At 32.6% G+C, this 144179-nt stretch overlaps 2 protein-coding genes and 2 long non-coding RNA genes across 6 annotated transcripts; all 4 read left to right on the top strand.

Annotated features, from left to right (window-relative positions):
• The first annotated feature begins 43488 nt into the window (after positions 1 to 43488).
• LOC127720566 (golgin subfamily A member 6-like protein 7) lies at positions 43489 to 46762 on the top strand. The gene has a single exon (XM_052227177.1). It carries the CDS (start codon positions 43664 to 43666, stop codon positions 45239 to 45241), a length of 1578 nt encoding a protein of 525 aa, XP_052083137.1. The 5' UTR covers positions 43489 to 43663; the 3' UTR covers positions 45242 to 46762.
• A 10736-nt stretch (positions 46763 to 57498) lies between these two features.
• On the top strand, positions 57499 to 78811 carry LOC127720565 (uncharacterized). The gene is made up of 3 exons (XR_007990863.1): positions 57499 to 57532; positions 68482 to 68648; positions 77584 to 78811. It is a non-coding gene; the product is annotated as an uncharacterized LOC127720565 (long non-coding RNA).
• A 1655-nt stretch (positions 78812 to 80466) lies between these two features.
• LOC127720564 (uncharacterized) lies at positions 80467 to 84444 on the top strand. The gene is made up of 2 exons (XR_007990862.1): positions 80467 to 81802; positions 82430 to 84444. It is a non-coding gene; the product is annotated as an uncharacterized LOC127720564 (long non-coding RNA).
• A 3018-nt stretch (positions 84445 to 87462) lies between these two features.
• Positions 87463 to 126838, top strand: LOC127720563 (probable proline iminopeptidase). Of its 3 annotated transcripts, none has more exons than XM_052227174.1 (10): positions 87463 to 88235; positions 91981 to 92215; positions 92692 to 92886; positions 104963 to 105092; positions 112221 to 112344; positions 113361 to 113536; positions 118482 to 118566; positions 120613 to 120800; positions 122772 to 122916; positions 126258 to 126838. In XM_052227174.1, exons 3-10 carry the CDS (start codon positions 92871 to 92873, stop codon positions 126366 to 126368), a joined length of 975 nt encoding a protein of 324 aa, XP_052083134.1. In that variant the 5' UTR covers positions 87463 to 88235; positions 91981 to 92215; positions 92692 to 92870; the 3' UTR covers positions 126369 to 126838. The 3 variants fall into 3 exon arrangements, with proteins under 3 accessions (XP_052083134.1, XP_052083135.1, XP_052083136.1); XM_052227175.1 differs by lacking the exon at positions 118482 to 118566 and adding an exon at positions 117477 to 117561; XM_052227176.1 differs by lacking the exons at positions 87463 to 88235; positions 91981 to 92215; positions 92692 to 92886 and adding an exon at positions 103527 to 103666.
• The last annotated feature ends 17341 nt before the right edge of the window (positions 126839 to 144179 follow it).

Genomic DNA, 144179 nt, shown 5'->3' with positions numbered 1-144179 from the left:
GCCGAACCTAACCTAAGAAAAAATACATGACTAAGCACGATATGATCGAGTTTTGCACCCGTGAATCCTCTTAAAACAGGTATATATCCCTTGAAAGCTAATATACTGGGCAAAAAAAGTAAAATATTGAATAGAGTGCACTGATCCGGGTTAAGGATTACTGAGCACCAACATACCGAAAACGGTCGAACTTACCAAATAAAAAATGCATGACCAAGCACGATATGATCGAGTTTTTAGCCCTAGAATCCCCTAATAACAGGTACATCCCGAATAAAATAAGAAAGCAAACGGAATGGGCAACGAAAGTTACGTAGTGACTAAAGTGCACAGATCCGGGTTAAGAATTATTGATTGACAACATACCGAAAACGGCCGAACATAACCTAAGAAAAAATACATGACCAAGCACGATATGATCGAGTTTTGAACCCTTGAATCCTCTAAAAACAGGTATACCCTGTATATCTCAAGAAAGTTAATATACTGGGCATCAAAAGTTAACTATTGAACAGAGTGCACTGATCCGGGTTAAGGATAACTGAGCGCCAACATACCGAAAACAACCAAACTTACCAAAGAAAAAATACATGACTAATCACGATATGATCGAGTTTTTAGTCCTAGAATCCCCTAATAACAGGTACATCCTGAATAACATAAGAAAGCAAATGGAATGGGCAACAAAAAATAAGTACTGCATAAAGTGCACAGATCTGGGTTAGGAATTATTGATTGACAACATAACGAAAACGGCCGAACATAACCTAAGAAAAAATACATGACCAAGCACGATATGATAGAGTTTTGAACCCCATGAATCCTCTAAAAACAAGTATATCCTATATATCCCAAGAAAACTAATATACTGGGCAACCAAAGTTAAGTATTGAACAGATTGCACTGATCTGGGTTATGGATTACTGAGCACCAACATACCGAAAGCGGTCGAACTTACCAAAGAAAAAATACATCACCAAGCACGATATAATCGAGTTTTTAGCCCTTGAATCCACTAAAAACAGGTATATCCTATATATCCTAAAAAAGCAAATGGACTAATAAACAAAAGTTAAGTACAAAATAAAGTGCACAGATCCGGGTTAAGGATTATTGATTGACAACATACCGAAAACGGCCAAACCAAACCTAAGAAAAAATACATATGACCAAGCACGACATGATCGAGTTTTGCACCCGTGAATCCCCTAAAAACAGGTAAACCCTATATATCCCAAGAAAGCTAATATACTAGGCAACAAAAGTTAAGTATTGAACAGAGTGCACTGATCTGGGTTAAGGATTACTCAGCACCAACATACCGAAAACGGTCGAACTTACCAAAGAGAAAATACATGACCAAGCACGATATAATCGAATTTTTAGCCCTTGAATCCACTAATAACAGGTATATCCTATATATCCTTAGAGAGCAAATGGACTGAGAAACAACAGCTAAGTACTGAATTAAGTGCACAGATCCTGGTTAAGGAATATTGATTGACAACATACCGAAAACGGCCGAACCTAACCTAAGAAAAAATACATGACTAAGCACGATATGATCGAGTTTTGCACCCGTGAATCCTCTTAAAACAGGTATATATCCCTTGAAAGCTAATATACTGGGCAAAAAAAGTAAAATATTGAATAGAGTGCACTGATCCGGGTTAAGGATTACTGAGCACCAACATACCGAAAACGGTCGAACTTACCAAATAAAAAATACATGACCAAGCACGATATGATAGAGTTTTTAGCCCTAGAATCCCCTAATAACAGGTACATCCCGAATAAAATAAGAAAGCAAACGGAATGGGCAACGAAAGTTACGTAGTGACTAAAGTGCACAGATCCGGGTTAAGAATTATTGATTGACAACAAACCGAAAACGGCCGAACATAACCTAAGAAAAAATACATGACCAAGCACGATATGATCGAGTTTTGAACCCTTGAATCCTCTAAAAACAGGTATACCCTGTATATCTCAAGAAAGTTAATATACTGGGCATCAAAAGTTAACTATTGAACAGAGTGCACTGATCCGGGTTAAGGATAACTGAGCGCCAACATACCGAAAACAACCAAACTTACCAAAGAAAAAATACATGACCAATCACGATATGATCGAGTTTTTAGTCCTAGAATCCCCTAATAACAGGTACATCCTGAATAACATAAGAAAGCAAATGGAATGGGCAACAAAAATTAAGTACTGCATAAAGTGCACAGATCTGGGTTAGGAATTATTGATTGACAACATAACGAAAACGGCCGAACATAACCTAAGAAAAAATACATGACCAAGCACGATATGATAGAGTTTTGAACCCCATGAATCCTCTAAAAACAAGTATATCCTATATATCCCAAGAAAACTAATATACTGGGCAACCAAAGTTAAGTATTGAACAGATTGCACTGATCTGGGTTATGGATTACTGAGCACCAACATACCGAAAGCGGTCGAACTTACCAAAGAAAAAATACATCACCAAGCACGATATAATCGAGTTTTTAGCCCTTGAATCCACTAAAAACAGGTATATCCTATATATCCTAAAAAAGCAAATGGACTAATAAACAAAAGTTAAGTACAAAATAAAGTGCACAGATCCGGGTTAAGGATTATTGATTGACAACATACCGAAAACGGCCAAACCAAACCTAAGAAAAAATACATATGACCAAGCACGACATGATCGAGTTTTGCACCCGTGAATCCCCTAAAAACAGGTAAACCCTGTATATCCCAAGAAAGCTAATATACTGGGCAACAAAAGTTAAGTATTGAACAAAGTGCACTGATCTGGGTTAAGGATTACTCAGCACCAACATACCGAAAACGGTCGAACTTACCAAAGAGAAAATACATGACCAAGCACGATATAATCGAATTTTTAGCCCTTGAATCCACTAATAACAGGTATATCCTATATATCCTTAGAGAGCAAATGGACTGAGAAACAACAGCTAAGTACTGAATTAAGTGCACAGATCCTGGTTAAGGAATATTGATTGACAACATACCGAAAACGGCCGAACCTAACCTAAGAAAAAATACATGACTAAGCACGATATGATCGAGTTTTGCACCCGTGAATCCTCTTAAAACAGGTATATATCCCTTGAAAGCTAATATACTGGGCAAAAAAAATAAAATATTGAATAGAGTGCACTGATCCGGGTTAAGGATTACTGAGCACCAACATACCGAAAACGGTCGAACTTACCAAATAAAAAATACACGAACAAGCATGATATGATCTAGTTTTTATCCCTGGAATACCCTAATAACAGGTATATCCTATATATCCGAAGACAGCAAATGGATTCGGCAACAAAAGTTAAGCACTGAATAAATTGCACAGATCCGGGTTAAGGAAAATTGGCTGACAACATACCGAAAATCGCCGAACATAACCTAAGAAAAAATACCTGACCAAGCACGATATGATTGAGTTTTTAGACCTTGAATCCCCTAATAACATGTATATCCTATATATCCTAATAAAGCAAATGAAATGGGCAACAATAGTTAAGTACTGAATAAAGTGTACAGATCCGGGTTAAGGAATATTGATTGACAACATATCGAAAACGGCTGAACCTAACCTAAGAAAAAATACATGACCAAGCACGATATGATCGAGTCTTGAACCCTTGAATCCTCTAAAAACAAGTATACCTTATATATCCCAAGAAAGCTAATATACTGGGCAACAAAAGTTAAGTATTGAACAGAGCGCACTGATCCGGGTTAAGGATAACTCAGCGCCAACATACCGAAAATGGCCAAACTTACCAAAGAAAAAATACACGACCAAGCACGATATAATCAAGTTTTTAGCTCTTGCATCCCCTAATAACAGGTATATCCGATATATCCTAAGAAAGCAAATGGACAAGGCAACAAAAGTTTACTAAATGAAGTTTACAGATCCTGGTTAAGGATTTTTGATTGACAACATTCCGAAAACGGCCGAACCTAACCTAAGAAAAAATACATGACCAAGCACGATATGATCGAGTTTTTAGCTCTTGCATCCCCTAATAACAGGTATATCCGATATATCCTAAGAAAGCAAATGGAAAAGGCAACAAAAGTTTACTAAATGAAGTTTATAGATCCAGGTTAAGGATTTTTGATTGACAACATACTGAAAACAGCCGAACCTAACCGAAGAAAAAATACATGACCAAGCACGATATGATCGAGTTTTGAACCTTTGAATCCTCTGTTTTTATATATATCCCAAGAAAGCTAATGTACTGGGTAATAAAAGTTAAGTATTGAACAGACTGCACTGATCAGGGTTAAGGATTACTATGCGCCAACACACCGAAAACGGCCTACCTTACCAAAGAAAAAATACATGACCAAGCACGATATTATCGAGTTTTTAGCCCTTTAATCCCCTTATAACAGGTATATCCTATATATATATCACAAGAAAGCAAATGGAATGGGCAACAAAAGTTAAGTACTAAATTAAGTGCACAGATCCGGGTTAAGGATTATTGATTGATAACATACCGAAAACGGCCGAACCTAACCTAAGAAAAAATACATGATATGATCGAGTTTTGAACCCTTGAATCCTCTAAAAACAGGTATATCATATATATCCCAAGAAAGCTAAAATTCTGGGCAAGAAAAGTTAAATATTGAACAGAGTGCACTGATCCGGGTTAAGGATTACTGAGCGCCAACATACCGAAAATTGCCAAACTTACCAACAACAAAAAAAACACAACTAAGCATGATATGATCAAGTTTTAAGCCATTGAATCCCCTAATAACTGGTATATCCTATATATCCTAAGAAAACAAATGGACTGGGCAACACAAGTTAAGTACTAAATAAAGTGCACAAATCCGGGTTACGGTTTATTGATTGACAACATACTGAAAACAGCCGAACCTAACCGAAGAAAAAATACATGACCAAGCACGATATGATCAAGTTTTGAACCTTTGAATCCTCTAAAAACAGATATACCCTATATATCCCAGGAAATCTAATGTACTGGGCAACAAAAGTTAAGTATTGAACAGACTGCACTGATCAGGGTTAAGGATTACTGAGCGCCAACATACTGAAAACGGCCAAACTTTCAATAGAAGAAATAAATGACCAAGCACGATATGATCGAGATTTTAGCCATTGAATCCTTTAATACATATATATCCTATATATCCTAAGAAAGCAAATGGACTGGACAACAAATGTTTAGTACTGAATCAAGTGTACAGATCCGGATTAAGGATTATTGATTGACAACAAACCGAAAACGGCGGAACCTAACCTGAGAAAAAATACATGACCAAGCACGATATGATGGAGTTTTGAACCCTTGAATTCTCTAAAAACAGGTATACCATATATATTCCAAGAAAGCTAATATACTGGGCAACAAAAGTTAAATATTAAACAGATTGCACTGATCCGGGTTAAGGATTATTGATTGACAACATACTGAAAACGGCCGAACCTAACCTAAGAAAAAATACATGATATGATCGAGTCTTGAACCCTTGAATCCTCAAAAAACAAGTATACCTTATATATCCCAAGAAAGCTAATATACTGGGCAACAAAAGTTAAGTATTGAACAGAGTGCACTGATCTGGGTTATGGATTACTGAGCACCAACATACCGAAAGCGGTCGAACTTACCAAAGAAAAAATACATCACCAAGCACGATATAATCGAGTTTTTAGCCCTTGAATCTCCTAATAACATGTATATTTTATTTATCGTAAAAAAGCAAATGGACTGGGCAACAGAAGTTAAGTACTGAATAAAGTGCACAGATCCGGGTTAAGGATTATTAATTGACAACATACCGAAAACGGCCGAACCTAACCTAAGAAAAAATACATGACCAAGCACGATATGATCGAGTTTTGAACCCTTATTTAAATCCTCTAAAAACAGGTATACCTTATATAGCCCAAAAAAGCTAATATACTGGGCAACAAAACTTAAGTATTAAACAGAGTGCACTGATCCGGGTTAAGGAATACTGAGCGTAAACATACCGAAAAACGGCCAAACTTACCATAGAAAAAAATACATGACCAAGCACGATATGATCGAGTTTTTAGCCCTTGAATCCCCTAATAACATGTATATTTTATTTATCGTAAAAAAGCAAATGGACTGGGCAACAGAAGTTAAGTACTGAATAAAGTGCACAGATCCGGGTTAAGGATTACTAATTGACAACATACCGAAGACGGCCGAACCTAACTTAAGAAAAAATACATGACCAAGCACGATATGATCGAGTTTTAGCCCTTGAATCCCCTAATAACTGGTATATCCTATATATCCTAAGAAAGCAAATGGACTGGGCAACAGAAGTTAAGGACTGAATAAAGTGCAAAGATCCGGGTTAAGGATAATTGATTGACAAAATACCGAAAACGGCAGAACAAAACCTAAGAAAAAATACATGACCAAGCACGATATGATCGAGTTTCGAACCCCTAATCCTCTGAAAACAGGTATACCCTATATATCCTTAGAAAGCAAATATACTGGGCAACAAAAGTGAAATATTGAACAGAGTGCACTGATCCGGGTTAAGGATTACTGAACGCCAACATACCGAAAATGGCCAAACTTACTGAAGAAAAAATACATGACCAAGCATGATATGATCGAGTTTTTAGCCCTTGAATCCCCTTATAACAGGTATATCCTATATATCCTAAGAAACCAAATGGACTGGGCAACAGAAGTTAAGTAATAAATAAAGTGTACACATCCGGGTTAAGGATTATTGTTGACAACATACCGAAAACGGCCTAACCTAACCTAAGAAAAAATACAGGAACAAGCACGATATGATCGAGTCTTGAACTTTTGAATCCTCTAAAAATAGGTACCCTATATAGCCCAAGAAAGCTAATTTACTGGGCAAAAAACGTTAAGTATTGAACAGAGTGCACTGATCCGGGTTAAGGATTACTGAGCGCCAACATACCGAAAACGTCCAAACTTACCAAAGAAAAAATACATGACCAAGGACGATATAATCGAGTTTTTAGCCCGATTTCCTCACTCCGGAATATTCCGGACCACTCCGGAATATTCCAGAGTCGACCTGCATCCCGGTTCCCTCACTCCGGAATATTCCAGAGTCACCTTGGATCCGGACTCCGACCACTCCGGAATATTCCAGAGTCACTTACCATGTCCATAATTAAAATTTTCGTCCACTCCGGAATATTCCGGAGTACCTGTTTAATGACCCTATTATGTTACATAAGAACGTTGAAATCAAAATGAAGGACGAAATTCCTTAAAATCACTGAATGAAGTCACAAATTTCTAGATATTAAATATGCATCCAATATCCAGGATTAATCAGAGGAGGTTTGTTCGCGCGTGACTTATATATGAAGTAGCTACATGAAATGAGAAGAATTTGAAGGAACAATTCAAGTCAAAAATTGTTAAAAAAAGAAAAAAGAAAAAGAAAAAAAAGAAGAGATAGATGACTATTCGACTTGCCATGCATTAAATATACTATTTAGTTTGGAATGCAAATTCGAGTACTCTTTCTGGAATTGGTATACTTCAAATGCCTTTAATATGTTGCTGCTTTTTATAGGAAGCTCTTCTTTCGCTTTATATTTCACTTTCAATAAAAATATTTTCTGTTTTCGTGGAAATATAGGGTACTTTAGAAATGAAACATCAGCTTGATCTTAAACGACGCTTGAGATCAAAATTTACATTTTGTGGGTGTTGTTTTCGATAATATCTTTTAAAAATGATATATGTTCTCACTGTGAAGCATCACCGCCAGATAAAGGTACACCCAAAGTGGTGAAAAGCAAAAAAACATATTCCCACCGTACAGCAAAAAACCATTCGACGTTCAATTTATCCGCTTTATTTACATGAATTTCTCCGTGAAAACAAAAGTTTATTTCTAAATACAGTGTTGTTCGTTAAATATGATATAACTTTGTTCTACCAAAACGTAAAATAAATAGTTGAAGGATAAATGTGGTTGTAAGAAGGTTGAACTCGTCATATACTTCTTTGAACAGGCACTACCCTGTCCGATTCTAACGATTTCAGCCTTAAATAGTAGCTACATTATCGGGAATCAGTATAACAAAACTTTGAATGTCAGCAAAAGGTAGAATATAATGAAAATAAGAATAATTTGACCTTACCTGACTTAGCAATCGGGGGTACTTATATTCGATGGTGAAGCTTCGCAGTTTCACTTGTTAGCTTTAAATTGCAAAATACTTCTTATACCGGTTTTGCTTTAAAAAATTAGTGGCTGTTTTTCGAATGTAGCAGAGAAGCGAAAGATACCAAAGGGACATTCAAACTCATAAGTCGAAAATAAACTAACAACACCATAAGACGGAAAAAGACCGACAGACAAAAAATAGTACACAAAACACATCATGGAAAACCAAAGACTGAGATACACGAACCCCATCAAAAACTGGAGGGCTGTATAGGTCCGCTTCGAAAGAGAAGCAGCGCCCCACAGTTGCTTACATTTAAGTCATTTCAAGCATATAAAAAAACTTAGAATATTAAAACAGATCTTGGTAACCATATCATAACGCTCGGTATTTTTATTATATCAAAATTCCGTCTTTGGAAATTCATAGTTTTACCATAACAACTAGTTGCTATAGCAAAATTGTGAATTGACAAAGATAAAATTTAAATATTATACTTTTAAAAAGATACATAAACTTATCATCATCAGATAAAATAAAAAAATCAGCATTACTTCTTTTAGTTTCATAAAAATAAACTTTTACGTCAATTTGTATACAAAGGGCAATCTTATAATTATATAAAACATGTTTCTCATCTTCAATTTATCTATACATATAAAGCAATATTTCCATTTACAGTTTTGTTTCATAAAGACCTGTTTATGATCGCCAAGGAGCGACACAACACAAAAAGTTAGCAAATGCACTTCTGTTTCAACTTGAAATGTTCTTATTTATCGAAGAACTTCTCTGTTTCAAAACATCTTTAAACAATTTATAAGTTCGTAATTTTTTCCCCACATTTTGTTACAATATTTTATTGCCAATTTATTTTATACTTAACAAATAAAATATCTACTAACTGTGTTATAACATTTTAATGCAAAATGTTATCTGAAAATCAGAATATATTATAAATTTTGTCATAAGTCTTTTACAGCAGTTTTTCATATCTTAAAGCCCATTCTTCTTCATATTTTTTCTGTGGCATGATTGCAAAGAAAATAAGTGACTTTACCATTGACTTGTATTTGTTTTATAATTTTAAAATAATTTACTGATTAATTATGACTTTTTGTTTTTGACTTTTTTACCTTTCATCATTGTGACTTTCTATCTGACCTATCACTGACTGTCCCGTCGCTTTACGTTTGCTCGAGAGCAATTTCCACGTTTGTGCGAGCAATTTTCCACTTTTCCGCGACACAATGCTAAAACGCGTTTGTCCGAAATTAACGTGTTGAAAAGTTACTACGATTGCGCGTATAATTAGAATTTTAAAAAAGTAACTAAAAATTCGTCAATTGAAATTGAAAATGTTTAGTGTGATTGTCAGTTCTTTCAGCAAGGCTGAGCAGAGAAAGTTGATAGCAGTTGCGCAAAATGAAAGCCGAAAAAAACAATTTACCAACTGTTTAATTGAAAATTCCGTCACCAGTGCGTCTATAACAAGAATATGGACGATTGTCCATAATGAAAGCACAAAACGTACCGTTTTATTTTTGAATATGGTTTATAAAACTTAGAATGTTCTTTTCGCATTGTATTTAATTTAAAACTGTTCCTTAAAATGTTTAGGGGACAACCCCTTTTACATTGGGGGGAGGGGGGCAGGAGGATTTGTTTTGTATTGAATTAACCAGTAGTGTTATTTATTTTTTTCCCACGGCTTCGTGTTCCATAATATTCATTTTTAATCCATTCTTTGTCAAAATTATTATTGTATTCAGTTCTTTCTAGGCCATGATATTCATTTTCAAGATCCTCCTCCTCCTCTCACACACCCCAAAAATCATAATTATGGTTATCCTCTTATATAAACGAATAAAGACTTCTTTGATTATATGAATTGTTTATCAATTTCATAAATTTTAAACAAAAGTTCCATGAAGTTCAAGTTATTCTCTGGATAAAGACACAAATAAAAAACCCAGGTAATATACTTTTTTGATAGCTGATTCGAGCAAAGAATATACCATTTGTTCCCGCAAACGTAATACCTGTCTAAATTCAAATTCGCGCAAACGTAGTAGCCAGTCTAACCGTATATTCGACATAGGTAAACGTAAAAAATTGTCACAGAAAAAAGTCACAACTGTGTTAGGAAAAAGGAACAAATTTGATAAATGTAGGAAAGAAGTCACAAATCTGATACAAAAAAAACGGGGAAAAATGTGTTGCTTTTTTTTTTTTTTTATTTCTTTTTTTTTTTTAATGTAGTCAAAAAATTTATATGTAAAATTGTAAAACTCTGTAATAAAGCAAAACGTCACAGGACAATTATTCGAAATAAACTGACAATTAGTGTCATATATACATTAATATGTTTGGACAGCGTAGCAAAATTTTTCAACATAGTAAATGAGCAGAGAATTGAAAAAAAATAAATTGCATTTTATCATAAGTTTTAAGAAATCTTATGCTTTTTATACTACATATAGTTGTAATTTTGTTTCTCTGTATGAACAAACAAAGTGAGAAAAGAGGGATGTACTATTTCAATGTTTGTGATGGATTGATTGGTTGATTGGTGTTTAACGCCACTTTCAACACTATTGTGCTATTTCGTGGCGTTCAGTTTTTATTTGGGAGGAATCCAGAGTGCCCGGAGAGAACCTGACAATCCTAGTGAATTAAGATTAATTAAGATTGGAGTCGAGTGCACCTGCCCCGTGCGGGATTCGAACTCACATCAGTGTTGGACTACTTAGACCACTCGGCCACCGAGGCCCCTTCCAATGATTGTGTTTATTGCAATTAAATAAACTTTCCCAGCTTATAAACGGTTTATTACTTGAATGCAAACATCCTTTGATATGCCGACAAAATACAGCTAAAATATGTTGGCATTAAAGGAACAGTGCCTCGTTAAAATTAAGTGTAGTCAAAACAAAAAGTACTATTGTTATTATTATCATAATTTGTACAGGTAAGCTAAGTCTTCCAATTATTATTGAAAATAATACCAATCTTCGATTTGTAATGAATAAACATCTTTTTCTGTTTGTTTGAAATGAGGAATTTTAAGGGGTGAATGAAATTCACCATGAAACCAAAATTAAAGATTTGTTAAGATATTTATATATGAGAGTGTGGAAGGGGGGAGGGGGGTCAGGTCTTCATTTCTCTATCTTTTCAATCATTTCTTTCTACTCTTTTATTTGCTGCCAATTCTCCTCTATTCTTTATAGTTCATCTCACCTTTAATTTGTTTTCTATATTTTTTGGGCACATTTTTTTCTAGTCTTTACTTTTTGACCATTATTTTCTAATCTGTAAATCCCATTCATACCCTCATTCAGTGTAAACCATTCATACCCTCATTCATGGTTACCTATTCATACCCTCATACATGGTAATTAAAAGAAGAAAAAAATGTGTATACACATATTACTGTACTATAATAGAAAAAGAAAGGATATAGGGTTTTCCTTCCACGACACAAAATCAGTACATGCACAGCAAAAAAACACACAATTAGCAAAAGAACAGCTCTTTCTTTTTTTAAAGACAAATCATTGGTTTCCATAAAAAAATAAGGGGAAAAACACGTTTGTTGTTTAATAAAGTCCGAAAAAGACTATTCTGAGAAAGACACATTCCCCAGAAACCCGTATACAATGTGAGTGTTTAGTAATAAAGACGTATCTCATATCGATACTAACAATTCCTGACACTAAACATCTATTTTTACATATTCTTTTCAGACCGATTTTAGTTGGTAATTTCTTTCCTGATCAGAAGATTTCTCTTGTTAATCGATATTGATCCTGTAATATTGTATTAGAAATCAATAAATATATAAATATATTCGTATTAATTCCACTCAGCAAGTAGATGTACATGTAGTTTACATAAATGCTTTTGGATATAGACATAACACAAAGGTGTCAATATTTACACACCCATCGATAAGTTGTCATAAATCACGCGTGTTGAAGCTGGGGTTAATTAACGACCACTTTAGGAAGTCAAATCAAGCTGTGTCTTGATTTTAGATCTAGATATCTACATAAAGAGATACAGTAGCAATAAAACTATGTTAGAAAATATTTTGGTGACCCCGACTGGTGGGGCACGTGCCCTCTATGCCCCCCCCCCCCCCCCCTGTAAATCCGCCACTGAATACGAATTAAAAAATATATTAAGTTCATAGCTTTAAATTTAGAAGTTCTACCACACCGATCCTCTATGCGTTTTGTGAAGATCTTCATATCAATTATGAATCGTAAAGCAAGAACATTTCAATATTATAAATTTTGATAAAACAAAGTCTATATTGTAATATATTCATTGCTATCGACAACAGGATATTATATTCAAAGAAACGAAATTACTGCCATACCGACGCTTTTTGTTTCTTTTGAAACATTTTTCTCATAGTAATTATGATTCATGAAGCAAAATAAAAATTTGATAGATACTTTGTTTTTGTCTAGAATAAAATTTGATAACACAAATAGACTATTGACATTTCATAAAATATGGACCATCAAAATTCATGTCTAGCTTCCGACAACACTATTCAAAGACACCCAGTTACTGGAATACCAGTTTCATTTTGCGTCTTGTGAAACATTTTCTTCATAGCATATAATTTTGAAAAAGCAAAGTTTTATTGCGTCATTGAAATGTAATCATAGCAAAATACTAGTATTTGAGACAGCTTGTTTAATGGCCAGTGACAAACATTTCAGACATATTCAGAACGATTTTAAATATATGTTTAATCTAACTCATTCTAGTTTGTATTAGATTGATGTTTCTTTTGCGTCCCTTCTGGGACTTATTACATTTATGTACTGGCCATAGGTTCAGTGGCAAATATTGCATGCATGTTTAGGGCGAGTAATAGGTAAATGGGGTTACTGTCTGTGTACTCTTCTACAGTCAAACCTTGCCAAAAAGTTAGTAATTTTAAATAATAAATTGTAGTTAATTTCTCTGATCATGGTTTGAGGACTGGGACTAAAACCGTTATTTGTGTATTTAAAAATCCAAGAGAAGTGAAACTTCCTAAAAAATCAATAATATTCATTACCGGTACCTTCTAAAAAACGATGAGACTATATCGTGTTCATTACATGATCATTTACCTGTGTATGTTAATAGTACAATAACCGGAAATGTCAAGTATTCCTGGTGTGGATTGCAAATGTGGATTGAAGATTAAAATCCAAACAGTTTTATTCTATTAGTACCATTCTAATGTATATATTGAAATTTTTTTCGGAACTATGTTTTTTTTAAGAGAAGGAAAAAAATTAACTCGATAATTTACTTATTTCATCAGAAAAAGTCACATAACTGTTTTTTTTTAATATTCATTTTATTTAAACATAAGATATAATCTTTTGTAATAAGAAAGTTATTTAATGTTTTATCGACACCCGCCACACTCAGTTGATTGTCACCTGTGTTATCGATAGAAATTCATGTTCGTTCAACCTTGACCCGTAATCCACTTGTATACTGATTAAACATGTATATGGTATTTCAAATTGTTCTGGTTTTTTTTTCTCGTTTGTTTCTGCCGTATTTATTTTGTATTTTTGTCTGTTATATTTTTTTGCTTCTATGTAATAGTGTATTTTCTACCCTTTTTTAAAATTTTTGTTCCTTTTTTATTTCGTTTGCTTCTTTGTTATAAGTTCATTTTTTGTTGTACTCTAGTAAATTTATATAAAGATATTTTAAAATAGTAAAAAATGTATATATTTGTTTACCAACACACAAGGATACCCATTTTCAAAATATAACAGTTTATTACATTTTTAAAATATAACCGTTTATTACATTTTTAAAATATAACAGTTTATTACATTTTTAAAATATAACAATTTATTACATTTTTAAAATATAACAGTTTATTACATTTTTAAAATATAACAGTTTATTACATTTTTAAAATATAACAGTTTATAACATAGTTTTTAAGTTAATTTATATCGATATACATATATAGATACACCATGTAACAGTCAAGTACAATCATTTGGCAAACCGCGGCATTGTTCTTGCAGCTGCAGTTTTTGGTCTATGCCGTTGACCTGGCTTCCAAGCTAGACGCGACGAGTTTCCCATTTGATGAGGAAACCATTTTGTCTGTTAAGGTTTTGTTTGCTAGTAGCTTTTTGAACAGTTTATCTTTTCCTCGGGTATTTTTGTGCGTATTACATGTTCGTTTTTCTTTTTCTTTGTGCTTCCCCCTCTCCAACATCAACTAAATAAACATACATTGTATACTGAATATCATATTTCCTTTGATATAATTATACAAAGGTTGACAAGTGTTTTTTGTTCGTTTTGTCAAGTCTAATATCGTTGGCGGCCGATATCTATTTGCAAAAAAGGAATCATTTGCGCTAATGCTACTTCTGCGCCACTTCTAATAAAATGAATAAACTATACATTTCATCTGCGCCAATAAAGTAATCATACAATTGTTCTAATTTTATAAATTCATTTATGTTTACTTGAATATTTCTACTTAATGATTGACTTTCCTTTTCCTTTACACGGGCTAGGGATCGGCAGTTTAGTCATTTTGATATAAAATAAATATGCTGAATTTAAACGTTCACGCATATATACACAGTTACAACTATTATAAGTCTCTGTTCAACATTAAGCCAAATGCTGGTACATGTATTTTTAACTTAAAAAAGTAACATATGCCTTTCAGTTCACTTTTCCTCACTAGTCTTTGGTAATTTTCTTTAGCAAAATATTTTTTCGCGTTGTTTCGACTTCTCGCAGCTTTTAAGCCAGCACATCGAATTTCAATAGATATAAGAAGATGTGGTATAAGTGTCAATGAGACAACTCTCCATCCAAGTACCAATTTGTAAAAGTAAACCATTATAGTCATGGCCTGAACCTTTGTGAAAGTATCCAAACACACAAACATTGACGGATATATAGCATAAATTTTTTCGCTATAATGAGAGTGAAATGCTTCAGGTCCGTTATTTTTTTCTTCTAGAATTTGAAGGATTCACTACATACTGAAGGCGGAAACAACGCAATAATACCCTCAATGTATGTTCATAACATGTTGTCAGCAAAGACAGTACATGATATAGCTATGCATTACATTTGCGAGCGTTACCATTACATTTGCGAGCGTTACCATTACATTTGCGCGCAGCTTTTGATTACACTTGCGCGCATAATATAGGTAAAAATATATACAGGTAATTGTGGCGCATTTGATTCCATTTATTTGCGCAATTTGTACTAACAATTTTTAAACGATAATACGTAGCCAGCGAAGATAGTACTTGTAAATGCATAATATAGGTAAAAAATATATACAGGTAATTGTGGCGCAATTTGATTCCATTTATTTGCACAATTAATATCATAAAAAAAAAAGAGTGGCGCAATTGAGACCTTTTCAAAACTGTAATTAAAACGATTCTGATCATCTTGGTTGAGTTCGTGCTGTCCTTGGTCTCTTTCTTTGGTTTGGCTCGGGCAAGTTTATGTGGGTGTATGCACTTTAAATTTCTTTTACATGTAGGCTATCGCAATAATTTATTTATATAAATATACAAGTATTTCGGTAAATTGTTTTTTTTTTAAATATTTTGAGGCGATTTATTGATCTTATTCGTTATTCTATTTTTTTATTATTTAAAACAAAATTAATGTTGATAAATGAGGCAACTTTCCTTTATATGAATAATAATTTTGCTTATGTTTTTCCCGAATAATTAAATTTAAAACACAATGATACGACGAGAAATTGAAATATGAAAATATTCTAAAGCTATATATTTTAGTAAGTGAAAAGGTAAACGTTGTTGAAAGCTTCAAAGTAATGATGTTTCGCCGAATTGTTTGATTATAGAACAGTACAATTAAAGTCTATTGTAATATGAAAATATAAAAAAAACGCCACATTTTGCAATGAATAATCTCTACATTTTCAAATGAAATAAGTTTAAGGGAAAATTCTCGACTGTATGTATATTTCGTAATTTCTCAAATAGCATCAATTATTACAAACAAAACGAAAAGTTTATGTAACATTTTTGCTTAAACAATATATTTTTATTATTTTAATTTTTAAGAAAACCTTTTTTATTTGTTTGCGAAGCGTACTTGAATATTAACATCATTAATCACTCCTAATTATTAAAGATCAAACGTCTAATCAACATGATAATTGGTATTCAATTATATATATATTATCATTGGTCATGACATATCCCAGGAAAATGGCGCGTGCCGATAAAAACTTCAATATCTTCTTAAATATTTAATTGATTTTATTAAGATAAAAAGTTTAAGATCATAAATTAAATTATCTATCGAGTTCATACCATCAACACTCACTAACTAATCTATCTAAAGTCCTGAGTGCACTTTTTATGTCCTGAGTTCACCCAGGAGATCCCCAGCGGTTTTAACAATAATGGCAAGGTTCCGGTACAAAAAATAGTTGACATGCATTTTGTAGCCGGAGACACGGACACAACCGGATAAATTATAAATATTGAATATACTAATATCAAACAAAATACATGTATACAGTTAACATTCATACATTCGATTCATAAATTAAAATACAATATATATTACTAGTATATACACAATTCAATCATTCAAACATACAAATGGCAATAAATGGCAATAATTGGTAAAGTTTTGATTAATTTTCTTATTCTTACAATAAAAGAAAGAAAACAAATTATTCGACTTGCATAGAATTTTCAAGAAAATGATTATAACAATGTTTCTTAAATAATTCCACATTTCGACAATTTTTTATTTTTGAGTGGTAAATTATTCCATACCTTTGTTGCAGAATAATGAAAAGATTTTTTATAAAAATTTGTGTTTTGTCTTGGAACAAATAGATCATTATTAGAGACAGATCGTAAGTTGTGGTGTACATCATTAATATTTAGCATTGTTAAGTAATCAGGTGTTAGTCCATTTACAATTTTATACATTAGAATTGATTGTTGGTATTTTATTCTTTTTGTAAAAGATAGCCATTTTAAAGATGAAAACATAAAATTAGGTGGAACAGAAATATCGCATTCAAGTATAATTCTTGCTACTCTTTTTTGAAGTTTTTTGATTCTATCTGAATCTTTTTGTAATAAATTTCCCCAAACTACAATAGTCTATATATGGTAGAATATATGCATTATTAAATAGTTGTCTTGTGAGTATAGGCAAATATATTTTAATTTTAAACAAAAGTGATATTTTAGATGAGATAATCTTGCATATACGATCAACATGACCCTCCCAGCTTAAATTTTCATCAATGTAATTTGAAAGAATGCGCATTTTCAATACATGTTTCATTGACGGTAATACATAATTCTGACAGTTGTGTAAGTTTTTGTTTTGAACCCAATTTTCATACACTTTGTTTTTTTGCGCATTAATTTTCATATTGTTATTGTTACACCAAGATTGTATAGCATTTAAATCATTTTGCAATATGCTGTTTATTTTTTCAATGTTTTTATTATGAAAATGCAATGTTGAATCATCAGCATATAAATCCATGTCGGATTGTTTAACATGAAGTGGTAAATCATTTATTTAAATTAAAAATAACAGAGGAAATCTAAAAACACAGTACCAACTATTTCTCCATTGTCCAAATATTTTTACCATTCATCAATTAGTTTAGTCAGCGCTGTTTGACATGAATGACTTTGCCTTAAACCTGACTGAGCGATATGTAACAATTTTGTATTATTTAAGAATGCATATAACTGTGTACATACACTTCTCTCAAAATTTTAGATATGGTATTTAAAATAGAAATTGGACGATAATTGGAGGGAATATCTGTTGGTCCTCCTTTATGTATTGCAAGTTTAAATTTTTGCGGAAAACGATTCGACGTTATACTTTTGTTTATTAGAAAAGTTAGTGATGGCGATATTATCTCTACACTTAGCTTTAAAAGTTTTGGACCAATTCCATCTTAACCTGCGGATTTATTAATATTAAGGTGTTGTGAACACACCTCTCCAACAGAAATGAGTTTTAATTTAAAAATTTCAGTTTCCTTTAATTTTGTACTAGTAAAAGTTTGTAGCTTAGAAAAATCCATATCTGAAGTATTATTTCCAATAAGTTTTTCAGCTACGGAAGAAAAATGAACATTTAGTGTATTAACAATATCTTTGGGGTTATAAACAGTTTGATTTTCATACTGCATTTTAGGTGGAAAAATATTATCCATTTTTGGATTTAACTCTTTAATGTGATTCCAAAGTTCTTTACTATTTTTGGAACTAGATATAGCGTTTTGATAATATTCCTTTTTGCATTAAATATTAACGACGTTGTTTTTATTACGCCACTTTTTAAAGTTTACCCAATCTTTTTTTGAATGATACATATTTCTGTATTGAATGGAATTTTTAATTTCTTCATTGAACCATTCGGCTTGTTTAAATGTTTTTACTCTTTTATTTTCATTGGTGCGTGCTTGTTAATAACTTGAATAAAAAATTCAAACCATTTGTCGACAGAAATATCAATATCTTCTTCCATTTCAACAATATGAAAAGGGGTTTGATGTAAGTTTGCACAAAGGCATCCTCATTAAAGTTTTTGAAACACCTATACTTTATTTTGATATGATTTTCTTTCTTTACCTTTATATTGATTTTTCTATTTAAGCATACAGGGTAGTGGTCACTTAAAGCATATGAAGGAACATGACAAGGAGCAATATTTTCAGTATTAGTAGTGTAAATATGATCAATAAGAGTTTCTGATTTGTCACAAATACGTGTTGCAGTGCAAATTTGTTGTTGAAGATTAAAATGGTTTATGAAATTCATCCATTTTTTTATTTTCAATTTTTATCAAGTCAAAATTAAAGTCCCAAATTAAAATGATCTCTTTGTTTTCTGAAAGAGCTGTGTTAAATTCCTCCTCAAAAAGATCTATCCAGGACTGAAGGGAATTTGGTGGTCTATAAACAGTACAAATGAAGAAAGGTTCAGATAACCATAAAGTTTCTAATGTGTTTATTGATAAATCAGATCTATTTTTAACTGCAATAGAATCTTTGACATAAACCAATAGACCACCACCATCCTTACTCTGGCCGATCTTTTCTGAATATTTTGTATCCTGGCACTCTACATTGTTCATTGTTAATAACTGGTTTTAAGAATGTTTCAACTAATCCAAATAAATCTAAATATTTGTTGTATATAGTAATTATATTCTTTAACTCGTCAAATTTAGATAAAATATGTCTAACATTAAGGCATACAGCATTGAAACCGTTACATTTTAGATTAAGACAGAGTTTTTTTATAATGTTTGTTTCTATCACTTGTAGGTTTTGAGCTAAAGCTAAAATTATAATGTGCAAATACCGTTTTCTGATGTATGACAATTTTCCCTGGAATTTTTGTTTTTAAAAATCTCAGCTTCAGACATAGAGTTTTGTCTACATATGCATTTTGATGTATTGCAATTTGGACATAAATAGAGAAGTATATCAAAATTGTTATGAAGAAGTAATGATTTACTATGATTTGAGAATTTGTCTACAAATTGAAATACATCAGTTTTATCCTAAAATGTGTGACAGTCTTTATAAAGATGACCATAAAAGCCACAATTAAAGCAGATACCATTGAATGTATTTACAATGCTTTGTCTACCATGCTGTTCATTATTTTCATTATTGGACTGAGAACTATTTGTGCGGATGAAGATGTTTACAACCCTGTTAATGTTTCTAAGTAGCTGAATTGTATCCTGATTAGAAAGGTGTATGCCATCACGGTGATAGTAAGTAGACACAAGATTGCCGCCTCTGGAAACAAATGCATCCGTTTGTTTGATGATTTTAAAGTTAAGTTCTGTTGAATCCCATGTAAGATAGTATTATAAAACATCTGTATTTACGTTCCGTCTTCGAAAAATTTCTGATATGACAATATCAATGTTTGGGTTTATAGATCTGACAGTTTTATCATAAACTCGTAGTTCTCTTTGAAGGGTTCTGGTTGTGTTCTGGACGAGGCATCATTTCCACCAACAACTAAAATTATACTTGTATAATGTTGAATATTAGACTTTCTAATTTTTTTTGTTAAAATTGGGACTGCTGCTCCTCTATTTGTTCGTATGTGAACATCTTTTCCAATTTTGCTGGCATCAATTCCTGTAATAATTGAACTTCCTATTATAAAAGTTTTATCTTTCCTATCGTATGGGAATGTTCGAAAGGTTTTTCTTTTTGTTTGAGATTGATCTAATGCCTTTGATGTACTGGCTGTGTTGCTGTTAATAATATTAACATTACGATATTCTATATTTTCATTTGATTTTTCAATCTCAATAGTTACTTGTTTGGCGATGCACTGACTACGGCTTGGTATATCTTTTACTCTATCAGAGAGGCTTTGTATTTTATTGTGAACTTGACTAAAATTTTTGTCTTGCTCAATTTTTACAAGCTTGACACTGTTTTCAATTTCACGCAAATGTTCTGTCTGGTGTTCGTCATTTGTACACATTTGTTTAAAAAAAGCAGTTATCCTATCGTTAACTTGGTTGATTTTATTTTGAAAATCTTGTTTATCTTCGATGCGTTGTTTATCTATTGATTTAACGAGTTCAAATAAACTGTCGGTTTTATCTAATAATTGATGTAAAAGTGATTTTACAGAATTTTCATTCTTGTGTGATATTTTCACGTGCTTGTAATAAATAATTCATTAATATTCTGTAATGGTTGGCTTACGGTACCTGTATCGGAATGAATTTCTTGTATATCTTCTTTGTTTTTCATGTTACTATTATTTTCGGTTGAAATCTCAGAATTATCTTCATGGATATTATTATTTTCAGTATTTGTACACATGTATTAGATGTAATAGAAGTAATAGATTTAGCTTGCGAAAGTTCAATTTTTTCACATGATTTTTTTATTTGTCGTGGTTGAATTTGAATGATTTTTCTGTTCCGGAAAGTTTACAGAAATCATGTCATAAATGCATTTATTTAGCATATTCAGAGATCAACTGGTTTTCTATTAATTTGATAGTTTTTCATACAGTTTAGTACTTCTGGAAGATGATCATTGATGAACACAAGTAACTTTTTTCCATTTACTAGTAAGGACGAAGTTGTATGGTACATATTAATAGAAAAACAACTAAGTTTTATTTTTCGGCCTCGTGTATCAAATCCTTCACATTTTATTTTATATTGATCTTCAACATTGACTGTTTCGGATTTGTCAAATACCTTTTTGTATATGATGTTTCCTTCATTTTCCTTCCTTTTATTATCATAAAAAGTATTTAGTGCCCATCTGAATGATTCATAGCAGCTAGCGCCTGTTAGATTGTATCGAAAATGCTCATTTTGGGTTGCATCAAGTTTTTTTTTAAGAGATCTTTGTTTATTTAATGAATAATCTTTTGCAATAGTTTCATTTGCAATTAATGTTTGTTCATTTTGAAGAGATATGGACGTCGCCATTTTTAGAAACAATAGTTGCTAACGACGCAACAATTAAAAGTTAAATTGTGACATTCTGTTTCCTAGATACTGCAGTCCATATGAGCCGTTGGAGATAAAGGACAAGAGGTCCAAATAACATACAGACAAACAAAAGCTGGAGAGCTTTTATAAATTTTAAATTACAATGAGCATGATGATCGTAGTATGAATGTAGTCGGGTCGTAAGAACAGCGTGCTAAAATCGTACTATGGTCTCGAACAGCGGCTCATACTAATGAGCGTGGTATAAACGTGGTATAGTCGTAGTGGAAGCGTGTTTGGGTCGCAGTAAGAAAGTGATGGTCGCAGTGAAGTCGTAGTAAAGTCGCTGTGAGATCGTAGCGCAGTCTTCCCGACTAGAATCGCGCTTTCGCTTCGCTGTCGCTACGATGGTACAGAGACCTTTGCGATCACCACGACCTAACTGCGCTCTAACTACGCTTCTACTACGACCTACGATCGTCAAAATTTTCATTTTTTTCACAGATCGTAGTGCGATCGTGGCCTAGTGGGACTGCGGTATTAACAATTATAAGTATCTTGGTTTAAAATTTATATCTAGTGGACTTTTTAAGCAAGGAAAGGAAGAATTATACAAAAAATCACTAAAAGCTGTATTCAAATTGCGAACTTCATCATCTTTCAATCCAAGTATTTCACTCTATTACATATATATGACCATACAATAAAACCCATTTTAATGTATGGCAGTGAAATTTCAGGAATGCTCAAAACTAGCTCTGCAGCATGCCAGAAAGAAAGTAAATATTTATTACAGCACCTTTTTATGAACGATTTTTTAGATGAATCCAATTTAAAATATATGAAGTATATTTTTGGTTAAACAAAAAGTCTTCTAACTTTATAGCTGTGCTAGGAGAGCTTGGTAGATTCCCTTTATATTTTTCAGTTGTATAATCAATTATGAAATATCGGTTAAGAATAAAAAAAATATGAAAGATGGTTTACTATATGATACCTATATGTGTAACAAAATCATGTTCACTAATAATATTGAATGCTTGTATTCATCCATACATTAAATTTATGAAAAGCTGAATATTCATAATTTGGAAGTAAAGCTTTACTTTTTTATCAAGTCAGTTAGGCAAAAACTTTGTTATAGTTTGGTAAAATTTTGGAACACAAAAAGAATAGATACAAAGAGTAGTAAATTAGATACTTATTTCAAACTAAAAACTTGTTTTTCTAAAGAAATGTATCTACATGCATCTTTAAACAATATTTAAATAAAGTGTCATATGTAAAATCAGAATCAGTGCGCATGATCTCAAAATAGAAAGAGACAGATATAAAACTTTATATATAGAAAGAGACCATTTTAAAGGCTTTGTAAGAAATGTACTCTAAATCTAGTGGAAGATGAACAACATTTCATTACAAGTTGTCCAGCACTGGATGATGTACAAAGATGATCTGTAGGGAGATATTTTTCAAGGAGATATTTTACAGTATTTGTACTAATTTTTCATATCTCTCAAATGAGACAAAATTTGTTTGGTTATTTACTAATGAAAATTTGTCTGTACTCAAATATTTAGGGAACTATATTATTACATGTCTAGATTTTAGACGAAATGTAAATGAATATATGTAATAACAATGATAATTGTAATGATTTGTCTTGTCTGAATTAAATGTATTATACTTATTTAGAATAATATTTTTCGTTTCAACGTATAAAATAAATGTTTTTTCTGTTACAAAACATGATGTATTGTTTTATGTGTACATGTAATGCTTCCCATCAAGGGCCCTTGATTGGAATAATAAATATTCTTATTCTATATATATATAAGTCTAAATTGAAAACAACGTTCAAACCTATGATTGCGTTGGATAAAAACCGCAATTTTTATACGTGTGCATGCAAAACAAATTTCTTGTTAGAGGGGTCTAAATACAGCACAAAAATTTTCCAAAAGACCAAAAAAGTGAAAAAGTTTAACAAAACGCAACAGGTTGAACAACAAAAAATGTAAACAGAAAACAATAAACTTGCGGAAAAGATGATATACCGCAACCAAAAGGTGCAAAGGTTTTTGTACACCATATCCGGATTTCGACAATTTATGTCTCTTCAGTGATGTTAGGATTCGAAACGGTATTTGGAAAGCCATACAATTTACCTCAATTTAGGATAGACTCTTGAATTTTGAGGAGTCAAAATAGGATGAACGGATCATATAAACCCGAAGGCAAATATAATACAAGCCCAAACGAAAAAATATAAACAAGTCTAAATTGAAAACAACGTTCAAACCTATGATTCGTTGGATATAAACCGCAATTTTTATTTGAGATATCTTGAAATTCGAATGAATAGCCAAAAGCTTGAATAACACGGTGTTATTACCATAGTATCATCCTTTTTCCCGAATATGGAAAATAAAAGATGCATTATCAATTTGTAAATCATGAGCAACACGATTCTTTCCATTTGGTGAACCAAATATACTTATCCTTCCAAAGCAATTAAATCAGACATTGAATGATGGGTTTGTGATGTTGCATATGTGAACGGTGGTTTGTCTTGTATTTTTTCGTGGTTTAATTTGGACATGGCTTTGTAAATTTGTCTTTGATCAGACAGTTTTTAATCCTCTTTTAGGTATGTTCCGCCTTTCTTTTATGGTAAAATACATAACTCCGGATTAAGGGTTGCTGTCTACATGAAAGGTTTTGAACTATAAAGGGTTTCCAGTGGCATAGTTTAAGATAAAACGTAGGAAAAACTGTCTCCAAATACTAAATTGCCTTAAACCTCAGTGTCCCAATGTGATACCATCGGATAACTCATCACGGAATACATTCTTTCATAAGCCAAACGGTAGGTGTCCCGTGTGGAGTACTTTATGTTTTGCCTTTCGGGGGCACCTTGATTTTACCTCGATTTTTGGTTTGTAAAATGTTGATAAGTCTAGTTGTCTCACCTGCGTCTTCTGTCGCAGAAAATTTAGGGTTAGTGATCCGGTGGCGGCGGCGACGTTAGCTCTTGACTTTATATGAAAGCTTAGTATTTCGGACCTGGGTGCTTCATACTTTGTATACAGAGGCCTTAAGTATCTTACGAACTTTCCGTCAGTCATCTGTCCAATGGCCTTGGCCTCTTTTCATGGTTAAATGACTACTTGAAAAACAAAGTTAAGATTTTTTGTTATGTAAATGTGCCAGAGTCATATTTGATTGATTGGTAATCAAATATGATTAGTATTAGTTAATATAGTTTTAGTCATATATTTAGTTCTTTGTTTATTATATTTGATACAGCTATGATTTTCACTCTTTAGTATTTAGTATATGGTAAGGAATGTGTTACATGTTTTAGTTCGTGATTGTCTTATCTATTTTTTAACTGTATAGTGTTATAGTGTTTATATGTAATTTGTCAGAACATTAACATTGAGATTGCTAGTGCTTATGCTTATTTATAATACTTTAGAGCACATGATTATGAGACGTTATTTGTGCATTTCATTTTAATATAAGAGAAGTAATAGCATTGGAATATATTTGACTTATTCCCCTTTGTCTATAAGTCTGTTTTATGTTGTTATGTGTTGTCTATGTAATGTGTATTAATTATTGTTATATATGTTAAAGGGTTTAATAATATGCAGTCAGTGTTAATAAAATCACTACAAAGAACCCATTTTGATGTATTGCAATTTGGACATAAATAGAGAAGTATATCAAAATTGTTATGAAGAAGTAATGATTTACTATGATTTGAGAATTTGTCTACAAATTGAAATACATCAGTTTTATCCTAAAATGTGTGACAGTCTTTATAAAGATGACCATAAAAGCCACAATTAAAGCAGATACCATTGAATGTATTTACAATGCTTTGTCTACCATGCTGTTCATTATTTTCATTATTGGACTGAGAACTATTTGTGCGGATGAAGATGTTTACAACCCTGTTAATGTTTCTAAGTAGCTGAATTGTACCCTGATTAGAAAGGTGTATGCCATCACGGTGATAGTAAGTAGACACAAGATTGCCGCCTCTGGAAACAAATGCATCCGTTTGTTTGATGATTTTAAAGTTAAGTTCTGTTGAATCCCATGTAAGATAGTATAATAAACATCTGTATTTACGTTCCGTCTTCGAAAAATTTCTGATATGACAATATCAATGTTTGGGTTTATAGATCTGACAGTTTTATCATAAACTCGTAGTTCTCTTTGAAGGCTTCTGGTTGTGTTCTGGACGAGGCATCATTTCCACCAACAACTAAAATTATACTTGTATAATGTTGAATATTAGACTTTCTAATTTTTTTTGTTAAAATTGGGACTGTTGCTCCTCTATTTGTTCGTATGTCAACATCTTTTCCAATTTTGCTGGCATCAATTCCTTTAATAATTGAACTTCCTATTATAAAAGTTTTATCTTTCCTATCGTATGGGAATGTTCGAAAGGTTTTTCTTTTTGTTTGAGATTGATCTAATGCCTTTGATGTACTGGCTGTGTTGCTGTTAATAATATTAACATTACGATATTCTATATTTTCATTTGATTTTTCAATCTCAATAGTTACTTGTTTGGCGATGCACTGACTACGGCTTGGTATATCTTTTACTCTATCAGAGAGTCTTTATATTTTATTGTGAACTTGACTAAAATTTTTGTCTTGCTCAATTTTTACAAGCTTGACACTGTTTTCAATTTCACGCAAATGTTCTGTCTGGTGTTCGTCATTTGTACACATTTGTTTAAAAAAAGCAGTTATCCTATCGTTAACTTGGTTGATTTTATTTTGAAAATCTTGTTTATCTTCGATGCGTTGTTCATCTATTGATTTAACGAGTTCAAATAAACTGTCGGTTTTATCTAATAATTGATGTAAAAGTGATTTTACAGAATTTTCATTCTTGTGTGATATTTTCACGTGCTTGTAATAAATAATTCATTAATATTCTGTAATGGTTGGCTTACGGTACCTGTATCGGAATGAATTTCTTGTATATCTTCTTTGTTTTTCATGTTACTATTATTTTCGGTTGAAATCTCAGAATTATCTTCATGGATATTATTATTTTCAGTATTTGTACACATGTATTAGATGTAATAGAAGTAATAGATTTAGCTTGCGAAAGTTCAATTTTTTCACATGATTTTTTTATTTGTCGTGGTTGAATTTGAATGATTTTTCTGTTCCGGAAAGTTTACAGAAATCATGTCATAAATGCATTTATTTAGCATATTCAGAGATCAACTGGTTTTCCATTAATTTGATAGTTTTTCATACAGTTTAGTACTTCTGGAAGATGATCATTGATGAACACAAGTAACTTTTTTCCATTTACTAGTAAGGACGAAGTTGTATGGTACATATTAATAGAAAAACAACTAAGTTTTATTTTTCGGCCTCGTGTATCAAATCCTTCACATTTTATTTTATATTGATCTTCAACATTGACTGTTTCGGATTTGTCAAATACCTTTTTGTATATGATGTTTCCTTCATTTTCCTTCCTTTTATTATCATAAAAAGTATTTAGTGCCCATCTGAATGATTCATAGCAGCTAGCGCCTGTTAGATTGTATCGAAAATGCTCATTTTGGGTTGCATCAAGTTTTTTTTTAAGAGATCTTTGTTTATTTAATGAATAATCTTTTGCAATAGTTTCATTTGCAATTAATGTTTGTTCATTTTGAAGAGATATGGACGTCGCCATTTTTAGAAACAATAGTTGCTAACGACGCAACAATTAAAAGTTAAATTGTGACATTCTATTTCCTAGATACTGCAGTCCATATGAGCCGTTGGAGATAAAGGACAAGAGGTCCAAATAACATACAGACAAACAAAAGCTGGAGAGCTTTTATAAATTTTAAATTACAATGAGCATGATGATCGTAGTATGAATGTAGTCGGGTCGTAAGAACAGCGTGCTAAAATCGTACTATGGTCTCGAACAGCGGCTCATACTAATGAGCGTGGTATAAACGTGGTATAGTCGTAGTGGAAGCGTGTTTGGGTCGCAGTAAGAAAGTGATGGTCGCAGTAAAGTCGTATTAAAGTCGCTGTGAGATCGTAGCGCAATCTTCCCGACTAGAATCGCGCTTTCGCTTCGCTGTCGCTACGATGGTACAGAGACCTTTGCGATCACCACGACCTAACTGCGCTCTAACTACGCTTCTACTACGACCTACGATCGTCAAAATTTTCATTTTTTTCACAGATCGTAGTGCGATCGTGGCCTAGTGGGACTGCGGTATTAACAATTATAAGTATCTTGGTTTAAAATTTATATCTAGTGGACTTTTTAAGCAAGGAAAGGAAGAATTATACAAAAAATCACTAAAAGCTGTATTCAAATTGCGAACTTCATCATCTTTCAATCCAAGTATTTCACTCTATTACATATATATGACCATACAATAAAACCCATTTTAATGTATGGCAGTGAAATTTCAGGAATGCTCAAAACTAGCTCTGCAGCATGCCAGAAAGAAAGTAAATATTTATTACAGCACCTTTTTAAGAACGATTTTTTAGATGAATCCAATTTAAAATATATGAAGTATATTTTTGGTTAAACAAAAAGTCTTCTAACTTTATAGCTGTGCTAGGAGAGCTTGGTAGATTCCCTTTATATTTTTCAGTTGTATAATCAATTATGAAATATCGGTTAAGAATAAAAAAAATATGAAAGATGGTTTACTATATGATACCTATATGTGTAACAAAATCATGTTCACTAATAATATTGAATGCTTGTATTCATCCATACATTAAATTTATGAAAAGCTGAATATTCATAATTTGGAAGTAAAGCTTTACTTTTTTATCAAGTCAGTTAGGCAAAAACTTTGTTATAGTTTGGTAAAATTTTGGAACACAAAAAGAATAGATACAAAGAGTAGTAAATTAGATACTTATTTCAAACTAAAAACTTGTTTTTCTAAAGAAATGTATCTACATGCATCTTTAAACAATATTTAAATGAAGTGTCATATGTAAAATCAGAATCAGTGCGCATGATCTCAAAATAGAAAGAGACAGATATAAAACTTTATATATAGAAAGAGACCATTTTAAAGGCTTTGTAAGAAATGTACTCTAAATCTAGTGGAAGATGAACAACATTTCATTACAAGTTGTCCAGCACTGGATGATGTACAAAGATGATCTGTAGGGAGATATTTTTCAAGGAGATATTTTACAGTATTTGTACTAATTTTTCATATCTCTCAAATGAGACAAAATTTGTTTGGTTATTTACTAATGAAAATTTGTCTGTACTCAAATATTTAGGGAACTATATTATTACATGTCTAGATTTTAGACGAAATGTAAATGAATATATGTAATAACAATGATAATTGTAATGATTTGTCTTGTCTGAATTAAATGTATTATACTTATTTAGAATAATATTTTTCGTTTCAACGTATAAAATAAATGTTTTTTCTGTTACAAAACATGATGTATTGTTTTATGTGTACATGTAATGCTTCCCATCAAGGGCCCTTGATTGGAATAATAAATATTCTTATTCTATATATATAAAAGTCTAAATTGAAAACAACGTTCAAACCTATGATTGCGTTGGATAAAAACCGCAATTTTTATACGTGTGCATGCAAAACAAATTTCTTGTTAGAGGGGTCTAAATACAGCACAAAAATTTTCCAAAAGACCAAAAAAGTGAAAAAGTTTAACAAAACGCAACAGGTTGAACAACAAAAAATGTAAACAGAAAACAATAAACTTGCGGAAAAGATGATATACCGCAACCAAAAGGTGCAAAGGTTTATGTACACCATATCCGGATTTCGACAATTTATGTCTCTTCAGTGATGTTAGGATTCGAAACGGTATTTGGAAAGCCATACAATTTACCTCAATTTAGGATAGACTCTTGAATTTTGAGGAGTCAAAATAGGATGAACGGATCATATAAACCCGAAGGCAAATATAATACAAGCCCAAACGAAAAAATATAAACAAGTCTAAATTGAAAACAACGTTCAAACCTATGATTCGTTGGATATAAACCGCAATTTTTATTTGAGATATCTTGAAATTCGAATGAATAGCCAAAAGCTTGAATAACACGGTGTTATTACCATAGTATCATCCTTTTTCCCGAATATGGAAAATAAAAGATGCATTATCAATTTGTAAATCATGAGCAACACGATTCTTTCCATTTGGTGAACCAAATATACTTATCCTTCCAAAGCAATTAAATCAGACATTGAATGATGGGTTTGTGATGTTGCATATGTGAACGGTGGTTTGTCTTGTATTTTTTCGTGGTTTAATTTGGACATGGCTTTGTAAATTTGTCTTTGATCAGACAGTTTTTAATCCTCTTTTAGGTATGTTCCGCCTTTCTTTTATGGTAAAATACATAACTCCGGATTAAGGGTTGCTGTCTACATGAAAGGTTTTGAACTATAAAGGGTTTCCAGTGGCATAGTTTAAGATAAAACGTAGGAAAAACTGTCTCCAAATACTAAATTGCCTTAAACCTCAGTGTCCCAATGTGATACCATCGGATAACTCATCACGGAATACATTCTTTCATAAGCCAAACGGTAGGTGTCCCGTGTGGAGTACTTTATGTTTTGCCTTTCGGGGGCACCTTGATTTTACCTCGATTTTTGGTTTGTAAAATGTTGATAAGTCTAGTTGTCTCACCTGCGTCTTCTGTCGCAGAAAATTTAGGGTTAGTGATCCGGTGGCGGCGGCGACGTTAGCTCTTGACTTTATATAAAAGCTTAGTATTTCGGACCTGGGTGCTTCATACTTTGTATACAGAGGCCTTAAGTATCTTACGAACTTTCCGTCAGTCATCTGTCCAATAACCTTGGCCTCTTTTCATGGTTAAATGACTACTTGAAAAAAAAAGTTAAGATTTTTTGTTATGTAAATGTGCCAGAGTCATATTTGATTGATTGGTAATCAAATATGATTAGTATTAGTTAATATAGTTTTAGTCATATATTTAGTTCTTTGCTTATTATATTTGATACAGCTATGATTTTCACTCTTTAGTATTTAGTATATGGTAAGGAATGTGTTACATGTTTTAGTTTGTGATTGTCTTATCTATTTTTTAACTGTATAGTGTTATAGTGTTTATATGTAATTTGTCAGAACATTAACATTGAGATTGCTAGTGCTTATGCTTATTTATAATACTTTAGAGCACATGATTATGAGACGTTATTTGTGCATTTCATTTTAATATAAGAGAAGTAATAGCATTGGAATATATATGACTTATTCCCCTTTGTCTATAAGTCTGTTTTATGTTGTTATGTGTTGTCTATGTAATGTGTATTAATTATTGTTATATATGTTAAAGGGTTTAATAATATGCAGTCAGTGTTAATAAAATCACTACAAAGAACCCATTTTGATGTATTGCAATTTGGACATAAATAGAGAAGTATATCAAAATTGTTATGAAGAAGTAATGATTTACTATGATTTGAGAATTTGTCTACAAATTGAAATACATCAGTTTTATCCTAAAATGTGTGACAGTCTTTATAAAGATGACCATAAAAGCCACAATTAAAGCAGATACCATTGAATGTATTTACAATGCTTTGTCTACCATGCTGTTCATTATTTTCATTATTGGACTGAGAACTATTTGTGCGGATGAAGATGTTTACAACCCTGTTAATGTTTCTAAGTAGCTGAATTGTACCCTGATTAGAAAGGTGTATGCCATCACGGTGATAGTAAGTAGACACAAGATTGCCGCCTCTGGAAACAAATGCATCCGTTTGTTTGATGATTTTAAAGTTAAGTTCTGTTGAATCCCATGTAAGATAGTATTATAAACATCTGTATTTACGTTCCGTCTTCGAAAAATTTCTGATATGACAATATCAATGTTTGGGTTTATAGATCTGACAGTTTTATCATAAACTCGTAGTTCTCTTTGAAGGCTTCTGGTTGTGTTCTGGACGAGGCATCATTTCCACCAACAACTAAAATTATACTTGTATAATGTTGAATATTAGACTTTCTAATTTTTTTTGTTAAAATTGGGACTGTTGCTCCTCTATTTGTTCGTATGTCAACATCTTTTCCAATTTTGCTGGCATCAATTCCTTTAATAATTGAACTTCCTATTATAAAAGTTTTATCTTTCCTATCGTATGGGAATGTTCGAAAGGTTTTTCTTTTTGTTTGAGATTGATCTAATGCCTTTGATGTACTGGCTGTGTTGCTGTTAATAATATTAACATTACGATATTCTATATTTTCATTTGATTTTTCAATCTCAATAGTTACTTGTTTGGCGATGCACTGACTACGGCTTGGTATATCTTTTACTCTATCAGAGAGGCTTTGTATTTTATTGTGAACTTGACTAAAATTTTTGTCTTGCTCAATTTTTACAAGCTTGACACTGTTTTCAATTTCACGCAAATGTTCTGTCTGGTGTTCGTCATTTGTACACATTTGTTTAAAAAAAGCAGTTATCCTATCGTTAACTTGGTTGATTTTATTTTAAAAATCTTGTTTATCTTCGATGCGTTGTTCATCTATTGATTTAACGAGTTCAAATAAACTGTCGGTTTTATCTAATTATTGATGTAAAAGTGATTTTACAGAATTTTCATTCTTGTGTGATATTTTCACGTGCTTGTAATAAATAATTCATTAATATTCTGTAATGGTTGGCTTACGGTACCTGTATCGGAATGAATTTCTTGTATATCTTCTTTGTTTTTCATGTTACTATTATTTTCGGTTGAAATCTCAGAATTATCTTCATGGATATTATTATTTTCAGTATTTGTACACATGTATTAGATGTAATAGAAGTAATAGATTTAGCTTGCGAAAGTTCAATTTTTTCACATGATTTTTTTATTTGTCGTGGTTGAATTTGAATGATTTTTCTGTTCCGGAAAGTTTACAGAAATCATGTCATAAATGCATTTATTTAGCATATTCAGAGATCAACTGGTTTTCCATTAATTTGATAGTTTTTCATACAGTTTAGTACTTCTGGAAGATGATCATTGATGAACACAAGTAACTTTTTTCCATTTACTAGTAAGGACGAAGTTGTATGGTACATATTAATAGAAAAACAACTAAGTTTTATTTTTCGGCCTCGTGTATCAAATCCTTCACATTTTATTTTATATTGATCTTCAACATTGACTGTTTCGGATTTGTCAAATACCTTTTTGTATATGATGTTTCCTTAATTTTCCTTCCTTTTGTTATCATAAAAAGTATTTAGTGCCCATCTGAATGATTCATAGCAGCTAGCGCCTGTTAGATTGTATCGAAAATGCTCATTTTGGGTTGCATCAAGTTTTTTTTTAAGAGATCTTTGTTTATTTAATGAATAATCTTTTGCAATAGTTTCATTTGCAATTAATGTTTGTTCATTTTGAAGAGATATGGACGTCGCCATTTTTAGAAACAATAGTTGCTAACGACGCAACAATTAAAAGTTAAATTGTGACATTCTGTTTCCTAGATACTGCAGTCCATATGAGCCGTTGGAGATAAAGGACAAGAGGTCCAAATAACATACAGACAAACAAAAGCTGGAGAGCTTTTATAAATTTTAAATTACAATGAGCATGATGATCGTAGTATGAATGTAGTCGGGTCGTAAGAACAGCGTGCTAAAATCGTACTATGGTCTCGAACAGCGGCTCATACTAATGAGCGTGGTATAAACGTGGTATAGTCGTAGTGGAAGCGTGTTTGGGTCGCAGTAAGAAAGTGATGGTCGCAGTAAAGTCGTATTAAAGTCGCTGTGAGATCGTAGCGCAATCTTCCCGACTAGAATCGCGCTTTCGCTTCGCTGTCGCTACGATGGTACAGAGACCTTTGCGATCACCACGACCTAACTGCGCTCTAACTACGCTTCTACTACGACCTACGATCGTCAAAATTTTCATTTTTTTCACAGATCGTAGTGCGATCGTGGCCTAGTGGGACTGCGGTATTAACAATTATAAGTATCTTGGTTTAAAATTTATATCTAGTGGACTTTTTAAGCAAGGAAAGGAAGAATTATACAAAAAATCACTAAAAGCTGTATTCAAATTGCGAACTTCATCATCTTTCAATCCAAGTATTTCACTCTATTACATATATATGACCATACAATAAAACCCATTTTAATGTATGGCAGTGAAATTTCAGGAATGCTCAAAACTAGCTCTGCAGCATGCCAGAAAGAAAGTAAATATTTATTACAGCACCTTTTTAAGAACGATTTTTTAGATAAATCCAATTTAAAATATATGAAGTATATTTTTGGTTAAACAAAAAGTCTTCTAACTTTATAGCTGTGCTAGGAGAGCTTGGTAGATTCCCTTTATATTTTTCAGTTGTATAATCAATTATGAAATATCGGTTAAGAATAAAAAAAAATATGAAAGATGGTTTACTATATGATACCTATATGTGTAACAAAATCATGTTCACTAATAATATTGAATGCTTGTATTCATCCATACATTAAATTTATGAAAAGCTGAATATTCATAATTTGGAAGTAAAGCTTTACTTTTTTATCAAGTCAGTTAGGCAAAAACTTTGTTATAGTTTGGTAAAATTTTGGAACACAAAAAGAATAGATACAAAGAGTAGTAAATTAGATACTTATTTCAAACTAAAAACTTGTTTTTCTAAAGAAATGTATCTACATGCATCTTTAAACAATATTTAAATGAAGTGTCATATGTAAAATCAGAATCAGTGCGCATGATCTCAAAATAGAAAGAGACAGATATAAAACTTTATATATAGAAAGAGACCATTTTAAAGGCTTTGTAAGAAATGTACTCTAAATCTAGTGGAAGATGAACAACATTTCATTACAAGTTGTCCAGCACTGGATGATGTACAAAGATGATCTGTAGGGAGATATTTTTCAAGGAGATATTTTACAGTATTTGTACTAATTTTTCATATCTCTCAAATGAGACAAAATTTGTTTGGTTATTTACTAATGAAAATTTGTCTGTACTCAAATATTTAGGGAACTATATTATTACATGTCTAGATTTTAGACGAAATGTAAATGAATATATGTAATAACAATGATAATTGTAATGATTTGTCTTGTCTGAATTAAATGTATTATACTTATTTAGAATAATATTTTTCGTTTCAACGTATAAAATAAATGTTTTTTCTGTTACAAAACATGATGTATTGTTTTATGTGTACATGTAATGCTTCCCATCAAGGGCCCTTGATTGGAATAATAAATATTCTTATTCTATATATATATAAGTCTAAATTGAAAACAACGTTCAAACCTATGATTGCGTTGGATAAAAATCGCAATTTTTATACGTGTGCATGCAAAACAAATTTCTTGTTAGAGGGGTCTAAATACAGCACAAAAATTTTCCAAAAGACCAAAAAAGTGAAAAAGTTTAACAAAACGCAACAGGTTGAACAACAAAAAATGTAAACAGAAAACAATAAACCTGCGGAAAAGATGATATACCGCAACCAAAAGGTGCAAAGGTTTTTGTACACCATATCCGGATTTCGACAATTTATGTCTCTTCAGTGATGTTAGGATTCGAAACGGTATTTGGAAAGCCATACAATTTACCTCAATTTAGGATAGACTCTTGAATTTTGAGGAGTCAAAATAGGATGAACGGATCATATAAACCCGAAGGCAAATATAATACAAGCCCAAACGAAAAAATATAAAACAAGTCTAAATTGAAAACAACGTTCAAACCTATGATTCGTTGGATATAAACCGCAATTTTTATTTGAGATATCTTGAAATTCGAATGAATAGCCAAAAGCTTGAATAACACGGTGTTATTACCATAGTATCATCCTTTTTCCCGAATATGGAAAATAAAAGATGCATTATCAATTTGTAAATCATGAGCAACACGATTCTTTCCATTTGGTGAACCAAATATACTGTAAGGTACTGGGGAATGTTATACTGAAACAAATAGGTATTAAATTGTGCGGTGTAATTTATAAGTAAATACTTAATTTGTGGCAAGACTGACACATATTTTATAATGATTTTTTACAATTGTGGCAGTAATCCACTATACTTATTACTATGATCACAAGTCAAAATTCAAGTTTTTACCAAATATTATCTTTTAAACTTAACGGTTGTGTTCTTACGCATAGTAACTTGGCTTGCAGCGAGCTAGAGAAACATTTTACATTTGAAATCAAAGATATGGCATTAATTTACTATTTTTTTATGGATTTCACAGGCCAAAGTTTCACTTTTTGCCAATAAATTACAGGGGGAGGCATTTCATTAGCTAAAACATAGTTTTACAAGTAAGGTGTGTACATATGTTGGTACAAAGGTGATATATATCCAGTAAAGTAACTGATTTTATGTGAAAGCTCTGGAATTTGAAATGATTTTATCATTGTTTACATTTTTTGTGTACAAGTGTTACGGCAGGGAATGTATGTAATTACTCATGGATTACCTTCTTCATGCTATATATCATGTAATTCCCGTATTAAGGATCATTTCTGGTAACCAAATATTCATATTTAAACGTCTGATATGCCTGGTATACATAGGGAAATACTTTAACTGCAATTGTTTACTGACCGGCGATTTTGCCGTCTGCCATTTTGTGGGGAATGAAACGTTGATTTTATCTCTTTTGATACAAATTCGTCCCCTGGACAATTGATCTAATATTGCATTTTTAATACCACACATTTAATATTTTATAAGTATACCCTGCCGGACACAAATATATTGTAAATATTTAGATGGTTGTAATGAACTATGTTATATGTTATTTACTTTGTATGTTCTTACGCAGATCGTCTGCTAAATCAATGCGCGCGCAGTGGTGTCCGATTGTTTATTTCAAGCTTCTTTATCGATATTTTAGATGCTATAGCTTTGTTTTAATATTTTATGTATAAGGACAATCATAGGACAACTCAAGATGATTTCAATTCTATGTTTTTCAATATCGTAATTTTGTATAGTTCCGGCTACCCGGAAAGGACAAGTAACCATTGGATTAGTATGTCACGTGACACTTACAATTTAGTATATAAACGCGTGAGCATTCAGTAATGGCAGATAGCCCAAAGTTTTGCTGGCGGCAAGTTTGAACCTAGAAAACAATAAATTTCCAAATAAAGCAGTAATAACCTTTAGGTGAGAATTAGGATAACATAATGAAGTTTAAATAGCCGTCTTTTGTACAGTAAGCTATCTCCCACCACGTCGGACACCACAAATATGTATTTTAGGATTTATTATTCAGTACACTTGAACGCTATTGTTTATTTATATAAAATCATATAATGTTATATGATTTTTTTAACAGTTCAGCAAATAAAACTGTTAGCATTGAAAAGATCACTTTATTTTATCAAACTTGGATACATTCAAAAAGTATTTGCATTTACACTGGTAAAACAACTTGAGCTGGAGGACGCTCGTTCGAAATTAAAAACTATGGAAAGCCGTTAGCAACACAAATAGCACAGTAACAAATAAATACAAAGGAAGCCGTTTAATACACATACATTAACCAAACAGAGGAACTATATTTAAACACAAACTGAGGTGCTCCGGGGAGCAGATACTGCATTTTATGAGTGTTCGTATGTAAACTGCCCAGTATAGGACAGGATACTCTCGGGTGGCTTACAATTTGGTGTCAGAAGTGGGATGCTAAAATTCTAATTAGCATCCAGGATACGAACCTTGGAATAACCTGTCAACTTAACAATGTGGTTTAAGCCAGACGTGGTGGATTTACTGTACAAAAATTAATTATAACTAAAAAAAATATGAAACAACAAATAAAATTAAAAGTCTTTATTTAGAATATGGCTGATGCTGGTAGGAACTCCCCAGACCCTGAAATAAATTTCCGTAGGGAAAGGGATTTAGATGACTTAGGACAAGGGGATCAAATACATACTGATGACAATGACGACTTTGATAGGGAATCTATTTTACAAGGTCATGGTGATGAAATAGCTCAGAGACCTAAAGGACGGGATGAATATCAGAGACATGATTTTGATGATAGGAATGATAGGGGTAATCATAACATGCAACCAATTGGCCCACCAAAGGTAACACTTAAACCTGAACCCTTCTCTGGGAAGGATTGTTGGGAGGAATACTTGTCGCATTTTGAGGACTGCGCTGAATTGGGACAATGGGGAAATCGTACAAAACTGTTGTTTTTGGCAGCTAGCTTGAGGGGTCAAGCAAGGACATACTACATGAGCTTGTCTCCTGACGACAGGCGCACATACCAAATACTAACACAAAAGTTAGATCAAAGGTTTGGGAGTTCAAAACACAAAAATCGTTGGCTCTCAAAGTTAGAGATGCGCAGGCGCATGCCAGGGGAAAGCATAGCTGAAGTGGGGGATGACATAAGGCAATTAGCGCAAAAGGCGTACTATGACCTTGACTTAGCAGCGCAGGAGTCTCTAGCATTAAACCAGTTGTTTAAGGTAATATCTGTAGAAATGAAATGTCGCTGTATTGACAAGGAATGTCAAACAATAGCAGACGCTGTTGATGTTATAGAAAGATATGAGTCAATACTCGGGGATGGAGACAAAAAGAAATCAACAATCAGAGCTGTGGAGTCGAAGGACATCGAAGGACACACGAGTGAAAAGGATTATCAGAGCAATTTGCAGGCTTTACAAGATAGGATAGCAAAGCTGGAACAAGGACACGGGAATCGGGATACAAAGAGGGCAAATACTGGCAGGTGTTACAGTTGCAACTCACCAGACCATTTTATGAGGAACTGTCCACACAAAAACAACCAAAGAGCAAGAGGGAACTTCCAGGGCAACCAAAGACACAATACCTCTTTTAATAATAACCAGGGAAACGACAGAACGCTGGCTCAATAGGTCGTGAGTTAGTGACAGAAGATAAAAGGCCTGATATAAAGGGAGAAAAACATGTCCGGACAGAACATATAGGGGAAACAGATGATAATTGGGATAATGGGTTTTATACAAATGGGTTAATCTATGGGTTTCCTGTCAACTTTTTAATTGACAGTGGCTCAACAGCGTCAATATTATCTATTGAGGTTTACGAAAAATTGCCTTTAAATGTTTGGTGTTCTTTAGTGCCAAACAAGTCCGAAGTATTTGACGTTAATGGCAACAAAGTTTTTGCTATTAGATCAATCACATTAGAACTAAAGCTTGGTCTAGAAAATTTCAGTCAAAATTTTATGATATGTAATATAAATCAGGATGGAATACTTGGACAGGATTTCTTACTTAAGGAAGTAAGTAAAGTTAATTATCAGCGAATGGTCTTACACACGATCCACAACCAGGAAATACAATGTTGGATTGGAGGGAAGGCAAATATGATTTGCAGAGTAGAAATTAAAGACAACATGACAATTCCTCCAATGACGAGTACTATGATGCCTGTAGAAATACCGGGTGTAAATCATTTAACAGAATACGGATTAATAGAGGGCACGACAGGAACAGCAAAGTCTACATTAGCAATACCTGGGATTATAAATACAAAAGATCAAGCACACTTTGTTAATGTTGTCAACTATGGTGACGACGAAGTTAAACTGTATAAAAAGGAAACAATAGGAACATGTGAATCATATACTGAGCATGATTTGAAATCAGAGCAGATTAGAACACTACAAGAAGATTGCTTTACAGCTGGTGAAGAAATACCAGAACATCTTATTGACTTATTAAAAAGGAGTTCAACTTATTTAAATGAAAACCAAAGACAACAGCTTTCCAGACTCCTTTCACAGTACCAAAATGTCTTTTCACGGACAGATGATGACATAGGGAGGACAGACCTTGTAACACATAGAATAAATACAGGAAATGCAATACCCTTTAGGCAAAGATCTAGACGTATGCCACTTGGAAAGCAAGAGATGGAAAAATCAGAAGTCAACCGGATGTTGGACAAAGGAATCATTGAACCATCTTCTAGTCCTTGGGCATCGAATATTGTCCTTGTAATGAAGAAAAATGGCAGGCCTAGGTGCTGTGTTGATTACAGAATTTTGAATGACGTCACTAAAAAGGATTCCTACCCGATTCCGAGGGTAGACGAGTGCCTAGACTCGCTCGCTGGGGGGAAATTCTTCGGGTCAATGGACCTAAATTCAGGATTTTGGCAAATTGGCATGGCTCCCGACGACAAGGAAAAGACCGCATTTCTGACAAGTTTAGGGTTATATCAATTCACTGTCATGCCCTTTGGACTTGCAAATTCCCCATCTACTTTTGAGCGTCTTATGGAAAATGTTCTCAGAGGGCTACAGTGGAAAGAACTATTACTCTATATGGACGATATCATATCAGTAAGTTCAACATTTGAAGAGGGTCTTGGAAGGTTAGAAAGAATCTTTATACGCCTACAAAATGCACATCTAAAATTGAAACCTGCCAAATGCATTTTCTTTCAAAAACAAGTCAGGTTCCTTGGACATATCGTGTCTGAGGATGGAATTTCCACCGATCTAGAGAAAACAAAAGCTATAGATGACTGGCCAATCCCCAAATCTGCAAAACAGGTGCGCAGCTTTTTAGGACTTTGTTCTTACTATAGGCGATTTGTTAAGGGATTTGCAGCAATTGCAAGACCAATGCACAAAATTTGCGAAAAGAATAGCCGTTTTGCTTGGAATGACGAGTGTCAAAAGGCATTTGAACAGTTGAAAAATGCTTTAACAAGTACACCTGTGCTTGCCTACCCTCTTCCAAATTTGCCATTCATACTTGACACAGATGCAAGTGATAAGGCTGTCGGGGCAGTTTTGTCACAAATTCAAGAGGGTCTTGAACGAGTTATTGCATACATGAGCAAATCTATGAACATACATGAGCAGGCATACTGTGTAACTCGAAAAGAGCTACTTGCTGTAATTATAGCACTAAAGACATTTCATCATTATTTATATGGCCAGAAAGTTTTGCTGCGCACAGATAACGCAGCTGTATCATGGATGAAAAATCTAAAGAAACCCACTGGTCAAACAGCCAGATGGCTCGAAGAACTGGGAACTTACAATTTGACAGTGACACACAGGGCTGGAAGGAAACACTCAAATGCCGATGCTCTGTCCAGAAGACCTTGTAAATCATGCGAGAAACAAGAATCTGGAAACCACACAAGTGACGACGAAACAGACGAAATTCAACTTGAAGAATCTGATTTTGTTAACCAGGAGTTACATGAAAATGAGGAGCCAACACCAAGAATAGAAATAGTACGAATATGTACAAGAAGTCAGACAGGAAATCAGTCTAGTGCTACATCAAGTGGCTATTGCATAGAAGGATGGGACCCTGACAGTATTAGACAATGCCAATTGGAAGACCCAGACATGTCACTCATTGTGACATATCTTCAAGAAAAGAAAAATAAACCTGACTGGGACCAAGTATCAAAAGGAACATCATACCAGAAAACAATATGGCGACAATGGGATAGGCTGACAATAAACAATGGCATGCTTTATAGAAAATTTTATTGTTCTGATAAAGACGATGTAGACAACTTCAAATTGCAGCTCCTGGTACCAAAATCACACCAAAAGACAGTCTTTAAGTATTTCCATGACGTTCCATCTGCAGGTCATTTAGGACCAGATAAAATGCTAAGTAGGATCCAGCAGCTCTTTTACTGGCCAGCTATGAGAAGCTCAATAACAAGGTACTGCAAAGAATGTGACCAATGTGCTGCTAGGAAATCACTTAAACGAAACAAGGCTCCATTAGGTCAATACTTGGTTGGCGAGCCTATGGAACGTGTTGCGATTGATATTCTTGGTCCATTTCCGTTAACAAAACGACAAAACCGTTATGTTCTTGTCCTTTGTGACTGCTTTTCTAAATGGACTGAAGCATATGCTATTCCAGACCAGGAATCCCTGACCATTGCCCGGACCATCGTGAATGAATTTATTTGTAGGTTTGGTTCACCATTACAGCTTCACTCTGATCAAGGAAGGTCTTTTGAAGCAAAGCTGTTCCAAGATCTGTGTGATCTCCTAAAAATTGACAAAACTAGAAGTACAAGTCAACACCCCCAATCTAATGGAAGCGTTGAAAGATTTAACAGGACACTGCTAAGCATGCTAACATTTTATTGTCAAAATGATCAGAGAAACTGGGATGATATTTTGCCACAGGTTATGATGGCATACAGATCATCAGTCCACGCCAGCACAGGACAGACCCCTAACATGATGATGTTTGGCAGAAACATATTTCTTCCTATGGAAGCTGTTATTCCACGTCCTGATGGACCAGATGAATCCACTACCCCTGAAACGGATAAATATATAAATGAATTACAGGACGCTATGTTAAAGTCACATGTACTGGCTAGGAAACATCTTAAGCAGAATTCTGAGTATCAAAAACGTCACTATGACTTGAAAGCAGTAAAGCGCGAATTACAAATAGGTCAAGCTGTGTGGCTTTATGATGCATCAAAGAGAAAAGGAATTTGTCATAAGTTGACACTAAAATGGAAAGGACCATATGTTGTCACAAGGAAAATTGATGACATCACTTACCTTGTGAAAAGGTCAAAGAAACAGCCAGGGAAGGTCTACCACATCGATAGACTACTGCCCTATCAAGGACGAAATCCGCCCACTTGGTTCTCCAGTAGGAAGGCCTGAGATGCCTTTCATAGTTGTTGTTTGAATAGCCGAAATTAGTTGTACAAGTTGTTACGTTTTTAATTGTTTTGATGAGTTACTATGTTTAAGAGTAACTGTATGACTTATCTCAGACTGGAGAAAGTCATGTTGGAATTCCTAGAGTTGGATCCACTCTGGAAGAATATGTAAGGGAGACAAATGGCCATTGTTTCTCAGGACATATTATTGGCTGTAAGGGAAGGATGATCCTTCCTGCCAGGGGAATGGCAGATTAAACTGTACTGCCAAGCGTTTTATTTTATGCGCAAGCTGCGCGGCGGAAAGCAATTAACGACAACTTTTTGTCTTGAGGAGGCTTGAGATTTTTTTAATAGGGAGACCAAGGGGGTGGATATCATATTTTTTATTGAAATGTAGGCTGATCCATTTACTACCAGCATATGCCATATGGGGGGAGGATTTTAAAACACATAAGCAAATATAGTCACACAACAGCACACTACATACATATCTTTTATTGTATATGTTATATAAATGGTGGAGGGATTTTAAAGATTTGATTCGATTTCAGAATGAGACCATCATCACAAGTGGAGGTGAAGTGTTGGCTGTGTCCCATGACGTTTAGGACAAGGAGACAACTAAAGAACCATCTGGCAGCTGCCCCACACAAACGGCTTTCAGTCGTTTGTGTTTGGTGTCCTGAAGAGAAGTCGTACAGGAGGATTGTTGACCTGAAGGAGCACATCATGGCCAACCACCGCAGCAAAATAGAGATCATGCCGTACAGTTTCTTGAGTGAGAACAATGGGTTTTGGATGTCGAATTACCCAGAGACATATGCAAAGGTAATCTCACCATCAAATGAAAACTCCCAAGAGGCCATGAAAGCCAGGATTGAGGTCCTAGAATTCCTAAACAGGGTTGGAAACACCAACAGGAAGAAGGAGGATTGGACTCAAGGCTGGAAGTGTCCTAGGGAAATGGTTAGAGGTACGCAGGAGGAAGATGTTGAGCAGGAGAAAACCAATGGGTCATATTCACCAACACGCCCCACCATTTATGAAGGGCTGGCCCTCCAGCAACTTACATTAGGACTTGGGGATTCGACAGCCATCTTCAAATTAGACCTTGGAGTGTCTATACGATTCTATCAGATAAGTTTGAATGACTTGGTTCTAAGAGATCACAAAATGCTTGATGCTTTAATAAGGAGGATGACGGCACTGGTAAACACCAAGTATGCAGGATCACATACCTTCTCAGCCTCGATAGACGGTAAATTAAAGTCTATAGTGACGCCGGTAGTAGCTAGGAAACTATCCATATCAGAGGAATATATAGCAGACATAAAAACGTCCGATGAATTATTCCCAGGGAAACAGACAAAAGCCATCACAAATCCGTTATCACCACTTAAAACACCATCAACCTCAGATATTATATTGGAAGATGACAGTGACAATGAAGAACCAGAGATTCTGAACGAGAAAGCAACAAGCCAGAAGAAAAGTAAGAAGACAGAGAATGAAGGAGAGAAAAATGGAGAGAAAAGAAAGAAAAAGAATAACCACCAGGAACAGAAGGCTAAGAAAATAAAGCAAGGAAAGGGTGACAAGGAACAGGACGAGGAAGTCAGACTTAAAGAGGAAGAACTAAGGAAGCAGGAAAAACAAAAACAGGATGAGGAAATGAGACTACAGGAGGAAGAACAAAAGAGAAGGGAAGAACAGAAACAGGAGGAAATTAGACTGAAGGAGGAAGAACAAAAGAAGCAGGAAAAACGAAAACAGGACGAGGAAGTCAGACTAAAGGAGGCAGAACTAAAGAGAAAGGAAAAACAGAAACAGGAGGAGGAAATCAGACGGAAGGAAGAAGAACAAAGGAAGCAGGAAAAACAAAAACAGGATGAGGAAATGAGACTAAAGGAGGAAGAACAAAAGAGAAGGGAAGAACAGAAACAGGAGGAAATTAGACTGAAGGAGGAAGAACAAAAGAAGCAGGAAAAACGAAAACAGGACGAGGAAGTCAGACTAAAGGAGGCAGAACTAAAGAGAAAGGAAAAACAGAAACAGGAGGAGGAAATCAGACGGAAGGAGGAAGAACAAAGGAAGCAGGAAAAACAGAAACAGGACGAAGAAGAAAGGTTGAAGGAGGAAAAGAGGATACAAGAAGAAAAACACAATGAAGAAAGTAAAAGAAAGGAACTGGAAGCATCAGAAGATCGGGGCACAGATTGTACAACTCTAAACGGCAACATTACCGCAAGTGAACGGGCAAGGACACTTCTGAGGAAAGGTGGCATGCCACTTTTCCCAGCTGGGAGAAGGGAGTGGAATCAAGAAGAAGTCATCCCACTGATTACCATCCCGGCAGTTGTTAGTTGGCCACCTAAAAATTGGAAAAAGATGACTCCAGAGCAAAAGTATTTTAATTGGGAGTATGCCAGTATAGCTCTGGAGTTGAACTCGGGAAAGCAATTACAATTCACAAAGGAAGAGTTGCTACTCAAGTATCACTTTTTAGCATTACCAGGCACAAAAACACCGACAGGAAGTGAAGAAAACACAATGGCAACCAAATCTCGGTTTTATTTATATCAAGCTTTGGCTTATATAATAAAGAGTGACAAAGAAGACACATCAACTGTACAAACATTAAAGATGTTAGAAACTGCAGTGAAGGAGAGAGATAACTCCACAGACGATGAGATAAAGAGAATAGATGCTCTTGATATTCCCTTGAGACTCGGAGAAGACATTGAACACTAACATTTTAGATCTCAAACTTCATAATAATTATGTGCTAAAATTTTCAATTCAGGAGAATTCATTGTCTTTAAAGGTGGGGGAAGTGTAAGGTACTGGGGAATGTTATACTGAAACAAATAGGTATTAAATTGTGCGGTGTAATTTATAAGTAAATACTTAATTTGTGGCAAGACTGACACATATTTTATAATGATTTTTTACAATTGTGGCAGTAATCCACTATACTTATTACTATGATCACAAGTCAAAATTCAAGTTTTTACCAAATATTATCTTTTAAACTTAACGGTTGTGTTCTTACGCATAGTAACTTGGCTTGCAGCGAGCTAGAGAAACATTTTACATTTGAAATCAAAGATATGGCATTAATTTACTATTTTTTTATGGATTTCACAGGCCAAAGTTTCACTTTTTGCCAATAAATTACAGGGGGAGGCATTTCATTAGCTAAAACATAGTTTTACAAGTAAGGTGTGTACATATGTTGGTACAAAGGTGATATATATCCAGTAAAGTAACTGATTTTATGTGAAAGCTCTGGAATTTGAAATGATTTTATCATTGTTTACATTTTTTGTGTACAAGTGTTACGGCAGGGAATGTATGTAATTACTCATGGATTACCTTCTTCATGCTATATATCATGTAATTCCCGTATTAAGGATCATTTCTGGTAACCAAATATTCATATTTAAACGTCTGATATGCCTGGTATACATAGGGAAATACTTTAACTGCAATTGTTTACTGACCGGCGATTTTGCCGTCTGCCATTTTGTGGGGAATGAAACGTTGATTTTATCTCTTTTGATACAAATTCGTCCCCTGGACAATTGATCTAATATTGCATTTTTAATACCACACATTTAATATTTTATAAGTATACCCTGCCGGACACAAATATATTGTAAATATTTAGATGGTTGTAATGAACTATGTTATATGTTATTTACTTTGTATGTTCTTACGCAGATCGTCTGCTAAATCAATGCGCGCGCAGTGGTGTCCGATTGTTTATTTCAAGCTTCTTTATCGATATTTTAGATGCTATAGCTTTGTTTTAATATTTTATGTATAAGGACAATCATAGGACAACTCAAGATGATTTCAATTCTATGTTTTTCAATATCGTAATTTTGTATAGTTCCGGCTACCCGGAAAGGACAAGTAACCATTGGATTAGTATGTCACGTGACACTTACAATTTAGTATATAAACGCGTGAGCATTCAGTAATGGCAGATAGCCCAAAGTTTTGCTGGCGGCAAGTTTGAACCTAGAAAACAATAAATTTCCAAATAAAGCAGTAATAACCTTTAGGTGAGAATTAGGATAACATAATGAAGTTTAAATAGCCGTCTTTTGTACAGTAAGCTATCTCCCACCACGTCGGACACCACAAATATGTATTTTAGGATTTATTATTCAGTACACTTGAACGCTATTGTTTATTTATATAAAATCATATAATGTTATATGATTTTTTTAACAGTTCAGCAAATAAAACTGTTAGCATTGAAAAGATCACTTTATTTTATCAAACTTGGATACATTTAAAAAGTATTTGCATTTACACTGGTAAAACAACTTGAGCTGGAGGACGCTCGTTCGAAATTAAAAACTATGGAAAGCCGTTAGCAACACAAATAGCACAGTAACAAATAAATACAAAGGAAGCCGTTTAATACACATACATTAACCAAACAGAGGAACTATATTTAAACACAAACTGAGGTGCTCCGGGGAGCAGATACTGCATTTTATGAGTGTTCGTATGTAAACTGCCCAGTATAGGACAGGATACTCTCGGGTGGCTTACAATACTTATCCTTCCAAAGCAATTAAATCAGACATTGAATGATGGGTTTGTGATGTTGCATATGTGAACGGTGGTTTGTCTTGTATTTTTTCGTGGTTTAATTTGGACATGGCTTTGTAAATTTGTCTTTGATCAGACAGTTTTTAATCCTCTTTTAGGTATGTTCCGCCTTTCTTTTATGCTAAAATACATAACTCCGGATTAAGGGTTGCTGTCTACATGAAAGGTTTTGAACTATAAAGGGTTTCCAGTGGCATAGTTTAAGATAAAACGTAGGAAAAACTGTCTCCAAATACTAAATTGCCTTAAACCTCAGTGTCCCAATGTGATACCATCGGATAACTCATCACGGAATACATTCTTTCATAAGCCAAACGGTAGGTGTCCCGTGTGGAGTACTTTATGTTTTGCCTTTCGGGGGCACCTTGATTTTACCTCGATTTTTGGTTTGTAAAATGTTGATAAGTCTAGTTGTCTCACCTGCGTCTTCTGTCGCAGAAAATTTAGGGTTAGTGATCCGGTGGCGGCGGCGACGTTAGCTCTTGACTTTATATAAAAGCTTAGTATTTCGGACCTGGGTGCTTCATACTTTGTATACAGAGGCCTTAAGTATCTTACGAACTTTCCGTCAGTCATCTGTCCAATGGCCTTGGCCTCTTTTCATGGTTAAATGACTACTTGAAAAAAAAAGTTAAGATTTTTTGTTATGTAAATGTGCCAGAGTCATATTTGATTGATTGGTAATCAAATATGATTAGTATTAGTTAATATAGTTTTAGTCATATATTTAGTTCTTTGCTTATTATATTTGATACAGCTATGATTTTCACTCTTTAGTATTTAGTATATGGTAAGGAATGTGTTACATGTTTTAGTTTGTGATTGTCTTATCTATTTTTTAACTGTATAGTGTTATAGTGTTTATATGTAATTTGTCAGAACATTAACATTGAGATTGCTAGTGCTTATGCTTATTTATAATACTTTAGAGCACATGATTATGAGACGTTATTTGTGCATTTCATTTTAATATAAGAGAAGTAATAGCATTGGAATATATTTGACTTATTCCCCTTTGTCTATAAGTCTGTTTTATGTTGTTATGTGTTGTCTATGTAATGTGTATTAATTATTGTTATATATGTTAAAGGGTTTAATAATATGCAGTCAGTGTTAATAAAATCACTACAAAGAACCCATTTTGATGTATTGCAATTTGGACATAAATAGAGAAGTATATCAAAATTGTTATGAAGAAGTAATGATTTACTATGATTTGAGAATTTGTCTACAAATTGAAATACATCAGTTTTATCCTAAAATGTGTGACAGTCTTTATAAAGATGACCATAAAAGCCACAATTAAAGCAGATACCATTGAATGTATTTACAATGCTTTGTCTACCATGCTGTTCATTATTTTCATTATTGGACTGAGAACTATTTGTGCGGATGAAGATGTTTACAACCCTGTTAATGTTTCTAAGTAGCTGAATTGTACCCTGATTAGAAAGGTGTATGCCATCACGGTGATAGTAAGTAGACACAAGATTGCCGCCTCTGGAAACAAATGCATCCGTTTGTTTGATGATTTTAAAGTTAAGTTCTGTTGAATCCCATGTAAGATAGTATTATAAACATCTGTATTTACGTTCCGTCTTCGAAAAATTTCTGATATGACAATATCAATGTTTGGGTTTATAGATCTGACAGTTTTATCATAAACTCGTAGTTCTCTTTGAAGGCTTCTGGTTGTGTTCTGGACGAGGCATCATTTCCACCAACAACTAAAATTATACTTGTATAATGTTGAATATTAGACTTTCTAATTTTTTTTGTTAAAATTGGGACTGTTGCTCCTCTATTTGTTCGTATGTCAACATCTTTTCCAATTTTGCTGGCATCAATTCCTTTAATAATTGAACTTCCTATTATAAAAGTTTTATCTTTCCTATCGTATGGGAATGTTCGAAAGGTTTTTCTTTTTGTTTGAGATTGATCTAATGCCTTTGATGTACTGGCTGTGTTGCTGTTAATAATATTAACATTACGATATTCTATATTTTCATTTGATTTTTCAATCTCAATAGTTACTTGTTTGGCGATGCACTGACTACGGCTTGGTATATCTTTTACTCTATCAGAGAGGCTTTGTATTTTATTGTGAACTTGACTAAAATTTTTGTCTTGCTCAATTTTTACAAGCTTGACACTGTTTTCAATTTCACGCAAATGTTGTCTGGTGTTCGTCATTTGTACACATTTGTTTAAAAAAAGCAGTTATCCTATCGTTAACTTGGTTGATTTTATTTTGAAAATCTTGTTTATCTTCGATGCGTTGTTCATCTATTGATTTAACGAGTTCAAATAAACTGTCGGTTTTATCTAATAATTGATGTAAAAGTGATTTTACAGAATTTTCATTCTTGTGTGATATTTTCACGTGCTTGTAATAAATAATTCATTAATATTCTGTAATGGTTGGCTTACGGTACCTGTATCGGAATGAATTTCTTGTATATCTTCTTTGTTTTTCATGTTACTATTATTTTCGGTTGAAATCTCAGAATTATCTTCATGGATATTATTATTTTCAGTATTTGTACACATGTATTAGATGTAATAGAAGTAATAGATTTAGCTTGCGAAAGTTCAATTTTTTTCACATGATTTTTTTATTTGTCGTGGTTGAATTTGAATGATTTTTCTGTTCCGGAAAGTTTACAGAAATCATGTCATAAATGCATTTATTTAGCATATTCAGAGATCAACTGGTTTTCCATTAATTTGATAGTTTTTCATACAGTTTAGTACTTCTGGAAGATGATCATTGATGAACACAAGTAACTTTTTTCCATTTACTAGTAAGGACGAAGTTGTATGGTACATATTAATAGAAAAACAACTAAGTTTTATTTTTCGGCCTCGTGTATCAAATCCTTCACATTTTATTTTATATTGATCTTCAACATTGACTGTTTCGGATTTGTCAAATACCTTTTTGTATATGATGTTTCCTTCATTTTCCTTCCTTTTATTATCATAAAAAGTATTTAGTGCCCATCTGAATGATTCATAGCAGCTAGCGCCTGTTAGATTGTATCGAAAATGCTCATTTTGGGTTGCATCAAGTTTTTTTTTTAAGAGATCTTTGTTTATTTAATGAATAATCTTTTGCAATAGTTTCATTTGCAATTAATGTTTGTTCATTTTGAAGAGATATGGACGTCGCCATTTTTAGAAACAATAGTTGCTAACGACGCAACAATTAAAAGTTAAATTGTGACATTCTGTTTCCTAGATACTGCAGTCCATATGAGCCGTTGGAGATAAAGGACAAGAGGTCCAAATAACATACAGACAAACAAAAGCTGGAGAGCTTTTATAAATTTTAAATTACAATGAGCATGATGATCGTAGTATGAATGTAGTCGGGTCGTAAGAACAGCGTGCTAAAATCGTACTATGGTCTCGAACAGCGGCTCATACTAATGAGCGTGGTATAAACGTGGTATAGTCGTAGTGGAAGCGTGTTTGGGTCGCAGTAAGAAAGTGATGGTCGCAGTGAAGTCGTAGTAAAGTCGCTGTGAGATCGTAGCGCAGTCTTCCCGACTAGAATCGCGCTTTCGCTTCGCTGTCGCTACGATGGTACAGAGACCTTTGCGATCACCACGACCTAACTGCGCTCTAACTACGCTTCTACTACGACCTACGATCGTCAAAATTTTCATTTTTTTCACAGATCGTAGTGCGATCGTGGCCTAGTGGGACTGCGGTATTAACAATTATAAGTATCTTGGTTTAAAATTTATATCTAGTGGACTTTTTAAGCAAGGAAAGGAAGAATTATACAAAAAATCACTAAAAGCTGTATTCAAATTGCGAACTTCATCATCTTTCAATCCAAGTATTTCACTCTATTACATATATATGACCATACAATAAAACCCATTTTAATGTATGGCAGTGAAATTTCAGGAATGCTCAAAACTAGCTCTGCAGCATGCCAGAAAGAAAGTAAATATTTATTACAGCACCTTTTTATGAACGATTTTTTAGATGAATCCAATTTAAAATATATGAAGTATATTTTTGGTTAAACAAAAAGTCTTCTAACTTTATAGCTGTGCTAGGAGAGCTTGGTAGATTCCCTTTATATTTTTCAGTTGTATAATCAATTATGAAATATCGGTTAAGAATAAAAAAAATATGAAAGATGGTTTACTATATGATACCTATATGTGTAACAAAATCATGTTCACTAATAATATTGAATGCTTGTATTCATCCATACATTAAATTTATGAAAAGCTGAATATTCATAATTTGGAAGTAAAGCTTTACTTTTTTATCAAGTCAGTTAGGCAAAAACTTTGTTATAGTTTGGTAAAATTTTGGAACACAAAAAGAATAGATACAAAGAGTAGTAAATTAGATACTTATTTCAAACTAAAAACTTGTTTTTCTAAAGAAATGTATCTACATGCATCTTTAAACAATATTTAAATGAAGTGTCATATGTAAAATCAGAATCAGTGCGCATGATCTCAAAATAGAAAGAGACAGATATAAAACTTTATATATAGAAAGAGACCATTTTAAAGGCTTTGTAAGAAATGTACTCTAAATCTAGTGGAAGATGAACAACATTTCATTACAAGTTGTCCAGCACTGGATGATGTACAAAGATGATCTGTAGGGAGATATTTTTCAAGGAGATATTTTACAGTATTTGTACTAATTTTTCATATCTCTCAAATGAGACAAAATTTGTTTGGTTATTTACTAATGAAAATTTGTCTGTACTCAAATATTTAGGGAACTATATTATTACATGTCTAGATTTTAGACGAAATGTAAATGAATATATGTAATAACAATGATAATTGTAATGATTTGTCTTGTCTGAATTAAATGTATTATACTTATTTAGAATAATATTTTTCGTTTCAACGTATAAAATAAATGTTTGTTCTGTTACAAAACATGATGTATTGTTTTATGTGTACATGTAATGCTTCCCATCAAGGGCCCTTGATTGGAATAATAAATATTCTTATTCTATATATATATATAAGTCTAAATTGAAAACAACGTTCAAACCTATGATTGCGTTGGATAAAAACCGCAATTTTTATACGTATGCATGCAAAACAAATTTCTTGTTAGAGGGGTCTAAATACAGCACAAACATTTTCCAAAACACCAAAAAAGTGAAAAAGTTTAACAAAACGCATTTGACTAACAGGTTGAACAACAAAAAATGTAAACAGAAAACAATAAACTTGCGGAAAAGATGATATACCGCAACCAAAAGGTGCAAAGGTTTTTGTACACCATATCCGGATTTCGACAATTTATGTCTCTTCAGTGATGTTAGGATTCGAAACGGTATTTGGAAAGCCATACAATTTACCTCAATTTAGGATAGACTCTTGAATTTTGAGGAGTCAAAGTAGGATGAACGGATCATATAAACCCGAAGGCAAATATAATACAAGCCCAAACGAAAAAATATAAACAAGTCTAAATTGAAAACAACGTTCAAACCTATGATTCGTTGGATAAAAACCGCAATTTTTATTTGAGATATCTTGAAATTCGAATGAATAGCCAAAAGCTTGAATAACACGGTGTTATTACCATAGTATCATCCTTTTTCCCGAATATGGAAAATAAAAGATGCATTATCAATTTGTAAATCATGAGCAACACGATTCTTTCCACATGGTGAACCAAATATACTTATCCTTCCAAAGCAATTAAATCAGACATTGAATGATGGGTTTGTGATGTTGCATATGTGAACGGTGGTTTGTCTTGTATTTTTTCGTGGTTTAATTTGGAAATGGGTTTGTAAATTTGTCTTTGATCAGACAGTTTTTAATCCTCTTTTAGGTATGTTCCGCCTTTCTTTTATGGTAAAATACATAACTCCGGATTAAGGGTTGCTGTCTACATGAAAGGTTTTGAACTATAAAGGGTTTCCAGTGGCATAGTTTAAGATAAAACGTAGGAAAAACTGTCTCCAAATACTAAATTGTCTTAAACCTCAGTGTCCCAATGTGATACCATCGGATAACTCATCACGGAATACATTCTTTCATAAGCCAAACGGTAGGTGTCCCGTGTGGAGTACTTTATGTTTTGCCTTTCGGGGGCACCTTGATTTTACCTCGATTTTTGGTTTGTAAAATGTTGATAAGTCTAGTTGTCTCACCTGCGTCTTCTGTCGCAGAAAATTTAGGGTTAGTGATCCGGTGGCGGCGGCGACGTTAGCTCTTGACTTTATATAAAAGCTTAGTATTTCGGACCTGGGTGCTTCATACTTTGTATACAGAGGCCTTAAGTATCTTACGAACTTTCCGTCAGTCATCTGTCCAATGGCCTTGGCCTCTTTTCATGGTTAAATGACTACTTGAAAAAAAAAGTTATTAAGATTTTTTGTTATGTAAATGTGCCAGAGTCATATTTGATTGATTGGTAATCAAATATGATTAGTATTAGTTAATATAGTTTTAGTCATATATTTAGTTCTTTGCTTATTATATTTGATACAGCTATGATTTTCACTCTTTAGTATTTAGTATATGGTAAGGAATGTGTTACATGTTTTAGTTTGTGATTGTCTTATCTATTTTTTAACTGTATAGTGTTATAGTGTTTATATGTAATTTGTCAGAACATTAACATTGAGATTGCTAGTGCTTATGCTTATTTATAATACTTTAGAGCACATGATTATGAGACGTTATTTGTGCATTTCATTTTAATATAAGAGAAGTAATAGCATTGTAATATATTTGACTTATTCCCCTTTGTCTATAAGTCTGTTTTATGTTGTTATGTGTTGTCTATGTAATGTGTATTAATTATTGTTATATATGTTAAAGGGTTTAATAATATGCAGTCAGTGTTAATAAAATCACTACAAAGAACCCATAGATAGTCCATTTGTAATTATTGAGCCTTTTGGACCTGCTATATTAATTTCTCCCTTATAAGTAAAATGATAACTATATTTGGTATGTGCGTATCCTGCAACGTCCCCATGCCTGTCACACGGTTTTTAATTGACGTTGACCATTTCATGGATCAGTGAAGAAAGTTATGTTTTTGTGGTCAAGTCCATATCGCAGATACTATAAGTAATAGGTCTTCTATGTTTGATATGGAATGACTGTAAGGTGTGCACCTCCCAACTGGCAGTGGTCATCTGAACTTGACCTCATTTTCATGGTTCAGTGTTTACTTTTCAAGTGTATTTCGCAGATACTATAAGTATTCAGTCAATTTGCGCCAAAATAAAAAAAATCATTTACGCCAATAATACAGGTACAACATATAAGTACAGGTAAATAGTATAAAAATAGTTTTATTCAAAAGATAATTTTAATAATAACTTTAAAGCATAGTTTGTATTGCATAATAAAGCATATTTCCAGAATAGGTCATCGTAACCACTAATAATGTTAAAGCTCAGTTCTGTTATAAATTAACGACATCATAAAAACTAAAAGAAAGCACTATACACAATAGTTAAACAAAAAGTTTGTTCTAACACATGACTTGAAAGCAACAGGTCAGACGTACTAATTTACACTGGATAACTGCCCATATATGTGTGGTCCTAGAAAGCTACAGAATCATTTCTACTATATAAAAATAAGGAGATGTGTATGATTGGCAATGAGGCACTATCATCGGCAAGGTCAAATGAAGTGGATTAAAGCCACCATAGACAACCGTATGGCCTTCAAAATCCATGCTTTGTAGTCTGCTATAAACGGCCCAAACATGAAAAATGTGAAACAATCCAAATTAAATTCTTGGAAACTTAACGGAAACCGTTTTACTAATTCTTAATTGACAATCTCAAACATGTGAACACTATATAATTTTAAAACTAAGTGACTCAGTTTTATAAGTTACCCAATACCCAGGAGGAATACTTAAAAAAATTCTTATTCACGATGGAGCAATAAACATTTTAAACTTTCCAATTAAATCTTACCTGTAAAATGGTGCAAATGTAGTTTTTACAATAGTATCTTTGACAGCTAGATGTATAGACTAAAGAATAAAAACGGGGAATGAGTCAAAGAGACAGCAACCCAACCAAAATATACAATTCAACCAAAGGTCATTGAGTCTTCAACACAGCGAGAAATCACACACCTAGAGGGAACCCCGAGCAGTCCCCGAAACACAATGTTCATTAGATCAAGAATATGGACACCATTCTATGCTCCTAAATATAAAGATGAACCAAAATTGAAAAATATAACAGAGCAACAAAGGCTAAAGGTTCCTAACCTAGGTCAGACACAAAAATGCGGCGGGTTTAAACTGGTTTTATGCACGCCCATCATTTCCCCTTCATCTCTAGCCAATGTAGGTCTCGACATATATAATTTTAACGTCCACAATTTTGAGTGTCATAAATTTTGCGGTCCCTAACGAATATTGCCCGGCTCTGCAGCTGCCCCAAAAAGCCCACTCTAAACGAAATCTGCAGAAGGGGCCTTTTGTAAGAGATAAATTTGTCCTGGTAAAATATGTCCGGGCGGACACATATTACTAGTATAAAAAGTCCATGGTTACAGAATTTACTAGTATTTTTAGTCCGATGTTAGTAATTTATGTCCCCAGACTAATTTTCCTAGGAATTCAAGTCCATGTCATCAATATTCCTAGGTAAAAACGTCCATGTCCTTTTTTTATAGGAAAAATATTAATGAATCAAATCATTTACATTTAAACAATATTGGAAATTTAAATATTAAGTTTTAATATTATTTTAAAAGGTAAATATAAATGTTATGTTTTAATATTGTTTAAGAGTTGTGTATCAATTTTCTTAATATAATGTTTGTCCCCAGACTAATTTTCCTAGGAAATCATGTCCATGTCATTAATATTCCTAGGTAAAAACGTCCATGCCATTTATTTTAAAAGGAAAATTTTAATGAAACAAATTATTTACATGTTAACAATGGAAATTCAATTTTTATGTTTTAATATTGTTTAAGAGTTGTGCATTAATATTTTAATAAAATTCATGTCCCCAGACTAATTTTCCTAGGAAATCATGTCCATGTCATTAATATTCCTAGGTAAAAACGTCCATTCCCTTTATTTTGAAAGTTAAATTTAAATGTTATGTTTTAATATTGTTTAAGAGTTGTGTATTAATATTTTGATAAAATTTATGTTCCCAGACTAATTTTCTTAGGACATCATGTCCATGTCATTAACATGCCTAGGTTATAACGTCCGGCAATGTCCTTTTATTTTAATAGGAAAAATTAATGAAACTTTCCAATCTTAACTAAGAAAATGTTTTTTTTATTTTCAATAATTTTTAAAATATAATAAAAATTACCTGAAAAACATGTCTTGGGACAATTTTTCCTAGGAAAATAAGTGCCAGACATATTTTACTAGCTATGGACTTATTTTCCTAGGAAAATTTGTCCTGGGACTTAAATTCCTAGTAAAATAATGGTCATGGACTTGATTAACTAGGAAAAAAAGTCTGGCGGACAAATTTTACTACCGGACCAAATTTACTGTTACACTTTTACATATATGTATTATTATAGTTTGTTGCTTTCTCCCTTTACGATTAATATGACAGTGCTAGCTATGAAATTTAATAATGATTAAACTGCAAGCTATCCGCTGTATTTCAAAAGGATATCTGCTTCTTCAGAAAATACCATATGTAGTGATTTTAAAAGCAATCCATTTTATTTTTACAAGAGACTCAGATGAAGTCCAAACAACAAAAATAATCAACAATACTGTATACAATTTTATAAGCAATCATCATTCTAAAATGTTAAACAGTTACACCAAATAGTTAAAATAGTTTCTTTTCCACAATTCGACTTTTGTAACTCGCAACTCGACTTTCTTAACTCGCAACTCGAATTTCTTAACTCGCAACTCGACTTTCTTAACTCGCAACTCGACTTTCTTAACTCGCAACTTGACTTTCGTAACTCGCAACTCGACTTTCGTAACTCGCAACTCGATTCTCACAACTCGCAACTTGATACTCGACAACAAGTGAATCTCCGTCAAAACGGTCAAATGATTTCTTATAGGAGATATCGCCTTAATATGACAAATTTTACTACTTTCAATGTTTGCCTATTATATTGAATTATTAAGTAGATAGGTAACTTTTAATAGCAAAAATTACCAGCAAGACAAGATCTACAAGGAGGTCAAAATGTCCGGCGAAATCGTTAGTTTGTAATTGGAGTTATCTAAACATAAAATTAAATCTTTTGTGACAAACGTGAAGGGAATTTTGAAATTAATTAACACCGTAATTTTAACAGCTTTTTTAACTGCAAGACGCGCACTCTCTCGCTCAGCTGTAGTGGAATATTTTCCGGAATTGTTTCACACGTCTTGAACCGGAAGTTGTGGAATTTATTTGCCATTTAAGGTAGATCAAAGGTATATATTTCTTGAGATAGAATTTTCTTATACTTTGCCAAAATGAAGATTTTACTATGCTTTTTTTCAAAAATATAGAGTATGGGTCACCGTGCTATTTTCCAAGCTACGAGTCGTTGAAAATTGCCTAAATTTGGTTAGATTGTTCATGAAAAAACATATTTATGTGCATAAAAAAAATCTATGAGATAGAATTTTGAAATAAATTGTGAGAAGATAGGTTTTATAAAATGTTTTAAGAAAATAAAAAGAAAAAATGGTGTCGCCGAACTTGTTTTCTTGCTACAAGTAAAAATTTAAAATGTCCCTATCAGTCCAGTATATAATTTTTACTAAAAGAGTTATCTCCTCTTAAATGGCTTATTTAAAATGATTCTAAAAACACAAAATTTGATATTTGTTTAAATATTTTGAGTTATACAATAAATCATCAAGTTTTCTTTATATAAATAAACAGTCTAACCAATAAATTGCAAATCTGTCTCCAAATTTGCAGATTTGGGCAAATATCTAGACCGATTTTGTACTGGGATTGTACAATCCAAGATGGTGGTATACCATGAATCTACCTTAATCATTTTTCACTTTCACTTCACTTACTTATAGGTGGCACGGTAGTATTTCCTGGCCCATAAGGGACAATGATAGCCTTTTTAGAATTTTCACCACTTTCTAACACTGCCAAAAATTCTACATTCACAGTTAACTGAAGTACTTTCATTTTACTATTCAGAAATGAATTTGAATGTGTATCATGACCGTTTACTTTTTTTGCTATTTTTAAAAACCTAAGGCCACTAGTGCATTTAGGTCTTTTATCGTGCAGTGAATACAAAATTCTCAAAAATTCTCAAAAATTCATTTTCATCTGTATGTAAAATTATTTCATATTTTCCTACACCTGACTCATCCCTCAGTTTGGGAAAGTATGTTCAGTTGATACTGTATTTTTTGTCAATCACACTGTTCGGATACATTGACTTAAGTAACAAAAGAACAACCTAAATTCTGGAATGCAAATACTACCGCGCTACCTATACTCCCCTGTAATTTATACAATATATTTGGTTTACAGTTTGATTCAGAAGAAACACCGACATAGCTAGATATTACAATTAATTATCTAATTACTACCACAATTTGATATTAATAAGTATTGTAATTTTCATTGTTATTAATAAATGTAATGTCAGTATTACAAATCTAATCTTGAATCAATCCTAATCCTATCTTATTTTTGGGAAATATTTTTACAAATTCAAATGTGACGTCACTTTGTAAGTTTTTTTAGAATTTCAAATGTGACGTCACTTTGTGCGTTGAGGCTTTGGCTAACTCGGCTGTGTATTTTTATGTGTTGGATTAAGTTGTTTTATGTAATGTATCCGTTTTTATTCTGTAGTTAGTCCCCACTTCGGTTTTATCATGTATATCTATTATATAGTCATTTTATAAAATTTACTGTTTGCAAAATTATAAATTATTCTAAATAATAAGGATGTTCTTGTCCCAGGCAGAAAACCCTGGCCGTGTTAGGCGCAACTTTTTGGAAGTTTTGGTCCTCGGTGCTCTTCAGCTTTGTACTTGTTTTGGCTTTCAGACTTTTTTCATCTGGGCGTCACTGGTTGGTCTTGTGTGGACGAGACGCACGTCTGGCGTATTGAATTTTAAGCCTAGTACCTTTTGTTAGCTATTATTCGTGTGTTTCTTTGTCCTATATGTTCTCCCATTTAATTGTATTGTGGTCCTGTCATGTGATGTTGTCGATTTGGTGTTGTGTTTGACGTTGCCATAAAAGCGGGAGGTTTGGCATGCCACAAAACCAGGTTCAACCCACCATTTTTTTTCTTAAAATGTCCTGTACCAAGTCAGGAAAATGGCCATTGTTATATTTTAGTTCGTTTCTGTGTGTGTTACATTTTAATGTTGTGTTTTTGTTGTGTCGTTGTTCTCCTCTTATATTTGATGCGTTTCCCTCAGTTTTAGTTTGTAACCCTGATTTGTTTTTATCTCTATAGATTTATGAGTTTCGAACAGCGGTATACTACTGTTGCCTTTATTTAACGAAAGTAAAGATTTTGACAACATTATTTTGCACAAATATAGAGTCTAAGTCAGATATATTATAAGTACGCTGATGTTGCACAGTTCGAATGATGCACTGCCAATTTAACAGTTTACGTCAGAAGATCTCAGAACTTCAAATTTTAAAATTCAAATTTTAATGTCAATCATTGGGATGGCCAACTCGGCAACTGATTACCATAATTGCCTTTTGTTTATTTAGTCTTAAGGCATGTAAGGGATTTAAATCGGGATAATATATGAAATGTCCGGCTGGCTAACAATAATTTTGGAAGCCCTGATTATCTCCCCATAATGATAGATTGTTGAGAAAATAAGAGTTATCTAACATTAATCACAGAGAGGGGTAGCTAACAATTTTTAATTAGTCCCCTACCGACGAAGTCGAAAGGGACTTTAGGTTTGCACTCTGTCCGTCTGTCTGTCCATCCATCCGTCAGTCTGGCAACTCAGCTTTCCACACTTTTTTTCTTCGTTCTTGAAGATATTGATTTGATATTTGGTATATAGTTTTATAATGACAAGTTATAGATCAAGTTCGAATTTTGTTTCGGTCTGATGATTTAGTCCAAAGTTATGGTCCATAAAAAAAATCCATAACTAATGTTAAGAGTACTATGTTAAACCATATATCTGTACAAAGGGAGATAACTCATTTTTTAAAAGACATTCTTTGGTAAATTGTTTGAGGAATTTTGTGGCAGGTTTATATATTATTTTGTATAAACTAATTTTCTGATTGCTACATGTATATATATATATTTTTTTTTTATTAAGTGAAATCCTTTAATTAGATAATAATCTATTTTTATTAAAGTATATATTTCATTACATTACATTGTGTAGATAAAAGTTGTTGACATTTTATAGATAAGTTACAAATCTATATTAGTTTGTGACAAATGAAAGAAAAAAATATTTGGAACTATTATTATATTTGATTGTAATTCGAAAATAGATATACATTGTATTACATCATATCTAATGTTAGAGTGTTATAGGTTTTCCACACTTTTTTTCATCATGCTTGAAGATATTGATTGACAATTGGTATATAGTTTTATCATGACAAGTTACAGATCAAGTTCAAATTTTTGTTTCAGTCTGATAATTTTGTGCAGAGTTATGGTCCTTGGACTTGAAAAAATTCTCTCATATATTCAGTTTTCCACACTGTTTTTAGTCATGCTTGAAGATATTGACTTGATATTTTCTATTTGTTTACACCATGACAAGTTATAGAATAAGTTAGCATTTTGTTCCAGTATAATGAATTTTTAACCGGTAGGGGACTATGTATTGCCATGCAATACTCTCAGAATGCTTGTTATAGCTTAATTAACGTTAAAACAATTTTCCACTAAAATGAATGTTACTTTATTCAAATATAAGGACTTTGTTAGCAAAACCTACTAATCTTATTAGATATTATGAATTTTTATGACATTAGATAAACAGCTAACTAGTATATTATTCCAAGATACATCAAGATTAAAAAGACTAAACGAGAGAGTTCACAATGATCTGAATATAAACCAGTTTGAAAACTAACAGCTTAATCATGTGTAATTACTAGTTCAGTTCATAGTAAGATAAGAACATTTCTAAACTTCAAAGAAAAGCACAGAAGAATAAGGCTATCACCACTTGGCATCATTCTAAAATAGACTGTAAAGAAGCTACTGCTTAATTTGATGAAAAGCTACAACTCTATCTAGCTACTGAGAAGAGCTACAATGTTTATATATAAATTAAGCAGCACATACACAGTAACAAGAAAGGCTGTTAACCTGTGAACTGTAGACGGCAGCAATTTCAATATTTAAACTTATCAGATTGATGAAGAAAACAGAAACTACATGAGACAAAACAGAAACTGCAATTCCATTAGACCAGTACATCCTACCCTTACTATGAAATCACATTCTCTCACAGATTAACTCCCTCTCTAATTTCCACTCACAATCATATACCATCACCCTCTCCATCATTTTATTTTTTATCCCTCCCTTTCTTGCCCTTTCACTTTTTCGTAACACCCTTAACCACCTACCACCTATACCCTTTCTGCTTTGTGTTAAGTCCCTATGAGAAGATTGGGTTAGTAGATGAATACAATATTATAAGATGTACCAGAAATGGAAGAATTTACATTTTAGAAATATGAAGGAAATTTAGAACTAATTGATACCAAACATAAACATATGATACTGAGCCACTTTTAGAAATGTAGTCTTATTTTCTACACATAATGGTCATCATAGCATTCATACAAAAGATTAACAGCCAAAGTTACAGAAAGCCATATTGTGTAATGTAAATTTAAAAAATAGAATGCTATTTTGATTGATAAACATTATGAATGCCAAAAGTGTATATTTAACTCTCAATTTTAAAGTGATGAAAAAATGCCAAATGATATAAAAATATGAATAGTAAAACAACATGTAAAAGCAAAAAGCCAAATGAAAAAATGCCAAAGTTAAAAAATGCTAATGGTATTAAAAATACCTGTCTGCTAATGTACTAGCCAGCCGTCCTGTGGGTTAGCTAGACTTTAAGGTGCTAGTATGAGCCAAAATTTGTTCCTGTGAAAAAAGTTCCAGTGGAACTAATATCACAGGAAATATGTTCTGGGAGAACTTTTTTCACAGATGATTTCTATATAATTTGTTCCATCTCTATAAAATTTGTTCCACACTTTACCTGGTGAAATAAGTACCGGGGTGGTGAAATTTGTTCCCTACCTAGTGAAATAAGTTCCAGGTTTATGAGATTTGTTCCTTACCTGGTGAAATAAGTTCTAGGTCTGTGAGATTTGTTCCTCACCTGGTGAAATAAGTTCCTTGTCTGTAAAATATGTTCCAATGGTTAAACAAGTTATCTTATATACTGAGCATTTGTCATCAGTGCGTTTAAAGTTATCATTCATATGCATTATAAAAATAAGTATTATATTAATAATATAAGCAAAAAGTATAAATCATCCAATTCGGATCCTGTGGAGTATAGCAAATGTTTAGCATGTTTAGTTATACATGTATACTCTGTAAAAATATCAAAATGACACTTTTGAGCCAGAAAAGAGTAGAATAAGAAAAATCATTCAGAAAAAAAGTATAGTTAAGGATGAACATATGTACTTATTTGAAAAGGACATAATAACTGATCAATTGTATCAAAAGACATGTAGTTTCAAAAGACATACTCTTTTGAAACTGTGTCATGACCTAAGTACATGTATGACAAGAACAAGGGGCCATGACAGTTGAAAGGAACCAAGGAGGAATACTACATAAAAAATAAATACAAATTATAATACTTTTCAATGGCTTTATTTCGTATCTTCATCCTATGGTTACAGACATCCCTTGATTGCAAATGTATCCCATGCAAGCACACTCGGTACAGCATTTAGCTTGCATTATGATTTAAGTGTAACAAGAAAATATTTCGCTGTGCAATATGTTGCAAAAGTACTAATTTCTGTGAAAATATGTTTGAGCGGAACTTATTAATTTCTATGAAATATGTACATGTTCGTTTAAAACTAATATCACAGAAACTTAAATATTTATCTTATTTATAACTCTAAATACATGTAATATTAATTGGAACAAAATTCATGGAGCTAAGATATTTGTTCCGGAACTTATTTCACATTTGGTCATAAAATTAATTCTGGAACAAATTTTACAGTGCTGGAACATATTTTCTGTGATATGAATTCCGATGGAACATATTTCCTATGAAATTTGTTCCGGTGGAACAAATGTCACGCCGGAACAAATTTTTTGTTACACTAGTTCACCAAGACAAACGCCCGCAGTGGGTCACCTATCTTTTCCTTTTGGAGTACCAGTTTTTTAGTCTCCGATTTGACTTGGGGGGCTTAAAATTAACTGAGATAAAATTGAAAAATATATAAAAAAACAGTCATATGTACAATTTAAAAATTTTGTCTTAAAAAAGGAAAAATATCCCCTTTGACCCCCATTCCCAAATGGATAATAAATTGCTTCGCTGAGCGCAGCTGGATACGACCGCAGAGGTTCAACACTGAACAGTTGGGGCAAAAATGAACACAATATTCGCGCTTGATACAGGTCTGAATTTGGATTGTAATTAAATATTTGACACATACCAGGTTTCTGACACAGAATAACTGTAGTCAAAGAACTTAGAATTTGTTATATTATTTGAATTTATATTCAATGTTTTGCTTTTGTGCAATACACTATGCTGTTGTGAATTGAATATTTGAAGACATTTTCTTTTTAATTTCTGAAATCTGAAATGAGACATCTTACTACACACAATACTGTGCTATTGCTTAATACTGTGCAATTTAAGATTTCTTGCTATTGCGCAATACTGTGCAATAAGATATTTCTTGCTATTGTGCAATATTGTGCAATTGAAGATTTCTTGCTATTGTGCAATACTGTGCAATTGATGATTTCTTGCTATTGTGCAATACTTTGCAATTGGTTATTTCTTGCTATTGCTCAATACTGTGCAATTGTAGATTTCTTGCTATTGTGCAATACTGTGCTATAGCGCAATTCTATGCAATTGGAAGATTTCTTGCTATTGCACAATACTTCATATGATAACTTGTGTGTTTCTCCTGTCATATCAATATTTTTTGCTTTTACATATATCTAATATAATTGATTGAAAAATGGAAAATTAAAAAAAAAATACATAAAGTTTATGACCCCCCCCTCCCCAATTATTTTGACCCCCCTTGAAGTAATTACCCCCAAACTCAATCCCAGCCTTCTCTTAGAGGTATGGTACCTTGCTGTACAATTTCAGAGAGATCCATACACTTAAACACAAGTTATTATCTGGAAACAAGACAAATGCTATTTTTTTGCCCCTTTATTGGCCCCTAATTCCTGAACTTTTGGGCCAATTACCCCCCAACCTCTTACCCAGTCTTCACATTGAGATATGGAACCTTGTAGTACAATTTCAGAGAGATCCATACACTTACACACAAGTTATTGTCCAGAAACTACAAAATTGCTTGTTTTTAGCCCCTTTTTTGGCCCCTCATTCCTGAACATTTGGGACAATTACCCCCAAACTCATACCCAGTCTTCCCATTGTGATATGGAACCTTGTTGTACAATTTCAGAGAGATCCATACACTTACACACAAGTTATGGTCCGGAAACTACAAAATTGCTTGTTTTTTTATCCTTTTTGGTCCCCAATTTTTTTAAAACCGTTGGTACCATAACCCAAAACCAATCCCAGTATTCCCATTGTGATATGGAACCTTGTGGTACATTTTCAGAGATATCCATAGACTTACACACAAGTTATGGTCAGGAAACTACAAAATTGCTTGTTTTTTACCCTTTTGGGGCCCTTAATTTCTAAACCTTTGGTACCATTACCCCCAAAATCAATCCCAACCTTCCCTTTGTGGTATTGAACTAGAAAAATGCTTGTTTTTGGTCCTTTGTTTGCCCCCAACTCCTGCATGTTTGTGGCAATTACCCCCAAACTCAATCTCAGCCTTCCCTTGATATGGAACCTTGTGGTATAATGTCAGAGAGATCCATACACTTACACACAAGTTATTGTCTGGAAACTACAAAAAATGCTTTTTTTTTTTACCCTTTTTGGCCCTTAGTTCCCAATCTGTTGGCACCATAACCCCCAAAATGTGGCATTAAACATTGTGGTATAATTTCAGACCAATGGAAATACTTTTACACAAGTAAGTATCCTGAAACTAGAAAAATGCTTGTTTTGGGCCCCTTTTGGGCCCCTAATTTCTAAGTGGTTGGGACCATCATCCCCAAAATAAATCCCAACCATCCTTTTGTAGTAACCTTCTTAAAAAATTTCATAGAGATCCATTCACATAAATTCAAGTTATTGTCCGGAAACCAAATATGTCTTTGGATGACGATGCAGACGATGCTGACGATGCAGATGACGACATCATAGCATTATACGAACCCAAAAAATTTTTTGCGGTCGTATAAAAATGTAAACAAGAATATAAGGATGGTATGAGAGCCAATGAGACAACACTTCTCTCTGTCAAAGAAACAATGTAATAAAAGTAAGCAATATATATAGGTTAAAATATGTTTAGTAATAACATGGCTATTATATTATACTTTAATCGTATGAAAAAAAATCATAGAAATTTTAGTATTAACATGATTAAATATGCCTATATACAGTGATATATGTTCATGGACACTTTTTCATACTTAAGGCCATTTTTCATAGGAAAATTGTGGCTTGGACACATTTAAATAAGTAAATATTGTCCATGGACAGTATTTATATTTATTATGGAAAAATTTTTGTTAGACATTATTTCATAGGGAACATTATTAAGTCCTATGAAACCTCCTCCCCCACCCAACACATTCTTTAAATTCCTGTCCAAAGTCAGGAGCCTGTGATTGAATGGCTGTAATTCTTATATTATAGTTTTAGCCTAAATCAGACATAGGTTTTCTCATTTTATTTTATTTTTTAAATTGGTTCATGACTGCCTTTTATAGCTTGCTATAGAGTTTTATGGCTTTAAGGATCATCGTTGAAGATTGTATGATGACCAAAAGTAGCTAGCATCTACATCATTTGGTATTTGGTGTATAAGTGTCTCATTTGCAATTATACAACAACTCCTTACTTTAGCTCACCTGGCCACAGCAAGACAAGAAATATGACAAGGACAAAACTGTTGGTTAACTCTGTAAAGGAGTAATTGCCCCTAATTGATGATTTTTACCAATTTTAGTGTTTTTCCTTTTAATTCAAAAACTATAAAAGATAAAATAAATGGGGAATGTGTCCATAGGGACTCAGATGATGATAACGTTATAAAGGGACATAACTCACTAACTGTATAAGTGACGCTACCAAAATTTGAACTTAAACTGAGTTTTGTGGTAATAAGCATTGTATATACATTTCATAACATTTAGTTGAGACAAACTGAAGTTGGAAACAAAAAATTCAGCAACTTTTCTATTTGTAAAAAAAACATAACTTTTGAACAGTAAAAGTGACGCCACCAAAACTCAAACTCAATCTGTGTTTTGTGGTAATGAGCATTGTGTATAAGTTTCATATCATTTGGTTGAGTCAAACTGAAGTGGGAGAACGTAACAAAAAATTCAGCATTTTTTTTCATTTGTAAAGGGGCATAACTCTTGAATGGTAAAAGTGATGCCACCAAAATTCAAACTTGTCTTGTGTTTTGTGGTAATAAGCATTGTGTTCAACGTTTCATAACATTTGGTTGAGGCAAACTAAAGTTAGAAAACCGAAACCAATTTTGGGACGTACGTACGTACAGACAGACAAGGGTTAAACTTAATGCCCCCTCAACTGCGGCAGGGGCAATAAAAAAATTCAGAGCAGAAATGATCATGAGGACAAGATTCACAAAATAATCACCAAAACAAAATCTTCAGATATTTTTTTTAATATTCAAAAGAAAATGTATGGTTTTTTTGGGGGAAAACTCAGAAGTACTCCATTTAAATGTTATTGTCACTGAATGTTAATCAAACAAGTAACCATGGTAACTACATGTAGTATGTTAATTTGCATTGGATACTGTTGTTTTGTGTATCATACTTTGATATTTTTATATTTTACATCAGATTTTAGTAAATTTAATTCTAAGTAATTAATGAGTAGTTTCTAGTCATGCATCAGTGGTTTTATTTATTGCAAGACTTCTTTCTTCATGGCTCAGTGAATTTTGATCCATTGAGTATTAGTTTACTCTCTAGGTTTAACTAGTTTGTGCTATGAAAACTCTATCTCCTTTATGATAATTGGTTCATTAAGTCGTGTCTATTTAGGAGGGAAATTCTTTTGTTTAGTCAAGACTTTACTCATATTTTGAACTGATTGGAGCTGTGCTGTTCCTTATATAATTTTATTCAAATTTGGTGGACATCTTTGATTTTTTTTCTAATAAGGTCAGTGTTCCATAATTAATACCTCACATGCCTTCTAATATACTGATATGAATTAATGTATTACATTAATGATTTTGTTTGAATGGTAAAAATGAATGATTTCAGAGTAAAAGGTTCAAATGAATGATTATTATGAAACACAAAAGCACATATTTATAAAATATTGGTTTAATCAGATAAGTCTAAATAATCATTTTATAAGAATTTATGCCAAACAATATTTGAATATCTCGGTTATTGCCAAAAAAATTAAAAGTAATTATGTATTGGACCCCCCTTTTTTTTTAACATTTAATGTAAATGAATGGGGACATATGGTTGGAAACCCCCTCCCCCTTTTTATCCTTGGTTGGAACCCCCCTCCCCCTTATGTAATTGCTGGATCCGCCCCTGGAAACATTACAGCTTAAAGAAACTTCAAATTGCAAAAATGATCAACAAGACAATATCTACAAACAAGTCAAACTTTAACGAAATTAAAAACTACTCATTATTAGAGTTATTGACTGTTTAATGATGACTTTTATCATTTGTTTTCCTTTTCTGAAAAACAATAATAATATTTTACATTTAACTATTATAGATAGAAAGCCACTTTAATAGCAAAAATGATCAGCAAGACAAGATCTACAAATATGTCAAATTTTGCCAAAATCTTGATTGCCCTTAGGCTTATATGACAAGTTTGCACAAACCAACACACTCCCTAGAGCCATCTCGTTGATATTGTCTTATTAAATGAACAGAGTTATCTTTCTTTGTACTGATTATTAATATTGCAGGGTCAGATTTTTATTATACTACCAAAACTACTCAGTTTTGTACAAATATTCTAAATATAATATGCCTATTTATTTATCCTAATTGACATGTTTTTATGTTTTGCAGGAAATTTCTATTAGTAAATGAATCAAATGAAGAATCTTCATGGTTAAATGCATAGAAAGGATATTTGAAGAGAGCCAATGATTGACATAAGGAGAAGCAGTTATGAATTTTGAAATTGATATAAAGGAGAGGTCATTCATCACAGAAGATTTAATCAAAGTTTACAGGTAGGAGACTTGATCGGTTGATTTTTATCAATAGTCATAAATAAAAAAGATGTGGTACTATGATTGCCAATGAGACAACTATCCCTGAGAGTCCAAATATTGCAGATTTAAGCAATGGTATGTTACTATGGCTTTCAACAATGAGCAAAACCCATACCATATCTTCAGCTATGCATCTGCTTAGACATTGCTTGTTTACTGTAATGTGGCAAATGTTTAATGCATATTCAAGATGATATAAAATGTTAATAGATGTAAATAACTTAAGTAGCTTCTAAAAATTTTGTAAAAATTGTTGGAGAGGGGAGGAACTAGCTATGGACGAAAGATAGGTGGTGGTGGCAGTAAAATTTGCTTTGCAACAAACCATCTGCAGATTCTTCATATAAAAAGTTGTTACACAGGAGACGACCAGTTATTGAATAGAAATAGAAACATTTGCGTTCTTGTATTATCACTCAAATTTCCAGATCAGATCGAAATTTTTCTGTTAAATATATTGGTATGCAATCCTATACATGCTATAAGCATTTGCTCATCTCATTTCTATGGAAATTACATTGTACTGTTCCCTCATCATAGTTCATAATCTATGAAAAGTTAGTACATGTATCAGAAAAATGTAATTAATATAGGTTCAAGTTTGTGCTTTATCCAGTTTAGAGGGAACCGCTTATAAATTTTAGTCAATGAATGGTAGTTTTGGTATAAAATTGTATAAGAATGATTAGCATTGGCATTTCTTGTCTTCGTGGAAATTATTTAACCCTACATCTCAGTCTTAATTCATTGACATTGGCTACAGAATGTTTGCATTGTCACAAACAAAAAGAAGACATAGGTCTTATACTTCTTTGGCATTATGGTTTACATGTTTTATGAACAATTGCCATTTGAAATTCAGGAGTAACTTCAAGATATAATTTTTTTTATTCATTTTCCATATTCTACATGGACTATTGGACTAATATTCATAAATTCCATATTTTACCTGGTACTATTATACTCATCAGTTTCTAGGGTCAATATTTTGACCCTACTGTATAGATTTGTTTTTTACTGAAAAAACATATTGGCATAAAGGGACATAACTGATCATGAAGAATGGTAAAAGTGATGCTACCCAAATTTGTACTTGAACTGAGTTTTGTGGTAATAAGTATTGTGTATTATAACTTTCATACCATTTAGTTAAGGCAATCTAAAGTAAGAGAACTATATGACCTCAAATGCATTGATCGTTAAAAAAAGGGGGGTTCCAACCCCAGCAACCCTCCCCTGGATCTGCCATAATGGGGCCTCGGTGGCTGAATGGTCTAAGTAGTGAAACTACTGTATCACTAGCCTGTAAATAGATATAACAATGATATCATACTTTAACTTTTTTTAAACCTGTTTATTTACTTTTGACTTTAATTATTTGTCCCTGGTAATTTTTTATTAACTGTGTATTTGCATTCAGGTGTCACAGGTCAAATTTATTTGTTCATTATGTGTTAATTTACGTTTTTTGATTGAGTTAAGCCTTCCAATTGATATTTTATAGTGTGTTTTTCTATGTTGTGATGTTATACTATTGTTTCAGAAAAGGGAGAAGGTTTGGTACCATTAAAACGTTTAATCCCGCTGCAAATGTTTGCACCTGTCCTAAGTCAGGAATCTGATTAAAGTAGTTGTCGTCTGTTTATGTAGTTCATACATGTTTCTCATTTCTCGTTTTAATATAGATTAGACCGGTTTTTCCGTTTGAATGGTTTTACACTAGTAATTTTTTGGGGCCCTTTATAGCTTGCTAGCTTGCTGTTCGGTGTGAGCCAATGCTCCGTGTTGAAGGCCGTACCTTGTCCTATAATGGTTTACTTTTATAAATTTTAACTTGGATGGAGAGTTGTCTCATTGGCACTCATACCACATCTTCCTATATCTATATAAGAAGTTATCCCTGGCTCAGTATACTTCTAGGATATTGATTGTTTAACACACATGGTTACAAAACCCATAGCCGCTGGGTGTTGCTAAACCATATACCGGGCACTTCAGTGGCGTAGCCAGGTTCTGTGTGCAAAGCTCTGGTAGGGGGCAAAGCCCACCTGAAGCTCAGCGAATTAAGTAAACACAAAGAAGAATTTTGTTGTTGGAAATTTATCTGTTCTGTCTAATTTTCTTTAGAATTATATGTAATGACAGGGTCCAGTTATACCTCGATAAACGGACATGAGTGTTGGACTGATTCAGTGACGACAATTTGTTTATAAACCAGTATAATGCTGCTCTACTAATTTGCCTATTGAATATGCTAGAGAACTCGACGGAGACAATGACCTTCAAAGAGTGATGCAAACAATTTTGAAATATATGTAGGCTGTAACATAATATTATGAAATAGATAATACATTGGCTTAGTCATAGGCCCGATCGTTGCTGGTTTTAGGCCGCTATGACAACACCAAAGCAGTCAGCTGATTACGAACAAGTCAATACAGAAAAGGTGCACAAATAAAACCAATAGTTATGCATTTTTAAGATTGATTAGTACGAGGAAAAGGAAAAAAAAACAATCCAATTATTCAAGTTTGCTTGACATACCGATAAATGGGAATAAAAGGAAATGGTTACACGCAAGCGAGACAGCATTTTATCGACATAGATAAAAAAAAAACGTCAAACGATATTAACAAACGTCCTCCAACAATGGACAAGTGTCTAAATAATATATATCAAGCTCTAAACGGGCCAGAGCAACACAGTTGTGAATACAATTTGCAGAGACTATAAAAGATCTGTCATTGACACCAAATTTCAAAAATGACAAAATTATAAAGATAGAGTGACTTCCTGACTTCATCTTGGGTAAATCACATAATCATGAAGCGATGTGAAACGAATTTTTGAAATCGGTATCCTCCAATTTTTTTCAATGTGAATTAACGAAATTGTGGTGTATATATAAGACAGCAACCAAACGACACACAAAAATAATAAAAGACGTCTAGAGGTCAACGCATCTGGTTTTTAACTTGTTAACTGATAAGTGATTTGCAAATAACAACAATTTACTGGTTTCATTTAAGCAACCAACATTTTTCTTTGTTTGGTATTATAAAATATGTCAACAACTTCTTTTCAAATCAATTTCAAAATCAGCATGAATGTGCAACAGTATTAGAGAAGATGGCCATTATTGTCCCATTGTATATCTAAGATAGGTTTTAACCCGTTTCAGTTGCAGTTGTTGGTGGCATAGTAAGAAGAATTCTACAGTATATATTAGAATGCAGTTCTGTGTTTGTCGTTCCCAATGTTTCATATAGTTGATCTGGTATCTTTCAACGAGCAACATATCTTTGGATCTCGAGAGGCTCATTGGCGTGATATATATACGCAACTGATCTTCGCGTTTTAACTCTTTAACATTCTGTGGAATTAGAAGGTGGGCGAGAAACATTTCCTCTGAAATACCAGTCAATCGGTCTTTAAATTCGTTTAGAAGATGGTATATGAACTGATGTAACTGATGGTAAAATATGGAAAAGTTTGGGTATTCTTATAAGTATCGATGAATAAATTGTATTTATCGATACTCCCTCACTCTCACACTCTTTCTCAATTATTCTTTAAAAAAAAAGTCTTTCAAAACTTTTTTTTTGCCTGTTTGTTTGTGCATGCAAGTGCGTCGTTGCGTCAATAGTAGCTACGCCACTGCACTTGAACGTTGCTACCCAGTTTTCCTTAATTCCATGGTTGTTCCTTGTGAAATATTGAATTCTGTATATTATTCATTATGTCTAACAATGTTAGTCTGTTATGCCAATCATTTGCACTCATTTTTAGTAAATGCATCACTTAGCTGCTACATTCAGTGGCGTAGCTACCTAAGGCTCGACTAGGCACGTGCCTATACATAAATTTGCCAATTATATACCCTTTTGGAATAAAAAAAAAAAATACACATTGTAATTCTAATGCGTATTATTATTTATACGGTGCCCGTCCATATTCAAACACCGATCTGTACCCTTCGGTGCATAGGATTATTTTGATTTTATTGACAATGCCCGTTTCATCGGCAACTAGTGAAAGATCCTTCAGTGCGATGCGACGCATCAAGTCCTACCTGAGATCGGAGATGAGCGACTTTCTAATCTATCCCTTCTTCATACCCACCCACACCTCAATGTTGAAGTTGATGACTGATTTTATTGGCTGAAAAAAAACGTTGACTTGACTTTGAATAAGTGTATCATTGACTTTGTGTATGAAACTGGATCTGAAAGTTATTCATATAAGTTCAGAAATTTTAGATTTGTTTAACCAATTTTTCCCCAATGAGTTAAAAGATTCGTTCGAAAAAGTTGAAAATCATTTCCCTTGACCCTCTGTGGGCCTTAAGCTTAAAATAGTCCAAACAAATTTTGGCCTCGCTCTCTGCACGCTAATAACACTTGCAACAACTCTTTGAGGGGTCTGCTGAAAGGCAAAATATCTGTCCCTATCCAATAAAGATCAATAAACCCTAATTTTCCAATGGCATTTTCAAAAGTTCAGACCTTCATCCTGGACGACCCCTATTACAGGACCTAGTGGCTAACTGTTGTATTTACTAGTATCGTAAATTTGTTTTTGTCCTGATCATGCAAAACTATTTGCCACTGGATGTTTAGCAATAAATCAATCAACTATCTTCCAGTAATCTCAGATCTGTGTGTAATGACCACATTAATTCAAATTCCTAAGCAGGTAGGGATTTTACAGTAGAGGATATAAGAAAATATGAATTTCTTGAATATTGTTACGATAGTATGAACAGAACAGAACTTCTGCATTAGGCATCGACTGTGTGTGTGTTTGTGTGGCTGGGGTGAAGGTTTAAGAATCAAAAGATCAATGGTTCAGGTTGATGTCTACCCCAAAGCATAGTATTATTATATAGTAATCTCAGTGTTTACGTGCCTATTTTAAGCTCACCTGGGCCAAGTGAGCTTTTCTCATCACTTGGCGTCCGTCATATGTCATCTGTCGTCCGTAAACTTTTACAAAAATCTTCTCCTCTGAAACTACTGGGCCAAATTTAACCAAACTTGGCCACAATCATCATTGGGGTATCTAGTTTAAAAAATGTCTACGATGACCCGGCCAACTAACCAAGATGGCCGCCATGGCTAAAAATAGAACATAGGGGTAAAATGTAGATTTTGGCTTATATCTCTGAAACCAAAGCATTTAGAGCATTTTGTTTATCAGGTCAGGATCTATCTGCCCGGAAATTTTGACAAATCGGACACCCCGTTGTTGGGTTGCTGCCCCCGATTTAGTAATTTTAAGGAAATTCTGCAGTTTTTGGTTATAATCTTGAATATTATTATAGATAGAGATAAACTGAAAACAGCAATAATGTTCAGCAAAGTAAGATCTACAAATAAGTCAAATGACCTAAATTGTCAGTTGACCCCTTAAGGAGTTATTGCCCTTTATAGTCAATTTTTAACCATTTTTCAAAAATTTTAGTAATCTTTTAAAAAAATCTTCTCCTCTGAAACTACTTTGACAAATTTAACCAAACTTGGCAATCATCATCTTAAGGGTATGTAGTTTTAAAAATGTGTCCAATGACCCTGTCCACAAACCAAGATGGCCGACATGGCTAAAAATAGTATATAGGGGTAAAAATGCAATTTTTGGCTAATATCTCTGAATTTAAAGCATTTAGAGCAAATCTCATTCATTAAAATATGTTCATTAAGTCAAGATCTAACTGCCCTGAAATTTTCAGACAAATCAGGCAACCTGTTGTTGGTTTCCTGCCCCTGAATTGGTAATTTTAAGAAATTTTGCAGTTTTTGGTTATTATCTTCAATATTATCTTAGATAAAGATAAACTGTAAACAGCAATTATGTATAGCAAAGTAAGATCCACAAATAAGTCAACTTGACCAAAACGGTCAATAAGGAGTTATTGCTTTTTATAGTAAATTTTAAACAATTTTCGTAAATTATGTAAATTTTTGTAATTTTTATACGACCGTCAAAAAATTTTTGTGGTCGTATATTGGTATGACATTGGCGTCTCCGTTGTCGGCGTCGTCGTCCGAAGACACATTAGTTTTCGCACTCTAACTTTAGTTTAAGTGAATGGATCTCTATGAAATTTTACAATAATTTTACAATAAGGTTCAATACCACAAAAGGAAGGTTGGGATTGATTTTGGGGGTTATGGTACCAACAGTTAAGGAATTAGGGGCCAAAAAGGGGCCAAAAATAAGCATTTTTGTAACTTCCAGACATAACTTGTGTGTTAGTGTATGGATCTCTCTGACATTGTACCACAAGATTCCATATCACAAAGGGAATGCTGGGATTGATTTTGGGGGTAATTGCCTCAAAATTTTAGGAATTAGGGGCCAAAAAAGGGGCAAAAAACAAGCAAATTTATATGGACAAATACGTTAGTACAAAACATAATTTAAAGCAGTGTACGGGAGATAAATCAAATACATCATTTGAATTATCTCCCTTACACTGTTTTAAATTATGTATAAAGTAATGGTTAATGAACAATTAAGACAATTTAAAACAGTGTAAGGGAGGTAATCCACATACAACATTTTGATTACTTCCCTTGCACTGCTTTTAAATTATGTTTAAAGAAATGCATATTTATAAAAATATCTGCAAATGTTGCATCTTTTTTTTTTTTACAAAAAAATCCATATGAAAGATTTGACACCATATTTTAAATTCTGTTATAAAATAGATTAAGTTAGCACTATGGTAAATTTAAATGGGAGATTATGACCATATCTTGAGGGAAAGAATTTTTGGGGGGAAAAAGGGGGGGGGGGGAAAAGAAATTGTGGGGGTCAATTTTTTCTCATTTCAGATTTCAGAAATTAAAAAGAATTATTCTTCAAATATTATTTTTTTTTCAAATTTCAAATATTGAAAAATTTCAAGAAGTAATCTTTAATTGCACAGTATGGCGCATTAGATTTGTAAAATCTTTGACCACATTTATTTATTTGTTATGCCAAATCTGACCATGTATTTAGATTTTTAATTTTGGGTCCAGTTTTCAAATTGGTCTACATTAAGGTCCAAAGGGTCCAAAATTAAACTTAGTTTGATTTTAACCAAAATTGAATATATGGGGTTCTTTGATATGCTGAATCTAAACATGTATTTTTGATTTTGGTCCCAGTTTTCAAGTTGGTCCAAATTGGGGTCCAAAATTAAACTTTGTTTGATTTCAACAAAAATTGAATATATGGGGTTCTTTGATATGCTGAATCTAACCATGTATTTAGATTTTTTATTTGTGGGCCCCACTATCAAATTGGTTCATATTGAGGTCAAAAGGGTCCAAAATTAAACTTTGTTTGATTTCATCAAAAATTGAATTATTGGGGTTCTTTGATATGCCAAATCTAACCGTGTATTTAGATTTTTAATTTTGGGTCCCGTTTTTAAATTGGTCTACATTAAGGTCCAAAGGGTCCAAAATTAAACTTAGTTTGATTTTAACAAAAATTGAATTCTTGGGGTTCTTTGATATGCTGAATCTAATCATGTATTTAGATTTTTGATTTTGGGCCCAGTTTTCAAGTTGGTCCAAATTGGGGTCCAAAATTAAACTTTGTTTGATTTCAACAAAAATTGAATATATGGGGTTCTTTCATATGCTGAATCTAACCATGTATTTAGATTTTTTATTTGTGGGCCCCGCTATCAAATTGGTTCATATTGAGGTCAAAAGGGTCCAAAATTAAACTTTGTTTTATTTCATCAAAAATTGAATTATTGGGGTTCTTTGATATGCCAAATATAACCGTGTATTTAGATTTTTAATTTTGGGTCCTGTTTTTAAATTGGTCTACATTAAGGTCCAAAAGGGTCCAAAATTAAACTTAGTTTGATTTTAACAAAAATTGAATTCTTGGGGTTCTTTGATATGCTGAATCTAAACGTGTTTAGATTTTTGATTATGGGCCCAGTTTTCAAGTTGGTCCAAGTTGGGGTCCAAAATTAAACTTTGTTTGATTTCAACAAAAATTGAATATATGGGGTTCTTTGATATGCTAAATCTAACCATGTATTTTGATTTTTGGGCCCCGTTATCAAATTGGTCCACATTGAGGTCAAAAGGGTCCAAAATTAAACTTTGTTTGATTTCATTAAAAATTGAATTCTTTGGATTCTTTGATATGCTGAATCTAACCATGTATTTAGATTTTGGATATTGGACCATACTAGGAAAATTAAAAAAATTTAAGTTCTTAGACCACATTCATTCTGTGTCAGAAACCTATGCTGTGTCAAATATTTAATCACAATCCAAATTCAGAGCTGTATCAAACTTGAATGTTGTGTCCATACTTGCCCCAACTGTTCAGGGTTCGACCTCTGCGGTCATATCAAGCTGCGCCCAGCGGAGCATTTTATTTACAAAATATTTTCCTTTGAAACTACTGAGCCAAGTTCATTATAGATAGAGAAAATCGAAACAGCAAGAATGTTCAGTAAAGTAAGATTGACAAACATCATCATCATCACCAAAACATAATTTTGTCATGAATTCTATTCTCATCTATTATGTATGTCCTTTGTTTAGTATGAACATAGACCAAGGTGAGTGACACAGGCTCTTTAGAGCCTCTAGTTTTGTACTTATATCAGGCCATTAGTTTTCTTGTTTGAATTATTTTACTATGGTAATTTTGGAGCCTTTTATCTATGACCATGTTCTGTGACTTAAAGTAGTTAATTTCTGTGCCATTTGGTCTCTTGTTGAGATTTGTCTCATTGGCAATCATTCCACATCTTTTTTATTATCATTTACCAATTATTCAAAATTGATTAAACTAAACTTTACATATGAATGGCTGATTAAACTTAAACATGCATACTTTAGGGATAATAAATCTTATTTTTACTTTTCAGTATGTTGAGAGAAGTTCAGAACAAGCAATTTGGTTGAAGAGGAGTTGTCAACACGTCATCTTTGAACAAGGTCAATTGTATTAGAAGTGAATCCTTAACAGAAATGAGACAATAATCAAATAATTCAAAGACTACATGGATGTTATCTGGACTAGCATTTGTATGACCTAAATGTGGTATTTTTCATATGAACACTTACAAGGCAGATAATAGTCTGTGACAAACATTTGTATGCAATTAAAGACTTGAAGAACTTGTACGGTATTCTTCAGATTTCAGTAGAATTTGTTTAAAACGGTACATTCTTGGTATGAATTGAAGAATTTTTGCTCATTTAACAGTCAGGGGACTTACTTAAATGAGTGATTTTCTAAATCACTGATTCAAGTAACATTATGTCCATAAAGGTTGGAAGTAAGAGTTGTCTTTCTTTAATAATCACCTATTTAAGTAGTACAAATTAATCACTAGACTGAGTGATTTAATTTTATTGTAGCTTTAAATATAGAATAATAATGATCCAGGGACTAATTATGTTGCTAAAATTATCAGAACCAACATCTGTGTTGATAGGATGACCGGGTCATGTCAGGTGATGACCTTGTACTAAATCTAGGATAATGACATAAAAATCACTTGTTTAAGTATCATACCTCAATTTCCTTCTTAAATATCACTTCTTTAAGTATCATTATTTTAATAACCCCCACTAATTTCAACACCCCCAAACAGTGAAATTTTGATCGCAAACAGTAGAATTTTATTACATAATCTATAAGATGAAACCTTGAATTTTACAGGAAAAATACACCCACTGCTGGGAAAAATCTGTTAAGAAAGTATCAGTTCGTTATGTAAAGCCATTTTTATAGCATTTTTTCAACAAAAATAGAATTTGCAGCTAAATGATTGCACCAAAGGCATAAACCTTGCTGCTTAAAAGAAGCAAAAAGTTCATTTTTTTCAATTTTACTAATGAAAAGATATTATCTAAACCTATGTGTTTAAAATTTTGGTAAAACTACAAAATCACAATTTGTGACAAAACTTCGAATTTGCTACTTAAATAGGTGATTTAAAAATCACTTATTTCAATAAGTCCCCTGACTGTTTAAATGAATTATGAAAATGTTTTATATGTTTAGAATAAACAAAAACAACATAAAAGATAGAAATTTTTTTATTTTCTTTCTTGAAACTTATAACAGAATAAATTGTCATATGCTAATTCTTGATAGATGTACTGCCAGAAATTTATCAAGTCTATTTTTAGCCTGAAAGTGCAACTCAATGCACGGGTTATACACACAGGAAACTACATTTATCTCTCAACCATATAAAAAATAAGGATATATGGAAGGGTTGCCAATGAGAATAACTATCCTTGAATGCCAATGATATCTTATAAACTATATAAGATATCTCATTAACTATATAAGATATCTAATAAACTATATAAGATATCTTTAATATAAACTATATAAGATATCTCATTAACTATATAAGATATCTCATATAATTTTATAAGATATCTCACATATTATATATAGTTAAAGATATCTCATATAGTTTTTAAGATATCTCATAAAATTTATAAAATATCTTTTAAACTATATGAGATATCTTATAAAATTCAGAAGATATCTTATAAAGTATGTAATATATCTTATATACTTTATGAGATATCTTATATATTAACATATCTTATATATTATATGAGATATCTTGAAATTCGAATAAATAGTAATGACTTTCCACCTAAGAACAAGTCATTGTTAAATAGATATAAGAATATGTGGTATGAGTGCCAATGAGGCAACTCTCAATCCAAGTCATAATTTGAAAAAGTAATGATTAAAGACTAAAATTGAGAATGGAAATGGGGAATGTGTCAAAGAGACAACAACTCGACCATAGAGCAGACAACAGCTGAAGGCCCCTTATGGGTCTTGAATGCAGCTAGAAACTCCCGCACCCTAATGCGTCCTTCAGCTGGCCCCTAAACATATATACTTGTTCAGTGATAATGGACATCATACTAAACTAATTATACACAAGAAACTACAATTGAAAATCATACAAGAGTAACAAAGGCCAGAGGCTCCTGACTTGGGACAGGCACAAAATTGTGGCGGGGTTAAACATGTTTTTTTGAGATCTCAACTCTCCCCTTATACCTCTAGCCAATGTAGAAAAAAAAATCGCACAAAAATATGCACAGTGAAACTCAGTTTAAGAGTTGTCTGAGTTCGATGTCAGAATATGAAACAAAAGAAAATAAACAAAATGACAATAATACATAAATAACAACAGACTACTAGCAGTTACTGACATGCCAGCTCCAGACCTCAACTTTTTACATTTTCATATCTTTCTGGTTTTACTTTATAGTTGAGTTGCTGTCACACTGTGTTTACCGGAATGCCACATGTTCTTCAATCCTTAAGAAAACCATCAACAATTTCAAAACTAGATATATTTTACAGAGAAGTTATTTCACTTCTTAACACAGGCATCTTGGAATCAAGGTTTTTGATATTATTTCACTTCCTACCACAGGCAACTTGGAATCAAGGTTTTTGTTATTATTTCAGTTGTAAAAATTATTTTCAGTGACTGACATGAAAAACATGACAACGTTATGTATCAGTTAGCATTGGATACTTGTGTATACGTATGACGAAGTTAAGCCGCGCTCTGTGTTTGGGGTTCACAGATACTATACCTCCCTTTTAGGTATAGGAACGTCCCCCGTCATACGTATCAAGTATCCATTCTTACTGGTACGTTAAACTGAGAGTGAGGTGGCTCAGTTTGACTGATGTGCGATGGCTCAGTCAAAATATTTTTTGCACCAACTGAGAGTGAGGTGGCTCAAGTCTGCATGTGAAGCTCTGTAACATGCTTTTAAGGGAAAACTGAGAGCGAGGTGGCTCAGTCTGCATGTGAAGCTCTGTAACATGCTTTTAATTGTAAAAAGTATTTTATTTGTTTTTATCCAAATTTTAATTTGGGATATTTTACTGTTTATCCAAATTTTAATTGGGGATATTTTATTGTTTTTACTGGAACAAACTGAGAGTGAGGTGGCTCAGTCTGCATGTGAAGCTCTGTAACATGCTTTTAATTGTATATTTTATTTGTTTTTATCCAAATTTTAATTGGGGATATTTTACTGTTTTTATCCAAATTTTAATTGGGGATATTTTATTGTTTTTACTAGAACAAACTGAGAGTGAGGTGGCTCAGCCTGCATGTGAAGCTCTGTAACATGCTTTTAATTGTATATTTTATTTGTTTTTATCCAAATTTTAATTGGGGATATTTTACTGTTTTTATCCAAATTTTAATTGGGGATATTTTATTGTTTTTACTGGAACAAACTGAGAGTGAGGTGGCTCAGCCTGCATGTGAAGCTCTGTAACATGCTTTTAATTGTAAAGTATTTTATTTGTTTTTATCCAAATTTTAATTGGGGATATTTTACTGTTTTTATCCAAATTTTAATTGGGGATATTTTATTGTTTTTACTGGAACAAACTGAGAGTGAGGTGGCTCAGCCTGCATGTGAAGCTCTGTAACATGCTTTTAATTGTATATTATTATTTGTTTTTATCCAAATTTTAATTGGGGATATTTTACTGTTTTTATCCAAATTTTAGTTGGGGATATTTTATTGTTTTTACTGGAACAAACTGAGAGTGAGGTGGCTCAGCCTGCATGTGAAGCTCTGTAACATGCTTTTAATTGTAAAAAGTATTTTATTTGTTTTTATCCAAATTTTAATTGGGGATATTTTACTGTTTTTATCCAAATTTTAATTGGGGATATTTTACTGTTTTTACTGAAACAAACTGAGAGTGAGGTGGCTCAGCCTGCATGTGAAGCTCTGTAACATGCTTTTAATTGTAAAAAGTATTTTATTTGTTTTTATCCAAATTTTAATTTGGGGATATTTTACTGTTTTTATCCAAATTTTAATTGGGGATATTTTACTGTTTTTATCCAAATTTTAATTGGGGATATTTTATTGTTTTTACTGGAACAAACTGAGAATGAGGTGGCTCAGCCTGCATGTGAAGCTCTGTAACATGCTTTTAAGGGGAAAAAGTATTTTATTTGTTTTTATCCAAATTTTAATTGGGGATATTTTACTGTTTTTATCCAAATTTTAATTGGGGATATTTTATTGTTTTTACTGGAACAAACTGAGAGTGAGGTGGCTCAGTCTGCATGTGAAGCTCTGTAACATGCTTTTAAGGGGGAAAATGAGAGCAAGGTGGCTCAGTCTGCATGTGAAGCTCTGTAACATGCTTTTAATTGTAAAAAGTTTTTTATTTGTTTTTATCCAAATTTTAATTGGGGATATTTTATTGTTTTTACTGGAACAAACTGAGAGTGAGGTGGCTCAGCCTGCATGTGAAGCTCTGTAACATGCTTTTAAGGGGAAAAAAGTATTTTATTTGTTTTTATCCAAATTTTAATTGGGAATATTTTACTGTTTTTATCCAAATTTTAATTGGGGATATTTTATTGTTTTTACTGGAACAAACTGAGAGTGAGGTGGCTCAGTCTGCATGTGAAGCTCTGTAACATGCTTTTAAGGGAAAAAAGTATTTTATTTGTTTTTATCCAAATTTTAATTGGGGATATTTTATTGTTTTTACTGGAACAAACTGAGAGTGAGGTGGCTCAGCCTGCATGTGAAGCTCTGTAACATGCTTTTAAGGGGAAAAAAGTATTTTATTTGTTTTTATCCAAATTTAATTGGGGATATTTTACTGTTTTTATCCAAATTTTAATTGGGGATATTTTATTGTTTTTACTAGAACAAACTGAGAGTGAGGTGGCTCAGCCTGCATGTGAAGCTCTGTAACATGCTTTTAAGGGGAAAAAAGTATTTTATTTGTTTTTATCCAAATTTTAATTGGGGATATTTTACTGTTTTTTTTTCCAAATTTTAATTGGGGATATTTTATTGTTTTTACTGGAACAAACTGAGAGTGAGGTGGCTCAGTCTGCATGTGAAGCTCTGTAACATGCTTTTAAGGGGAAAACGTATTTTATTTGTTTTTATCCAAATTTTAATTGGGGATATTTTACTGTTTTTATCCAAATTTTAATTGGGGATATTTTACTGTTTTTATCCAAATTTTAATTGGGGATATTTTATTGTTTTTACTGGAACAAACTGAGAGTGAGGTGGCTCAGTCTGCATGTGAAGCTCTGTAACATGCTTTTAAGGGGAAAAAAGTATTTTATTTGTTTTTATCCAAAGTTTAATTGGGGATATTTTACTGTTTTTATCCAAATTTTAATTGGGGATATTTTACTGTTTTTACTGGAACAAACTGAGAGTGAGGTGGCTCAGTCTGCATGTGAAGCTCTGTTACATGCTGCTTAGTGGAAAAAAGTATTTTATTTGTTTTTATCCAAATTTTAATTGGGGATTTTTTACTGTTTTATCCAAATTTTAATTGGGGATTTTTTACTGGAACAATCTGAGAGTGAGGTGGCTCAGTCTGCATGTGAAGCTCTGTAACATGCTTTTAAGGGGAAAAAAAGAATTTTATTTGTTTTTATCCAAATTTTAATTGGGAATATTTTACTGTGTTTATCCAAATTTTAATTGGGGATATTTTTCTGCATTTATCAAAATTTTAATCGGATATTTTACTGTTTTTATCTAAATTTTAATTAAGGATATTTTACTGTTTTTATCTAAATTTTAATTGGAGATATTTTACTGTTTTTATCCTAATTTATAAGTTGAGGCAGGTCATTTTATGATTATTTGGGAAATGAGGGACTTTTTATTTACATTATTTTATCCATTTGGGTGTGGGGGACAAAGGGAATATTTTACTTTTTAAGACCAAATTTTAATTTATACAGGAGACCTTTTTTTTTTTTATCTTTTTTTAGTTAAATGTTGAGCCCCCAAGTCAAATCAAAGACTTAAAAACTGGTACTCCAAAAGGAAAAGATAGGTGACCTACTGTGGGCATTTGTCTTGGTGAACTAGCACCTTAAAGTCCAGCTAACCCACAGGCTGGCTGGCTAGTACAAGCAGACAGGTATTTTTAATACCATTTGGCATTTTTAAACTTTGGCATTTTTCATTTGGCTTTTTGTTTTATGTGTTTTTGAACTATTTGGATTTATACCATTTGGCAATTTTCATTTATGTTTTTTTTTCATTTTTTTCAATATATTTTGTAATCAACACACCAAAAACACTTCAAAATTAAGAGTGGGATATATACTTTTTGGCCTCCATAATGTTTATCAATCAAAACAGCATTCTATTTTCAAATGTACATTACACAATTTGGCTTTCTGTAACGTTGGCTGTTAATCTTTTGTACGAATGCTATGATGACCATTATGTGTAGAAAATAAGACTACATTTCTAAAAGTGGCTCAGGTTCATATATTTATGTTTGATATCAATCAGTTCTAAATTTCCTTCACATTTCTAAAATTTTAAGATCTTCCATATCTGGTACATCTTATGATATCGTATTCATCTACTAACCCAATTTTCTCATAGGGACTTAACACGAAGCAGAAGGGGTATTAGGTGGTAGGTGGTTAAGGGTGTTATGATAGGGTGAAAGGGTGAGAAAGGGAGGGAGAAAAATAGAATGATGGAGAGGGTGATTGTATATGATTGTGAGTGGAATATATAGAGGGAGTTAATCTGTGAGAGAATGTGATTTCATAATAAGGGCAGGGTGTACTGGTCTGGAAGTATAGTTTCTGTTTTGTCTCATGTAGTTTCTGTTTTCTACATCAATCTGATAAGTTTAAATATTGAGAAATTGCTGTCGTCTAAAAGTTCACAGGTTAACAGCCTTTCTTGTTACTGTTTATGTGCTGCTTATATATAAATATTGTAGCACTTCTCAGTAGCTAGATAGAGTTGTGGCTTTTCATCAAATTAAGCAGCAGCTTCTGTACAGTTCATGTTGGAATGATACCAAGTGCTGTGTTTTTCTTCCAAGTTGAGAACATTTTTGATCTTCATGAACTAGTAATTACACATGATGAAGCTTTTTATGGCCCGCAACAAATATGGCCTCTCAACAAAGCTGTCGGGGCCATATAGTTTTACCCTTGTCTGTCATTCTATCATTCCATCTTTCCATCAATCCATCTTTCCATCATTCTGTCATTCCGTCATTCTGCAACAAACCATTATACGGGCTTTTTTTCTAAATGCCTTCAGATATTAGGCTGATTTTTGGTATGTGAGTTCACCATGATGAGTTTTAGATGAAGTTTTAGTTTCGTTCTGGTCCGCTAATTTTTGCCAAAATTACAGGCTTTGGACTTCGATAAATTGTTGAAAATCACAGTTATACAGACTTTTTTTTCTAAAGGCCTTCAGATATTGGGCTAATTTTTGGTATGTGAGTTAACCATAATGAGTTACAGATCAAGTTTATGTTTAGTTCCGCTTTGCTAATTTTCCCCCAAATTTTTTTTAAAGCCTGAAGATTTTGAGCAGAATTTTGATATGTGAGACTACCATCATTTTTGTGTTCACATGTGTTGTTGAAATTGCAGATTTTTCAACTTTTTGAGACAGGGCCATTCGTGTCGTTTCGACACATCTAGTCTTTTTTTGCAACATGTTTTTTTTATCAACACTACCAAAACACTTCAAAATTAAATATACACTTTTGACATTCATAATGATTATCAATTATTTTCAAATTTACATTAAATAATTAAATAACTTTAGTATAAGTAAATAGAAATGTATGAAATTTGAACACAAGGTTTATAACCACACAAGAAAGGTTGGGGTTGATTTAAGGGGTTGTGTTCCCAACAGTTTAGGGATTTAAGGAGGCAAAAAGGGGCCCAAAATAACATTTTTCTAGTTTCCAGACAATAACTTGTGGAACATTGTATGGATCTCTCTGAAATTATACCACGACTTTCCATTCCTCAAAAGGATGGTTAGGATTGGCTTTTGAGGGTTATAGCTTAAACCAATTAGGAATTAGGGGCAAAAAAAGGGGGAAAACAATGATTTCCTGTTTGACGGACTATTACTTATTTAAGTACATGAATGTAACGTTTGAATTACATCCCTTACACTAATTTTAAATCATGTATAACGAAATGTATTGTCTTGAGGTGATTTGCTGCCAATTTGTTTTTAGAAAAAAGTAAAATCACAAAAATACTAAACTCTGAGAAAAATTCAAAACGGAAAGTCCCTAATCAAATGGCAAAATCAAAAGCTCAAACACATGAAATGAATGAATAACAACTATTATATTCTGACTTGGTACAGGCACTTTCTTATGTAGAAAATGGTGGATTGAGCCTGCTTTTATAACTAGCTAAACCTCTCACTTGTATGACGGTCACATCAAATTCCATTATATTGACAACGATGTGTGAATAAATCAAACAGACATAACAGGTGAAAATGTCAAAAATACAGCCATCAAGAGAGAACTAACTGTTTTAAAAAAGAATTTTAGGATGTATTTAAATGGGTAATTATGGTTGCAAATTCTATTTGGAATTTTAAATTTTAAATTTTAGATTACAGAAATTTCAGAAATTAAAAAGACATTTTCTTTAAATATAATTTATTTTTGCCAAAAAAAAAGGGGAGGTGTCAATAAACAACAGCATAATAGTGTATTGCACAAGAGCAAAAAAAATGAGGGGTCAATACGCAACAGAAAGCTTAAGGGGTGTATTTTTTGGGGTAGGGGGGTCAATTCGCAACAGCATAGTGTATTGCATATAAGCCAAAAAATTTAATATAAATTGAAACATATAACCAATTCTAAGTTCCTTGACTACAGTTATTCTCTGTCAGAATCCTATTATGTGTCAAATATTTAATAACAATCCATATTCAGACCCAAGCGCGAATATTGTGTCCATTTTTGCCCCAACTGTTCATGTCCGCGGTCGTATCTAGCTGCGCTCGGCGAAACAATTTATTATCTTTGAAATGTTTTGTAGGAATTAATATTCTGCTTCACAGAAATACAAAACAAGTGGGTCATTAGGGATGACCAATAAGTACCCATAAGTGAGACTATATAACAAGGTTGAGAAAAATAAAATTTGGTACATTATAAACCTATAATAATGTAAGCTCTGTACAGCTTTTTACCAACGAACAAATAAAAGGCGTATACAGTTCATGTAAACAATTTAAGACATGCAAATAAAATAAAATGCATATCAATGTGAAAGCATTATTAAGTGAAACAAGATGTCACAGTGCTCATGATAGCAACACTGAAAAAAGCACAGTTAAATTGAGCCGGAATATAAAAGTAAAATCAAAGCAAAGGAGAAAAATATAAAGTACCGATGATAAAAGTATGTATGCAGTACCAGTGAAGATCCAGAAATTTTGATAAAGGGGGTGGTAGTGGCCAAGAGGGGTCCCACTCCAGTCATGCTTCACTGATCCCTAAATAACTTAGTTAGTCAAACGAATTTTCCTACAAAGGGACCTGGACCACTGTCCCCCACTTAATACGCCTCTGAGTACAAGTCATATTTTATGCCCATTATAGAATGACACGATTTCCCCGCTATAAATAACATTATCTTTAGTTTAGAATAAACAGTGTTTTCACAAGGTTCAGTTACAATTCATATTACATATAGATTTTTCTTTTAAATAATCATAACAGATATAAGTTTTAAGAATGTTCTAATTTACGAAAACAGGTTTGGTATTCGAATGATAAATAAAACTGTTATTATAATAGTTTCCCAAAATAAAACCTTCCTCATTCAAAATATCTCTTGACCATTGGCTATCGAACGGAGCAACTGGAGTACTTCTGTTTATTAAACAAAACCAACCGGAAGTTAGGTTGTTGTCGTGACTATTCTACCAAACTCATCCGAAGTGCAATATTGTTGTGTGATTTTACTTTATTCACGTGCTTTAGATAGATGACAACACAAATTACTATCAAGATAGATAAACAGAAGCTAAATTTTATTTACAATTTAAGTATCCAAATATTGTATGCTTTGTCATTACATAATTCAACCGACTAGATCTACAACAACCTATTCTCGGGAACCAGGTTCTGTAACCAACATCCTACAGACACTTGGCTGGCCAACACTAGCAACACGCAGGCAAGGAGCCAGGCTTATACTCCTATATAAGATCCTGCATGGAGAAGCATCGGTCATTATCCCAGATTACATCAGGAGACCAACTGTAACAACCAGACAATACCACAGGCACAGAGACAGGTTTTCCAGAGTTAGCACTTCAACGGATGCCTATAAATACAGTTTCATCCCCAGAACAATTTTTTGACTGGAACCAATTACCTGAAAGTGCCATCCAAGCCCCCACAACAGACGCCTTCCGGGTCTGTGTGTGGCAGTTCCTGGTGTAACTATTGATACCTGATTTTAACCCTGTACAGTTGTTGCAAACTCACATAATTTTATTTGATTTTGTTCCTGTAAATACACAAGCTTTTGTTTATTTTTAACTTGGCGTATACTGGTTGACACACCCGCACAGTATATCTGTGTTATGGAAATTTCAACTGCAGATTAACCACAAAATATAGAAGAAGAAGTACAATGAACACTAGACAACAGGAATGACAGGATATATCTTCTGGGGGGTAAATGGTTAAAACTAGATATAAACAGATTAACTTACTAATGTTCTATTATATACTGGTAAAGTACTAGGGTATCAGGTTGTTCTGGCCCAAAATCAATCTGGCCCCAAAACAATCTGGTTAATTACACTGTGACCAATATTTACGACGGAAGCTTGATCAAATGTCGACAGCCCATTTATGGTATTCAACAGCTCATTGGTCAGAGTTCTAGTCAAATCAGTATCCGGTCAAATCGGCACCCGGTATAGTCAAATCAGCACCTAGTCAAATTGGCACCTAGTTAAATGGCACCTGATGTAGTCTTTAGGCACACATGATAAATATTGGATTGATTTTGGGGTTGATGGTCCCACCGGTTAAGTAATAATAGGCCCAAAAAGGCCCCAAAACAAGCATTTTTCTACTTTCAGGATAATAACTTGTGTATAAGTATTTCAATTGCTCTGAAATTGTACCATAATGTTTAATACCACAAGTAAAAGGTTTGGATTCATTTTGCGGTCTATGGTGTCAACAGTTAAGAATTAAGGGCCCAAAAGGGGCCAAAAACAAATTTTGTAGTTTCTGGACAATAACTTGTGTGTAAGTGTATAGATCTCTCTTATATTGTACCACAAAGTTCCATATCACAAAAGGAAGACTTAGATTGAATTTGGGCATTATTGTCCCATTCATGCAAGAATTAGGGGCCATAAAAGGGCCAAAAATAAGCATTTTTCTAGTTTCCAGACAATAACTTGTTGTAGTTTACAGTCAATAACTTGTGTTTAATAATAAATCTCTCTGAAATTATACCACAAGTTTCCATACTACAAAGGGATAGTTATTGGGGGTTATGGCTTAAATCATTTAGCTATTAGGGGCCAAAAAAAAGGGGAAAACACGTGTTTCAATTTAAAAGCTGTGTTAGGGAGGTAATCCAATTCAAATTTAAAGAATACTGTTATATATATGTTTGATTACCTCCCTTACACTGTTTGAAAATTATGTATTAAGAAATGATGATTGTCTTGAGATGATAAGCTGTAATTTTTTTTTAGAAGTAATACTATTCATTTATATTAATTTTAACCATGACTATGTCATTTTATATTTTTATATTTTATGATGTATTTATTAAATGAGTAGTTATTGTTAAAAACTCCATAAGAAATTTGAATTGAGATTATTATTGGAATAAGGGAAAAGAGAAGATGAAAAAAAAAGGGGGGGGGGGGGGGTAGGGGTACAATTTTTCTCATTTCAGATTTCTTTAAATATTTTTTTTTAGGGGATTAATATTCAACAGCATAGTGTATAACTCAAAAGCAAATACATTTTTTAAGTTCATTAGACCAGTCTTCACGCTTAACCAAGTTTGGACTTGTAAAATTCTTCTCTACAAGCCAACAGAATCCAACTAAAATTTTCAAGCTTCGGGCTTGTGGACTCAAAAGTTAATTGTGAAGGCTGTTAGACTACCAGAAACCTATGCTGTGTCAACTATTTAATCACAATCCAAATTCAGAGCTGTATCAAGCTTGAATGTTGTGTCCATACTTGTCCCAACTGTTCAGGGTTCGACCTCTGCAGTCGTATATAGCTGCACCCTGCGGAGCATCTAGTTACTTTACATTAATATTTGAAGATTTGAACAAATCAAAGGGGAAACCAGGAATTATCTTGCATAATATGAAAAAGAAGATGTGGTACGATTGCCAATGAGAAACGAGCCAAAAGAGACCAAATGACACAGAAATTAACGGCTACGGGTCACCTTACGACCTTTAACAATGAGCAAAGCCCATACATATAAGTTCTTTCAGTAATTTAACATGGCCTAAATACCTTTGCTTACCATGATAAAAAGTTGTATAATGGAGATAAAGGGTATAATATATCAATGAGACAGCAACTTAATGACACAAAAAGTAAGAAGACATTTAAATATCAACACCAAAGCATCAAAGTCCATTTGGATTGTATCTAAAAACCACAGGGTTAAGATTTTAAATACCTGGTTAAACTGTTGTATAACATTTCAAATACTGTTAATACAGAAATTATTGTATGGTTTTTATATTGTGAATGACATGTTTTTTTTTACTGACCCTGGTTATCCATGAGGGTCTTGCATGGTCGTATATGTGAATAATGTATCTGGGTGGGTATCACCAGGTGTATATGTATACACAATATATTGTGAGATGAAGCATAGCCAGACAACTGCCAGGGGCGTAGCTGGGTATCCAATAAACTGTAGGCACAAATTGTGGCAGGGGGTCTGGGGCCCCATAAGGCCCCTGGTAAGGGGTTCTGGGGGCGTAGCCCTCCGACGGAAAACGGTTTTCAGCATTTAGGTTGCAAAATTTTGTGTACAAAAAAACATAAAAAAACGTCATTTTATCATGATAATATACATGAAAACAATGTCGAAAAAATAAACATAATTCTACAATTACATCTGACTGATGAATTAACTGGCAGTACAATTGGAAATATAAAAAAAAACAATATTTCCAATATGCATTGCCCAGCGTGGATCAGCGTAGCCCTTTATTAAGCAGCACAACCTGTTTCTGATTGAGTATAATTGATATATACATCAATTGATAGTACATATTGACGATCCTTCATTAAAAAAAAAAAAAATAGGCACGTAAACACTGAGACTACTACATAATAATAATAACTTTTGGAATACGGCGCATCGACCATTCATATTTTGATTCTTAAACCTTCACCCTCCCCCGGCCACACAAACACATACACACACACAGTCAATATGTCATGCAGAAGTTCTGTTCTGTTCATACTACCAGTGTCTAACAAAATTCAAGAAATTCATATTTTCTTATATCCTGTACTGTAAAATCCCTACCTGCTTAGGAATTTGAATAATTATCGTCATTACATGTAGATCTGAGAGTACTCGAAGTTACTGAAAGCTAGTTGATTGATTGATTGATTGATTGATTGATTGATTGATAGACATCCAGTGGCAAATAATTCATGCATGTTCAGGACTAAAACAGATAGAGGTCGTCCAGGATGAAGGTCTGGAAATTTGGAAATGCCATGCATTGGAAAATGAGGGTTTATTAAATAGGAACAGAAATTTGCCTTTCAGTAGACAACCTACTAACCCCTCAAAGAGTTGTTTCAAGTGTCTTAACGTGCAGAGAGCGTGGCATTCTTTCTCTCTTCACTAGGCATCAGATTGAACTTGGGCCAACAACAACTAATTAAAAAAAATCATTTATCTAAGTTGAGGTTCATTCAAGTATTTGTTGATTGAAGTGAATTATCTGAACCAAAGTTCTAGTTTAAAGTTATATATATTAGGTGGAATATAATGACATACAGTTCCAATACGCCACTGATTCAATAAGGATGATAGACTAGTGTACGCATGACATTCGATAATGAAAGAGTTTTGACGAATTCACATGCATCTACAGATAACATTGTTTATTACTTGTTTTAATAAAATAATTATTTGTGAAAAATTATGTGTAGGCACGTGCCTAAAGTGCCTAACGGCAGCTACGCCCCTGACTGCAGTTAATTACGTTTATTATATGCATTAAATTATAATTACTTTTTCATGTGATAGAAAAACTTTATAAAGTCATAAAGTAACGATTATGTGAAATTATCTAATTGGTTTTTTCAGGAAAGTAACTAAAGTTAACTTTAAGTGCAGTATATCTGTGGACATTTTTTGTTCTGATAGTAATATTTTCTTTCTCTTTCACAATAGATGGATGGTAACTGAATCAATACAAATAGCCTCATTGAATTGGAAAAAGCTGCAAATGATATCAGTAACAAAAGATTGTTAGTGTGCAGTGTGCAGACAGTGGTTAAACAGAAGTTAACATTCTATCAGTTTTGGGATTTTACAATCAGCTAGAGGAAATAATAGGAGAAAAAGGGACCTGTGTGGTAAAAACTTCCTAAAAGTCGTCCTTTATGTGTTCAACTTTTTCTTTTGGGTAAGTGTATTATATATATGTTTATAGTTATAGAAAAGGCAACTTAAAAAGATATTACAATTTAAATGATTTATTGATTATTGGTTGCTTAGAATCATCCATTGGCAAATATTCTCTATGCATGTTCAGAACTAACTATATAAAGTATAGAATTTGTAAATGTATAATATAAGACAAGAGAAGATATAGATACATGTTAATTGAATAATCTCCCTTTGTTCTTTGTTCAAATTAAATGAAATTCTTCCTTCATTGTTTACTGTATTCTGTTGCTAGTAAGATTTTATAACCATGCTAACAGGATAAAAGATCCTAATATAAAATTATTTCTAATTTTTCAGCTAACATTGCTAACTTCAAATTACAATAATATTCCGTTTCCTAACTTTTCTTTATCATGTTCTGTCAATTAATTAAATGTTCTTTAAAATTCAATAGTATTTTTATGCATGATATATTCTATATTTCTTTTCCAGCTGACAGCCCGATTAGCTTTCCTAGCATTAGGGTTATATATCAAGTTCCAGAAGCATACCTATATCAATCTGCTAGGGAACAGTACTTTCCCTTTGGCAACATACTTGCTACTAGGAACAGGAGCCTTTATTATCTTGTCAGGAATCATTACTTGTACTGGGACATGTATAGAAAATAGATGTTTTATGGTTATGGTGAGTTATTTCCCTTTGAACACATTGTCTACTAAGAATGTATACCAAAATTAAGTTTTTTAACTTTTCACAAGCAAAGCCAACAATAAATTGAAAAAAAATCATTTCAGCTAATTCCAATTACATGTTATTTTACTTATGATTTTTATGGATATAATGTTGTATGGTCTGTTCGTCTGTCTGTTTTACTGAGGCAGTGAGACTTTTTTGTAAAAAAGCCTCAAAAGCTATATTTTGTATTAGAAAACTGTTATTTTCTGAAGATATTAATGTTTTACCTCACCTCAAGCTTTTTGATGCTTGTGTTAAACCTATACTTCTTTATTGTAGTGAAGTTTGGTCTCTATATATGATTAAAGATATTACAAATCTAGAGTCAAAATATTGGTCATTGGCTACCAATAAAATTCAGATTAAATTTGCAAAAACTTTAATTGGGGTAAATAAAACAGCTGTCAATTTAGCAGTGCTAGCTGAACTTGGTATGTATCCAGTTTTTATAGAAGCATTAAAACTGTCAATTGGCTTCTGGTTGCATGTGATAAAATCTGGTAATAATTGTTTACTTAAAGATGTATATAGTTCAAACCTGCAATTAACCAATGGATTTGCGAAAAAGATTGAACAGCTACTTGCTACATTAAATTTTTCACATGTTTGGGAAAATCATGATACTATTTCAAAAAGGCGTTTATTATATGCACTTCATACCAAACTTAATGATAGATATCTGAATTATTGGAAAGAAAATATTTTTTGTGATGATAAATCATTGCACGGTAATAAGCTCAGAACATATAGGCAACTTAAAGAAAATTACAAATTGGAAACCTATTTATTGTTAAATATTGACAGAAAAGTAATAGGACATTTTGCCAAAATTCACATAAGTAATAGTGTTCTTAAAATTGAACAAGGACGACACACTAAAACACCTGTAGAAGAAAGAATTTGTCCCTTGTGTCTTTTAGAAGTAGAAGATGAATTTCATTTCACTATAATATGTACAAAACTAAATACAATTAGAGAACAATTATTTTCCAAAATTAGTGAAATAGTTCCCCCTTTTTTAAATATGACTAATGAAGCAAAATTTAAATTTTTGTATACCTGTGGTGAGACTGATATAATTAAAAATTATTGTAAAATCATAAGCACCATGCATAATTCTAGAAATGCTTTATTGAGTACTTAATAACTTTGTGGTACCACCTCCTCAGCAGAGATTATATACATTCATTTATTATTAAGTCTCCCAAACGAAGTTTGGGAAGACTTATTGTTTTTGCTCAGTTCTTATTATTATTATTATTCTTCTTCTTCTTCTTCTTCTTCTTCTTCTTCTTCTTCTTCTTCTTCTTCCGCCGCTTTTAAATTTGAACTTGTCCGCACCCGTTCTCCAAAACCGCTTGTCGGATTAACTTAGGGTTTCACAATATGTTAGACTAACATGTCTAGTGGTGCAATCAGGGTTTTGTTTTTGCAATGGGGTTTATAAAGGGGTACTTTGAGGGGCAAAAAGAAAAGAGGGTTTTACTATAGAACCCTATGGGATTTTATTTTTTTAAATTTTCAAATGATTATAAATTGAAAACCGTTTGTGATAGACACAAACTTTTTAATTGAAAATGTTCTAAAAGATAAAGCCCATTAAATGAAATACAGGGTTAGTCCCCAGGGGTCACCCCCACCCCCTGACATTTAAGAAAGTTCTAATACCTTGTAAGTGGTCAAGATCCCCACCCCTAAACCATATATATTCTGGTTTGTCATGCTAAGATGGTTTGAATGATATACAGGGTTAGTCCCCAGGGGTCATCCCCACCCCCTGTCATTTGAGAAAGTTCTAATATCTTGTAAATGGTCGAGATCCCCACCCCTAAACCATATATATTCTGGTTTGTCATGATAAAGCACATCAAATGTAATACAGGGTTAGTCCCCAGGGATCACCCCCACCCCCTGCCATTTAAGAAAGTTCTAATATCTTCTAAGTTGTCAAGATCCCCACCCCTAAACCATATATATTCTCGTTTGTCATGCTAAGATGGTTTGAATGATATACAGGGTTAGTCCCCAGGGGTCATCCCGATCCCCTGCCATTTGAGAAAGTTCTAATATCTTGTAAATGGTCGAGATCCCCACCCCTAAACCATATATATTCTGGTTTGTCATGATAAAGCACATCAAATGAAATACAGGGTTAGTCCCCAGGGGTTACCCCCACCCCCTGCCATTTAAGAAAGTTCTAATATCTTGAAAGTGGTCAAGATCCCCACCCCTAAACCATATATATTCTGGTTTGTTATGCTAAGATGGTTTGAATGATATACAGGGTTAGTCCCCAGGGGTCATCCCGACCCCCTGCCATTTTAGAAAGTTCTAATATCTTGTAAATGGTCGAGATCCCCACCCCTAAACCATATATATTCTGGTTTGTCATGATAAAGCACATGAAATGTTATACAGGGTAAGTCCCCAGGGGTCACCCCCACCCCCTGCCATTTAAGAAAGTTCTAATATCTTCTAAGTGGTCAAGATCCCCACCCCTAAACCATATATATTCTGGTTTGTCATGCTGAGATGGTTTGAATGATATACAGGGTAAGTCCCCAGGGGTCATCCCGACCCCCTGCCATTTGAGAAAGTTCTAATATCTTGTAAATGGTCGAGATCCCCACCCCTAAACCATATATATTCTGGTTTGTCATGATAAAGCACATCAAATGTTATACAGGGTCAGTCCCCAGCGGTCACCCCCACCCCTTGCCATTTGAGAAAGTTCTAATATCTTGTAAATGGTCGAGATCCCCACCCCTAAACCATATATATTCTGGTTTGTCATGATTAAGCACATCAAATGAAATACAGGGTTAGTCTCCAGGGGTCACCCCCACCCCTTGCCATTTAAGAAAGTTCTAATATCTTGTAAATGGTCGAGATCCCCACCCCTAAACCATATATATTCTGGTTTGTCATGATAAAGCACATCAAATGTTATACAGGGTAAGTCCCCAGGGGTCACCCCCACCCCCTGCCATTTAAGAAAGTTCTAATATCTTCTAAGTGGTCAAGATCCCCACCCCTAAACCATATATATTCTGGTTTGTCATGCTGACATGGTTTGAATGATATACAGGGTAAGTCCCCAGGGGTCATCCCGACCCCCTGCCATTTGAGAAAGTTCTAATATCTTGTAAATGCTCGAGATCCCCACCCCTAAACCATATATATTCCTATTTGTCATGTCTCGAACATTTGAATGACGTATACGGTCAGTCCCCAGGGGTTCCCCCCACCCCCAATGTTCTAATATCTTGTAAATGGTTGAGATCGCCACCCCTAAACCATATATATTCCTGTTCGTCATGTAATGAACATTTGAATGACGTATAGGGCCAGTCCCCAGGGGTTCCTCCCCACCCCCAATATTCTAGTATCTTGTAAATGGTTGAGATCCCCACCCCTAAACCATATATATTCTGGTTTGTCATGCCAAGATGATTTGAATGATATACAAGGTTAGTCCCCAGGCATCACTAATGCATATAACTTTACTGGACCAAACCAATTTTCAATGGACGTTGCCCAATGTCAGGCGACCCTGGGAATTACGAATTATGGGAGCTTCGTTTGGGAGACTTCGTAACAGCATCCTGTTACAATCATTTCTTGTTGTAACAATATTTTCTTTTTATAATGGAGGGGATATACAGTTATATATATATAATGTTTATAAATGTGGTCAGATTTTGTTTTTTATGTTTTTGTATTGTCTTGGTAACAATCCTATAATTTTGGATTTTGAACCAATAAAATTATCTTATCTTATCTTATCTTATCTGTCAGTCCAAATAGATTTTTAGGTTGTTTACATTGACGTTGTGGTCTTATCAACATGAAAATAAGGCCACATGATGTGAAATTACTATGGTATTAGGCCTATTCCACGGTCCACTAAACATTGAAATTTATCATAAACATGCTGCTAATAAATGCCTTTAATAGGCTAGGTGCATTTTTCTATATTTTTTTTATCTTAGGAAATTACTATTGAAACATTGTTTATCTGTTATCTTGAAGTTATCGTTTGAAAAGGATGTATTTTTATAGAGATGACTTAAGCCAAACAGAAAGTCAGACTAGAGGTCACATGTCTGGCATTTCATTCTCCTGTCTCATATTCTAAAATGTTATGGATAATTAAAACATTGTTGTGATGTCATTCTATTGTTTTACCCGTTCTTTATTTCAGTGATTGGACTATCATTAACCTGTAAGAAACCATTATGTTACCTTTAGCTGTCCAATATTTTTAAGAATAGACCTCCTCTTTCTAAAAAATATTGCACAGCTAAAGGGTAGCATTACTGATTCTTACAGATAAATGATAGTTCAATCACTGAAATAAAAAAAAAACTATTAATTACCCCAATTGTTTTCATCATGTAAACAAAAATAAAACCAAAGATCAAATGACAATTAAAAAAACATTTTATTAAAGTCACCTTCCAATACAATAATTTTGTCACTCATTAAAACGGTTTCTTGAGAAAAAAATCACTTTCAAATTGATTTTTGTCTCGCTTGACGGAGTCAAAAAGCGAGACATAGGTATGCTGTTTCCGGCGGCGACGGCGACAGCGGCGTCAACAATGTATTAGTTTGTGATTATGTCTAGTTTATGGTGAACCACTAGTGGTAAGTCAAAGATATTTGGTATGCAGTTGTATTGGTATTGGCACATCTCATTACCATGGAGATTATTTGGCCTCACCCCCTCAGTCATGGTCTATTGACTTTGAAACTTTGCTTAGTTTTCATGTATTAGTTTGTGATTAGGTCATTTTATGGGGAACCACTAGTGGTAAGTTAATGATTATTGGTATGCAGTTGTATAAGCATTGGCATATCTCATTTCCATGGAGATTATTTGGCCCCGCCCCCTCAGTCATGGTCTAATAACTTTGAAATTTTTGCTTAGTTTTCATGTATTAGTTTGTGATTAGGTCAGTTTATGGGGAACCACTAGTGATAAGTAAATGATAATTGGTATGCAGTTGTATAAGCATTAGCATATCTCATTTCCATGGAAATTATTTGGCCCCACCCCCTCAGTCATGGTCTATTGACTTTGAAACTTTAGCTTAGTTTTCATGTATTAGTTTGTGATTAGGTCGGTTTATGGAGAACCACTAGCGATAGGTCAATGATATTTAGTATGCAGTTGTATTAGCATTGGCACATCTCATTACCAGGAAAATTATTTGACCCCCGCCCCCTCAGTTATGGTTTATTGACTTTTGAAATTTTGCTTTATTTAAATGTATTAACTTGTGTTTGAAATTTTGCTATATTTAAATGTATGAGCTTGTGTTTAGGTATGTTTAAAGGGAACTACTTATGATAAGTCAATGGTATTTAGTATGCAGTTGTATTAGCATTGGTACATCTCATTTCCATGGAGATTGTTCAGCCATGTACCTTCAGTCATGGTTCATTGACTTTGAGTATTTGCAAAACGTACATTTATTTTGTATTGACATTGTGTCATAGGTCAAATTTATTTGTTCAGTGTATGTTCAATGGTGTTAATATGTCCTTTGATTGAGTTAAGCTATTTCAGTTGATATTTTATAGTGTGTCTTTCTATGTTGTGATGTTACACTATTGTTTCAGAAAAAGGGTGAAGGTTTGGTACCATTAAAACGTTTAAACCCGCTGCATTTGTTTGCACCTGTCCTAAGTCAGGAATCTGATGTTCAGTAGTTGTCGTTTGTTGATGTGGTTCATAAGTGTTTCTCGTTTCTCGTTTTTATATAGATTAGACCGTTGGTTTTCCCGTTTGAATGGTTTTACACTAGTAATTTTTTGGGGCCCTTTATAGCTTACTGTTCGGTGTGAGCCAAGGCTCCGTGTTGAAGACCGTACTGTGACCTATAATGGTTTACTTTTATAAATTTTGACTTGGATGGAGAGTTGTCTCATTGGCACTCATACCACATCTTCTTATATCTATGTTAAATAAAGTGTTTCTATTTTAATTTCAACATTTGCATTATCGAAATTACAAAAAAGCGAGACATATCTCTGTGATAACAGCTAGTTTATTAACACTACCAATACTTATATCACAACCATTTTTCTCATGTTTTTGGGTTGTCTCTTTTAGCACTAATTCAATAAGTTGATTATGCTCGTTGTAAGTCTTGTTTTTATTGCTTTTATGAATTTCTTTTTCCAAAAGATTTATCCTCGTCCGTCTTTAGGTTATCAAAATTGACCTCTGGTGATGCCCTTCCTAACATCATTTTCAACTGCAACTAAAATGAAAAAAGCAATAAAGTAATGCTTCTAAAATTTGATAGATCATGCCGCAATACAAGGGTCATGAACAACCGAAACCTTATCCTGTGTACAAAGTGCGAATTAGAACTTCCTTCATGAACCAGGGGACTATGAAAGTTTTTATAATTTTCAGGTTTCAACGTGTAAAACAATGTAAGATATAAGCCTCTAACAGTCCATTCTGTAAAATATTTTACAGAATGGATTGTTATTGGCTTATATCCCTTAGAGAGAAAAATATCATGTGACATCAAACATTATCCATTGATTTATGGCAAACCTTAAATATCTAAATATTATAAAATATATCTAAATAAAGGCAACAGTAGTATATATACCGCTGTTCGAAACTCATAAATCGATAGAGATAAAAACAAATCCGGGTTACAAACTAAAACTGAGGGAAACGCATCAAATATAAGAGGAGAACAACGACACAACAAAAACACAACATTAAAATGTAAGACACACAGAAACGAACTATAATATAACAATGGCCATTTTCCTGACTTGGTACAGGACATTTTAAGAAAAAAATGGTGGGTTGAACCTGGTTTTGTGGCATGCCAAACCTCCCGCTTTTATGGCAACGTCAAACACAACACCAAAACGACAACATCACATGACAGGACCACAAAACAAATAAATGGGAGAACATATAGGACAAAGAAGCACACGAATAATAGCTAAAAAAAGGTACTAGGCTTAAAATTCAATACGTCAAACGTGCGTCTCGTCCTCACAAGACCAACCAGTGACGCTCAGATGAAAAAAGTTTGAAAGCCAAAACAAGTACAAAGCCAGAAAATATGGAATCATTGTTCAAAAGTACCTTTATGGTAGTACCTAGTAGAATCTTTTTTTAAATATATTTCAATCTAATTTATGTACATAAAGGTTGGAAGAGACTGATAAACTATACATATCTGGGATACAGAATCAATGAAACATCGTCAGTACTGAAAGGTCAACATCAAAGAGGGGTCTGTGCTGTAGACTTCTCAGGTATTTATTGTTTGTTCATTTTCAATCTTAATACAAAAAATTTATGCAGATTGAAACATGACAGGATATTTTTGGTGGTTAACCTTGTAATGATTTTGAATGGAACAAATGAATGGATGTCAGGAAAATCAGGAAAAAAAGATTATAAGTACAGCTAGTATGGGAATAAAACCTGGAATTTTATCACCAGATCTGGTTGGACTTGGATATTTGTTGATTTGTTACTGCCTGAAAATTATCTACTACAGTGATACTTAATTTATTGCCACCTTTTGGAACATGTAAAATACTATCGACAAGTCAGGATGGCAGTATATCAAAGTAGAAATTTATATAAAAACTGCACACATTTGAGAAAAGTTGACTCTAGGATTATTCTGTAAATTCGTATTGGCATGCGTAGGCACCGGACTCCGGCGGGACACATCTATCTAGAACACCAATACCAATATTTAATATTCAAATAGTTCCAGTGTAATGCTGTGTGTTATTCAAGAAATACAGTTAATTAATTGTCTATACAATTTTATACCCTTAAAGGACACTTGCTGTGACAAAACTCCTACAACTTTTATTTTATTGTACTTTCAATATTCGCATTGCGCAGGCGCATGCAAAATCGATTGTTATATATAGTAGTCCAGCGTACATCCAAACGTGTAGAGCCGATTTTAACTTGGGGCCTACTATAAATAATAAAAACGAATGGCAATACAACTATATCAAAGTAAGAAGATATATATTCCTTGATAATTATCAGATGTAGGCTTATCAGACTTTTCTTCCCCGATCTTCCTGATTCGCAGCGGGAGCTTTGCGTGTATATAGCCTTTGATTTTCATATAGCGTGAACAATGTATTTCTTCCACTGATGTCTTCCTATTTTTCTTACGCATTCCCAATATTTATATGTGTTGCGCCTTAAAGATGAAATCATATTCATTTGGATATGGTTCAGTATAACAGGAACATATATATTGATATACTGTTCCCAGGGTATAAGTTTACGGAGCTGTACGTCAAACTGAATTACATTGTCTAGTCAGTTATGACATACAATTATCCATGACTTGAGTTTGAGCAGGTAGATGTTTCTTTGAGTTTATATCCTAAAAGGATTCACCACACGCACTGTTTAGGTTTTATTAGTCTATAGATTATTGAAAACACAAAAGGGGTCTGAAAGAGGGGGAGGGGGTGGGGGGTAAATTGTTTGATCCTTAATTTCTGGAAAATATAACTTAATTTATACAGGGAAGTGAAAAAAAATAGTTTGTTTCCCTTGAAAATTATGATAAAATAAATAAAACATTTAGTTTTAAAATAAATCGTGTTCCTGTCGATATTTGATATTGAAGAAAATAGTTTTTATTCTAAATTGATTTGCATTAATATAACTGAGAAATTCACTGCATTTTGTGCTTAATCTATTGGGTTCTCAGGCTTAAGAATTGCGTTAATTAAACATGAAACTGGTTTTGCCAACTACTGGTATCAATTTGTTAAACAAAAAAATATGTAATGGATTTCCACTATAGAAAATTGTAGAAATGTATATAAATTTAGAATTATATGCCCAAAATACAGCATCGTAAAATTTTCCATTTCAAGTTTTCATCCAAATCTACAATGCTGACTTTCTATCTGAAATGTTTTAATGTTCTGATATCATATTTATGTGTCTAGGCTGGTGTCAAGTTTTATTGATCATTTATGAAATCCAGAAAAAAGTAGATTAACATTGAGAAAAATGTATTCATGGTCCTGGTTCTGGTGTGTTTAAAGTTATTCAAATGTGAGGTGCTTAATTTACATAAAAAGATGAAGATGATGTGTCCAGCTGTGTCCGCCTGTAGCCAGCAGATTAAATAAGTTTTATATAGATATTACGTTCTGTCCACTTGTGTCCGCCTGTAGTCACTAGTTTTTATATGTTTTATATAGAAATAGCACTGTGTCCAGCTGTGTCCACCTGTAGCCAGCAGATTCTATAAGTTTTATATAGAAATTACGTTGTGTCTACTTGTGTCCGCCTGTAGCTCCCTGTTTCTGTAATTTTTATATAGAAATATCACTGTGTCCAGCTGTGTCAGCCTGTAGCCAGCACATTCTATGTTTTATATAGAAATTACGTTGTGTCCACTTGTGTCCGCCTGTATCCCCAGTTTTTATAAAAATTATAGGAATAGCACTGTGTCCAGCTGTGTCCGCCTGTAGCCACCAGATTCTATAAGTTTTATATAGAAATTACGTTGTGTTCACTTGTGTCCGCCAGTATCCCCAATTTTTATAATTTTTATAAAGGAATTGCACTGTGTCCAGCTGTGTCCGCCTGTAGCCAGCACATTCTATGTATATATAGATATTACGTTGTGTCCACTTGTGTCCGCCTATCTCCCCCTATATCTTTAAGTTTTATATAGAAATTACGTTGTGTCCATTTGTGTCCGCCTGTAGGCCCCTGTTTCTGTAATTTTTATATAGAAATATCAATGTGTCCAGCTGTGTTCGCCTGTAGCCAGCACATTCTATGTTTATATAGAAATTACGTTGTGTCCACTTGTGTCCGCCTGTATCCCCCTATTTCATAAAGTTTTATATAGAAATAGCACTGTGTCCAGCTGTGTCCGCCTGTAGCCAGCAGATTCTATAAGTTTTATATAAAAATTACGTTGTGTCCACTTGTGTCCGCCTGTATCCCCATTTTTTATAATTTTTATAAAGGAATTGCACTGTGTCCAGCTGTGTCCGCCTGTAGCCAGCAGATTCTATAAGTTTTATATAGATATTACGTTGTGTCCACTTGTGTCCGCCTATCTCCCCCTATATCTTTAAGTTTTATATAGAAATAGCACTGTGTCCAGCTGTGTCCGCCTGAAGCCAGCAGATTCTATAAGTTTTATATAGATATTACGTTGTGTCCACTTATGTCCGTCTGTAGTCACTACTTTTTATGTATTTTATATATATATATAACGTTGTGTCCAGCTGTGTCCGCCTGAATCCTAAGTTTTATATAAGAAATAGCACTGGGTAACTGTATCCACTATTATTGATTGTTTATATATAGATATAACGCTGTTTATATTTGTACTCTTTTTGGTGAAGCCATACATACGTGTCCATGTATCCCCTGACACAAAATGCATGCCTACTATATTTTGCACCGAAAATAGGACATATCTACTTGATTTTAACTCGGATATCTTCTTCTAAATTGAAAGTGAAAGTGAATCGAATGCAATCGTATCTACTCGGCTATTCTCGCTAAGTCTTATTATTGGCCCAACGGGAATGACCGAGTAGGTACGATTGGGCTCGAAACTGCAATATCTCTATCCGGCAGAGTAGGAGGCAGATAATGTGAAAGTAAAGATTAGAAGAAGAAGGCAGTCGATTGATATTTTCCATTCTTGAATAGTATTTGGTAATTTTACATAACAACCGCTGCTATTCATAAATAAACGGAAATATGGGCTCAGTAAGACCGTAACCGAAACACGAACAAATCATAAAAAAGTACCAAAGGGATTGTCAAACTAAGTAAAAAACGAACTGACAATGCCATGGCAGGAAACGAAACGACTAAAAGGACTAAAAGACAAACAACAGTCTACAAAACACGACAAAGAAAACTAAAGACCGAGCAACACAAATCTTGGTTGCGGAACTGTAGCTCTTTGATATAATTATAGTCCTTGTATTATTTTTTGACAGTTAGTGAATTACAGTTATATACTCCCAGTTACTGAATCTAATTAGAAGTAATAAATAAATTGTGTTACAAGGGCAAAATTAAATGCCAGGTAGTAGTAACTGTAAATGTTGACAAAGCACATTAATTGTTGATTAAATGTGTACGGTTTGGCAAACAGGAATTTGACAATCAGATTTAATATTACTTGTCTTAAGGAATAATTTTGTGGCTTCTATGAAAATGTCATGGAACCGTGAGGACTTTGTGTAAATGTGTATTTTGTCACATATTGTTTTGTTTGTTATAAGCATTATAAATTTTGTTCTTTACATTTAATGGGAATTAAAACTTTAATTAAGAATTAAAGTCTGTATTCTTTTTGTTGTTTTATTGGGGTGTAAAAGTACTATTGAACAAAGTATATTTTGTATGAAGGAGAGCCTTCACACGATCAATGCTTTTTTAACCCTATATTGCTATAATAGAACAAAAAGAAACATTCAATTCTCATAACTACAATTTTCATACCTGCCAACTTATCAAAATTTCCATGGGGGATTCTAAGCACAAGAGGATCTAATATGCTAGCTCCTCTTATATTGTCTTAAAAGTTTTTAATCTACAATTTTATTGTTTGAATGAGTATGTATGTGCTTCAATACCCTTTTAACTCATTTGAATGCCTGTTTTGAGGTGTTCAGTTCATACACTAAAGAATTCCAAAATTCAGGTCAACACCTCTCATGGGGGAAATCCCACATAAATTGTGAAAGTTGGCAGGTCTGAATTTTAATGCGATAATCATGAAATTACAAGTTTAATCAAGCTTTTAGTTTGTTTTCCTATGCATTGTAGTAAAGTATAGTCAAGGAGAACACACATAGTCATATAAATGTTGCAGTTTATTGGAAAATAAAACATAGTTTTGGAATGCTTTTCGATATTTTTGTCTGCCAATTGAAATTGTAGGATCTAAACATTTGCAAAATATTTAATATGAACTATGATGATTTTATTTAATAACAGAAATGGCAGACAAAAGAGATCTGTTTCCAGAGATAGAACCTTATGACACAGGGATGTTAAAGGTATCAGACTTACATTCCATCTATTATGAAGAGAGTGGTAACAAGAATGGAAACCCAGTCGTTTTTATGTGAGTTATCTATACTTATGTCCTCATGCATACCTGTGTGAGTTGTTTCCTTTTTGTCATCCAATGTCTGCTAGTAAGTTATAATTTTCCCCTTGTGTTTTATGACTGTTCTGCCATTAAAAAGTATACAGGAAGATTAAGTTAAAATATGAGTAACACAGCACCTGAGATTGTAGGATTAAATAGTGTCCCCCATGAAATTATGTCCAATGGACAAAATTTCACGGATATGACCTGTCAAATTTTGTCCAGGACAGAATTTTATTATAAAATATTGTCCACTTCCGTGTAAAAGTGTCCCTTGAAAAGATATACTATTTTGACCTTTGTTGGATATTTTTTGATAGTGAAATCATGTCCAAATTGCATAAAAGTCTTATCTAATACCAAATAATTTAATTTACAATAAATAATAAGACTAAATCGACATTTGTTTTTAAATATACAGTAGGAATTAATGAATTGTTTTAAATCTTTGGATTGTCATTTTTGACAAGATCAATATTCAAAATTCTATGTTTTATTATTATATATTTATAATAATTACAGCCGATTTCAATGAGTGTGTAGCTAAAAAGTTAAAATCTTTGGTTAGCTTGCTAACCAAAGATATTACCTTTGCCTACACACTCATTGAAATCAGCTGTAAATGTTTCCTTTTTATACGACCGCAAAAATTGAAAATTTTTTGGTCGTATATTGGTATGACGTTGGCGTCGTCGTCGTCGTCGTCGTCGTCTGGCGTCGTCCGGTGTCGTCCGAAGACACATTGGTTTTCGCACTCTAACTTTAGTTTAAGTGAATGGATCTCCATGAAATTTTACCATAAGGTTCAATACCACGAAAGGAAGGTTGGGATTGATTTTGGGGGTTATGGTACTAACAGTTAAGGAATTAGGGGCCAAAAATAAGCATTTTTGTAACTTCCAGACAATAACTTGTGTGTAAGTGTATGGATCTCTCTGACATTGTACCACAAGGTTCCATATCACAAAGGGAAGGCTGTAATTGATTTTGGGGGTAATTACCTCAAAATTTTAGGAATTAGGGGCCAAAAAAGGGGCAAAAAACAAGCATTTTTCTAGTTTCATGACAATAACTTGTGTGTAAGTGTTTGGATATTTCTGAAATTGTACTACAAGGTTCCATATCACAAAGGGAAAGCTGGAATTGAGTTTGTGGGTAATTGCCTGAAACGTTTAGGAAAAGGGGGCCAAAAAGGGGCCAAAAATAAGCATTTTTCTAGTTTTCAGACAATAACTTGTGTTCAAGTGTATGGATCTCTCTGAAATTGTACTGCAAGGTACCATACCACAAAGGGAAGGCTGGGATTGAGTTTGGGGGTGATGAATCATAAGGGGGTTAAAAAAATTGGGGGGGGATTTTTTTTTTTTAATTTTTTTTTCTTTTTTTCCTTTTTTTTTTCTTTTAAAATTTTCCATTTTAAGTTGGTTATTTCTGATTAATATTTAAAAGCAAATAATAATGATATGGTAGGAGATACACACCAAACAGGATGTGTAAATTATTATATAATAAGTATTGTGCAATAGCAAGAAATTTTCAATTGCACAGTATTGCACAATTGCAAGAAATCTTCAATTGCACAGTATTGCGCAATAGCAAGAAATCTTCAATTGCACAGTATTGCGCAATAGCAAGAAATATCCAATAGCACAATATTGCGCAATAGCAAGAAATTGTCAATTGTACAGTATTGCACAATAGCAAGAAATATTCAATTGCACAGTATTGTGCAAAAGAAGATACTTCGTATAAATTGCTTATTTCTTGATCAATTTCAATGGGGTTTTATTCTTGAATTCTTGGGGTTCTTTAATATGCTGAATCTAACCGTGTATTAAGTTTTTGGATTTTGGGCCCCGTTTTTAAATTGGTCCACATTGAGGTCCAAAGGGTCCAAAATTTAACTTTGTTTGATTTCATCAAAAATTGAATTATTGGGGTTCTTTGATATGCCGAATCTAACCGTGTATTTAGATTCTTAATTTTTGGTTCCGTTTTCAAATTGGTCTACATTAAGGTCAAAAGGGTCCAAAATTAAACTTAGTTTGATTTTAACAAAAATTGAATTTTTAGGGTTCTTTGATATGCTGAATCTAAACATGTATTTACATTTTTGATTATGGGCCCAGTTTTCAAGTTGGTCCAAATCGGGGTCCAAAATTAAACTTTGTTTGATTTCAACAAAAATTGAATACATGGGGTTCTTTGATATGCTGAATCTAACCATGTATTTAGATTTTTGATTTTTGGGCCCCGTTATCAACTTTGTCCACATTGAGGTCAAAAGGGTCCAAAATTAAACTTTGTTTGATTTCATCAAAAATTGAATTCTTGGGGTTCTTTGATATGCTGAATCTAACCATGTATTTAGATTTTTTATTTGTGGACCTGCTATCAAATTGGTTCATATTGAGGTCAAAAGGGTCCAAAATTAAACTTTGTTTGATTTCATCAAAAATTGAATTATTGGGGTTCTTTGATATGCCAAATCTAACCGTGTATTTAGATTTTTAATTTTGGGTCCCGTTTTTAAATTGGTCTACATTAAGGTCCAAAGGGTCCAAAATTAAACTTAGTTTGATTTTAACAAAAATTGAATTCTTGGGGTTCTTTGATATGCTGAATCTAATCATGTGTTTAGATTTTTGATTATGGGCCCAGTTTTCAAGTTTGTCCAAGTTGGGGTCCAAAATTAAACTTTGTTTGATTTCAACAAAAATTGAATATATGGGGTTCTTTAATATGCTGAATCTAAACATGTATTTAGATTTTAGATTTTTGGCCCAGTTTTCAAGTTGGTCCAAATTGGGGTCCAAAATTAAACTTTGTTTGATTTCAACAAAAATTGAATATATGGGGTTCTTTGATATGCTGAATCTTACCATGTATTTAGATTTTTTATTTGTGGGCCCGCTATCAAATTGGTTCATATTGAGGTCAAAAGGGTCCAAAATTAAACTTTGTTTGATTTCATCAAAAATTGAATTATTGGGGTTCTTTGATATGCCAAATCTAACCGTGTATTTAGATTTTTAATTTTGGGTCCCGTTTTTTAAATTGGTCTACATTAAGGTCCAAAGGGTCCAAAATTAAACACGTTTGATTTTAACAAAAATTGAATTTTTGGGGTTCTTTGATATGCTGAATCTAAACATGTGTTTAGATTTTTGATTATGGGACCAGTTTTCAAGTTGGTCCAAGTTGGGGTCCAAAATTAAACTTTGTTTGATTTCAACAAAAATTGAATATATGGGGTTCTTTGATATGCTGAATCTAAACATGTATTTAGATTTTAGATTTTTGGCCCAGTTTTCAAGTTGGTCCAAACTGGGGTCCAAAATTAAACTTTGTTTGATTTCAACAAAAATTGAATATATGGGGTTCTTTGATATGCTGAATCTTACCATGTATTTAGATTTTTTATTTTGTGGGCCCGCTATCAAATTGGTTCATATTGAGGTCAAAAGGGTCCAAAATTAAACTTTCATCAAAAATTGAATTATTGGGGTTCTTTGATATGCCAAATCTAACCGTGTTTTTAGATTTTTAATTTTGGGTCCCGTTTTTTAAATTGGTCTCCATTAAGGTCCAAAGGGTCCAAAATTAAACTTAGTTTGATTTTAACAAAAATTGAATTCTTGGGGTACTTTGATATGCTGAATCTAAACATGTGTTTAGATTTTTGATTATGGGACCAGTTTTCAAGTTTGTCCAAGTTGGGGTCCAAAATTAAACTTTGTTTGATTTCAACAAAAATTGAATATATGGGGTTCTTTGATATGCTGAATCTAACCATGTATTTTGATTTTGGACATTGGACCATAATAGGTAAATTAAAAAAATTGAAGTTCTTAGACCACATTCTTTCTGAGTCAGAAACCTATGCTGTGTCAAATATTTAATCACAATCCAAATTCAGAGCTGTATCAAGCTTGAATGTTGTGTCCATACTTGCCCCAACTGTTCAGGGTTCGACCTCTGCGGTCGTATCAAGCTGCGCCCAGCGAAGCATTTTATTTATGTTTGTGTACCTAACAATGCACCGGGTATATACCATCTAATGTAAAGAATTGTAATAAAAATATGCAATGAAATGCAGAAATTATCTTTTTTATTTACCTTATAAATGCATTTAAACTATATATTTAAGATTTTATATACCTGTAACCATTTGCTGAAATTGGCTTTTTGTTCACATCTGTGTTGTCTTGATTTAAATTTCAATTATGATTTAACTAATTGATTAAAACATTTCAATGAATGCTAAATTATTTCCCTTCTTTAGGGACAGAAAAAAATAGCTACACTATGAAAAATTGTCCCTTGTGACATATTTTTATACAACATCCATGAAATTATGTCCAAGTACTAGGGACAATTTTTCACTAAGGGAGACACTATTTTATAGTTTACAAATGTGATATTCTGTCCCGTGAACGAAATTTCACAGATGAACTGTGAAATATAGTTCAAGAAGACACAATTTCATGGGACACTTTTTTGGCTTACAAGATCACCCCCAGTTTTTGGTGGGGTTCGTGTTGCTTAGTCTTTAGTTTTCTATGTTGTGTCTTGTGTACTATTATTTGTCTGTTTGTCTTTTTATTTTTTAGCCATGGCGTTGTCAGTTTATTTTCGATCATTGAGTTTGACTGTCCCTCTGGTATCTTTCGCCCCTCTTTTAAAAGGTTAGGGATTGCAGTTTGAAAGGCAATGACACTAGTATTTGATATCTCCTTTATGATGGTTGTCAGCATGCTCACAGTAAATGCTATAGGTTGATCAGCATGCCGATATGGGAGAACAGATGGTACAATTTTGTTTAGTGATATCATCTGCTTTTGTAGTTTTTAAACCTCAGCCTTTAAAATTTCTTAATAACAGTTTTTTTTAATGCTGATCAATTAAAGATTATTTCTATAAATGAACAAAACAAAGGAATGCTAGTCAGTCTCCCACAAATATTTGCCTAAACAGACAGCTCATTGCAAAATGGGTACTTTCAATCAAGAATACTGCTGATAATTGGATCGGTTTTTATGGAAAATATGGAAAATTTATTCAAATATATATATGTACACACAGCTATAACTGTGAGGCGCAAATGTACAATAGTACAAACATTTAGAAAGATTGAAGGCTGAGGCTTAAAAACTACAAAAAGGAAATTTTTAACAAAAATTTCTTAAATGTACAGTATATGGCTCTCTTATGCATCTTTTTTGTTTGATTGTTTGTCACTTCCTTGATATAATATCTTAATTTTGCAAAAAAAAAAAAATGGTTCTGTATTCTGTGTTTTTTTTTTTTAATCCTCTTCGTGCTTTGATGCACATAAGGCCGACACTAGCTCTCTCCATAACACTCTGTCTTGTGCTTTCTTCTCTACTTCTCGCCATGACATCCCAACCTCCTTCATCTCGTTTTCCACTGTTTCTTTTGGTCTTCCCCTTTTCCTCTTGCCAGTTGGAATCCATCTCAGTGACACTTTAGCGATGTTTACTGGTTCCTTCCTTAAGACATGGCCTATCCATTTCCATCTTCTTGTTTTTATTTCATCTCTTATGTCTCTTTGTGCTGTCAGTTTGAATAGTTCCCAATTGGTTATTTTGTTGGGCCAAAAGATTTTACATATTCTTCTCAAGCAGGTATTGTGGAATGCAGCCAGTTTGTTGAAGTCAGTTTGTATAATTCTCCAACATTCTGAGCCATAAAGCAGTACAGATTTGACATTGCTGTTGTAAATTTTAAGTTTTGTGTTTCTGGCAAGGGATGACGATTTCCAGATTGGTCTGAGTTGACAGAGGGATGTTCTAGCTTTACTCAGTCTTGCTTTGATGTCTTTGGTGGTCCCATTATCACTGCTTATTACACTGCCTAGGTATGTAAAGTCTTCTATTTTCTCGATGTTTAAGGATCCAATCTTTATTTTAATTTTATTTGATTGTTCATTGATTGACATGACTTTCGTTTTCTTGATGTTTATTTTGAGCCCAAGTTTGTTTGACATAGTATTCAGTCTTGAAGTTTTCTTTTGCATTTGTGTTCTGTTGCTGGATAGTAAGCAAATGTCATCTGCAAAGTCTAGATCTTCAAGAAAGAAGTTGAGTGTCCATCTTATTCCAGTGTTTCCATTTCCTAAGGTTGATCTCATACACCAGTCAACAACTATTAAGAAGAGAAGAGGAGAGATTATGCATCCTTGTCTGACGCCTGTATCCACTGAGAACCAATCAGAAAGCTGTCCATTGTGTAATTCTGTGTACTTAAGTTTATTTACAGGATGAAAACCCTACTAAGATAGTAATTAGCAATAGAAAACTATTATATTCAATATTGATACAAATACTGTGGATTCATTATTATTCATGGGATACCAATTTTCGTGGATTTCGTGAGTGGAAGTTAACCACGAATTCAAATGTTCAACAAAGTACAAATTTTCTATATGCTTGTATGCAATCTTTGGCAAAACCACGAAATCAAATATCCACGAAAATACAATTTTTCCTGAGTCCACGAAAATTAATATCCATAAAAATAAATTAATCCACTGTATGATGCTTTAGTTCAAATAAATAAAATCTTTCAAGTATTGTCCTCAATTCCCAAGCAATCTCACCGCCTAATACAGAAGCAATACAGACATTTGGACAGCCACAAGGCACCTCAGGATATTTGATAGATACCAGTAACTTAGCATGAAAAAATGTATGAAAAGGTAAATAATCTGCATAATAATATTTATAAACTGGCCCAAAGAAAGAAAGGGAAGTGTCATGGAATAGAAGTCCCTTCATAATATAAGTTCCAAATGGAAACAATATTCTGGAATATTATTTCCACTGGAATAAATATTACAGTAAATGTTCCTAACGCAATAAATGGTATAGAATATTTGTTCCGATATTTATAACAAAGTTTCCAGTGGAACTTCTGTTAGGTGGAAGAAATATACGTTGACAGAAGTACATGTAGTGCACATGTCTTCATTTTATTCAAACTTACAGATAATCAATGAGGCAGGCATATAATCAATGAAGCAGGGAAGACATTTTTTTACATCAGGTTTCACTATAGATAACATTGATATTTTTTCAGTCATGGTGGTCCTGGTGGAGGAACAAGTCCTAGAGACAGACGATTTTTTGATCCAGAAGCTTACAGAATAATCCTGTTTGATCAGAGAGGAGCAGGAAAGTCTCTTCCAGCATATGAACTTAGGGTTAGAAAGTTTGTATATACAACATTTTACACTGGCATGTAGGACAAAAAATCATCAAAATTGAAGTTTTTTGCACTTCCAGACTCATATCACAGCAAACACACATATAAAGATTGCATAAGTAGATGTCATTTTTGCCATATCTATTTACAGGAGTATTACTCGTTAATTTATATCATGTATATTGGATCTGCTACACATGATAATGAAGATTCATATGAAGGAGTAAATAATTTCGTAAAAACAACTCATTATAAAAATAAGAAGATGTGGTGCGATTGCCATTGAGACAGCTCTCTACCAGATACCAAATGACGTAGAAGTTAACACCTATAGGTCACCATATGGCCTTCAACAATGAGCAAAATCCATAACGCATAGTAAGGTATAAAAGGCCAAAAAATGACAAATGTAAAAAACAGAAAACTAACGACCTGATTTCTGTTCAAAACAAACGAATTAAACAAATATGATATACAGCAACAAATGAAAACCACTGAATTACAGGCTCCTGTCTTGGGACAGGCACTTACAGAATGTGGAGGGGTTAAACATGTTGCTAGCGCCAAACCAAATGTCTGTTTGGGTTGCTCAATTTTGTCACCTTATCGGAACTATAAACAACTCTCATATAAATGGGAGGTTCAGCTAACTATAAAACCAGGTTACTCCTGCATTTTCTTGATAAAATGCCTGTTCCAATTCAGGAATATGACAGTTGATTTCCATTTGTTCCTTTGGTTGAAATTTTCAGGTTTTATGGACTTCCACTCCTTTTTGAAGTTAGCTTGGAATGCCTTTTATCACATCTGCTGGCATGGAATATTGTTCGCCTACCATTGCCTATGATTAGGGTCTTATGGAGTTTAAGTCATTTGATATTTCCTTTTTACATGTTTTTGGCTTTAAAAAATTTTCATTAATGAAGGTAAATCTAGAAAAGCTCTTTGAAAGCACTAAATTTATAAAATTTTATTTTAATCTTATTTATAGTAATAATGTTTCTATAATTACAGGAAAATACAACATGGGATTTAGTGGATGACATTGAAAAACTAAGACAACATCTAAAGATAGATAAATGGGTTGTGTTTGGAGGAAGTTGGGGATCCACATTAGGACTAGCATACTCAGAGACACATCCTGATAAAGTGAAAGCCATTATATTAAGAGGGATTTTTACTTGTCGCAGGTATTTTATTTATGATGCACAAGAAAACCATATAGAGTTTTAAGATTTAATGGACTTCTTGAAAATTGGGCAAAACAGAAAAAAGCCTAATTGAACAAAATAGTTCTTCATGCTAAAAGAAATTTCTCCTTTTAAATAGTGATAAGACATTATATAAATAACAGATTTCTGAGAGGGCGATAGAGCAGATTGTTACCCAGAGAAAACACTGTCAACTGAAGCAAAGCCAGTATTTTGATTTGAATCATGCCATAACCAGCCCAGAAAACATTACAAAAACTTAAAAAATAATTGTAATCATGTGAATCCCTCTTATTTTTTTACTGGGTCACATATAAATCACTGTATGGCCTTCAAGAAAGAGCAAAACCCATACTCCATAGCAAGCTATAATTTAAGACTCCAACAGCCTGATCTATAACAGTAATCGATATAACAAAGGACAACCACTGAATTACAGGCTCCTGACTTGGGGCAGGCACATACAGAATTGTGGGTGACCAACTCCCCCTTAAACTGGGCCAGCGGTGTAACAAACCAACATAAAATAAAACTATACAAATCAGATGAAAAAGGCTTGACTTATCAGATCAACATAAAGCACACAAAACACAACTAACAAAAAGACTTAAGACCCAAAGTACCAATTTGAGAGTTCTCACAGTTACTGAAAGTTTGCTCAAAGCAAATAAAATTGAGAATGGAAATGGGGAATGTGTCAAAGAGACAACAACCCGACCATAGAACAGACAACAGCAGAAGGTCACCAACAGGTCTTCAATGCAGCGAGAAATTCCTGCACCCGGAGGCGTCCTTCAGCTGGCCCCTAAACAAATATATATACTAGTTCAGTGATAATGAACGCCATACTAAACTCCAAATTGTACACAAGAAACTAAAATTAAAAATAATACAAGACTAACAAAGGCTAGAGGCTCCTGACTTGGGACAGGCGCAAAAATGCGGCGGGGTTAAACATGTTTATGAGATCTCAACCCTCCCCCTATACCTCTAGCCAATGTAGAAAAGTAAACGCATAACAATACGCACATTAAAATTCAGTTCAAGAGAAGTCCGAGTCTGATGTCAGAAGATGTAACCAAAGAAAATAAACAAAATGACAATAATACATAAATAACAACAGACTACTAGCAGTTAACTGACATGCCAGCTCCAGACTTCAATTAAACTGATTGAAAGATTATGTCTTCATCATATGAATATCAGGCACAATCCTTCCCGTTAGGGGTTTAGTATCATACCATCATAACATATATGAGAAGAACATAACCCGTGTCATGCGAACAACTGGTTTTTAAATAAATGTGTTTAGTGCCGATGCAAAGACCCTATAAGTGAATCAATATTAACGCCAAAATATGCAATCTTTAATGACCTGACAACAGTATCGTAACTATATCCCTTCTTAATAAGTCTATTTAAAGGTTTTGTTAGCTTCAGAGGTGAATACTGACATTTTTGTGCTTTATAAAGAATATTTCCATAAAAAATTGGATGTGAAATACCTGAACGTATAAGAAGTCTGCATGTTGAGCTATATTTACGAATGATGTCCTTATACCGATGATAAAATTTAGTAAATGTTTTGACTAGTTTGTGATATCGAAAACCCTGGTGTAATAATTTTTCAGTAATACATAAATTTCTCTCGTTAAAATCTAAAACATTGTTACATACACGAGCGAATCGTACAAGTTGAGATATATAAACACCGTAAGATGGTGACAAGGGAACGTCACCATCTAAAAATGGATAATTAACGATAGGAAATGAAAAATCATCTCTTTTATCATATATTTTAGTATTAAGCTTTCCATTAATGATATAGATATCAAGATCGAGGAAAGGGCAGTGGTCATTGTTAGTATTAGCTTTATTTAAAGTAAGTTCAACAGGATAAATTAAAAGCCAATTACAACTAATAAAAAAATCATGTGTATGAGACTAAAATATCAATCAATCATGGATCTAGTGTAAAGATATCAAAAACAGTCAGAGAAAAACATGATCTACTGTAATACTAAAATATAATTTTTGTCAGAATGTAGGACTGTAAATGTTTATAGCCGTATATCAATAATATTTAGTTATGTTTGAATTTATTGATTCATAGAGTGTACTGATTAAAAAACAAATTCAAAGATCTTATTACCACGTTAAGTAGATAACCTCTTGGAATAAGTTCATTTAACTATATGTAGCGTCATGCCTTAAGTTTAAACAAAGCAACCATCATTTTGTGTTAAAACAGACAATAGGTCAACTATAGTTGGTATATAGAATAACTGTAAGGTTATATTGCTGTCTGACTGAGTTCAAGTGACCTTGACCTTATCTTCATGGTTTAGTGGTCAATGTTAAGTTTTTGTTATCTTTGTTATCTTAAGGACTTTCAACAAATTCAATTATAACCAGTTTAATATGCAGGCAAGACATCTCAGCATGTCCACTCTTGTGTGATGAATTAATGAGATTAAGATGTTCAATTTTTTCTAACAATACTAGAACATACCCACGACATTGCGGGTCCATAACTGAATTAAAGAACCTACGCCTTTTTTTTTAGCCTCGATTTTAAGTAATCGTATTATCATCTGATAAAGTCATGCTGATTATATGGTGCACAGTCTTACTACAACCTGGTACTACATGTGACTTTCTGGTAGTAAGACTGGGTAGGCAAATGCTCACATTAAATCTGTACTGATACAGTGTGTAAAATGTCCTCCTTTACACCATGACCCATGGTGATGCTCCTAATAAAGGATGAAGATACAGAACAAACAAACAACAACATATACTATTGGTATCGGTATCAGATTCGACCCGGAAGTCGTTAATTATTGGTAATATTAATTATGTGGATAACAAAAGGGCCTGGAATGGTGTAATTTTTAATCATTACCATTGTCCTATATTAGTTATATATAAAGTTGAATTCTTTGATTCATGGTTTTTACGTTATGCCGGCTAATAAATTGGACCTCGTTATTTTAGTAACATAGATGTTCATATTGAATTGAAAACAATAAAAGACTTACAAATAGTCAAGAATCTTTTCCTTCTAATCTAATAGGAAACATGGTCATTAGTGGCAATTGTTGAAATACAAAAGTTGCCAGAAATAATTTCTGGAAAATTGTGTTTTTATCAAAAAAAAATTATATGAGATGAGTTGTGATTGGGAGACCCTCTATAAAGAATCCTAATTTTCTACTGAGCAGGAGGCATACATATGAATGAATGGATGTGACATAGATTCCATTGAACCCAAGGCCAATTTAGAACCAAACTTACCATTTATTGTTTGATTGTTGGTGATTAACATTCATCTGCCTTGGCTGTTTCATGACAGCCAGTTTCTTATTGCTAACCAGTTTTTATACATCAATGGTTTTTGTAAAATATCCCATTTAATTCTAATAGGACAAAATGTACAGTTGCCAGAGAAATTCTTGATTCTGGTAACTGAATTTTTCAAATTTGTTCTCCTCAAAATCTTCCCAGAGTCTAAGGCCATTGTTTCAAATGGAAATAAGGGAAGGTAAGGGATACAGATTCTTTATAGCCCTAAATTAGATCAAAACAGTTGTGCTCTCCTGTCCGACAAGAGATAATTAAATACATTTTACATCGTACCTACAATTTCAAAATTCAAATATTAGACATTTTTGCTCAAGTAGACTCACCCCTTGTTCTGGGGCCTTAAGCAACCCAAGATATCTTACCCAAAAACTGTTAACTTCCTAATATGGAAAAATTTGCTTCAAATCAAAATCTTCTTGAAAATATACTAAACAAATCTACTCATTTCATTGACAAGAAGTTATTTGAAATAAAAAAAGAAAACGAATATTGTAAGAACAATTTGATTTAAACAGAAAACAACCAATTTTCTAATTCATTATTTTTCTTAAAGGAGAGAACTGTTGTGGTCCTATCAAGATGGAGCCAGTTTTATTTTTCCTGACAAGTTTGAAGCATTTAAAGACTATATTCCAGAGGTTAAATATTTCTTCAGTAACTGCTTTTAAAATATTATATTAGGTGATTGGGGTTAGCACACATGTTTTGAGTCATGTTTTTTCATGGGAAAAACTCTTAAATCATTTACCAGTCAGAGCAACTATAGTGTTTACTTTTACTTTTTAAGTTTTTTGGAAGAAAATTTTGCATATTTCCACAGACAGACCTCACTGTATTTTAGATTCCCATAAGTATTAGTCAATTCTCTAATCACCAAACTTGTATTGCATGTATCATTTGGATTTATATAAGCATATTTAAGTAAATCATGTCACTTTATTTATGTTGCTCACCATTGTTGCAAGTATCATATGTCTTACAAATATAACTATAATTTAGATTAGGAGAACAGATTTATTTCTTAGTTTTATTTGGCATTGAAGTAGCTTTCAGTAACTACAGGTTATCTTAGATCAGTACTTTGTGTCTCTTGTCTTTTTGTTAGTATGTTTTGTGCTTCAAGAGTCAAGACATTTTCAATTGAATTTTGCAGTTTGTTGATATGTTGTTCTGTTACACCTCTCAGTCACAGGTTAGGACCCCACATTCTCTTCATGTGCCTGTCCCAAGTCAGTAGCCTGTCATTCAGTGATTGTTGTTGGTTTCTGTATGTCATATTTGTTCGTTGTTTATTATTTTGTCATAAATCATGCAGTTGGTTTTAACATTTTAATTGCCATGCTAGGACCTTTTATAGCTGACTATACTTTCTCTGATTGACCTATAGTTTGTGACATCATTGAATGTTGTCTCATTGGCAATCATACAACATTTTCTTATTTTCTGAAAACTGTTATACAAAATCAACATGACTCAAAACAGATGTTTTGTGGGTACGTGGCGCATTTAGTATAATATTATATGACAAATGTTTCTATTTCAATTATCTTTATTAAAGGAGAGAACTTTTATGGTTCTACCAGGATGGATGCAGTTTAATTTATCCGGACAAATTTGAAGCCTACAGAGACCATATTCCTGAGGTTTGTTTGAAAGATATTAGGGAGAACACATACCATGATATGGAGATATTTGCTTTCAGATCGATTGGTCTTTCATTTGCAGAAACAACCCGGTCAATACTTTTATATAAGTTTCAATGAAATGTGGCATAAAATAATAATTGGTGTGAGGTTTATTTACCCTTATTAAGAAGTCAACTACATATTGTTAAACGTTTAATTCATTTGATATGACCTACATATAGGAAACCAGGCTTTAAACTTTTAAAGATACAATTTTTCAGCTTGAACATTTTTTAAAGATTATCAACAGAAACAATCTTTTCCTCTATTTATTGGACTGAAATATTAGAAAAGGTTGTTAACCAGAGATTATCTTTCGAAACAAAAAATGTAAAGTTCAGTTTGTTAATGTTTCCCCACAATAAAGGGACATATCACGAGATGAAATTGATAATTCAAAACTTTTCATAACACTTTTAAAATAAGCCAAATTTTCATTACGTTCATGTAATAAACGCCTGTCCCAAGTCAGGAGCCTCTGGCCTTGGTTAGTCTTGTATGGTTTTTAATTTAAGTTCATTTATAAATTTTGGAGTTTAGTATGACGTCCATTTTCACTGAACTAGTACACATTTTTGTTTAGGGGCCAGCTGAAGCCCGCCTCCGGGTGCCAGATTTTCTCGCTGTTTTGAAGACCCATTGGTGGCCTTCAGCTGTTTTCTGCTCTTTGGTCGGGTTGTTGTCTCGTTGACACATTCCCCATTTCCATTCTCAATTTTATGTGTGTATTTATTAGAAAACAAAGAAGGAATTTTAATCTTGTTGAGTTACACAGTATTGGAAACTGTACTATGACCTATGGATGTTCATTTTTTTTACTATGTATACCATGATTTTGTGCCATTTCATGATTTATTTTCATTCATATATATCTTTCACACAATTATCAAACTATTTTCATTTTCTACAGGTGAACAGCCACATTATTTATTGATACAGAGGCTATAACGTTCTGTCCTGATTGTCAATCACCAGAAATAACATAGAACACCCCTTTTATTAAGTTGAAAATAGATTAAATTACTTACTAAAGTGACTTGTACTTTTCATGCACCATCAAATTTATTTGTTTCTTGCTTCCTAGTCTTCAAATGCAAATACAGTAAACTTTTTGATGTAACTGGACAGTGATTACTAAAGAACACTTCAATACAGACAATCTAAAGTTTACATGTTCAAGTAGCAAAAACTGTAATGACTTTTCAGTTTTATTTCTAAACCCCTATGTATATGACATACATATGTGGTGTCTACAGTCACACAGTTTTTTGTGGTTTTGGATATTTTCCTGATACTATAAGTAATTGGTCAACTGATCAGTCTGACATGGTTCATCAACACCATTTTAATGGTTCATTGGTCTGGTTAAGTGTTTCATTTCTTTATTTGGCAAGTTTCTTGATTGTAAGTAAAAAAGCAATACAGAGACTATATTTGATGTATAGAATGATTGTAAAATAGAGGCGAAAGATACAGAAGGGACATTCAAACTCCTAAGTGGAAAAAAAACTGACACAGCCATGCCAAAAAAAAAACAAACAACAGTATACATGTTTATCTGGCCTTGACCTCATTTTCATGTTTCATTGGTCTGTAATAGAAAAGAAAGGATATGGGGTATCCATCCATGACACAAAATTCACACTTTTATTGCTGTTCTTCATCTCAAAGACATAGCGAGGCCTTCAACACGGAGGAAAAAACTCTCACCTCACTGTAAGTTTAAGACAGCCCCTAGCACCTGTTAGAGCGGAATTCTTTGCAAATTGACAATCAAGTATGTTATACTTTTGTGATTTAAGGTCTGTTTCTTATATTCTGCCCGTGTTCAATTCCTTTGAAAGGGAAACAGAAGATCATGAGTGATATATCATATAATTTGATAGAATCAAGGATTTCAGAGACCCTTGAAAACCGATGGTCAGTGATATCAGATTACTCAGATAGGCAACTGATTATCAGATTTTCATGAACCAATAAAACATCCACAATCTATGTTTGCAGGTTGAACAAGGAGATTTGATAAGTGCCTATTATAGACGTCTAACAGGTGAAGACGAAAAAGCAAGACTTTCTGCTGCACAAGCATGGAGTACTTGGGAAATGGCCACATCAAGAATGTTTATTGATGAAGAATTACTGAAGAAAGCAGAAAAAGACACCTGGTGTCTACAGTTTGCCAGAATTGAATGGTATGATGATTTAAAGTAATTAACAAACTATATTGACTGCATCAAATTTTCAAATTTGTTCATAAATGCACTTTTGCCATGTATTTATTTTCATGTTTTATAATGATGTGCTGTGTTTTTATTTTATATTTACACTGTTCCAAGTATACCATTTTTCAGGATTTTGTCTATAATGCAAAAAAAACAGTAAAACTCAGTATACCACGAAAATTAATACTTTTAAATCACACAGGTAGCAGTGATCCAATGACCAAGTAGGTAGATCTTGCTCTACTGTTATATTTGGCACTCCAACTGAAAACCCAATGTAAAGAAAAGATATTACATGAGTTAAGTCTGTTTAAAAATAACAAGCTTTTTAAAAGACTGTTATATATTGATAGTATATAAATAATGGAACTTAAAAAGAAGAAAATTTCAGGTCCATGAACAAATTCAATTGAAAATTTGGCGGGAAATGATTCTAGTTATTACATACATTTTAACATTGGCACCTTTTTTCTTTCAAAAACTATGAAAAAATAACAAGCTAGGATTTTGTCATTATGGTATAATTAATTCTTCAGGATGGGGAATAGTTGTGATAGTGGAGTACTCTTTTACTTACTGGGGCTATTTTAGCTGCAATTGCTATTTTAAGCATCTGAAATAAATTTGTGTTTAAAGAATTTTTGAAGCATAAAAATCATTGGTTAACATCAACTTAAACATGAGAGATTTACCAATAAATAATTTTTAAAGTGATATCCTTATCATAGTTGCCTGTAATTGCAAAGTAATATAAGTATAGAATTTTGAACAACAGTTTAGCAAACTTCAGATTCCTTAGCAAACTATGGACAAGTCTTGGAATTAGTATATTTTGGAAGATGTGTGTAAATTTGCCTTCTCCAACATGCTACATATTCTTTCATATTTCTGCACTTTTCAATAAATGCAGTTCAGATTACCAAAATAGGAACATTTGTGAGGAAGTCAACAGTAGTGGAGGCATTTTTATGACAACAATCACAAAGAATCATTTTAGTACTTCTTAAAAAGAAAACAAGACTTTGAACTATTGATTTCCTTTCAACAATTTTATTTTTTTTAAATTTAATAACAGATCAATAGATTTTTTCAAATATATTATAAGACAAGTTTGCCATTAAGAACATATTGAAACAAAGTAACACATGCCATATTCTTAGTGTTTAGATTCCTTTGTCTGCGTTAACCTTATTTATGAATGCTCAAAGAAAAATTTCTAAACAGTCATTGATGTAGATTTGTCTTGCTACTGTAAATTCATAAAATCTTGCCTCAATCTTTTATTATAATTTTGATTGTTGAAAAAATTGACAAAAATGCTAGTTTAATAATTGCAATTTCAGGAAATGCTGTGTACAAATAATGATATCAAAATTTAATGTGGAATTTTAAGTCCCTTGTACGTTGCGCAGCAGCGGATATGGTAATAATCTCTGCCCATCTGTCGTCTGTCTGTCCATCCATCTATTCGTCAGAAACACAGCAATACTCCAAGACCCTTTGACAGACAGCTTTCACACTTGGCAGTATTATTTGTTGTCACATTCTCTTGACTCCAATATCATCAGTTTGATTTGACAATTTTACAGGAGTTATGGGACTGAGACCATTTTTCAAGAGTATTTTAACAATGACACCTTGTGAATGCAACCCCTCTGAGTCAATTTTACAAAATGCTCTTGATTGTTTGCCATCATGAATAGTTGACCATACTGAACCACCATTTTGTTTGACAATCTAATAAAGCAATGCAAGACCATAGTTATAGAGAAGAATTAAATAAACATACATAAAAAAATACATGCCTAAAAATAATGATGAGATACAAAAATTTGATGATTAGTCACATATTTGAGGAAAATATAGTTGTTGTCGATTGCGTAGTTTGATTTGGTATATAATGTTTTCTTCATAAACTGTGTTTACTAATTTCCATTGCAGCCATTATTTTGTTAATGGTATTTTCATGAAGTCTGAGTCACAGTTATTAGACAATGCAGATAAATTAAGCAACATTCCTGTGACAATAATTCAAGGTCGTTATGATATGGTTTGTCCTGCAGAAACAGCATGGCTACTGCACAAGGTATTCTTTTATTCTTTACTGTTTTTAGCTCACCTGGCCCAATTGAGCTGTACTCGTCACTTGGCATCTGTCGTTCATCATCATCATCTGTCATCGTCTGTTAACTTTTACAAAAAAATTGTCCTCTGAAACTACTGGGCCAAATATAACCAAACTTGGCCACGATCATCATTGGGTTATCTAGTTTAAAAAATGTGTCCGATGACCCTGCCTGCCAACAAAGGTGGCCGACATGGTTAAAAATAGAACATAGGGGTAAAATTCAAGCTTTGTCTATTATTCTGAAAACTGTTATAATTTAAGTCTTAGATACATGATTTTTATGCAACCGCCATGGCGTCGGGGGCATTAAGTTTTACCCTTGTCTGTCTGTACGTACGTACGTCCCAAAATTGGTGTCTGTTCTCTAACTTGAGTTTGCCTCAACCAAATGGTATGAAACTTATACACAATGCTTATTACCACAAAACACAGATCAAGTTTGAATTTTGGTGGCGTCACTTTTACCGTTCTAGAGTTATGCCCCTTTATAAATGGAAAAATTACAAACTTTTTAGTTTCCGTTCTCTAACTTAAGTTTGCCTCAACCAAATGTTATGAAACTTATACACAATGCTTATTACCACAAAACACAGATCATGTTTGAATTTTGGTGGCGTCACTTTTACCGTTCTAGAGTTATGCCCCTTTATAAATTGAAAAATTGCAAAATTTTTAGTTTCCGTTCTTTAACTTAAGTTTGCCTCAACCAAATGTTATGAAACTTATACACAATGCTTATTACCACAAAACACAGATCAAGTTTGAATTTTGGTGGCTCACTTTAACCGTTCTAGAGTTATGCCCCTTCATAAATGAAAAAATTGCAAAATTTTTATTATACGACGTTGTTGTCGTTGTCTGAAGACAGTTGGTTTCCGGACAATAACTTTAGTATAATTAAATAGAAATCTATGAAATTTAAACACAAGGTTTATAACCACAAAAGGAAGGTTGGGATTGATTTTGGGGGTTATGGTCCTAACAGTTTAGGAATTAGGGGCCAAAAAGGGACCAAAATAAGCATTTTTCTAGTTTCCAGACAATAACTTGTGGAACGGTGTATGGATCTCTCTAAAATTATACCACAAGTTTCCATACCTCAAAGGGATGGTTACGATTTGCTTCGGGGGGTTATGGCTCAAACCGTTTAGGAATTAGGGGCAAAAAAGGTGGAAAAACAAGGGTGTCCTGGTTAATGGACAATAACTTTAGTACAAAACATAATTTAAAGCAGTGTAAGGGAGGTAATCCAAACACAACGTTTTGATTACCTCCCTTACACTGCTTTTAAATCATGTATAAAGAAATGCATATTTATAAAGGAAGACCAGTAAAAATATCTGCAAATGTTGGATATTTTTTTTTACAACAAAATCCATATGAAAGGTTTGACACCATATTTTAAATTCTATTATAAAATAGATTAAGTTAGCACTATGGTAAATTTAAATGGGTAATTATGGTTGCACACTCCATTGGAAATTCGAATTGAGATTATGACCATATCTTGAGAGAAAGAATTTTTTTAGGGGGGAAAAGGGGTGGGGGGAAGTGAAAAAAAAATTAGGGAGGGGGTAAAAAGAAATTGTGGGGGGTCATTTTTTTCTCATTTCAGATTACAGAAATTAAAAAGAAAAATTCTTCAAATATTATTTTTTTTGCAAAAAAAAAAGTGTGGGTTGGGGGGGGGACCTGTATCAAGCACAAATATTGTGTCCATTTTTGCCCCAACTGTTCACGGTTGAACCTCTGAGGTCGTATCCAGCTGCGCTCGGCGAAGCAATTTATTTTCTTCTAAATATCAAGTAATTTTTAAAATTTGAGTTATCTTCCTTTGTCCATGATTATAGTTGAATCAACTACAATCAATGCTTTATACAATGCAATGTTTAATTTTGACTTCCACTGATAAAACACAGATCAAGTTGAATTTGGGTAGTGTCACTTTAACTTATTGAGTTATGCCCTTTAGTTTCCATTCTGTAACTTAAGTTTGCCCCAACCAAACATTATGAAATTGTCATATATTATTATATTATAGGAGTTATTGTCTTGAAATTTAATTGATTTTTGAAGAAACTGTAGAAGATTGAGAAACTCAACACAGTAAACCTAATGACCAGGACAAGATCTATAAATAAGTCAAATGAACAAAATCGTCAGTTGACCACTTAAAAGTTATAAACAATATATTGAAGTATAGAATCTGGGTACTGACGTTGTTTATCATCTTAATAACGTGTTGTAGTATTCTTTTATTTGTCTTTTTGAATATTACTTTTACTGTTTAGTTTAATTTTGGTGATATTCATTTGACATGGCTCGGTACTTATACATCCCATCATTTTGTTATTGTGCTATGGTAAATTTTTGTATTCTTGTCTTTCATTTTTGCTTATGTGCTTTTTCTATATGCCTTTTTGTGTTTCTTTGTTACATATTTGTTTGTTTTTATAGGGATTAAGATTATAACACAATGTTGACTGTTGTACCCCTATTTTGACATTTTTACTTATTATGTCTGTTTGTTTTGTTCACACATCGTTGTCAATATAATGGAATGCGACTGTCATACAAGTGAGAGGTTTAGCTAGCTATAAAACCAGGTTTAATCCACCATTTTCTACATAAGAAAATGCCTGTACCAAGTCAGGAATATGACAGTTGTTATCCATTCGCTTGATGTGTTTGAGCTTTTGATTTTGCCATTTGATTAAGAACTTTCCGTTTAAATTTTCCTTTGAGGTCGGTATTTTTGTGATTTTACTTTTTTTTTTTACCAATGAACCATGAAAATGAGTTCAATGTAAACCCTGTCAGACAGATATATACAGCTTTTAATCATTCCATGGATCAAATATAGCTGACCTATTTATAGTTTCTGAAAAACACAAAAATGCCATACAGGAGTTATTCTCCTTAAATAAGTAGACAGAGAGAAACCGGTTATCAGCAAAAAAATAATCAACAGATTTAAATGTGTAGGTAATCTCTTACATCATTAAGTCTTTGGTGAATATTTTTCGCAGGCCATTATCCTATCAAAATTATGTCAGTATTATTTACTTTGAGTTCAAGTTTGAGTTCAAGTTTAAGTCCTAAGTTTAAATCAAGGGAACTGTAAAATGTAGGATCTAGTAAACAATTGTTCATTTAATATTTTGTGAGATGTATAATATAGGTGAAAGTTTGAAATATCATTGACATTACTTATAGTTTTATTTCTGGTAAAAGAAAATTGAACCAATTGTAAACTACTTCTGATTAGGTTTTAACAAACATTTTTTTTCTCTTTACAGAAATTGCCAAAGGCTGACTTCCACATAGTTCAGGATGCTGGTCATTCAACCAAGGAAGAAGGAATCCAGTCACAGTTGATTGAAGCTACACAAAAATATAAACATTTATAATTATATTGGTGTTTTTAACTTTTAAGGATATGAGGCATATTGACCCTCCTTAACAATGCTTATATAAGCCATTGAACAGAAAAATATTTATATAAGTTATAGTTGAATGATTTTTAATCAGATAAACCAGTGATTGAGATGAATTTGACTGGAAATTTGATCCATTATGTATCTAGTCTTCACATAAATAAACAAAACCAAAGTTTCTCTGATGTTTAAATTTGCTACAGGACAATCAGATCAGTAAAGAACTACTTATTGATGGACAAAAGTAACTGGACTTAACCAATAGTGGATCAACATTTGGAAATCGGATAAGCATAAACTTTGTGTACAGAGAACTTAATTATTTTTCTATGATTATAATTAATTGATTACAAAATGTTTTCTATGATTATAAGTAATTGATTACAAAATGTTTAAGTATGAATCAATTGTGCCTTACATTCCAATAAATCAATACAGCCTTACATTCTAATGAATCATTGCTGCCTTACATTCCAATGAATCAATTGTGCCTTACATTCCAATGAATCAATTCAACCTTACATTCCAATGAATCAACACAGCATTACATTCTAATGAATCAATTCAGCTTTACATTTCAATGAATCAATGCAGCTGTAAATTGTGATGAATCAATACAGCCTTACATTCCAATATAGCAGTGCTGCCTTACATTCCAATGAATCAATACAGCCTTACATTCCAATAAAGCAGTGCTGCCTTACATTCAAACGAATCAATTCAACCTTACATTTCAATAAATAAAGACAACCTTACATTCAAATGAATCAATGCAGCCTTATATTTCAATGCATCACTGCAGCCTTACATTCAAATGAATCAATATAGCCTTACATTCCAATATATCAATGCAGCTTTACATTCATATGAATTAGACAGCCTTATATTCCAATGAATCAATGCAGCCTTACATTCGAATAAATAAATGCAGCCTTTCATTTCAATGAATCAATGCAGCCTTTAATACATTCAAATGAATGAATACAACCTTACATTTCAATGAATCAATGCGACTGTACGTTCCAATGAATCAATTCGACCTAATATTCCTATGAATCAATTCAGCTCTACATTGCCAATGAATCAACACAGCATTTCATTCCAACGAATCAACACAGCATTACATTCCAAAAAATCAATTCAGCCTTACATTCCAATGAATCAATGCAGCTGTACATTCCAATGAATCAATACAGCATTCCATTCCAATAAAGCAGTGCTACCTTACATTCAAATGAATCAAAACAGCCTTACATTCCAATAAAGAAGTGCTGCCTTACATTCAAATGAATCAATTCAACCTTACATTCCAATTAATTTAAGGCAGCCTTACATTCCAATGATTCAATGCAGCCTTATATTTCAATGAATCACTGCAGCCTTATATTCAAAAGGAATCAATGCAGCTACATTCATATGAATCAGACATCCTTACATTCCAATAAATCAATGCAGCCTTTTATTTCAATGAATCAATGTAGCCTGTAATACATTCCAATGAATGAATACAACCTTACATTTCAATGAATCAATACGACTGTTTGTTCCAATGAATCAATACTAGCATTTATATACATCAATTAAGCCTGACATTCTTATAAATCAACGCTGCCTTACATTCCAATGAATCAATACGACCTAACATTCCAATAAATCAATTCAGCTTTACATCCCAATAAATCAACACAGCATTACATTTTTATGAATCAATGCAGCCTTACATTCCAATAAATCAATGCAACCTAACATTGTAATGAATCAATTCGAGCTAATATTCCTTTGAATCAATTCAGCCTTACCTTACAGTGAATCAACACAGCATAAATTCCAATGAATCAACACAGTATTACATTTCAATGAATCAATACAGCCTCACATTCCAATGGATCAATACAGCTTTACATTCCAATGAATCAATACAGCCTTACATTCCAATGAATCAATGCATCCTTACATTCCAATTAATCAATATAGCCTTACATTCCAATCAACCAAAACAACCTAAAATGCCAATAATTCAACAAATCTTTACATTCAAATGAATCAATACAGCCTTATATTTCAATGAATCACTGCAGCCTTACATTCCAATGAACCAATATAGCCTTACATTCAATTGAATCAACACAGCTTTACACTCCAATGAATCAATACAGCCTTACATTCCAATGAATCAATACAGCCTTACATTCAAATGAATCAACACAGCTTTACATTCCCATGAATCAATACAGCCTTACATTCCAATGAATCAACATAAGTTTGGGTGCTATAAACAGTTTCGTATAAAAAACTAGGGGTTATTCTCCGACTGAAAATAACCATGGAGGGAAATCCCTTTTTATTCATATAATTGGTGAAAAAGTATCATGTTTTTTGTATTCGATTGTAAAAATTAGTTAATTAGCTTTCAAATTAAACAGGTTGAATGATTAAAATGATTTTAAAAATTAGATTAAATATTCATGTTTTGAGGGGAGACAACACTGTAAACATCCTGTTTTTTTGGCAGTGAAAATTGAAAACTTATTTGCAGCCACTGTAGCTCTTTTCGAAGCAGGAAACCGTACCCTGAAACAAGATTTTTATTAAAGGCCAGGTAAAAACCTATGAAGTTCATACAGTTTTGATTATGGGAAATGTGCCTGTATCATGTTTACATGGGTATGCACATGACCTGATTTCAGGTTTTTTATGTTCAGATTAGGCAACTTTTTCCCCATTTTCTCTGGATAGAACTTTTTTACTATATTAAAAGTACAGTATATTTTTATTTCAATATAAACTAGAGAAAATTCTGATTCCAGTAATATCTAGTTTTATACAAGTATCTTTATTAACCATTCCACCACTAAGGGTCACTTAGGCATGGTCCCTTAAAATATGACGTCATAGAAAAAAACTGTTGATTGCACCCTTAAAGGGTCAAACATATAATATAGTGAGGTTTTAGCATAGAAATGTGTTACTGAATGGAGTAAAACAATTCTGAAAAATATCATATGGCATGCATACATTAATTTAAAAGCATCAGTTTGGTATATTTAATGCAAATATTACAGATTTGTACATAGCAACCAGATATAAGAAAACCAGACTGTGTGCAAATTTTGAAGTTTTTTCATCTTTTTGCGACGTCATAATATTTTTATTCATTCTCTCATATATTTGGAACCAAAAGTTGCACATGAAAAGTGTAGATTTTTTCTACTTTGACCTTTACTACTGATCAGTGTAACATACATTTTTATTCATTATATTATATATTTGGTACTTTTTATAGTCAAATAGCTACAAGTGCCGTTCCTAAGAAATACACTATTTCAATATTTTTCTCAACTCAGCTACACCTTAGTTCATATAATACTAGGGACAAAATATGTTTAAAGTAACTTTATTTATGTTTATTTCATAGTTTTTATTCTATTTATTCAATAGAAACCCAATTTTATGATTTTTTTTCTTTGTATAACTGATGAAAATGTGATACAGGAAATGTTTGGAATATGCCAGTTTAACTATTTGCCACTGGCCAATATGCCAATACTATGCGACATAAAAAATGAGCCGTAGTTTCACTATCGATGGTCGCAATCCTTAAAGTAAGACATCATTTTAATCGATTTAATGTACAGATTCAGAAAAGTAGAGAATTTTTTATATATCGCATACAAAGTTTTGCTTTATAGGGTCAAACATATAATATAGTGAGGTTTTAGCATAGAAATGTGTTACTGAATGGAGTAAAACAATTCTGAAAAATATCATATGGCATGCATACATTAATTTAAAAGCATCAGTTTGGTATATTTAATGCAAATATTACAGATTTGTACATAGCAACCCGATATAAGAAAACCAGACTGTGTGCAAATTTTGAAGTTTTTTCATCTTTTTGCGACGTCATAATATTTTTATTCATTCTCTCATATATTTGGAACCAAAAGTTGCACATGAAAAGTGTAGATTTTTTCTACTTTGACCTTTACTACTGATCAGTGTAACATACATTTTTATTCATTATATTATATATTTGGTACTTTTTATAGTCAAATAGCTACAAGTGCCGTTCCTAAGAAATACACTATTTCAATATTTTTCTCAACTCAGCTACACCTTAGTTCATATAATACTAGGGACAAAATATGTTTAAAGTAACTTTATTTATGTTTATTTCATAGTTTTTATTCTATTTATTCAATAGAAACCCAATTTTATGATTTTTTTTCTTTGTATAACTGATGAAAATGTGATACAGGAAATGTTTGGAATATGCCAGTTTAACTATTTGCCACTGGCCAATATGCCAATACTATGCGACATAAAAAATGAGCCGTAGTTTCACTATCGATGGTCGCAATCCTTAAAGTAAGACATCATTTTAATCGATTTAATGTACAGATTCAGAAAAGTAGAGAATTTTTTATATATCGCATACAAAGTTTTGCTTAAGGGTGCTATAAACAGTTTCGTATAAAAAACTAGGGGTTATTCTCCGACTAAAAATAACCATGGAGGGAAATCCCTTTTTATTCATATAATTGGTGAAAAAGTATCATGTTTTTTGTATTCGATTGTAAAAATTAGTTAATTAGCTTTCAAATTAAACAGGTTGAATGATTAAAATGATTTTAAAAATTAGATTAAATATTCATGTTTTGAGGGGAGACAACACTGTAAACATCCTGTTTTTTTGTCAGTGAAAATTGAAAACTTATTTGCAGCCACTGTAGCTCTTTTCGAAGCAGGAAACCGTACCCTGAAACAAGATTTTTATTAAAGGCCAGGTAAAAACCTATGAATTTCATACAGTTTTGATTATGGGAAATGTGCCTGTATCATGTTTACATGGGTATGCACATGACCTGATTTCAGGTTTTTTATGTTCAGATTAGGCAACTTTTTCCCCATTTTCTCTGGATAGAACTTTTTTACTATATTAAAAGTACAGTATATTTTTATTTCAATATAAACTAGAGAAAATTCTGATTCCAGTAATATCTAGTTTTATACAAGTATCTTTATTAACCATTCCACCACTAAGGGTCACTTAGGCATGGTCCCTTAAAATATGACGTCATAGAAAAAAACTGTTGATTGCACCCTTAAAGGGTCAAACATATAATATAGTGAGGTTTTAGCATAGAAATGTGTTACTGAATGGAGTAAAACAATTCTGAAAAATATCATATGGCATGCATACATTAATTTAAAAGCATCAGTTTGGTATATTTAATGCAAATATTACAGATTTGTACATAGCAACCAGATATAAGAAAACCAGACTGTGTGCAAATTTTGAAGTTTTTTCATCTTTTTGCGACGTCATAATATTTTTATTCATTCTCTCATATATTTGGAACCAAAAGTTGCACATGAAAAGTGTTGATTTTTTCTACTTTGACCTTTACTACTGATCAGTGTAACATACATTTTTATTCATTATATTATATATTTGGTACTTTTTATAGTCAAATAGCTACAAGTGCCGTTCCTAAGAAATACACTATTTCAATATTTTTCTCAACTCAGCTACACCTTAGTTCATATAATACTAGGGACAAAATATGTTTAAAGTAACTTTATTTATGTTTATTTCATAGTTTTTATTCTATTTATTCAATAGAAACCCAATTTTATGATTTTTTTTCTTTGTATAACTGATGAAAATGTGATACAGGAAATGTTTGGAATATGCCAGTTTAACTATTTGCCACTGGCCAATATGCCAATACTATGCGACATAAAAAATGAGCCGTAGTTTCACTATCGATGGTCGCAATCCTTAAAGTAAGACATCATTTTAATCGATTTAATGTACAGATTCAGAAAAGTAGAGAATTTTTTATATATCGCATACAAAGTTTTGCTTTAAAGGGTCAAACATATAATATAGTGAGGTTTTAGCATAGAAATGTGTTACTGAATGGAGTAAAACAATTCTGAAAAATATCATATGGCATGCATACATTAATTTAAAAGCATCAGTTTGGTATATTTAATGCAAATATTACAGATTTGTACATAGCAACCCGATATAAGAAAACCAGACTGTGTGCAAATTTTGAAGTTTTTTCATCTTTTTGCGACGTCATAATATTTTTATTCATTCTCTCATATATTTGGAACCAAAAGTTGCACATGAAAAGTGTAGATTTTTTCTACTTTGACCTTTACTACTGATCAGTGTAACATACATTTTTATTCATTATATTATATATTTGGTACTTTTTATAGTCAAATAGCTACAAGTGCCGTTCCTAAGAAATACACTATTTCAATATTTTTCTCAACTCAGCTACACCTTAGTTCATATAATACTAGGGACAAAATATGTTTAAAGTAACTTTATTTATGTTTATTTCATAGTTTTTATTCTATTTATTCAATAGAAACCCAATTTTATGATTTTTTTTCTTTGTATAACTGATGAAAATGTGATACAGGAAATGTTTGGAATATGCCAGTTTAACTATTTGCCACTGGCCAATATGCCAATACTATGCGACATAAAAAATGAGCCGTAGTTTCACTATCGATGGTCGCAATCCTTAAAGTAAGACATCATTTTAATCGATTTAATGTACAGATTCAGAAAAGTAGAGAATTTTTTATATATCGCATACAAAGTTTTGCTTTAAAGGGTCAAACATATAATATAGTGAGGTTTTAGCATAGAAATGTGTTACTGAATGGAGTAAAACAATTCTGAAAAATATCATATGGCATGCATACATTAATTTAAAAGCATCAGTTTGGTATATTTAATGCAAATATTACAGATTTGTACATAGCAACCCGATATAAGAAAACCAGACTGTGTGCAAATTTTGAAGTTTTTTCATCTTTTTGCGACGTCATAATATTTTTATTCATTCTCTCATATATTTGGAACCAAAAGTTGCACATGAAAAGTGTTGATTTTTTCTACTTTGACCTTTACTACTGATCAGTGTAACATACATTTTTATTCATTATATTATATATTTGGTACTTTTTATAGTCAAATAGCTACAAGTGCCGTTCCTAAGAAATACACTATTTCAATATTTTTCTCAACTCAGCTACACCTTAGTTCATATAATACTAGGGACAAAATATGTTTAAAGTAACTTTATTTATGTTTATTTCATAGTTTTTATTCTATTTATTCAATAGAAACCCAATTTTATGATTTTTTTTCTTTGTATAACTGATGAAAATGTGATACAGGAAATGTTTGGAATATGCCAGTTTAACTATTTGCCACTGGCCAATATGCCAATACTATGCGACATAAAAAATGAGCCGTAGTTTCACTATCGATGGTCGCAATCCTTAAAGTAAGACATCATTTTAATCGATTTAATGTACAGATTCAGAAAAGTAGAGAATTTTTTATATATCGCATACAAAGTTTTGCTTAAGGGTGCTATAAACAGTTTCGTATAAAAAACTAGGGGTTATTCTCCGACTAAAAATAACCATGGAGGGAAATCCCTTTTTATTCATATAATTGGTGAAAAAGTATCATGTTTTTTGTATTCGATTGTAAAAATTAGTTAATTAGCTTTCAAATTAAACAGGTTGAATGATTAAAATGATTTTAAAAATTAGATTAAATATTCATGTTTTGAGGGGAGACAACACTGTAAACATCCTGTTTTTCTGTCAGTGAAAATTGAAAACTTATTTGCAGCCACTGTAGCTCTTTTCGAAGCAGGAAACCGTACCCTGAAACAAGATTTTTATTAAAGGCCAGGTAAAAACCTATGAATTTCATACAGTTTTGATTATGGGAAATGTGCCTGTATCATGTTTACATGGGTATGCACATGACCTGATTTCAGGTTTTTTATGTTCAGATTAGGCAACTTTTTCCCCATTTTCTCTGGATAGAACTTTTTTACTATATTAAAAGTACAGTATATTTTTATTTCAATATAAACTAGAGAAAATTCTGATTCCAGTAATATCTAGTTTTATACAAGTATCTTTATTAACCATTCCACCACTAAGGGTCACTTAGGCATGGTCCCTTAAAATATGACGTCATAGAAAAAAACTGTTGATTGCACCCTTAAAGGGTCAAACATATAATATAGTGAGGTTTTAGCATAGAAATGTGTTACTGAATGGAGTAAAACAATTCTGAAAAATATCATATGGCATGCATACATTAATTTAAAAGCATCAGTTTGGTATATTTAATGCAAATATTACAGATTTGTACATAGCAACCAGATATAAGAAAACCAGACTGTGTGCAAATTTTGAAGTTTTTTCATCTTTTTGCGACGTCATAATATTTTTATTCATTCTCTCATATATTTGGAACCAAAAGTTGCACATGAAAAGTGTTGATTTTTTCTACTTTGACCTTTACTACTGATCAGTGTAACATACATTTTTATTCATTATATTATATATTTGGTACTTTTTATAGTCAAATAGCTACAAGTGCCGTTCCTAAGAAATACACTATTTCAATATTTTTCTCAACTCAGCTACACCTTAGTTCATATAATACTAGGGACAAAATATGTTTAAAGTAACTTTATTTATGTTTATTTCATAGTTTTTATTCTATTTATTCAATAGAAACCCAATTTTATGATTTTTTTTCTTTGTATAACTGATGAAAATGTGATACAGGAAATGTTTGGAATATGCCAGTTTAACTATTTGCCACTGGCCAATATGCCAATACTATGCGACATAAAAAATGAGCCGTAGTTTCACTATCGATGGTCGCAATCCTTAAAGTAAGACATCATTTTAATCGATTTAATGTACAGATTCAGAAAAGTAGAGAATTTTTTATATATCGCATACAAAGTTTTGCTTAAAGGGTCAAACATATAATATAGTGAGGTTTTAGCATAGAAATGTGTTACTGAATGGAGTAAAACAATTCTGAAAAATATCATATGGCATGCATACATTAATTCAAAAGCATCAGTTTGGTATATTTAATGCAAATATTACAGATTTGTACATAGCAACCAGATATAAGAAAACCAGACTGTGTGCAAATTTTGAAGTTTTTTCATCTTTTTGCGACGTCATAATATTTTTATTCATTCTCTCATATATTTGGAACCAAAAGTTGCACATGAAAAGTGTTGATTTTTTCTACTTTGACCTTTACTACTGATCAGTGTAACATACATTTTTATTCATTATATTATATATTTGGTACTTTTTATAGTCAAATAGCTACAAGTGCCGTTCCTAAGAAATACACTATTTCAATATTTTTCTCAACTCAGCTACACCTTAGTTCATATAATACTAGGGACAAAATATGTTTAAAGTAACTTTATTTATGTTTATTTCATAGTTTTTATTCTATTTATTCAATAGAAACCCAATTTTATGATTTTTTTTCTTTGTATAACTGATGAAAATGTGATACAGGAAATGTTTGGAATATGCCAGTTTAACTATTTGCCACTGGCCAATATGCCAATACTATGCGACATAAAAAATGAGCCGTAGTTTCACTATCGATGGTCGCAATCCTTAAAGTAAGACATCATTTTAATCGATTTAATGTACAGATTCAGAAAAGTAGAGAATTTTTTATATATCGCATACAAAGTTTTGCTTAAAGGGTCAAACATATAATATAGTGAGGTTTTAGCATAGAAATGTGTTACTGAATGGAGTAAAACAATTCTGAAAAATATCATATGGCATGCATACATTAATTTAAAAGCATCAGTTTGGTATATTTAATGCAAATATTACAGATTTGTACATAGCAACCAGATATAAGAAAACCAGACTGTGTGCAAATTTTGAAGTTTTTTCATCTTTTTGCGACGTCATAATATTTTTATTCATTCTCTCATATATTTGGAACCAAAAGTTGCACATGAAAAGTGTAGATTTTTTCTACTTTGACCTTTACTACTGATCAGTGTAACATACATTTTTATTCATTATATTATATATTTGGTACTTTTTATAGTCAAATAGCTACAAGTGCCGTTCCTAAGAAATACACTATTTCAATATTTTTCTCAACTCAGCTACACCTTAGTTCATATAATACTAGGGACAAAATATGTTTAAAGTAACTTTATTTATGTTTATTTCATAGTTTTTATTCTATTTATTCAATAGAAACCCAATTTTATGATTTTTTTTCTTTGTATAACTGATGAAAATGTGATACAGGAAATGTTTGGAATATGCCAGTTTAACTATTTGCCACTGGCCAATATGCCAATACTATGCGACATAAAAAATGAGCCGTAGTTTCACTATCGATGGTCGCAATCCTTAAAGTAAGACATCATTTTAATCGATTTAATGTACAGATTCAGAAAAGTAGAGAATTTTTTATATATCGCATACAAAGTTTTGCTTAAAGGGTCAAACATATAATATAGTGAGGTTTTAGCATAGAAATGTGTTACTGAATGGAGTAAAACAATTCTGAAAAATATCATATGGCATGCATACATTAATTTAAAAGCATCAGTTTGGTATATTTAATGCAAATATTACAGATTTGTACATAGCAACCAGATATAAGAAAACCAGACTGTGTGCAAATTTTGAAGTTTTTTCATCTTTTTGCGACGTCATAATATTTTTATTCATTCTCTCATATATTTGGAACCAAAAGTTGCACATGAAAAGTGTAGATTTTTTCTACTTTGACCTTTACTACTGATCAGTGTAACATACATTTTTATTCATTATATTATATATTTGGTACTTTTTATAGTCAAATAGCTACAAGTGCCGTTCCTAAGAAATACACTATTTCAATATTTTTCTCAACTCAGCTACACCTTAGTTCATATAATACTAGGGACAAAATATGTTTAAAGTAACTTTATTTATGTTTATTTCATAGTTTTTATTCTATTTATTCAATAGAAACCCAATTTTATGATTTTTTTTCTTTGTATAACTGATGAAAATGTGATACAGGAAATGTTTGGAATATGCCAGTTTAACTATTTGCCACTGGCCAATATGCCAATACTATGCGACATAAAAAATGAGCCGTAGTTTCACTATCGATGGTCGCAATCCTTAAAGTAAGACATCATTTTAATCGATTTAATGTACAGATTCAGAAAAGTAGAGAATTTTTTATATATCGCATACAAAGTTTTGCTTAAGGGTGCTATAAACAGTTTCGTATAAAAAACTAGGGGTTATTCTCCGACTAAAAATAACCATGGAGGGAAATCCCTTTTTATTCATATAATTGGTGAAAAAGTATCATGTTTTTTGTATTCGATTGTAAAAATTAGTTAATTAGCTTTCAAATTAAACAGGTTGAATGATTAAAATGATTTTAAAAATTAGATTAAATATTCATGTTTTGAGGGGAGACAACACTGTAAACATCCTGTTTTTTTGGCAGTGAAAATTGAAAACTTATTTGCAGCCACTGTAGCTCTTTTCGAAGCAGGAAACCGTACCCTGAAACAAGATTTTTATTAAAGGCCAGGTAAAAACCTATGAATTTCATACAGTTTTGATTATGGGAAATGTGCCTGTATCATGTTTACATGGGTATGCACATGACCTGATTTCAGGTTTTTTATGTTCAGATTAGGCAACTTTTTCCCCATTTTCTCTGGATAGAACTTTTTTACTATATTAAAAGTACAGTATATTTTTATTTCAATATAAACTAGAGAAAATTCTGATTCCAGTAATATCTAGTTTTATACAAGTATCTTTATTAACCATTCCACCACTAAGGGTCACTTAGGCATGGTCCCTTAAAATATGACGTCATAGAAAAAAACTGTTGATTGCACCCGTAAAGGGTCAAACATATAATATAGTGAGGTTTAAGCATAGAAATGTGTTACTGAATGGAGTAAAACAATTCTGAAAAATATCATATGGCATGCATACATTAATTTAAAAGCATCAGTTTGGTATATTTAATGCAAATATTACAGATTTGTACATAGCAACCAGATATAAGAAAACCAGACTGTGTGCAAATTTTGAAGTTTTTTCATCTTTTTGCGACGTCATAATATTTTTATTCATTCTCTCATATATTTGGAACCAAAAGTTGCACATGAAAAGTGTAGATTTTTTCTACTTTGACCTTTACTACTGATCAGTGTAACATACATTTTTATTCATTATATTATATATTTGGTACTTTTTATAGTCAAATAGCTACAAGTGCCGTTCCTAAGAAATACACTATTTCAATATTTTTCTCAACTCAGCTACACCTTAGTTCATATAATACTAGGGACAAAATATGTTTAGAGTAACTTTATTTATGTTTATTTCATAGTTTTTATTCTATTTATTCAATAGAAACCCAATTTTATGATTTTTTTTCTTTGTATAACTGATGAAAATGTGATACAGGAAATGTTTGGAATATGCCAGTTTAACTATTTGCCACTGGCCAATATGCCAATACTATGCGACATAAAAAATGAGCCGTAGTTTCACTATCGATGGTCGCAATCCTTAAAGTAAGACATCATTTTAATCGATTTAATGTACAGATTCAGAAAAGTAGAGAATTTTTTATATATCGCATACAAAGTTTTGCTTAAGGGTGCTATAAACAGTTTCGTATAAAAAACTAGGGGTTATTCTCCGACTAAAAATAACCATGGAGGGAAATCCCTTTTTATTCATATAATTGGTGAAAAAGTATCATGTTTTTTGTATTCGATTGTAAAAATTAGTTAATTAGCTTTCAAATTAAACAGGTTGAATGATTAAAATGATTTTAAAAATTAGATTAAATATTCATGTTTTGAGGGGAGACAACACTGTAAACATCCTGTTTTTTTGGCAGTGAAAATTGAAAACTTATTTGCAGCCACTGTAGCTCTTTTCGAAGCAGGAAACCGTACCCTGAAACAAGATTTTTATTAAAGGCCAGGTAAAAACCTATGAATTTCATACAGTTTTGATTATGGGAAATGTGCCTGTATCATGTTTACATGGGTATGCACATGACCTGATTTCAGGTTTTTTATGTTCAGATTAGGCAACTTTTTCCCCATTTTCTCTGGATAGAACTTTTTTACTATATTAAAAGTACAGTATATTTTTATTTCAATATAAACTAGAGAAAATTCTGATTCCAGTAATATCTAGTTTTATACAAGTATCTTTATTAACCATTCCACCACTAAGGGTCACTTAGGCATGGTCCCTTAAAATATGACGTCATAGAAAAAAACTGTTGATTGCACCCGTAAAGGGTCAAACATATAATATAGTGAGGTTTAAGCATAGAAATGTGTTACTGAATGGAGTAAAACAATTCTGAAAAATATCATATGGCATGCATACATTAATTTAAAAGCATCAGTTTGGTATATTTAATGCAAATATTACAGATTTGTACATAGCAACCAGATATAAGAAAACCAGACTGTGTGCAAATTTTGAAGTTTTTTCATCTTTTTGCGACGTCATAATATTTTTATTCATTCTCTCATATATTTGGAACCAAAAGTTGCACATGAAAAGTGTAGATTTTTTCTACTTTGACCTTTACTACTAATCAGTGTAACATACATTTTTATTCATTATATTATATATTTGGTACTTTTTATAGTCAAATAGCTACAAGTGCCGTTCCTAAGAAATACACTATTTCAATATTTTTCTCAACTCAGCTACACCTTAGTTCATATAATACTAGGGACAAAATATGTTTAGAGTAACTTTATTTATGTTTATTTCATAGTTTTTATTCTATTTATTCAATAGAAACCCAATTTTATGATTTTTTTTCTTTGTATAACTGATGAAAATGTGATACAGGAAATGTTTGGAATATGCCAGTTTAACTATTTGCCACTGGCCAATATGCCAATACTATGCGACATAAAAAATGAGCCGTAGTTTCACTATCGATGGTCGCAATCCTTAAAGTAAGACATCATTTTAATCGATTTAATGTACAGATTCAGAAAAGTAGAGAATTTTTTATATATCGCATACAAAGTTCTGCTTAAGGGTGCTATAAACAGTTTCGTATAAAAAACTAGGGGTTATTCTCCGACTAAAAATAACCATGGAGGGAAATCCCTTTTTATTCATATAATTGGTGAAAAAGTATCATGTTTTTTGTATTCGATTGTAAAAATTAGTTAATTAGCTTTCAAATTAAACAGGTTGAATGATTAAAATGATTTTAAAAATTAGATTAAATATTCATGTTTTGAGGGGAGACAACACTGTAAACATCCTGTTTTTTTGGCAGTGAAAATTGAAAACTTATTTGCAGCCACTGTAGCTCTTTTCGAAGCAGGAAACCGTACCCTGAAACAAGATTTTTATTAAAGGCCAGGTAAAAACCTATGAATTTCATACAGTTTTGATTATGGGAAATGTGCCTGTATCATGTTTACATGGGTATGCACATGACCTGATTTCAGGTTTTTTATGTTCAGATTAGGCAACTTTTTCCCCATTTTCTCTGGATAGAACTTTTTTACTATATTAAAAGTACAGTATATTTTTATTTCAATATAAACTAGAGAAAATTCTGATTCCAGTAATATCTAGTTTTATACAAGTATCTTTATTAACCATTCCACCACTAAGGGTCACTTAGGCATGGTCCCTTAAAATATGACGTCATAGAAAAAAACTGTTGATTGCACCCGTAAAGGGTCAAACATATAATATAGTGAGGTTTAAGCATAGAAATGTGTTACTGAATGGAGTAAAACAATTCTGAAAAATATCATATGGCATGCATACATTAATTTAAAAGCATCAGTTTGGTATATTTAATGCAAATATTACAGATTTGTACATAGCAACCAGATATAAGAAAACCAGACTGTGTGCAAATTTTGAAGTTTTTTCATCTTTTTGCGACGTCATAATATTTTTATTCATTCTCTCATATATTTGGAACCAAAAGTTGCACATGAAAAGTGTAGATTTTTTCTACTTTGACCTTTACTACTAATCAGTGTAACATACATTTTTATTCATTATATTATATATTTGGTACTTTTTATAGTCAAATAGCTACAAGTGCCGTTCCTAAGAAATACACTATTTCAATATTTTTCTCAACTCAGCTACACCTTAGTTCATATAATACTAGGGACAAAATATGTTTAGAGTAACTTTATTTATGTTTATTTCATAGTTTTTATTCTATTTATTCAATAGAAACCCAATTTTATGATTTTTTTTCTTTGTATAACTGATGAAAATGTGATACAGGAAATGTTTGGAATATGCCAGTTTAACTATTTGCCACTGGCCAATATGCCAATACTATGCGACATAAAAAATGAGCCGTAGTTTCACTATCGATGGTCGCAATCCTTAAAGTAAGACATCATTTTAATCGATTTAATGTACAGATTCAGAAAAGTAGAGAATTTTTTATATATCGCATACAAAGTTTTGCTTAAGGGTGCTATAAACAGTTTCGTATAAAAAACTAGGGGTTATTCTCCGACTAAAAATAACCATGGAGGGAAATCCCTTTTTATTCATATAATTGGTGAAAAAGTATCATGTTTTTTGTATTCGATTGTAAAAATTAGTTAATTAGCTTTCAAATTAAACAGGTTGAATGATTAAAATGATTTTAAAAATTAGATTAAATATTCATGTTTTGAGGGGAGACAACACTGTAAACATCCTGTTTTTTTGGCAGTGAAAATTGAAAACTTATTTGCAGCCACTGTAGCTCTTTTCGAAGCAGGAAACCGTACCCTGAAACAAGATTTTTATTAAAGGCCAGGTAAAAACCTATGAATTTCATACAGTTTTGATTATGGGAAATGTGCCTGTATCATGTTTACATGGGTATGCACATGACCTGATTTCAGGTTTTTTATGTTCAGATTAGGCAACTTTTTCCCCATTTTCTCTGGATAGAACTTTTTTACTATATTAAAAGTACAGTATATTTTTATTTCAATATAAACTAGAGAAAATTCTGATTCCAGTAATATCTAGTTTTATACAAGTATCTTTATTAACCATTCCACCACTAAGGGTCACTTAGGCATGGTCCCTTAAAATATGACGTCATAGAAAAAAACTGTTGATTGCACCCGTAAAGGGTCAAACATATAATATAGTGAGGTTTAAGCATAGAAATGTGTTACTGAATGGAGTAAAACAATTCTGAAAAATATCATATGGCATGCATACATTAATTTAAAAGCATCAGTTTGGTATATTTAATGCAAATATTACAGATTTGTACATAGTAACCAGATATAAGAAAACCAGACTGTGTGCAAATTTTGAAGTTTTTTCATCTTTTTGCGACGTCATAATATTTTTATTCATTCTCTCATATATTTGGAACCAAAAGTTGCACATGAAAAGTGTAGATTTTTTCTACTTTGACCTTTACTACTAATCAGTGTAACATACATTTTTATTCATTATATTATATATTTGGTACTTTTTATAGTCAAATAGCTACAAGTGCCGTTCCTAAGAAATACACTATTTCAATATTTTTCTCAACTCAGCTACACCTTAGTTCATATAATACTAGGGACAAAATATGTTTAGAGTAACTTTATTTATGTTTATTTCATAGTTTTTATTCTATTTATTCAATAGAAACCCAATTTTATGATTTTTTTTCTTTGTATAACTGATGAAAATGTGATACAGGAAATGTTTGGAATATGCCAGTTTAACTATTTGCCACTGGCCAATATGCCAATACTATGCGACATAAAAAATGAGCCGTAGTTTCACTATCGATGGTCGCAATCCTTAAAGTAAGACATCATTTTAATCGATTTAATGTACAGATTCAGAAAAGTAGAGAATTTTTTATATATCGCATACAAAGTTTTGCTTAAGGGTGCTATAAACAGTTTCGTATAAAAAACTAGGGGTTATTCTCCGACTAAAAATAACCATGGAGGGAAATCCCTTTTTATTCATATAATTGGTGAAAAAGTATCATGTTTTTTGTATTCGATTGTAAAAATTAGTTAATTAGCTTTCAAATTAAACAGGTTGAATGATTAAAATGATTTTAAAAATTAGATTAAATATTCATGTTTTGAGGGGAGACAACACTGTAAACATCCTGTTTTTTTGGCAGTGAAAATTGAAAACTTATTTGCAGCCACTGTAGCTCTTTTCGAAGCAGGAAACCGTACCCTGAAACAAGATTTTTATTAAAGGCCAGGTAAAAACCTATGAATTTCATACAGTTTTGATTATGGGAAATGTGCCTGTATCATGTTTACATGGGTATGCACATGACCTGATTTCAGGTTTTTTATGTTCAGATTAGGCAACTTTTTCCCCATTTTCTCTGGATAGAACTTTTTTACTATATTAAAAGTACAGTATATTTTTATTTCAATATAAACTAGAGAAAATTCTGATTCCAGTAATATCTAGTTTTATACAAGTATCTTTATTAACCATTCCACCACTAAGGGTCACTTAGGCATGGTCCCTTAAAATATGACGTCATAGAAAAAAACTGTTGATTGCACCCGTAAAGGGTCAAACATATAATATAGTGAGGTTTAAGCATAGAAATGTGTTACTGAATGGAGTAAAACAATTCTGAAAAATATCATATGGCATGCATACATTAATTTAAAAGCATCAGTTTGGTATATTTAATGCAAATATTACAGATTTGTACATAGCAACCAGATATAAGAAAACCAGACTGTGTGCAAATTTTGAAGTTTTTTCATCTTTTTGCGACGTCATAATATTTTTATTCATTCTCTCATATATTTGGAACCAAAAGTTGCACATGAAAAGTGTAGATTTTTTCTACTTTGACCTTTACTACTAATCAGTGTA

This window comes from Mytilus californianus, unplaced genomic scaffold (genome assembly GCF_021869535.1).
Source record: "Mytilus californianus isolate M0D057914Y unplaced genomic scaffold, xbMytCali1.0.p SCAF_11, whole genome shotgun sequence".
Lineage (NCBI taxonomy): Eukaryota > Metazoa > Mollusca > Bivalvia > Mytilida > Mytilidae > Mytilus > Mytilus californianus.
Note: the sequence above shows the minus strand (reverse complement) of the source record. Positions and strands in the feature narration are given on the sequence as shown.

What these genes read in the sequence shown, in the direction of transcription:
- LOC127720563 (XM_052227174.1), top strand. An exon ending in GGGATTTTTACTTGTCGCAG is followed by an intron (nt 113,537 to 118,481) that starts GTATTTTATTTA and finishes TCTTTATTAAAG; the next exon opens with GAGAGAACTTTTATGGTTCT. An exon ending in ACAGAGACCATATTCCTGAG is followed by an intron (nt 118,567 to 120,612) that starts GTTTGTTTGAAA and finishes CTATGTTTGCAG; the next exon opens with GTTGAACAAGGAGATTTGAT.
- LOC127720566 (XM_052227177.1), top strand. Translation starts at nt 43,664, where the DNA reads ATGCTTGATGCTTTAATAAGGAGGATGACGGCACTGGTAAACACCAAG.